At 44.9% G+C, this 144,179-nt stretch overlaps 1 protein-coding gene across 5 annotated transcripts; it reads left to right on the top strand.

Annotated features, from left to right (window-relative positions):
- The first annotated feature begins 12,350 nt into the window (after window positions 1–12,350).
- Window positions 12,351–81,931, top strand: LOC148479237 (uncharacterized). Of its 5 annotated transcripts, none has more exons than XM_088454733.1 (5): window positions 12,351–12,409; window positions 72,680–72,779; window positions 80,545–80,620; window positions 80,970–81,143; window positions 81,319–81,931. In XM_088454733.1, exons 3-5 carry the CDS (start codon window positions 80,552–80,554, stop codon window positions 81,694–81,696), a joined length of 621 nt encoding a protein of 206 aa, XP_088310859.1. In that variant the 5' UTR covers window positions 12,351–12,409; window positions 72,680–72,779; window positions 80,545–80,551; the 3' UTR covers window positions 81,697–81,931. The 5 variants fall into 5 exon arrangements, with proteins under 5 accessions (XP_088310859.1, XP_088310860.1, XP_088310856.1 ...); XM_088454734.1 differs by lacking the exon at window positions 12,351–12,409 and adding an exon at window positions 12,590–12,626; XM_088454730.1 differs by lacking the exon at window positions 12,351–12,409 and adding an exon at window positions 13,036–13,120.
- Window positions 81,932–144,179: the final 62,248 nt, after the last annotated feature.

The following is a 144,179-nucleotide window of genomic DNA, read 5'->3' on the forward strand; positions in this document are numbered from 1 at the left end:
TAGGCTTCAGTTTTCTCGGCCTGCTAGGCCGCAATCCACATCAGAGCATAGCCTGGAGTACTGCTGGAACATGTTCTGATCACCTGACCACAGTCCATCCAATCCTAAGCCAGACTGAGCGTCCCAGAACCGCCTGATTCCTGCTCAGTCTCTCACAGCTAACCCAGGGGTATAAGTTCTATCCGCTGGCTCTAGCAAATCGCCAGTACAATGTCTAAGCTCAGTTCCTGGTGAGTCTATGCTCCAATGAGCCCCTGAACTATTTTCCTTAAAGTAGTAAGTATCCTGAGCAGTGCAGTTCTGCTATCCTGCTGTACTGCTGCTGTTTAACCCAGTCCTTACTGGGTGAAGCTACTCTTGAACTTTGTGACTATTCCTAATTAGTGCCTTTCCTAGCAACTGCAATATTTGTTCCAGAACTCAGATTACCAATATCTTTACTTCACCTCCAGACTGCAGAGCCAACTATCTATTAGTTTGCAAGATTTCAGCATTGTTAGAGACTGTGGGCCTGATTCAGACCCGGTCGCTAGATGCGGCCGCTCGCTCCCAGCGTATGCAAATTCAGCTAAGTGACATCAAGGCAGGCGATCGCACGGCAAGGCATAAGCACGCCCACTGTGTCTTGACGTGCGATCACTTTGTGTATGCAGACGCTGACCAGCCTGTCTTTAGCTGACCACTAGCGAACGTCATCTCCAGGAAGTATATACAACCATCGGTACATTGGGTTCCATCGGAACTGACCACAGCGCTTGCGGTTGACTGTAGCCTACCGCAAGCACTGTGAGCACTTCAGTGTATAATTCAACCAGGTGACATGTACTATGATGCTGCCTGTTAATTATGCATGCCTCTGAAACGGCGTTAAAATGCTCAGGCACGCCTGCGTTCGCTCCTCTACTTCCCTGTTTCCAGTGGCCTGCCCCTGTTACCAACCACAAATGGCTTGACCTGTCACTCATTCAGCTGGGCTGTCTCTGCTGGGCGAGCGACTGCTTCCCGATCGCTCGGACTAGTTTGCGCACTGCGATGCATACGCAATTGCATAACATCGGCCAGGAACGAGCTAGCGGCTGCTTGCGAACGGGTCTGAACCCTGTGACTTTGCCTGTTGTGAGTCTAACTACCGTCTATGTGGTTCACCTGTACCTCCACTCTGTTACAAGGAATCCTGAAACCATTGCAGTGTACTTAACCTTTGGTCTCCCAGCTTTGATTCAGCATTGCCTCACTTCTGCTTTATCTCTGACTCTCCACTAAATCACCTGACTGAAGCTAATCTGTGCTCCCTTTGCATCTATCTAAGACCTGACTGTGTAGTTTTGTTCCTGATATATGTACAGACTCCTGCATCATTTCCGTACCTGTGCCTACCATTCCTCTGGCTGTACAGGTAGTTACAGCCTGTTCCTGTTTTCTGGTTCTGTTCCTGATTATCCCACAACTATCATCCAATATTGTGTTCGGTCTGTGTCCACTCCTGTCATCATTAGAGTGCTCCCAGACTACAGAGAAAACCCAGTTCAAGCCTGGTAAATACTTCTGCCAATATCTGCCACTCAACTGTCCAGGACTAAGAAGAGTGCTTTTATTATTATCAAGTAACAACCCAGTTCAGCCTGGTTACGATCCGGCATCACTCTGCCAAGACCTGGGCTTGATTCCCGGTCAGGGAAGCATCTATTCACATGTTAAGAGGTCTCTTCAGAACTGCCAGCTTTCCTTATACGCCTCCCACTTCTCAAACAGACATCTACCCGACCCCGGTTCCACAAACAAACACAAGCGTGACAAAATAATTGTGAAGACCTGTACGAGGTGTTCCTATGGCTTTGTTTGCTGCACCCCCCCCCCCCACACTTTTTTTTGTTTAGCCAGACAGATTAATTTGAAAAGCTACAATGACTAAGGGATATTTTCCTAGGACCTTGCCCTCCCTAGTTAGTGTACAGGGTCAGAGATTAGTGTGATTGAGATATATAATTAGTTACCCACACTCTGTAACTTATGTCATACCTAGCATAGCTACAGCAGCTTCCACACCCCCATTAAGCACATAGACATTGGGCCTGATTCAGACCCACTCGCGAGCGGCTGTCCACTCGCAAGTGGGTCGATGTTCTGGACTGAGCATGCGCACGACGGAGGGAGCTCCGTCGTGCGCATGCGCCAGACGCGACGAGTGAAGGAAAGTCCTTCGCTCGTTGTGTCCGATCAAAGGGGGCGTGCTGTCAATGTTGATTGACAGCACGCCCCCTTTGGTAGGCGTGCCGGGGGCGTGCCTCTCTGACGGGGGCGTTCCCACGGGAACGCCTCCCGTCAGAAGCCGGCCCACTGACATCACTAGTGATGTCAGTGGGAGTGATTTTGGCTCTGATAGAGCCAAAATCACTCTGGAGCTTGCGGTTGAAAACCTCAACCGCAGGCTCCGGCTCGCAATTTCGATGGTCGCGATGGTCTCGACCATAGCGGCCATCAAAATGCACGCTCGTATAGCCTGTGGGTGGTGACCCACAGCTATACGAGCGTCCAGAAGGACGCTCCATTTTCATGGAGGCCGGCCCTCATTCAGAGCGTGCGCTCTGCTCAGAGCGTACGGCTCTGAATGAGGGCCATTGTCCGAATGTTCCAACACATCCCAGAGCATTTGGGAAGAGTCAATCACTTAGTAGTATCCAGCTGTCGCAAGTTCCCACAATAAGGATCAGGTAATGATGCTGCAAGAATAGCACTCACAAATGTCCAGCTACTGATGCTTGAAGAACTTGGCCACCATCTTACAACAGCTGTGCACAGGATTAATGTGTCTGTGTTTGATGTGGTCATTTGTACATGCTGATCCTTGCTGGGCATGGGCAAATGGAAATGATGAAAACCATTGATGCACTTTCCAAGGAAATAATGTTCAGGTAAAAGTAGGAGAAATTACCAATTGACACCATGTGCTGACCACACACAACCCTAATCCTATGGTATATCCCAGCAAGCTAAACCCTCGGAAATAAATGAAGGCCTTTTCATGTTGATCAGCAGCCACCACATTGTGTACATATGAGAAGTTGGCAATGTCACAGGCAGTGGCCATGGCTGAGGTAACCTGAAGGTACTGCATGGCGCGGAGACTGGAAGCAAATCACAGTAGGCTATAGCTGATGACTTGGCACAAGCCCTGACACACAATGACTAGTTTGTTTTGACAGAGGTCAGTAAAGAACACTGGAAGGCTGCAGAAGCAGCAAACTCTATGTCCATATCAGGAAGAGCTTATTCGTGACCTGGGGAGAAAGAAGATATATGATAAACAACCAATTATTGAAAACAGTTTGAGTATCAGTTGTCATATTTTCATAGGCAAATTAGGTATTGACACATTTTATTACCAGGAGACAAGATCCTTAGTAGAATTATATTTCCATTATAAGTTTATCACAGTCATAATCAGAGTATTTTCTTAGACAGAGTTCCCCTTTTCTTTATAATGCTGAGTTGGACGTACCCCCATTTGTACTAATATGCAAATTTATACTCTTGTCCACAATAAGGTGCACGACTACGGGCCTGATTCAGATCCGCTCGCGAGCGCATAGCGCTCACAAGCGGGTCGATGGTGGGGTACTGTGCAAGCGGCGCGCATGTGCAAGCCCCGGAACGAGAGAGAAATTCTCTTGCTCCGGGACTCACTACAAAAGGGGCGGCTGTGGATGTTGATAGACAGCTCGCTCCGTTTTGTAGGCGGGGAGGGGGGTGGCTACACAAACGACGGAACGCCTGCCATTTGTGGGAGGCACCACTGACATCACCAGTGATGTCAGTGGAGAGCTTCCTGCTCTGTTAGAGCAGGAAGCTCTCTGGGGCTTGCGATGGATGAGACCCTACTTGTCGCAAGCCCCGATGGTCGCGACCATTGCAACCCTCACCTGGCCGCTCGCAAAAGCTGTGGGTGGTCACCTACAGCTTAGCAAGTGGCCAGGAGGCTGCAACAAAAAAAAAAGCCTTGATTCACAGCGAGCGCTCTTAAAGAGCGTCCGGCTCTGAATCAGGCCCTATGTCCGTATGCAGACTTGGTCTCATCTTACACTTGCACTTCCTTATGTTTTGGGGTGGAAGAACAGGAAAAGGCAATAGGAGGTCAAATGTGGTCCAGTGTCGAAACTGAAAAATTGGCTAAGACAAGTTCAGTTTAAAATTTAAATCGCAGCGATGCCATCTTGCGAATGGCCACAAGACTCCATCTTGAAAATGAGATCGCAAGACGCCATTTTGCGAATGGCCGCCTAAGCGCCATTTTAGGTAAACTCACATTTTAGTACATGTAGCGATAATACTAATAGCACCATGCATTTGCACCTTTCACCATCTCTCATACACACATTAATACACACAATAGCGCTGTTAACTAGTCGCATATTAGCGAATGCATAGGACTTTGTATGAAACCGCTGTTTTATTAGCTTTATACGCACGCATCTTCCCCAAGTTAAGTAGCGTCCTTGTATCAAACCCTGGATACTCACACATTACATATTCACACATAAGGTTCAATAAGCGCTAAAGTGTATGATTTAAGTAGGTTCAGTTAGTTTAAATGCTGAGAAATAAAGATATTTGATAACTAAGGTATTATACATGCTAAACCAGTCGTGTTTGGAGTTGTACTGATGCGTACTCTTTTCACAGTATTCCGGTGTTATCGGTGGGGAGATCTCATCATGCATTCCCGAGTTATGGATCGCAGATCCTACAAGCAACAAAATGTATATTTTAGAAACAACTGTTAGGATGCTGCCGAAGGCGTGAAGAGGAAGACCCCCAGCTGTTAGAGGCAGGGAGAGTCTGTTTGAACCAGCCTGTTAAATATGCTGTAACAGATGCTTCACCCCTGAGAACCAATGATATCAGCAACAGACTACCCTTTTGTCCTGTTTATTCTGGGGGGGTATAAATATGAGTGCACGAACGCTGATTCTGGGTCTTCGTGCTGAATGACGAGGGGTCTCTTGCTGATGCCTATCTCTGGGTCCGGAAGCGCCTGCGTATGTATACTGTACTTGGGTCTGTATAATTTCCTTTTGCGCCAAAATTGTGTCTTGATCAATTGCATGTAACTGTCTGAACTTTTACCTGAATATCACTTGTGCTTTGGAACCACAGACTCCACGTCTAAGTCTTTATTTATGGTGTGACTGCGTACGCAAATTAGCATCATCCTTAGAAGGTATAGGCAGGACATTAGAAGGTATAGGAAGGTGTGTATAGAGGTTCTGATCCAGTATCGTTAACAGGTACAGAAAGGGCATTTTCATGTTACTACGGATAAGGCAAACCTCCACAAGGGTGCATGTACGCCAGTCAGTAGTGTTGAAGATTGAGACTACGCAGACTCCAGATTACTCATCCAGGGAGGCTTTGTTCCCTGTACTAAGAAGGCTGCTGAGGCTACTACTGCGCATGCATGGCGCCATCTTGTTCACTGTGTTAGAGCGCCACAGTGGGAGATCCAAGTCTTTCACTTACTGGAGCTCCTTGAGACCTTAGAGATTACCTGCAACTGGTGAGCTGTATGACACCCCACTCTGCTCAAGCTCAGCTCCATCCAACCAATGTGTATAACAGTGAGCACGTTGTATCTCATGCATGCTTGCCAACATTCTGGGTGCCCCCTCTGAGATGTCAGCACAGCAGGGGGGGGGCGTGGTGTGTACATTATGTGGCATTGGGGGCGAAGCTGAAGCATGATTGCATGATTATGTCATCATGGTCCCTCCCTGCTACACAATGCATAGATTATCGGCATTATAAAGCAGGTGGCAAGGTCATGATAACACCAATTCAGCACAAATAGCATCGTTGATCCCCCCACTGCAGGTGTTTGTGTGTAGGGATGAGGGGGTACACCCATATTTCCAACAAATAGTTGTATCACTTGGGGTGCATACACATTGACAATGAGGATAGCAGTTCCCAATACTAACTAGTTGCTTCTGATTGCAGATTAGCCTCTGAAGAGGATACTTTAATCTCTTATTGTGCCTTTATTATATGAATTGTGATTGTAGAATTAATGTTTTGCTGCTTTTATCCGTATAATTGCTGTATTATTATTATTTTTTAAATCTAACTTTACAGCAAATGCTTTTTTTCATTATCAAGTGTTAAAAAAAACTTTTCCTGTGGATATGACTTTGTTGGGTGTAAGTATATCTTGTTGGGTGCAAGTACCCCTGGCATTAATGTGGTACACATGCTACGGATGTTGGTAAATTTAAATTTTTACGGATTATTATTGTTATTATTTTATAAAAGGTTTACATATAAATATATTTTGGAACTGGTTTCGGGACAATTTATTAATGACCCCCTAGCCAGACAGCTTCTCTGATAAGCATCTGTCCCTGAGAAGTTACAAGCCTGTATTTTTCATTGCTAATAGTAGTAATGCAAGTTTACACTGCTGGGATCTGTCCCAGCAGTGTTACTGTGTATGGAATCAGTATGTAATACAGCCAGCCGCAAATCCCAACAGCGGAAGCCCGGCAGGGGGTGAAGATCCCGACAGCTAAAAAGGCAAGTATAACTAACCCTATTCTACCCCCTAACCCTACTTTAGGGATGCCTAACCCTAACCTCCCCCCTAGTGCCTAAACCTAACCACCCCCGTACCTGCAGCCTAAACCTAAGTCTCCCAGGGGGTGCCTAACCCTAACCTCCCCATCCCCTAGCCTAATTCTAACCCTACCATGGGGGTGCCTAACCCTAAGTTCCCCTGGGGGCTGTAAAACCTAACCCCCCCCCCCCCCTGTGGCTGTCCGCGCCCAGCTAACCTTCGTTCGTTCTGGATTTCGACGCCTGCTATTAGTACCTTGCTAGGATTTGACAGTCGGGAAGCCGGCGCTCAGCATTGCGGCCGACGGCTTCCTGACTGCATTCCCTTTGTATGTGCAACCAACTCCATGCTGTCATCCAAAGAGAAGCCAGTGTGAGTATCTTTGTACAGTGCTAGAGTTGTCAGTAACACAGACTTTCCTTGATTTTTTTTTTAATCAGAATTTTAACAATTAGGTTTGCAGCCATATGTAATACATGATTTCCTAGTTTGCAAACTTTTAATTGATCCTATCTATGGTATATTTTACTAAGTAATTTCATAGAAGTCACCCATTAAGTGTATTGCAATTTAACACAATTTATATGCATCCTTGCTCAGTGGCGTAAGTTCATCCCAGACGCCCAGAGGAAAGTTATAATTTGGTGCCCCCCCATCACAGCCGCTGACACTGTATTGTAGCATTTTGAAAGCAGATACACCCGCAGCTGCACACAGAATATAGGCCATACCTGCCGACATTCTGGCTGCTCCTTCCGGGAGGGAGCAGCCAGATCGGCAGGACGGGGTGGGCGTGGCCGAGACAAGGGGGAGTGGCTGGTCGGGTGACGTCACTTGTGGGCGTGGCGGGGGCGGAGTCATGCGATCGCGTCAGTTTGGCCTCGCTCCCGCTACACAATGCCAATAAAATAGGCATTGTGCAGCAGGGGGTGGGGCCAAAATGATGCGGTTCGCGTCACTGGCCCCCACCGCTGCGGGGGTTACAGGGGTTATAGCGGGGGGATAGGAGTGGTGAGCGGTAGCCAGGAGAATTGCCTGCCTTCCCGTGAGGTCGGGAGCGGCACCCGATTTTCGGGAGGCTTCCGACCAAATCGGGAGGGTAGGCAAGTATGATATAGGCAAGCCATGGAGGAGTGAGACAGAGCGTTGTGGGTGAGGGGGCGCGGGACGTGTCACACTGACAAAAGAAGCTGCTGAGGAGCAGCATCACCAATGAGTATAGATATAGGCTATAGATAGACTGAGGCGGCAGCTGATGGTCTGACACAGAGCTCTCTACTAGTGTATGGTGGCTTCTCAGGTGCCGGGAAGAGGTGCCATGAATTGGACGGTCGTGACGGTACACTCCGGGTTATAGCCCTAAGTGTGGTATATATATTGTGGACAATGGAGGTGACCCTTCAGTGCTGGAGCCCGGCGGCAGGCGCCTCCATTGTCTCTCATAGTTCTGCCCCTGTCCTAGCTGACTTTTTATATGCCCGGAGAGAAGATGCAGCTGGCCACTTTAGAGGGCGGGGCTGGGCTCTGACATCATATTGCCTAAAAGTGACTGCTCCACATATCACTTGTTTTGCACCTTTTATGTATAGTGTATTATATCACTACTTTAGCAATTTTACCTCTTTTGTATATAATTATCTATCCACGGCAGAGACAGTTTCCTGCTTTATCAACCTACTACCTCTGCAATTGGACTGGTAATACATGTTAATATTTTATTTTAAATTCAAACGGTCTTATTAATAAATGTATTTTATATGTCTATTTTGACACAGATGTCATTTGTATAATTGATTTCACCATAGCATTTCTATTTATTTTAAGTAGCGCCTACATAGGGTAATACCCATTACCAGACAAATTCTTAAATTCACGGCTATTTAATAGCACAAGGAATTTGTGTAACTGATGGATAATTTCTCTTCTGAAAGATAAACACAATGGTTGTCAAGTAAATGATACAAGTAAATTATAATATGAGTTGCTATAACTTATTTATGTTCTTGGCTTTTTACCTGCATTACACATATACTGCACAGGTATATTCATTCCATAGTGGGCATAAAACAAGACACTGTCAGGACCCGGGCTGTCAGGCTGCAACAGAAGTCCTGGTCAGCTGCGCTCCACCTATCCAGATTCCGACACACTCTCCTGCTTGCCCACTCTCCCCCCAGCTGTGAGCAGTGTCTGTCACATGGAACAGTTTAACACTACCACAGAGCCTAGCGTCCAGTCCCACTACCCAGTGGTTCTCGTTCACCTGCTATAGCGCTGCTCCGCTGTATCCACGAGGGCTTCTCCTGTCCATGGGCGCAGCCATCTTGGTTTGATCATGTGATCTTGCAAGTACCAATCCTATTCACTTCTGGGATCAGCTGTTAGTGTATGGCCTAGCAGCAGCATGCACTGGGTATATAAACCCTTCCTGAACTCTCAGTCAGTGTCTGTGCAACATCTCCTAAAGGTTTCCTTTTGACTCCTGCCGGATCTACATTTGTTCCTGACTCAGTACACTTTAACCAGCTTCCAAGAACTTTTGCCATTTACTGAGCATTGCTCAGCACCGTGCTCCAAGGACTTTTGTTAATTACTGAGCATAGCTCAGCACCTGGCTCCAAGAACTCTTGCTAATTCTGTCTTTTACCTGAGCCCAACCCAGTGCTTCTGCACACAGTCGTCAGTCTCAAAGAATCATTCAAGGACCATTTCAAGCATCTACAGTATATAGTGGAATATTACTCAGTACTGCTACTACGTATTATTGGGACTGGTTCTGTGCCTATACCACTATTTCTGCTAACCATTCTTGTTATCATTAAAGTTCTATTCTTCAGATCAGCTCGTGTCCAGTTCCAGCTTCTATACAGTCTGTATTAATCTATCGTTCCTATAATCAGTTCTACCAGTCTTGTGCCATCATATGAGGAAAACATATCTCAGACCTCCTCAGTTTGTGCTGCCGGAATCTCAGCCAGCAAAGCCTGTTCTATCACAGGAGGCCAATTTCTCTAGAGCACAGGTTCTCAAACTCGGTCCTCAGGACCCCAAACAGTGCATGTTTTGCAGGTCTCTTCACATAATTACTAGTGAAACTGTTAGCTGCACCTGTGGATCTTTTAAAAAATGTCAGTGACTAATGAATACACCTGTGCACCTGCTGGGTGATCTGCAAAAAGTGAACTGTGTGGGGTCCTGAGGACCGAGTTTGAGAACCACTGCTCTAGAGTAGTGACAGACACATCTTACATGATGCTGAAGTACAATGAATGTACACTGCAGGACAGTAACTGAATAGTGTTAGCTCACTGACAAACTGCTGGGAAATATTGCAATGGGACTATCAAAATGTCAACTGACAAATTTTGACATGGTCAAAATGTAATCCGCAAAAAAGTTGACATTGACATAAGATTGACAGGGTCATAAAGTCAACAGTTAAAATGTAGATAGTCAAAATGTCGACAGTGAATACATAAATGTCGACAATCAAAATATCAACAGGGTTTAAATGTACAAAGTGTAATCACAGTTAGTGTGTCGACAGTCAAAACACCGACAACTAAAATATTGACAAGGTCAAAATGACGTCTGTCATAGTAAAATAAAACAGTCACTGCTAAAAGCTGTCCGGCGGCTCAGACCCTACTGAAAGCTGATGGCTGAGATGCCTGTCAGAGCAGCCAGGCTAGGAGCAGTGAAATAGTTAAAAGAAAAAAAAAATGTCTGGGGCCCTCCTAAATCCATAAGACCTGGACCTCTCAGCCTGGGATGGCATTGAAAAATTGGGGGGAATAAAATGCACAGGGTTCCCTCTATTTTCCAAAAACCTACACTGGGCGCATCATCCATCACTGCTGCTCACCACTCAGTGACACCATAGCAGAGCAGCTGTGCTATTTTGGTATCACCCCCTGGGATGGTGTCGTCTGGTGTGGCACGCACCCCCTGCACTCCCCTAGTGACGCCACTTATAAATCATTCAGGTTGTTAGCCACAGATAAAATGTGATGGGATGTACTAAATGAGTGATCACAAGAAATAATTATTGGGATGAGGGACATCACTTTGCTTTCTAGCACAAGTTGCCAATAATTTATTATCATTTTTATATTTTAACGAGCTACAAAAATTTAATTTTTAATTACAGAAAATATCTTACAAAAAACTCAACAGAAATATTTATCACTAAATCTGCCATAAAAACAATATAGATATTGTTATACATTTACATAAACAATTTTCCTAATATTGTACATATTATACCTGGCCGTGTCCTCTGGGGGCCATTCAGACACGCTCGCGAGCGCAGGACGCTCGCAAGCGGGTCGATGTTCCCCCACTGCGCATGCGCACGATGGAGGGAGCTCCGTCGTGCGCATGCGCGAGACCCGGCGAGCGACGGGCTCTCCATCGCTCCGGGTCTCGCGCCAAAGGGGGCATGCTGTCGATGTTGATTGACAGCACGCCCCCTTTGGTGGGCGTGCCGGGGGCGTGCCTGCCAGATGGAGGCGTTCCCTTGGGAACGCCTACCGTCTGAACCCGGCCCCACTGACATCACTAGTGGGAGAGCCAAAATCACTCCAGGGCTTGCGGCAGCAAGACCCTACCGCAGGGTCTCCGTCGCTAGCCCGATGGTCAAGACCATCGCGACCATCATCATGGACACTCGCATATGCTGTGGGTGGTCACCCACAGCTATGCGAGCATCCAGGAGGACGCTCCATTTTCATGGAGGAGGGCACTGATTCAGAGCGAGCGCTCTGGTCAGAGCGTTCGGCTCTGAATCAGGCCCTCTATGCATTTCTAGTGACCCATTTGCTCATATGTTATTATGTGGAATATTATATGTCTTTTCCTCCAAAAACCTGTGTCTGACCTGGGTTTTGGAGATGGTTCCAACCCAGGTCAGACCCCATTTACACTGCACCTTCGATCTGGGTTACTCCCAGGTCAGCCCTGTTCACACTGAACTCAGGTCTGCCCTGCTAAACCTGTGAGGTCACAAAAAGTGGGAGGTGAACAACCACCAATCAGCTCATTTTAGGTATGTCCCAGGTTGGATAACCCGGGTTGCACTGTTTACACTACACCATTACCCGGGTCCAACCCTAGTAGCGACCTGGGTTATTTTTCAGGGACCCTTTTACACTGAGCTGTGACCCGGGTAGACCCAGGATTTTGCTCTGGTGTAAAAGAGGTATAAATCAGACACATGATGGCTGTGTAACTTTATATACACATACCAGACACTTATATGCATGTTAATGGAAAGATGTATCCATTTTTTTTTTTTTTTTAAATCTATTGCCATCTGTGCACTAGGGATGCATAGGGTGTGCAGGACCATCAGGGGCACTCAGAAAAGAAGGCATTTTGGTAGCAATTATTTTACAAATATAAATAAGTGTATTTTATATTTCATTTTAATCTACTACTGTTAAGAAAGAGTTAACCTGGAGTTTAGCTGCAGGCAAAGCAAGAGTTAATTGCAGGAGCAAACAGGTGCAGGTGAGTACTAGAGTCTGCAACTGGGAGACTTGCTAGATGATCAGGGAAACTACAGAGTTGCAATATACAGACACAGTCTGGTGAATTGTGTTGAACCTGTAATGTTGGATATGGATCTGTTTATGGCAGGCCAGCTACTTGGGATGCTGGTGGGAATGCTGTAGAACCTGCAATGCTGGAAATGGATTTGATCATGGCAGGCCAGCTACTCAGGATGCAGGTGGGAATACTGTGAAACCTGCAATGCTGGAAATGGATTTGATTGTGGCAGACCAGCTACTCAGGATGCAGGTGGGAGTTTGCAACAGAACCAGTACTGGATATAGTTGAACCGACAGGTGAATGCAGGTTGGAGCTTGTAACAGAATCAGTACTTGAAATGGTTGAACTGGCAGGCAGATGCAGGTTGGAATTTGTAGCAGAACCAATATTTATATACAATAGTTGAACTGGCAGGCAGATGCAGGTATACGCTGGGACTAGACACAAACTGGAGGAGACACAGAAGGTAAGCTGGAGGGTTTAGGCAAGACACAGAGCTAGGATGGATACGGGAACAGGGCAGAATCCAGCAGGACACAGGAGTTAAGCTGGCCACACACTAGACCAACTTTAATCCAACTAGTTGATTGGTTGGAATGAAAATCTGGTAAGATATGGCAGTAAATGATGATCAGCAATTTGCTCCTAAATGCCAGAAAAAAGATGAAAATGGTCATCAGACAAGTTTGTTAAATGTTTGATCAAAACAATTTGTTCAAACAACAGTTTTTAGTCCATTTTCAGGCGTTTGGGAGCAAATTTCTGATTGTCATTTGCTTTCATCCCTTACCAGGTTTTCATTCCAACTAATCAACTAGTTGGATGGTTAGATGTAAATTGGTCTAGTGTGTGGCCAGCTTAAGACTGGCAGTGACAGGACACTGAGGATACTGGACACAGTAACAAGGTTAGGGAGCGAGGACCTGCACAGCGTGCAGCAACCACGTGAACATCCAATAGGTACAAAAACTTAGTAATATCACCGGCAGGCAGGAACTGACTTGAATCCCTATTGAAAGGAGAGGTCTTCTGTGATTGGCCACTCAGGCTGAGGTCAGGTAACGAGACTACCAACAGGTGCGTAGCAGCCAGAGTCCAGGTAGCTAGCATAGCGACTGAGAGCCAATCAGGCAGAGAGCCGCAGCGGCACATGTAACAACTACTAATTCATTCATATAAAGTTAAGATCTTATATTACAAAATGGCGAAATACTTATTGGCAGATAAAATAAATTTAATGATGTTCAATTATAGAGTTCCTCGGCCTGCTGCTTTTTAATTCTATTAAGCTATTTTATTAAATTGCATTATAATACATATTTTTTTTTCTTTATTTTTGCATTGAAACAGGTACATAGAACAATGATTCTGATTTGGGAATAAAGGGGGAGATGTATGATAGCGACACTTATCGTGCCGCTATAACACTAACGATGAGATGTATTCACATTTCATCGGCCAGAGCGGGAGAGTGAAAACTCCCCCTCCGGCGATCCCCACTAGAGCGCACAGTGCATCAGCCTAGTTCTTATGTGCTGTGTCTCACTCCCAGCCGGCTCCACTGAGCATGTGCGGGATCTCGCAAGCATCGTGAGAACCTGCATTCAGACCTGGAGCCGGCAGCCACCGCAGCAGGGACAGTGCTGTCCCTGCTGTGGTGATAAGGCAATGTCACCTGCAGCTGTTGATATTGATAGCTGCAGCTGGTGGAACGGTCAGATGAACTGACCGCTCATACATTGCCCTGCCCATCGACGCTGCTGTCTTGTAGATAGCAGTGCCAATAATGACAGAGGTGCGTAGTGTCCCAGGCAATTAACACCCAGTCCCCCATTAATACACGGGGAGAAGCGGTATCAGTGCACATAATGTGCGCCTATACCACTTCGGCTTTTAATACATCTCCCCCATTGTGAGAGAGAACAAGTTATTGTGCACTATGGCAAAACCATGCTGCACTTAGGCAATATATTGGACGATATTTTGTTTTGAGGCAAATTGTAACAGCATCTCTTTCACATAGTGTGTACGCTCAGTCACACGTTCATGTGCATCATTCATCGCATCTTCACATCTCATATGCTGCACGTTAGATAGGAGGATGTCATGAACGATGAGGTGCACATCGCGTAGTGTGTACGCCCAACCGGAAGACCACAAGATATATTGGTCCAATCTTTCTTCTGAAGACATCACTTGAACTGCCAGTGACCTACATGGTGACTGCATAGTGTGTACAGGAACAGGAGAAAAGAGTCATTGGATACAATGCTCCGACATGATATATCGTGCTGGCGTTTGTGGATTGTATAGTGTGTGTGCTCTGTATTGGAGATGAGGGGAAATTGGAACGACCATCGCATCTTTTGTACATTGTTCTGATGTGTACCTAGTCTTAGAATTGAGAAGGGTGTCCTGGCTCAAATCTAAATTGCAGTGTAAAAATAAAGCTGTCTACATGCAACAGCAGCCAGTATTTACCATGCATACAAAAAGTATGTATTTGTTCCCCTTGCATTGCACCACGGTTTGTACAGGGACACATATACTTGCTCTATCAGAATCAGGTCCAATATGAGATACAAAAATAAAAGTTATTGTAAAGTAAGCCCTAATAAAATATCTTTCTTAATGTTTACTCAATCCACATAAAGTAATATTCACTTCTAATAGTTGTTATGAACTTCCCTCTATGATCGAGTCCTAGTAAAGGTTAGGAGACGACCGAAGCACATTAGAATGCATGTAATTACAGGATGTTAAGAAACAGTAACATAGATTAAGATAATTACATGTAATCTAATACCATATTATAGAGAATAACAAATGTTTTATTAGCACACATAACAAATTAGTATTTTAATTCATGGGTTTCACAATTAAGGATACCGTATAATTTGCAGATGAAATTTTGAAACAGGCCATCCTCTCTACATACACTTCATTATATACATATAACAACATAAATATTTTTTTAGCTTTTAAAATGACAATGTGGATCTGATTATATAGGTAAAAAAAAATATAAAATCAAAATGAGACTGATTAAATATAAGAGCAAATTAAGAGCTATGATCCTAAAACTGCTAAAACACATTTTAAGATGCATTATTATAAGGGTGAAAAGCCCCTAAAAAGGAAAAACATGAATGATGATTGGCATGTAGAACAGTGACGTAACTTCGCTACCATCGCTCGGACCATTAAAACTTTCACCAGCCCTATGCTAGGTGCATTATTTATCGCCCATCTGAGTAAGGCCTCCAATGTGAGCAATTTAGTGTCTCTATACTGTACACAAGCAACGTCATCAACACACCCATACTACATTACATCTGCGTCTGCTTAGCCAACTGCATGTGCCTGTATCTGTACTGCATCTGTACTGTATCTGTACTGCATCTGTACTGTATCTGTACTGCAGTGCTGCACGAAGCATGCACGGTGCAGCTCAACCACATTCACAGATGAAAAACATTGTACAAGAAAAAAACAAACACATTGGCCCCCGCAGGAAAAAACACTTTGGCCCCCAAAGAAAAAAAAGCACATACATTAGTCCCCACAGAAAAAATAAACTCATTAGCTCACACAGAAATCTATACAACACACTGGCCCCTACAGAAAACAAACATATTGGCCCCCACAGAAGAAAACAAACAAACACCAACAGAAAATAAAAAAAGCACTTTAGACACCGGAGGAAAATATAAAAGACATTGGACCCCACAGGAAAAAAAATAAAACAAGCAAATTGGCCTGGATAGAGTGGATAATGTATATCCCTGGGTTGGGGGGGCTGTGTCTAGAGGGCCGAGGGGAGGTAGGGTGGGGGTGTCGTAGGGTGGATAGTGTATGTGACCGGGGCTGGGGGTGTGGTAGTCAGTGCACATCTCTGGGGCCAGGGAGGGGGTGGGTACTGTATGTCCCTGAGCTGGGGGGGTACTGTATATATAGGGGGCCTGGGGTAGGATGAGTTACAGGTATGTTCTGTGGGTGGGGGTAGTGGTTAGTGTGGGCCAGGGGGCAGGGTTGGTTAGCCTATTACCCCCCAACAGAGCCAGCGCTTGGTGCACAAGCTCCATACACTCGGAGGCTGCTGGGGGCAGAATGGGAGTAGTAGAAGCGGGAAACAGGGGGCAGGATAGGAGGAGTAGTGGGAAGCAAGGGGCAGGATGAGAGGAGTAGTGGGAATCAGGGGGCAGTATAGGAGGAGTAGTGAGAAGCAGGGGGCAGTATAGGAGGAGTAGTGGGAAGCAAGGGGCAGGATGAGAGGAGTAGTGGGAATCAGGGGGCAGTATAGGAGGAGTAGTGGGAATCAGGGGGCAGTATAGGAGGAGTAGTGGAAATCAGGGGGCAGTATAGGAGGAGTAGTGGGAATCAGGGGGCAGTATAGGAGGAGTAGTGGGAAGCAAGGGGCAGGATGAGAGGAGTAGTGAGAATCAGGGGGCAGGATAGGAGGAGTAGTGAGAAGCAGGGAGCAGAATAGGAGTAGTGGGAAGCAGGGGGCAGGATGGGAGGAGTAGTGGAATCAGAGGGCAGGATAGGAGGAGTAGTGGGAATTGGGGCAGGATAGGAGGAGTAGTGGGAATCAGGGGGCAGGATAGGAGGAGTAGTGGGAATCAGGGGGCAGGATAGGAGGAGTAGTGGGAATCAGGGGGCAGGATAGGAGTAGTGGGAATCAGGGGGCAGGATAGGAGGAGTAGTGGGAATCTGGGGGCAGGATAGGAGGAGTAGTGGGAAGCAGGGGGCAGGATAGGAGAAGTAGTGAGAAGCAGGGGACAGGATGGCAAGAGTAGTGGGAAGCAGGGGGCAGAATAGGAGGAGTAGTGGGAAGCAGGGGGCAGGATAGGAGTAGTGGGAAGCAGGGGGAGTAGTGAGAAGGGACTCACTGGGAAGAAGTCCTCTATGCAGCTTCCGGGTCCTGGCCAGTGACCCACTGCTCTGGGGAGAAGTAAGAGGTGTATCCTGACTGCTGAGTGCTAAGTCCAGGGCAGCAGCAGGGAGACTGCGCCGGCCGCCGGGGCCTGGCCGCTGACAGATCGCTGACACCACGAACCACTGCTCTTTAGCAGGCTGGCGTCATGTTCTTATTCCTGCTGCTGGTGCACACTGCACAGGCGGCAGTAGGAGAGGTGCCCTGTTCTCACTGCTCCTGCGGGGGACTCAATGTACATCCACAGAGGCAGGGGGAGGTAATTGACAGGCAGCGGAGACTATGGGAGGGGACACAGGAGCCAGGAGTTTCCAGTTTGCTTTCCACAGCAGAAAGCAAATTCTGGAAGCACAGCTGCTGGCCCTGGTACTGCAGATTCATGAATCTGCCTGGGCTGGCAGATTCATGATCGGCACTCAGCTCAGCGGTACCTGTCATAGCACTGCTAGCAGGAGGACATGGGACTGGGGACAATGGAGGAGCGTAACGTAACGGAGGTGCCCCCTTCAGGGCTGGTGCCCAGTGGGAGCTGACTCCATTGTCTCCCACAGTTCCGCCACTGATGTAGAATAATGAAAAATAAAGTAATCCACCACAACCACCAAAATTGATCCAAGCACCAGCGCTTGCAGCCTGGTAGGCTAACAGCTAGTAACATTTAGATTAATATAGATTTACCAGCTCTCCCCAGAAGCTCCAGCCTGTATTCATGCAGTCCATCACTGAGAATGCTAATATACCTGCAGGAAACAAAAAGGTGCAGAGTAGCTATGAGGTGTCATAATGTATTTTAATGACCTGAGGAACTTAAAATGAATGTTATCACTCATTCTTGATACATAGGGGAAATAGAATCTTTCGTCAAGCCAACATATCAATACAAAATTTTACCTTAAATGCTTCAAACACCCCCTGATTGCGAGTGGCCCCAGGCGGGCATCCCCTCCCTTTTCCGGCGGCATTCAGCATGATGTCATACGTCGTTCGGCGGGTCAGATGACCACAGGCTTAAAACATAAGTGAATGAACTCATCACCATCGCAATACAGATACAATAAACATACTAGGCATCTTAATCACATACCAGGTCAATAGAACAGACTAATTGTATCAAATTAGAGGATTAACCCCCCCAATTACGATGCAACTGATGGTATAAAACCATGAACATATTGTATTCTAAACACACAGAGAGCTAGTCACAATCCCACAGAATAAATGGAATTAATAGAGAAAACTGCCCAGTACAAAAATAAGTTCATCTAATTCTATTCAATAAAGTATAAGAAGATCATGTTACTGATCACTCTAAAGTCCTAAAACTATAGTTTGTAACATTGGAAGTTATTCTTTAATAAAAAGGCATTAGAAGTTATTCATTAATGATGAATTCTATAAAAACCAGGACAAATTTAATTACTCATTTAAACCCCTCGGGGACACAGTATTTAAATGATAAATCCAGTAAGCCTCCAGAAGCAATAGGTTTTTGGCCCTGTCTCCACCTCGAAAAGATGGTGGCACATGATTGGTTAAAATACTGTATATATTTTAGAGTCACCAGGCTATGTCTAGCTGCTACAAAATGCCTGGCAATGGGCTGGTCACTTAATTTCCCCTCCAGCGCTAACCTGATCAAAGATTTGTGTTGTGCAGCTCTCTCTTTGAAGGGGCAAATAGTTTTACCTACATAAGCAAGGGCACTTGATTATGAAGATTACAAATTTGCTGGTACAAGTCAATATATGTTTTAATGGGAGTTTGTTCCGTAATGAGGATAAGTAAAAAATGCACCAGTATCAAGGTGTCGGCATGTCATGCAGCCTGTGCAACGATATGAGCCAGGCACTTTGGAAAGAAAATGTTGAGATTGTCCCAGTTTATCAGTCACGTCATTTTTTACCAATCGATCTCTTAAATTCTTGCCCCTTTTAAAACAGGATAAAATGCGTAAATTTTTTAAAGATGGAATACTTTTGTCTGATTGTATCAACGTAACAGAATTACTTTGAGGTTCTTCTTACCACCGAACTAACATTCCAGTATTCGGTGATTAGAGGAAAGATAGCTTAAAAAAGAAAGAGAAACCAAACGAGGCTGTCACTTCTCATAATCCTTAGAGCCCTATTACTTGCTACCTCCACTTTTTCTAAGGGATAACCCCTAGCTAAGAATTTGTTGAGCATTAGATCCATTTGTAACCTAGCTTCACCATCATTGCTCACAATTCTCCTTATTCTAAGGAATTGTGAAAAGGGAAGCCCTTTTTTCATGGTTGGGGGATGGTAACTGTTGGCATGTAACAGAATATTTCTGTCAGAGGCCTTGGTAAAGAGACTGGTAACCAGCCCTGAGTCACTTCTGCAAATCTTTACATCTAAATCATTTATAGAGAAGCTGTCACAGCTAAATGTAAACTTTATTGTTTCATCCATATGGTTAAATTAATTCATTATTGCATTGAATTCATTACTGTTACCCGCCCATAGGACAAAAATGTTGTCTATGTAGCCGGTATAAAATAACAATTTCTCAGAAAAGGTCGGATTCAACAAAAACAAAACATGTTCCACCTAAAAAATATAGGTATTTGCAAAGGCAGGGGCACATTTGGCCCCATAGCACACCCCTGAAGTTGCTAATAAAAAGCCCCATCGAAATAAAAAAAATTATGTGTTAGTGTTTTCTCTAACAAAGTCAGAAAAATGACAATTCAGGGCCTCTATAGTTTGGATTATTTGACAATAAGGAAAGTACAGCCTCCAGCCCCTGTCTATGAGGTATTTTGGTATAGAGGCTAACTATATCAATGCAACAAAGCCTTAAAAGAATTGGAGGTAGCAAGAAATAGGGCTCTAAGGATTTTGAGAAGTGACATCTTGAAGAGAAAGAGAAACCTAACGAGGCTATCTTTCCTTTAATCACCGAATCATGGAATGTAAGTTCGGTGGTAAGAAGAACCTCAAAGAAATTCTGTCCGTTGATACAATCAGACAAAAGTATTCCGTCTTTAAAATATTTACACATTTTATCCTGTTTTAAAAGGGGCAAGAATTTAAGAGATCGATTGGTAAAAAATGACGTGACTGATAAACTGGGACAATCTCAACATTTTCTTTCCAAAGTGCCTGGCTCATATCGTTGCACAGGCTGCATGACATGCCGACACCTTGATACTGGTAAATTCTTTACTTATCCTCATTTGGGAACAAACTCCCAATAAAACATATTATGACTTGTACCAGCAAATTTGTAATCTACATAATCAAGTGCCCTTGCGTATGTGGGTATTTTCCCCTTCGAAGAGAGAGCTGCACAACACAGATCTTTTATCAGGTTAGGGATAGAGGGGAAAGTAGGTGACCAGCCCATTGCCAGGCATTTTGTAGCAGCTAGACATAGCCTGGCGACTCTAAAATATAAATTAATCAATCATGTGCCACCATCTTTTAGAGGTGGAGACAGGGCCAAAAACCTATTGCATCTGGAGGCTTACTGGATTCAAATTTGTCCTGCTTTTTATAGAATTCGTCATTAATGAGGAACCTCTAATGCCTTTTTTTTTTAAAGAATAACTTCCAATGTAACAAACTATAGTTTTAGGACTTTAGAGTGATCAGTAACATGATCTTCTTATACTTTTTGTAGTGGGCAGTTTTCTCTATTCCATTTATTCTGTGGTATTGTGACTAGCTCTCTGTGTGTTTAGAATACAATATGTTCATGGTTTTATACCATCAGTTGTATCATAATTGCGGGGTTAATCCTCTAATTTGATACAATTGGTCTGTTCTATTGACTGGTTATGTGATTGAGATGCCTAGTATGTTTGTTGTATCGACATGGTGATGGGTTAATTAACTTTTATGTTTCAAGCCTGCAGTCACCTGACCCGCGGAATGAAGTGTGACGTCATGCTGCATGCTGCCGGAAAGGGGGGGGTGTGCCCGCCTGGTGCCAGTCGCACTTGGGGTTGTTTGAAGCATTTAAGGTAAGATTTTGTATTGATATGTTAGCTTGACGAAAGATTGTAATAAATCTGAAACGTTGCATATTACTTGAAACAATGTTGTGAAGTCCGTGGAGTGCTGCTTACCAGATTTATTTATATTATTACGGTATGCCTCTGCCTGCTGTGATTGAGCCAGCACCTCAGCCGCTGTAGTGGAGAAAGATGGAGTGCCAGTTCTCTTGTATCCATACATACATATTTGGCATAGCACATAGGCAAATGCAGGGGGGGTTCCAGTTGCCACAATAGCAGAAGTATATTAAATAATTTTATACAACATGCAGTTTAAAGGACAGACCAAAGCTGCTGTACATGCCCAGTGGTAGTAGCTTCTCCTACCAAGTGTGCTGTGTGTGTGGATCTGAGTACTTCAGACCAGAGAGCAGCTGCCAGCAAGAAGAGACAGATGTCTTACTATGAGGTGGAAGGCTGAGTGCTTAGAAAGCTCAGTTCTGTCTCCTACTGGTTCTGTAAGTATGCATATTTATTATGGGATGTATACCCTTTTCAGTTAAGGCTAGCTAGTCCTTCTGTCATATCTAATGGTCTATGTTGATAGCTCATCCTGTATATGCCTGAAGTATACATACACTTTGTGTGAGCAGACTATAGTGCTAATTATGTGCCCTCTTCATGGACTGGTCACACATACCTTAGTGCTGAATAAAAACTTTTGAATTCCCATAGACATGTTAACCTTAATTCAACATTTATTTTATTACCCCTGTTTAGTGTGCTGGCAAGATTTCATTTGACCACAACAGAACAAGCTATAATAAATTAAATGTAGTTATGAAAACAAAATAAACCTTTTTCAGTTCAAAATAGGTCATCCTCAAACTTTTCCAATGTTCATAAAAATATAGTGAAATATAACTAGTTATAATTACAACTTTTTCTAAAATATCAGTCAGTGTGGTTGTCCGTTTGCTCAAAAAGTAAGGATTGGCACAGAAATCCTAAACCTGATGTAGTATATTATAATTAGGGGTGTGCACCGGCCACTTTTCGTGTTTTGTGTTTTGGTTTTGGATCTGGATCTATCTTCGTGTTTTGGATCTGGATTGGTTTTGCCAAAACCACCCTTCCGTGTTTTGGGTTCTGGGTTTTGTGTTTTGGATCTGTATTTTTTTGAAAAAAAGCATAAAAACAGCTAAAATCACAGAATTTGTAGGTTTTTCTGCTCCTATGCTATTATTAACCTCAATAACCTTAATTTCCACTAATTTCCAGTCTATTCTGAACACCTCACAATAGTGTTTTTATGTCCAAAAGGTTGCACCGAGGTAGCTGGATGACTATGCTAAGCGACACGAGTGGGCGGCACAAACACGTGACCCATCTAGGCGTGATACTGCAGTGGCAGACAGGATGGCAGTTTGAAACACTAGGCCCCAAACTGTACATAATGCAAAGAAAAAAAAGAGGTGCAAGATGGAATTGTCTTTGGGCCCTCCCACCCACCCTTATGTTGTATAAACAGGACATGCACACTTTAACAAACCAATCATTTCAGCGCCAGGGTCTGCCACACAACTGTGGCTGAAATGATTGGTTCGTTTGGGCCCCCACAAAACAAGCTGGCAATTAATGTGTCCCTGCACAAACTGGCTCTACGGAGGCAAGATGTCATCCTCATCCTCCTCATCCACCGATTCCTCACCCTCTTCAGTGTGTACATCCTCATCCTCACAAAGTATTAACTCGTCCCCACTTGAATCCACCACCACAGGTCCCTCTGTACGTTCTGGAGGCTGGTCTCCCTGGAAGAGCTGATAATTCATTTTGATGAACATCATCTTCTCCACATTCTGTGGAAGCAACCTCCTACGCCTTTCGCTGACAAGGTTCCCGGCTGCACTAAACACTCTTTCGGAGTACACACTGGAGGGGGGGCAACTCAGGTAAAATAGAGCCAGTTTGTACAGGGGCCTCCAAATTGCCTCTTTTTCCTGCCAGTACAGGTATGGACTGTCTCACATGCCTACTTGGATGCTGTCACCGATGTAATCCTCCACCATTCTGTCAATGGTGACAGTATCATATGCAGTGACAGTAGACATGTCAGAAATTGTTGCCAGGTCCTTCAGTCCGGACCAGATGTCCAAACTTGGTCCTGCCTGCCCTGCATCACCGCCAGCGGGTTGCTTAGGATACCTAAGTTTTTTCCTGGCAGCCCCAGTTGCAGGAGAAAATGAAGAAGGAGCTGTTGACGTGTCACGTTCCGCTTCAGCTGACAGTGTGTTCACCAGCAGGTCTTTGCACCTCTGCAGGCTTGTGTCGGCCGGAAAGAGAGACACCACATAGGCTTCGAGCACGGTGGCCAAAATGTAGTGGTCTGATTTCAACAGATTGACCACCCTGGAATCCTGGCAAAGCGAATGAAGGGCTTCATCCACAAGTCCCACATGCCGAGCAGAATCGCTCTGTCTTGGCTCCTCCTTCACTTTCTCCAGCTGCTTCTGCAAAAGCCTGATGAGGGGAATGACCTGACTCAAGCTGGCAGTGTCTGAACTGACTTCACGTGTGGCAAGTTCGAAGGGCTGGAGAACCTTGCACAACATGGAAATCATTCTCCACTGCGCTTGAGTCAGGTGCATACCCCCTCCTTTGCCTATGTCATAGGTGGATGTATAGGCTTGAATGGCCTTTTGCTGCTCCTCCATCCTCTGAAGCATATAGAGGGTTGAGTTCCACCGCGTCACAACCTCTTGCTTCAGGTGATGGCGGGGCAGGTTCAAGAGTGTTTGCTGGCGCTCCAGTCTTCGGCATGCAGTCGCTGAATGGCGAAAGTGGCCTGAAATTTTTCGGGCCACCCAAAGCGTCTCCTGCACGCCCCTGTCGCTTTTCAGAAAATTCTGCACCACCAAGTTTATTGTGTGAGCAAAACATGAGACGTGCTGGAATTTGCCCAGATGTAATGCCCGCACAATATTGGTGGCATTGTCAGATATCACAAATCCCCAGGAGAGTCTAAGTGGGGTAAGCCACTGGGCGAGGATTTCCCTCAGTTTCTCTAAGAGGTTGTCGGCGGTGTGCCTCTTACTGAAACCGGTGATACACAGCATAGCCTGCCTTGGAACGAGCTGGCGTTTCTGAGATGCTGCGACTGGTGACGCTGCTGCTGTTGCTGCGTAAGGTGATACATCTACCCAGTGGGCTGTCACAGTCATATAGTCCTTAGTCTGCCCTGTTCCACTTGTCCACATGTCCGTGGTTAAGTGGACATTGGGTACAACGGCATTTTTCAGGACACTGAGGACACTTTTTCTGACGTTTCTGTACAGTCTCGGTATCGCCTGCCTAGTGAAGTGGAATCTAGACGGGATTTGGAACCGGGGACACACTACCTCCAGCAATTGTCTAAATCCCACTGCACTAATGGCGGATACCGGACGCACGTCTAACACCAACATAGCAGTCAAGGCCTCAGTTATATGTTTTGCTTCAGGATGACTGCTGTCGTACTTCATCCTCCTCGCTAAGGACTGTTGGAGGGTCAATTGTTTAGTAAAAGTAGTGGTGTTCCTACTTCCTCTCTGGGATGATGAACGACTCCCAGCAGCAGCAACAGCGGCAGCAGGAGGCGTAGCAATGCAGGATCCTCCGGAGGAATCCCGGATAGGAGAGTCAGTCATGCCAGTGACATGGCCTGCAGGACTACTTCCGATCCTGACTAAGGAGGAAATTGACGAGGAGGGAGTTGACAGTGTGGTTTGCAGGCGCTTGGATACAACAGGACAACGGGATTTAGGTGTCCCTGGACTGCTTACGGTCTTAGCCAAAGTTTCTGAACTTGACAGTAACTTATTATGAACGTGCTGCAGGTGCCGTATAAGGGAGGATGTTCCTAGGTGGTTAACGTCCCTACCCCTACTTATTCCACCTTTACATAAGGTACATATTGCAAGACAGTTGTTGTCCGGATTTGGATAGAAATATTGCCAGACCAAAGAGGTGGAATGTTTGGTCTTCTGCCCAGGCATGACCGTGATGGGCTTTTTCATCCCACGGACAACAACTGTCTCCCCCGGAGCCTGATTTAAACAAACCACATCACCATCAGAATCCTCCTCGCCAACTTCCTCCTCAGCGCCAGCTACACCAGTATCCTCATCCTGTTGTACTTCAACAGTGACATCTTCAATTTGCATATCAGCAAGTGGACTGTGGGTGCTCCTTTCAGCACTTGCAGGGGGCGTGCAAATGGTGGAAAGAGCCACCTCTTCCCGTCCAGTGCTGGGAAGGTCAGGCATTGCAACCACCACCACACTTGGACTCTCCTTGGGGATTTGTGATATCTTCTTAGAAAGCACAGTTCTTCGCTGTGCTTTTGCCAGCTTTACTCTTTTGATTTTTTTAGTGGGAGGAGGGCTTCCATCGTCAAGTGAAGCTGAACCACTAGTCATGAACATACTAGGGATCGACCTTAGCCATTCCTTGCCACTCCGTGTCGTAAATGGCATATTGGCAAGTTTACGTTTCTCTTCAGATGATTTAAATGTTTTTTTCAAGGTCATTTTCCTGAACTTTGTCATTTGGGATTGTATGTGCCTTCTATTATGACATTGGGCATCGGCCTTGGCAGACGACGTTGATGGCATGTTATCGTCTATGTCATGACTAGTGGCAGCAGCTTCAGCACTAGGAGGAAGTGGTTCTTGATCTTTCTCTATTTTATTTTTATCGGAGAAAGTTTGGTCCTCCATTTATGTTATATCGATTTGATATATACATGCGGCTAAACACAGAAAATATTTTTTTATTTTTGCTGGAGAGTAGTGCACTTTGTGGGTTACACCAGCCTTTAAGAAATGAGCCAGCCGGCTCTTTACTTATGGGACACAGGCGCACGCTTGCCGCTGCTCCTTTGTTGATGCACGTGCGGCTACTGCGCACACAATTCACAAACACAGAAAATAATTTTTTTTTGGTTTGGACTGGAGTGTACTTTGGGGGTTACAGCACCCTTTAACGGTCAAGCCAGCCGGCCCTTTACGACACAGGTGCACGCTTGGCACTACTTTGTTGATGCATGTGCGGCTACTGTGCACACAATTCACAAACACAGAAAATATATTTTTTGTTTTGTTTGGACTGGAGTGTACTTTGGGGGTTACAGCACCCTTTAACGGTCAAGGCAGCCGGCCCTTTACTTATGACACAGGCGCACGCTTGGCACTACTTTGTTGATGCACGTGCGGCTACTGCGCACACAATTCACAAACACAGAAAATATATATTTTTTTGGTTTGGACTGGAGTGTACTTTGGGGGTTACAGCACCCTTTAACGGTCAAGCCAGCCGGCCCTTTACTTATGACACAGGCGCACGCTTGGCTCTACTTTGTTGATGCACATGCGGCTACTGCGCACACAATTCACAAACACAGAAAATATATATTTTTTTGGTTTGGACTGGAGTGTACTTTGGGGGTTACAGCACCCTTTAATGGTCAAGCCAGCCGGCCCTTTACTTATGACACAGGCGCACGCTTGGCACTACTTTGTTGATGCACGTGCGGCTACTGCGCACACAATTCACAAACACAGAAAATAATTTTTTTTTTGGTTTGGACTGGAGTGTACTTTGGGGGCTACAGCACCCTTTAACGGTCAAGCCAGCCGGCCCTTTACTTATGACACAGGCGCACGCTTGGCACTACTTTGTTGATGCACGTGCGGCTACTGCGCACACAATTCACAAATACAGAAAATATATTATTTTTTTAGCACTTGGGGGGAGCACCCCTGATGGACAGAGCACCCCCTGGACAACACTACTGCACCCCTTTAGGGCTGGGACACTGCACAGGACTTTGGAGTGGACACAGCCCCTATGGAGAACTGACTGCACAACACAGTCCAGCCAGCCCCTATGGACTTTGAAGTAGTGGACAACAGCAGCACTACACTACACTACACTACACAGCCCAGCCAGCCCTAACTCCCACCCTCCCTCTTCACTGTCCACAGCCGAGTGAGAAAATGGCGCCGACGCGGGTACCTTATATAAGATCCAAAACCCGCGAGACTCGGAAGGCGGGATGATGACGTTTTGCCTCGATTTCAGATCCGAGTCAGGCGGGAAAATTCGAGCCTGACTCGGATCGGACTCGGATCGCGCGGTCACGCCCAATGTTCTGCCCCCAATGCTGCATCATCACCCGTGCCCCGTTTCTGACGCATCACACCCAACCGCCGTAGAAGCCTGACAGCTCCCTCCCGGAAGGAGAGAGCTGAAAGTCGGCAAGTATGTGTATATTAATTATCCACATGAGGGAATTACATACCAGAGTGTGGAAACTGCTAATTACCATGAAAACCAGAGGATTAACATCTGAATTTGGAAATACCATATTATATGTTGTTACCTGAGAAGCGCTGGTGGAGTGGTATTCCTTATTTTTTAGTGTGCAGTTATGTTGGTGGAGGGGTAAGGAATCTCTAAAGGAATCTGCACTGCTAGATGCACTTCACTGTAGAGATTTGCGAGTTTGGTTTATTTGGTTCTTGTGCAAGTTCAGATTTATCTTATTGGTGAAAAGAACCGAGTAAAACCGAACCCGCACATCTCTACTTTAGTGCGCACTGTAATACTTTGTTTTGTTTGTGTAGTAGCACTGACTGATTTGTGGGCAAATGCTTTTACCCTCACAAAATGCCCACCCACACACACACACATGCATTCAGAGATGGCAGAATTTTACCTATGAATGAGAATGAGATGTCTTTTGCACCTTGCAGACAAATTTTATGGGAAAGACTATTTCTACAGATGGAAAAAATAAAACAGGCTAACAATATAGGATATACTAGGGCTAATGACATCGCTTCAGTTCTAATACATAGTAGCCTCTCTCCCTGCATGTGTATTTTGATACATTCCCACAAATATTCATTTCTTGTTGCTGCAAATAGCAGTGATAAAAAAATTACAATTATCGGGGCTAAAACTCAATAATTGATACATATGCCCCAGAGAGAGATCAGTTCATCCAGTGAAGTGGGCAAATCTCTGAAAGCCAGTTCATCTTTACTTTTTTTTGTTAAGGCCTTGCCAGAAGGTGGACACTAAGGGCCTGATTCAGAGCCGCTCGGAAGCGGGCGCTCGTTCGTTCCGAGCGATGTTTGCACAACTGCGCATGCGTACGGATCGTAATACGCATGCGCGAACCAGTCAGTGCGGCCGAAAATCGTTTGTTCGCTTAATAGCGAATGCCTGCTATTTTGAGTGACAGGAGGAGGCGTATGTGGGTGGTGACAGGGGAAGGTGCTTGAAAACGGGGAGTGGAGATCCGAATGCAGGCGTGCTTAAAGGTCAAAATGGGCATTTTAAGGGTGTGCATAGTTAATACAGCAGCGTCATTGACCACGTCACTGGGTTATTTTATAGTCAGAACTGCTTGCAAGATTGCGGTAGGAAAAACCAACCACAAGAATAGCGAGCAGTTCATACTCTGGTCGATGTACTCGATTAATCTAATAAATAGCGGACATGACGTAGGATGCGAGCGGCCAGGGGGCGTAGTTTTCCAAAAAACAACCGCATGTTTTGTTCGCTCGTTCAGACCTAGAGGCGTGAACAGACCGCAAAGAGCGAACGGTTCATTTGAATAGCCACCCCTTTTTTTCTGAACGAGCGAGCGCAAATAGCGTCCGGCTCTGAATGAAGACCTTATTGTTCCAGTTTACTGTAGCTCTGAAGCCATGGTATGGAACTGAGTTGCATATTGGCCCTGAGTAAAATAAACTTGTCGTAAAACAAAGAAGCCCAGACGAAGCTGATGACACTCCTCTGGTGCAGAAACAGACAAATTACAGGGGCACAACTCCAAATTACTAATTATATATAAATACATTATGCAATAAAATGTTGCAATAAATAAATAGAGGATTTTAGCATAATCATGGCCAAGGTTATGAGCCTACCCACAATCTAATACACATAATAACACATTTTTCCTTTTTTGCACATTTTAACACTTTTACTGTTTGTTTTTATTATATTTGTATTTTCACTTCTCTATACTATATATGCAGCTGTTGCTGCTCTTACCTATCTTACTTTACACTTCACCTTTCTCATTAGAGCGATACCCTGGGGTGGCTCGGCTGAGCTGGTTTGGGGCTGTCCGACACTACTCTGGTGTCATCATAGATTTTGTAGAAGGTGTCCAGAAAGGTAGAGCAATTAAGGAGAGGATTATTCTGCTCTCACAGGGGAGTTGCCCAGGCCAGGGCTTAGTCAGAGGGTAGGGAGATTACAGTGTATGAATGTTAATTTAGCCTTCTCCTAGGGGAAGTTCCCAGGAAGAAGTTCAAAGTGGATAGCACTTTGCTTTAGGTACCCTCTGTACATTTTATGATCCTCATTATACTTGGGAGTGTTATATATGCAGAGGTTGGAATTCCTTGATGGCGCTAGAGGTGTCCACAGGTTTTCTATGTGACCACCTATCCAGGCTGCAAGGTGTCCAAACGATAAGCCAGGCCTTCAGTTACTGCATGCCTGTTGCTAAGACTTAGGCCCTCATTCAGAGCCACTCGCTAGCGGCAGTACGCTCGTTCTGAGCGATGTTCGCACATCTGCGCATGCGTACGTTTTTTAGTACACATGCGCGAACCAGTCAGTGCGGCCGAAAATTATTTGTACGCAATATAGCGAGTGCCTGCTATTTTGAGTGACAGAATGAGGCGTATGTGGGTGGTAACAGGGGAAGGTGCTTGAAAACGGGGAGTGGAGATCCGATCGCAGGCGTGCTTAAAGGTCAAAACGGGCGTTTTATGGGTGTGCATAATTAATACAGCAGCATCAATGACCACGTCACTTGTTTTTTTAAACTCAGAACTGCTCGCAAAATAGCGGTTGAAAAAACCAACCACAAGAATAGCGAGCAGTTCATATCCTGTTCGATGTACTCGATTAATCTAATAAATAGCGGACATGACGTATGGTGCGAGCGGCCAGGGGGCGTTTTTATCAAATAAAAGAGCGTATGTTTTGCTCGCTCGTTCAGACTTAGAGGTGTGAACAGATTGCAATGTGCGAACGGATCATTTGCATAGCCGCCCCTTGTTTTTGAACGAACGAACGCAAATAGCGAACGGCTCTGAATGAGGGCCTTAGTTCTGCTTGTTTCTTAAGTGATCAGATGTTGTAGCAAGTCTTTTGGAGAGGGACTCGCAGCGATATCCTTACTTTTATTCTGTCGAACTTTGGGGGTAATTAGGATGTATTCAGACAGGGGTAAGCGCTGGCAGAGTTAAGGTGCGGAGTCTACAGATCCCCTAAGTATTCGCCAAGAAACAATGCAAGGCAGGATTGACTTCGCTGATTGTAGTCTGCAGATCATGGCCCTCTAAGCTGCCTCCCACAGGTTACAGTGTGTGGAGTGCTAACCAGGTACAGAATGAGCAATCAGGAGAATGGTTGGACAAGCAATGGTAAGAGTCACAGGCACTGTAGAGCCAAAGCTCTGGGTCACTAGCAGAGATGCAAAATGGACAGACAAGCTGAGGTCAGTGTAGTGGTTCAATCAGAATGCAATTATAGCAATAACGCTAGAACACAAAAAAGACCTGATATTCTAGCACTAGTATGGTGCACAGAGTGAGTTTAAATAGACAGGGCAATCTGCCAAGCTGCTGACACAGGTTAGCTGATCCAAAAGGATAAACTTTACACACACACACAATCGCGACTACCAAATAGTATGGTGCTGGGGGATTGGCTGCCAAGCTCCAACATGGGGGAGATAGATGACCTGCTGCCACAGTGGGGTTGAGGTAACATGGCACCACATAACTAAGTGGAACCGAAAGCGCAAATTTGGATTGCATCATGGAACCCCAACCCTGCAATGTAATGCCACAGTTTGCAACATTAAGCGGTCTATTTACTAAGCAGTGTTAGGAGACAGAGTGAAAAGTGATAAGGTGCCAGCTAATCAGCTCCCAACTGTCATTTTTCAAACACAGCCTGTGAGATGACAGGTAGGAGCTGATTGGCTGGCACCTTATCACTTTCTTATCACTTTTCACTCTGTCTCCTAACACTGCTTAGTAAATAGACCCCTATGTTTCAATGAGGGGCTATGATTCATAGCAAATTACGCCATTTTCATAGGCAAACGCAGAGAGGGTTTCCAGCTGCCAAGAAAACTCCCTCCAGGCCAGCGGCTCAAATCATGACCACAATAGCAATGTTCAAGGGCATTTCTAGAGAGAAGGGGGCCCGTGTGCAGTCTCCGACACGGGCCCCCTCCTCTCCGCCTGGTGGCCGGCAGCGCACTGAGCTGTGCGCGGCCAGCGTCGGAGTTATAGACTCTGGGCACTAGAGTGTGCCCTGAGTCTATAGTGTATGCACAGATCACTGGAAAAATGGCTGCGACGGCCATTTTCCCTGTACTGCGCATGCGCAAACGATGGGAAAATGGCCACTGCAGCGATTTTTTCCCAGTTGTTTTACAGTACCAGACGCCAGCGCCGATGTGGGACTCCGGAGATTTAAGCAATATTATGGGTGCAGGGTGTGCGTGCGGGGCCCCCCTGGACCCAGGGGCCTGTGTTCCCCGCACACCCTGCACCCATTATAGATACGCCCCTGGCAATATTGTATAATATAATTTTGCTGCAGTCACAACATTCAGGGAGGAGCGAGTACTACTTGCCTGGGCTGGCTGGAGGGGCCCAGGTCATTAACACATCAGGGACAGAGAGAGGAGACAATTGCTGCTTAGTGGCAGCGTCTCTCTCTCCAGCCCAGCACATGGGAGAGGGCGTGGCTATGCCTTTACCGGCAGTGGCGGGCTGGGCCGGGGGGCAGCGTCATGCGGGCCGCGGGCCGTCTGTGTCACTGTGACACAGACTGCACCGCGTGCGTAGCGCTGACCGGACGGAGTTCGGTCAGCGCTACACAAGTGACAAACACACAGCCGCCGGCACCGGCAGCTGTGTGTTTGTTTTGATCAGCAGGCAATGAGAGTCTGTCAGACTCTCATTAGCTGCTGCTGCGCCCACTGCAGGAGCCGCGCCATCTTCCGGCTCCCGCAGTGGGCAATGGGAGAGGTGTCATGACATCTCTCCCATAATGCCCGGGATGGACAGACGGAGGAGCGGATGGCGACTGCGGGAGCGGGGATTCAGGTAAGTGTTTTTTTTTTCTTTACTACGTGTGTCTACTGGGGGGGAGGCTGGCACTACAAGGGGGAGACCACTACTTATGGGGGCAATACAAGGGGGTGAATACTACTACTGGGGGCACTGTAAGGGAGGCTACTGGTGGCACTACAAAGGGGGAACCACTACTGGACTGGGGGCACTACAAGAGGGACTACTACTGGGGGTACTACAAGAGGGAGACCACTACTGGGGGTACTACAAGGGGGAGATCACTCCTGGGGGCACTACAGGGGGGGGACACTACAAGGGGTGACCACTACGGGGGATTATAACTGGGGGCACTTCAAGGGGGGGACTACAACTGGGGGCACTACAAGGGGGGGACTACTACTACTAGGGGCACTACAAGGGGAGGGGACAACTACTAGGGGCACTGCATAGGGGGGAGGGGACTACTACTTGGGGCACTACATAGGGGGGAGGGGATTACCACTGGGGGCACTGCATCGAGGGACCACTGCTGGGGGCTCTATAAAAAGGGCAATACTGGGGGTACTGCATAAGGGGCCACTATTTAAGGGGCACTGCATAAGGGTTACCACTATTGGGGCACTGCATGGGATGTGGACTGCTACTGGGGGCACTATATAAGGAGCACTGCATAGGGGGTACCACTAATAGGGGCACTATATAAGGGGCTTACTACTGGGTGCACAAGGGGCACTGCACAGGGGGGACCACTACTGGGGGCACTGTATAAGGGGCACTGCATAGGGGGATCACTACTGGGGGCACCACTGGAGGCCTGCATAAAGGGGATCCTCTCCTGGGGCACAGGGAGGCACTGCATATGGGCACCACGACGGGGCTGTTCCTAATCTTTATTTTTACTTTACATTAATCCCATATGGACCCGCCTCCTCCCTGGAACACTTGAGGAGGGGGGGCGCCGTAGCACGCATGTTCTTCGGGCACCCTGGCTACACGCTACCCCTCTGCCAGAGCCGCCTGCATGCATTTGCCCCCCAGGCTAAAAGTTGCCAGCCAGCCCCTGTTTACCTAATTCATATGTCTACCAGATTAAATGGCTATTATAGCAAGCCAAAGTATAAGGAACTGTGTAAAACTGAGCACCTCTTTAGTGCCATTGGTCGAAGTGGGAATATTAAAGTCGGGGTTTGGAAAATCCAAGGTTGCACTTATGTGTGCACACATACGGAACACTGGTTAGGACACCAGTCAGAGGCGTATTGATAATGGGTGATGGGCCCCTGGGTCCAGGAAGACCACAGGGTAAATGGCGATGGCCATTTTCCCGCTGCCTCGCGCATGCGCAGAAAAGATGTCCCCGAGAATAAGGTGCGGGCACTGTTTTCCCAGAGACCTGTGCATGCGCTGTATATTCTGGCATTAAGCCAGAATCTACTGCGCTGCCATACATCATGTAGCAAAGCATGTCTCCATAATTTGGATTAGTATGTTGGATGTTTGAAAAGATAAGAAAACATGGGCAAGATGACATACAATCCACATAAACACTTCCTTGCTTCATGGATATTGCTGGACTTTGTCATATAGCCGAAGTACTACAGTGCAAACAGTGGACATACTGTATGGACGTATCTTTATATAATGTTACTGTTAGTACAGAATAACTGGCACAGTTTAGAAAGAACTGTAGTTAGTTCTGTTGAGAAACTGGCAAAGATTCTGCAGATATTATGATTTTCCTTGTTCTTTTCAAGCATTTAATGAACTATATCCTACAATGTTTCTCTCCTGTTATCTTCTGTGTTTCTCACCCCCCCGGGCATCTACTGTACTGTCCTGTAGCCATGGAGACAGAGCAAGGTGGCAGCTTCTGTTTACATAGAACGTCATAATTGTATTTGGAACTTGGCCAATCTCATAAGGAAAGATGGTATTTAGTGTCTTGTGATACTGTCTCAGACATGTGTGGGGTGGGTGCCAGCAGCTGTTGCTGTTTTGTTCTGTTCAATTAGAAAAAGATAACATATCAGACTTAGAGCCTGATTCACTACCGATCGCAACTGCGACTGCGCACGCAATCAGGTGATTGTTGCGTACTGCGCAGGCATTGCTGTGTGAGTGCGCGAACCGGCCACTGCGATCGGGACTGCAATCGCAGTGACTATGCAGACCCATCGCAGTGACCGACAGGAAGTACTGTTTGGGGGGGGTGGTTGGGAAAACGCAGGTGCGCCAGTGGGTTCGAACGCCATAGCAGGGGCATGCATAAATTAGCCACTGCGATGCCTTACGCAGCTTGAAGACTGACAGCGTGCAATGAAGTTAGCAATTTCTGAGTAAGGTGACAGCTTGTGCAAGTGTGCGTGAGGCTGCGATTGTATCGATGGTTTGACAGTTTTGCTAAACATTACAGATGTGTATAAAGTAAAGTAGGCATCCTTATGTTGTACTGCGGTGGCATAGCGAACAGCGTGTGTAGTCGCTATTGCAATCGCGTTCGGTAGTGAATCTGGCCCTTAATCATCAGATACTGTATATAATTAGTTGATGTATTATAAATATACATATATGCAGTGCTTTTTTGTGATGGTACTAAAATTGGGGATATAGTCAATTTACCTCCTCCGATAGCCGGTATCCCGAACATAAGTATAGCAGGCCGGGATCGATATTAGCAGCGCGGTGGGGTTAGGTTTAGGCACCATGGGGGGGTTTAGGATTAGGCTGCAATGGGGGGGAGGTTAGTGTTAGGCTGCGGACAGTGGGGGTTGCATTTAGGCACCACTGGGGGGTTAGGGTAGGCACAGAGGGGGGAGGGATAGGTCTAGGCACTAACCGGGAGGGTTAGGGAGCGGGGTAGGGAGGGTTAGGGGGTCAAGTGGGGAGGGTTAGGATACCTAGCCCCTGTCTGGATTCTGAGCATTGGGATGTCGCTGTCGGTGTTTTGATGGCTGACATCCCAACTCCCAAAACCAACCCATAAAATTGTATTGCCAAAGCAAGATTAAGGACCACATTGGCCTGGGGCTCAAAATGTTCAAGGGCCTATACCAGGGGTGGGCAGACTTTTGGATTTGGTGCTCTAATTATAAAGCTAAAAACCTTTTGTGATCTACCTAGCCTGAAAAAGGCGGTGTGACCCTGCAGCAAGGGGTGTGGGGTCTGTTCTGCCGAAATCACACATAGTATCCCCAATTCAAATTACACCACACAGTAGCACAATCTGATTTACATTACACCATAGTGCCCCTGATTGATATTACATCACATAGTAGTGTCCCTTATTCACATTATGACACACAGTAGTGCCCCTAACACACAATGCCAACAGTAGTGCCCCTTATACACATAATGCCTGAAGGAGTAGTTCCCATTATACAATGTATACTGTAGTAGTGAGCCTTATGCAGTGCCCCTTATGCAATGTAAGTGGTAATGTGGGGAGATATGCTATACTGAGAAGTGGTGGAGTTGTGACCAGTGCTGTGTGGATTGGGCCAGTGCCATGTGGGTATGTACACCCCATACACTATCAGCCCCAATAACTCCTGTAAAAATATAAAAATTGCTTAATTTTCTGGGAAAACTTGAAATTCAATTTTAATATTTATGATTTATGACTATGTGATCAACTGGTGGCTGGTCATTATCCTGTTGTCATGATGGCATGATGATGGGCCTATGTTTTGGAGGAGGCCTGGAGTTATAGCTCCTTCAACCCCATTGTGAATGTGGAGATTACTGCGCCAGCCACAGGGATTCGTAAGTGTCGATGGTCATCGCGATGGTGCGCCACTGGTGGAGTGTTTGAATACACCGACAGGTTTCCACTGGCCACAGACATTGAAAGTGGGCGTCTCAGGGCTTGCACTGTCCGGGACCCATGAGTACACAAGAGGAGGGCTGAGACTAGCATTTGCGCACTGCGCATGAATTAGCATTCACCTCTAAATCAGGCCCTTAGTCACAATAACTACTAAGGGGGCACATAATTTGAAAGAGGGGACTCCCTCAAATATGTGTTCCCTGAATTAATGGATTATTCCCCAGCTCTGGACTCCTTAGATTTCTGTAGCATAGGGATTATTGTCTGGGAATCACTCTGATTACCAGACAATGGGGCTGATTCAGAGATGCCACAGACGTGGCAGCATCTGCATCTTTTGCTGCAAGCGTGTATTCTTTGCATACTGTTTACACTGCAGCCTGTGAAGAAATACCTGCCTGCACAGCCACTGCAGCCAGCAGAGGGATCTATTAAGATCCCTCCCTGCTGTGTCTGCACTGCAGAGCCCCAGAACTGAGAGCTCCAGGGCACCGCAGACATGTGGCCACACTCACATGCTGAAGCCCCCGAAGACCAAAGACAGAGACAGGTGAGTGGGAGCCAAGGGGGGGGGCTGGTATTTGATGATGCGGCGGGGGGGAATCAGACACCCGCGGGCGGGTCAGGGGCCGAATCGGACACCCACGGGGGGAGGGGCATCGGACACCCATGGGGCGGGGCGGGTGGGGGGCATGGATCGGGCACCCGAGGGGACAGGGAGAGTGGAGAAACCGGGAACAGGCTGCAGGCAGAGGAGCTCAAGGAGAGGAAACACCGGGGAGAGAAGGGAGGCAGAGACTGCGGGCTGGAGAAGGGAAATACGGGGCAGAGGCAGCAAGCTGGGAGCAGAGAGGGCATGGATTAAAGGGAAAAGTATCACTTTTTTTCTGAAAAGCTGACTCCGCAAAAAGAGCAGCTTTTCGGAAGTGATACTTTTGTTAGAGAGGCATGATGCATGCCTCCAAAACATTTTTTTAAACTCGCAGTGAGTTCAAAACAGTGATGAATAGGCCCCAGAATCACAAGTGAAATAATTAGCTCGCCTGTGGATCTTTTAAAATGTGTCATTGAGTAATGACTACAAATGTGCAGCTGCTGGGTGACCTGGAAAATATGACCTGTGTGGGGTCCTGTGGACCAAGTTTGAGAACTACTGTTGTAGACTATGACAATTAGTTGCGTACAATTTGGCAAACCATATATATATATATATATATATATATATATATATATATTACCATTTTCTTTACAAAAACAAGTGACGTTTGGAAATAAGTGAATGGATTTAAAAAAAATTGCTTTAATGTCTTAACACTTTTGAGAACATCGCTAAATGCCTAACAAAAACATGATATGTATCTTGCATGTCATACTGTATGGGTGTATGTCAATGTACTATTTAGCCAGAAAAGTTCCAGCTTTAGTTACATATTGGTTCCACTTCCCATACCGAGCAGTGTTTAATGTTTTTTCTGTATATGAATGCAAAGACTCCTACCTCTAACCTAACAGGAAAAAAATATTGTTGTTTTTGAGGTGAGGTGCACCCCACACCTCAAAGTGAAAAACCCAGGAAAGTGCTTGTGCCCTTTAATTTGGGCTAGTTGAACGCACCGATTGTTTGTTTTTGTTGTGAGTTTTAGAGCATGTGGTAAAAAACCCACAAGATGACATATGTAATTGGAGAGAAGACACATAACCTTACAGTGGAAAGAACAATAAATAACTTTGCGTAGACTTAACTTTCCTTAGTGGTTTCTTTATGGTTGGTGTTTTTTTTATATTTGTGTTTCAACATAAAATAGACATAACACTGTACATTCATGAGGCAGATTTTTAAAATAAGGTGAAATGTGTAATGAAATGACTTTGGTAATGTTACTTAAATGAGACTGGTGGGCATGGCTAATGCTCAGGCACAATAATCTACTGCTTGTAATTCTATTTCATTTATTGCAATTCAATTCTATTTAAAATGGTAAATTGCATATCTTTCTACATCAATAGATGGATTTTGAATGAGAAAAACCAAAAGCTTTTCTTAATCACAAATAAAATAAAAAACATACACTATAATTGGTGGCATAGGTATTCTGCTAAAATGCTAAAATGCATAGGTATTCTGCTAAACCCTACTGCAATCCATTGTTATAAAAATCTATGCCTGCATTAGGACCCAATGCAGGCTTACCTACCCTCCCGATTTGGCCGGCAGCCTCCCGATTTTCGGGTGCTGCTCCCGCCACCCCGGAAAGGCAGGCAAGCCTCCGACCCTCCCAACCTCCCCCCTGAAAACACTAGAAACCCCTGCAGCGCGGGGGGCCGATGACGCGATTCACGCTGAATCGCGTCATGTGTTCCCCGCCCCCTGCTTCACAATGCTGAAAACAACGGCCCCAATGTGACACCAAATGGCTGGCCCCCACCCCGGCTCCGCCCCCAATGGCCGGCCCCACCCCCCGCTGTTAGCCGACAATCAGCTCCCTCCCGGAAGGCTGGAGCTGATTGTCGGCAAGTATGACCCAATGCATGGGTTGATGATGAGCTCTCACACCTTGGCCAAGATCTCCTGTGCACAATGAATGCTCTGGGCCTCAAACAAGTCATTCCTTCGGCTACTCATATAAGTGGTCACACTCTTGATCTTATCTTCTAGATTGAATTAGAGGTCTCTGACCTAAATATAAACCCAGTCACGTGGTCAGACCACCACTCAATTACTATAACAGGGATGTGAAAGCTGCAATGGATATTATTGCTCCTGTGCGTATACTACCCCACATACCACACCGTCAAGCCCCTTGGTTTGACAATAGTGTTAGTGAACTAAAGAAAAGGGGGCGTAGGCTTGAAAGACAATGGAGGAAGACAGACCTGGTAGAGGATAAGTTTTCACTAATCAAACATATTGGAGAATATCAATCAACAATCACCCGTAAGAAAACGGAGTTTCTTTCAAATGAGATCAAGGCAGCAAACAATAGGCCAGCTCAGCTGTTCCGTGCAGTGGAGATGCTTTGCAAACCAACTTGCCTGCAGCTTGATGAAACCCTCTCCCAGTCAAGATGCAATGAGTTTCAAAATTCTTTGCAGATAAAGTATCCTCCATCCGGGCTGGAATCCCCCCAGTGCCATCAAAGTAGTGCCAAACTAGCAAGCCTGCCAAGGTAAGCCACCTGTCTCCCTGGAACAGCTTTGACATAATGGATGTAAAAGACATTGCTAAAATTATCAGAATGTTGCGACCCACCACCTATGATCTGGACCCTGCCTCAACCAAGCTTCTCATAGGGTGTATAGACATTATTGGCCCTGTAATTGCAAAAATAGTTCAATGCTCTTTGCACAGCCCTTTTTCCAGAACCACCAAAGGAAGCAATTGTTAGACCACTTCTTAGAAAAACCTCATTTAGACCCCGACTGCATGACCAACTATAGACCAGTATCAAACCTTCCTTTTCTAGGAAAGGTAATTGAGAAAGTGGTGGCAATACAACTGGAAACCCACCTGTCTACCCGTGATATTTATGATCCATTCCAGTCAGGATTCAGGAGAAGACATAGCACTGAAACAGCCCTGGTATGTGTGCTTCATGGTCTTCTGATGGCAAGAGACAGAGGTGATTGTTCAATCTTAATCCTTCTGGATCTCTCAGCAGCATTTGATACTGTCGACCACAGGATTCTAATTGAGCGCCTGAAAAATTTCTTTGAACTGGATGGCACAGTCCTTAGCTGGTTCAAATCATTTGTGACCGGCAGGTCACAGAGAGTTTCTTCCAGAGTAAACTCTTCATCACCAGTGCCACTTCCATGTGGTGTCCCACAGGGTTCTATACTATCTCCCATACTTTTTGCAGTATACATGCTACCATTGGGTGAAATACTGTAATCAGATGTCATGGCCTGGTCTATCACTGCTATGCAGATGATACACAACTGTACCTGTCCTTTGCTCCAGGTACAAAGGACCCCATAACAACCCTAAATGGCTGCCTAGCTGAGCTTCAGGAGTGGATGAGTGCCAGTTGGCTGCTGCTGAACCCTGATAAAACAGAGGTCCTTAGATAGGTCAAAGTGCAGGGCTACAGCATAGCCAACCACCAGGACTTATGCTTGGGAGTTCAGAATTACAAAACACTGAACATGTGCGTAATCTTGGTGTTGTCCTGGATAGTGGCTTGACACTTAAACATCAGGTATCAGCCACAACCAAATCCTCATTCTTTCATCTGAGGAACATAGCCAGAATCAAGCACTTCATTCCCTCAGAAGATCTGCCTAAAGTCATACATGCATTTATATCTTCACGCCTAGACTACTGCAACGCCCTCTACCTCTGTCTCCCAGCAAAAGAATTGCACTGCTTGCAGATGGTACAAAACGCAGCTGCTAGGCTATTAACCAACCAGCCCCGTTCCAGCCACATGACACCCATTCTCTACTCCCTTCACTGGCTGCCTGTCAGATGGCGAATTGTTTTCAAGATTGGCTTACTAACTTACAAAGCAAACAAATGACCATGGCCCAGGGTACCTGAAGCAGCTTCTGATTCCTTACCGTCCCACTCGATTACTGTGATCCATTGACAAAGGACTATTAACATTACCTAGAATCTCCCGGAATCCTTCAAAAATAGACTCAAGACTTACCTCTTCACCCAAAGATTTCACTAATGTCCCATGTTTAACCTTATTTTGTACTGTAAATGTAAAGCACTTTGAGTCCTTTAGGAGAAAAGCGCTACATAAATAAAATTATTATTATTATTATTATTACTACCTCCAGGGACTTCTGCTGTGCTCACTGCTCAGTCTCACTGCCTCCTTGTCTTTCTCACATGTTTTAACTGTCACTTGCTGCCGTGACAGAGGTATGCAGTTGGGATACCGTCAGTCTGAATGGTGACCATCGGCATCCTGACTGTCTAATCCCGGCAAGGGTCTAATGACGGACGTCTAAATCCCGACGCCTGTCATTTTACCTACGCCGGGAGCCCGACGCCCGGCTGACCTTCAATCGGGACAGCCGCAGGGGGGGGTTAGGTTAGGGGCTCCCAGGGGGAACTTGGGGTTAGGCAGCCCTCTGGAAGGGTTTGGGTTAGGCTAGGGGAAGGGAGGGTTAGGCACCACGGGGGAGGTTATGGTTAGGTAACCCCCCCCCCAGGATATTTAGGCTTAGGCACTTAGAGGGGGGTTAGGCACCCCTAAGGGAGGGTTAGGGGGGGGAGAAAGGTTAGCGATACTTGCCTTAATTAACGATCAGGGTTTTCACCCTTGCCGGGCTGCCGCCATCGGTAAATCAGACTGATTCCTTGACGGATTACTTTGCTCTAGCAAAGCCATCAATGGTACCATTGGTGGTTGACCTTGATACCTTGATGGTTGGAAACCATCTATGGTTTAATCTACCAATGGTCATCCCTGCTTTAATACTTGCCAGGCAGCAGGCCAGTCAAAGAGTGGGGGCGGCGCTTTGCGGGTCATGTCGTGGGGTAGAGCAAGGCTCCATGTCCCAGCAGAATGGGAAAAAAAACATTGCATAGCTCTGTGCCATCCATGGCGGAGAACCACTGGAAATCCACCATTGATGGAAAAACCATCAGCCATGGGTTGTTAATCGTTGACGGTTGTTAACCATCGATCGATGGCCATCCCTACTGTGCTTGTGGCAGTTTCCTGTACTAACACACTGGCTTGTCCTTGACTTTGCTTGTGCCTGATCCGTATTGCATTTATCTGCTCATCTGTGTCTCTGGCCATTCTTGATTCTACCATCACCTTTTGTGATTTTACAGGTGGTATTTAAACAATGACAGGTTGGTAATTTGGACCTCATTCAGACGCGGTCGCAAGCGATGCGCGCTCGCAACCGGGTTGATGTTTTGGTCCTGCGCACGTGCAGTGGCTGCACTGCGCGTGCGCAAGCCCCGGAGCGAGAGAGAAACTCTCTCTCGCTCTGGAGCTCACTACAAAAGGGCCGGCTGTCGATGTTGATCAACAGCTCGGCCCGTTTTGTAGGCGGGGGGGTGATTTCACAAACTGAGGCGTTCCTACCGTTTTGTGGGCGGCCGCACTAACATCAGGAGTGATGTCAGTGGGGAGCTTCCTGCTCGATCAGAGCAGGAAGCTCCCCGTGACTTGCAGTTGCCGAGACCCAACCTTAGGGTCTCGTCACAAGCCCCCCGATGGCTGCAATAGTCTTGATCATCCCGACCATCAACCTGGTCGGTCGCTAAGCTGTGGGTGGTGACTCACAGCTTAGCTAGCGATCAGGAGGCCGCACTAGAAAAAGCAAGCGGCCGCCGTCATTCAGAGCGAGCGGTCGCTTCTTGCGACCGCCTCTGAATGAAGGCCTTTATCTTTCTCCACTTTATCTCTCTACAAGCTTTGATAAATCTACCTGTATGTCACCACTTATGGTGCATCCCACACACAATACCACTCACTGCTCACCCCAATTTTGCTAACACTCACTGTGTGACTCTATTATTTTACTACTGCAAACCTCCCATTATGTCACCACTCACTGTTTGTCACCACTGACTCAGTATGCATTCAGTCACTGTGTACTACCCCATTGTACACCACTGAATGTCGACACTGACAAAATGTCAACAGAGAAAATTTTGACATGTTCAGCATATCATAAACCACAATGTCAATCTGCAGAATGTTGACACTGACAAAATTTGAAGCCTAACCCTAATGCTAACCTTACACTAACCCTAACACCAAACCTAACCCTAATACTTACACTAACCCTAATGCTAACCTTACACTAACCCTAACACCAAACCTAACCCTAATACTAACACTAACCCTAATGCTAACCTTACACTAACACTAACCCTAATACTAACCTTACACTAACCCTAGTCCTAAAAAGTCTATTGTTGACATTTTGACTTTTTAGACATTTCAAGTGTCAACATTTTGGCTGTGTAATCATTTTCCAGATAACTATATGTTGGGTATCGACATTTTAACCATGTCGACATTATGATATTCCACATTATGGTGTCAACGTTTTGAGTGTCAACATTGTGATTGTCAAAATACTTACTACATCCTGCCAAGGGGAAGTAATCAGGATCCCAACGGTCAGGTTTCCGATGGTCACAGTACCTACAGTGGCATCCCAACTGTCAGAATCCTGACTAATTGCGGAGGTAATTATTAAGGTTATGGGGAGACTTAGATTTAGGCACTAGAGAGAGGACTAGGGTTAGGCTGCAGGAGGGGTGGGCTAAGGTTAGGCTGCAGGAGGGGTGGGCTAGGGTTAGGTTGCAGGAGGGGTGGGTTAGGGTTAGGCTGCGGGATGGCAGGGTTAGGGGGAAGTTGTCTCTGTCTGAAAAAAATGTTTTTGATCCTTCAGGGGGGTTTCTGGGTTTATACAAGTATTAACATCATAGGTTCTGCCAATAATCACTACCCAACATGGCTCTCAGATTGCTCCTCTATTCTATTCCTTTAGCGTGTATGTGTGGTGCTATCAATGAGACAATTTGAGGATTTAGGCACCCAAAAGCTAGCCAAGCAGTACATGACAGGTAAGTAAAACACTACATTTAATGTTAACACAGTAAACATCACCCAATATTAAATAAAGACACCACAAATATTAAATTACACTATGAGTTGTTAGGAGTCAATGGAGCCAATTTATCATACAGATGCAAAAATCAGCCCCAAAAGTACAATTTGGATGGAAAGAGGAACAGGGGATTTTCCATAAAAAGTAGGAACAGTTCCAACATAGACATTTGGGAAGACCTGTATAATTTCTTCAGTGCTCTGCTTACAGTACATCCCCTTACAGATCAAACAGAAAAGAAACAATCACTATGTTGCCTACCAGTAGTAATGACATAAACCATAAAAATGAAGATAATAGTTCTGAATAACAGATACCGATATAATAAAAATTTTGATTAATAAATTATTTCATAGCGGAGTGCTTGGTATAGAGAAAAGTCAACCCGTACATCCAGAGAATGATAGGTACATACATTGGACCTCACTGAAGAAACATTTTGAATGTTGAGGTTATGATTCTCTCGCACAGGAGAGATCGCAGGACTGCTGACCAGGGCAAGGTATGATGGAGGAGTGGCTGTCCTTACACTACTAGGGCTAGCTGGAGTGAGGTTGCAGTATATTACACTTCAAGAATAGATAGGGTACATTAGCCGCAACAAATAATGGTCTTGGTATGTCTTGGGACTAGGGCAGGAATGACCAGGACTGTAGTATGTATAGCAGGATGACAATACAAGAATGAACTATGACAAGACTGACAGAAAAACAGACAAGGACTGGATGCAACAAAATACACACAAGATACTAGATATGGCCTAGAGGCCGTGGTGCGGCTTAGACAGCCAGGACGCTGCTTGGAGAGCCAGGTGATACTGGGCTGAGTAAGCAGCCTGCGGACTGAGGTACGGCTGAGACAGCCGATATGCGGCTTTGAGAGCCGGGTAGTTCTTGATAAGAAGCGGGCTGAGGTGTGGCTGGAACAAAGTCACTGGTTTTGGGGCGCCGGATAGCGCACTAACGTCACTGGAGTGCAGCCTGTGTCGCCGGGTTGACACGAGCAGCTGACGCTGTAATGCGCCCTGTGCCACCGGGTTGACACGAGCAGCTGATGCTGTAATGAGGATTGTGCCGCCAGGTTGACACAAGCAGCTGAGATGGTCTATGCAGGGTCCTAAACAGCAGACAGGTGGATTATGATGCTGCAGTAACACATACTGGAGGCAGCGAGGTGGAGACACTGCAGGTAACAAGCTGAATGTAGACAGACAGGACTGTGGTATAATACTGCAGGGCTGAATGATGACTGGATCCAGATTCAATAACAGAAGAACTCAGTAGACTGGCAAGCACTTAGGAACTGAACACAGCAAACATACACTTGTAATGACACAGTATAACCGGCATGGAATGAAGGGCTGGCTGTAACTTAAACAAAGCAGTATCCAATCAGAACCAATTCCTGGAGAGAGCACTTCCTAATCAAAGGCATGTGTGCACCTGCTCTGCACATAGACAGCTAGTAAATTAGTGAGCACATGATACAAAACACACACAGACATGAATGACAGGCTATGCTCTAAACCAGTGTTGGCTAACCTTGACACTCCAGCTGTTATGGAACTACATAACCCAGCATGCACTGCTACAGTTTTGCTATTAGGGCATGTTAAAACTGTGGCAGGGCATGCTGGGATATATAGTTCCACAACAGCTGGAGTGTCAAGGTTAGCCAACACTGCTCTAAACACAGACAAGGCAAGATTTCCAGCTGCCTGCAAAAGCTGGAACAAGGACAGGACATGCAGTGTCCCAGTAGCAACTATGACTGGGAACTGCCACCAAGATGATCTGCTAACCGCAGATCCTAACAGTTGATTGTATTTGTGGTAGGGATGGCCATTGATGGGGTGTCCATCGATGGTCACCATCGGTGGGCCCATTGATTACCATTAATGGCACAAAAACCATCTATAGTGAACCATCATTAGTTTACATCTCCTCGATGGCCACCGCTGCTGGGGGTATGGTCGACCGTGGGCCAATTAAAAAAGGAGGGTGGGTCTTAGCGGACATTGGGGGTGGGGCTAAGCTCCGTCTGAAAAAAAACATATGCTCCCACTCATCCATCGATGGCGGAGAACCATTTGTGTTCTGCCATCAATGGAAAAACTATTTAACATTGTGTGGCCACCATCAATGTTTTGAAATGTCCGATGGCCATCCCTAATTTGTGGAATATGTCCTGCAACATCTATTTGTCTATGATGCACAGTTTAAGTAAACAATAAAAATAGAATTATAAAACTTGGGAATTGGCAAACTAGAATTGGGATTTCAATTGAGAGAGAACTTCAGCAGACATTTAATGAACAAAATGACTAATTTTATTGACTGTTGCCTGAGGACCAGCCTGTTTTGCTTTAAAAAAAAATTGCTGCTTTAAATTCTGATCCAAAAGTTACTGAAAATCATTCATTTTGTCAAATCAGTGTTCATGAAATGTCCTAATTTGCCATTTGGTATAACAGAGGCAATAGGACAAGAACAAATGTGGCAGTGGCAGGCTGCTCGCAGGTGAGACGTTATGGTGCAGAACAGAACCAACTAGGGAGAAGTCTTGTTAAAACAATAAATATCCAGCAGAACAGATTTGGAAATTTTGCTGATCGCTGCTCAAGTGCCATTGTGACATTGGGCCTGACTCAGAGGTGGACGGAGGTGCAAATTTATGATGCATATTTATGATGATATTGCAGCTGATGGGTTTTCTACTGAGAGACCCAATGACTGCGGCTCTGGTGCATTAAAAGTCACACCATCGGACATTAAAGCAATCCTCAGAATATCCCACGCTACAAGGCATCCGATGCCAGTGCGACTGTGTTTTTCATCGCAGTCACAGAACAGGCGTGCCCCTGACATGCCAACAGATAAGACACCACCCCCAATCACTTCCTAGGAATGTATCGAATTTGCATCCGGCGACGGCAACCATCGGGATGTATGCGCAGTGTTTATCGAACGCATGCAGGGATCTAAAACATTGGGTGCTTGCTCTCTGTTGTTTTAAATCTGTCCACCTCTGAATTAGGCCTTTTGTTCTTAAAAATGTATGGCTCAGTGCATCTGTATGATGCTCGCACCTGCAAGTTCATTTCAAGGAGAAAATACCATGTATGAAATAGATAACATAGTGTCTGTGTTCATAGCATTATCACATTTATCAGTGCATATGAGCTTAATGCTGGGCATACACTATACAATTATCTGGCTGTTCTGCCCGATATTGGGGTATGGCCCCTATAATTCAATTGTGTGTGCAGCCGACCGATGCTAAAATATCGATCAGTCGGCATGCCGAATCATCCAATATGCCTGTCTGATGCATTTCTCCTGTTCCTTCAAAGGGAAGCAATGGGGAAATGTCTCCTTCCCTGCTCAGATATTAGGGTAAATACACTGTGAGATATCTGATGGTGTATGGCCATGATATCTGCTGGGTGACAGGCATTTTATCTGGCAGTGTATGCCTAGCACTAGAGTTGTTGTTTCATAAATCAGTTAAAAATATCACAGACTATGACAAGTGACTTATATTTACTTGATTGATATGATCCACCAGTAACTGCATAACTAATGTGAGACAAACACATGTTTTGTTATTAATTTAATTAAAACATTTGTTTTTAGTCATCAGAAAGTTTAGACACAGTAATATGACTTCATGATGCAAAATATTAAAGTATTCAGTTTTGTGTTTAAAGTGAGTAAATAAGTGGACAGCACTTTGACACTGCCATAATTTACTAGTGACACACACAACAAAAGTCCCCAGTGTGTGCAGTTTTGAGAAAACATAGAAGCTCTTTATTAATCACATCCTGGCTGATTCAGCTGACATTTCTCTGGACTATTTTTAGAGGAGGCAGCTTGTGGTTTAGCAGCAGCACAGACATGTAAGATATCTATGTTTCCAGAATAGTGAGGTTTATTACATTGCATTTATTTTTAATATTGGGGGAAAAAAAAGAGAGAGAAGTTAATGCGGTTAGAACAATAGATAAATATATTTGTCACCATGATTTTTATTAGTTATATATAAAAATATGCCCTCCTTTTGTGGACTTTAAATAAGTAGACCTAAAGGGTAATTATTGTTAATGGAAGACCCTGATTGGTTGCTATAGAGCATTAGGTATTCTCTAGGGGATCGGTATGATTTGCCTCCGGCCGCATGGTCGGCAGTTCAAATCCCGACAGCGGAAGCCTGGCAGAGGAGAAGATCCCGATTGCTAAGTTAGGTAAGTACCGCTAACCTAATTCCCTACCCTAACCCTCCTTTAGGGGTGCCTAACCCTAACATCCCCCCAAGTGCCTAACCCTAACCCCCCCTTACCCTAGACTAACCCTAAGTCCCCCCGGGAGCCCCAAACCTAACCGTGCGCATATGTCTCACTGCGATCGAGACTGTGATCACAGTGAGTACGCAGACCCATCGCAGAGTTATTTTCAGGAAGTGCCATTTGTGGGTGGTGACGTGGGGGTGGTCAGAGAAACACAGGTGTGACAGTGCGTTTGAACGCCGTTGCTTAAATTAGCCACTGCGATGTGTGCAGAAAAGTTAGCAATTTAGTGGTAGGGTCAGACCTACCTTAAATGTGCAAGTAGCTCTGATGTACCTCGATGTTACCGATGTTTTGGCTAGATTGCAAGGTATTACGGATGTTCGAGAGGAGAAGTGGGCATTGGCATTTTGTCCGTGAGAGTGCTTTGTGATTGCAGTTATTAGCATACTTTTACAGCAGAACTGCGTGCGTGACTGTAGCCACGATCGCGTCAGCGATCCTTGCTGAATCAGGCCCAAACTATATAACGGAAACAGTAAGAACACAAGAAAAAAAGAGACTTACAGCACAGAACATTGCAGATACATGGACTACAAGGTTATTAAACATTGCTGCATCAGCAGTCATTATACCCAAATAAGCAGTGTCGTTTAAAGGTTTGGTGCCATTGTGGTCAGTGGGGAGAAGATGATGGCTTATAATCTAAAGTATTATTTTATGGTGCTGATTGTGAATGCCTCACTGACGCTGATAGGTGCTTCTTTTGCTGCTCTGGCATATATTATGCTCAGGGACATCTTGGAGAATATAGCAGCCTACAGGATCCACGTAGTAACATTTAGGAAAATACAAACCACTCTTGTTTACAATGTGCCCAGCACCCTGGTCTTGCCACTGCCAGAGAGATTATCAAGGTAGATGGCTTTTGAATATTTTGTACAAACTATGCAACCAGTATCTCACTTTTAATTAAAACTTTGCTTATGATACAACCTTCCACTCCCTCTAAACTAAGGATGGGGAACCTCTGGCCCGCAAGATTATTTCATCCGGCCTGCCGTCCGTGGCTGTCTCCCCAGTGGCAGCAGAGTAAGCACAGCGGCGTGCAGGGCTCTCTCCCTCTCAGCAGGGGAGGGGGGGTTGTACAGGTAGGGCTGACATCGAGCTGGTTAGCTGTGTACAGGCAGGGCTGTCATCGGGCTGGTTAGGACTGAGAGGTCCCCAGGGCTGCCTTATCTATCTGTCTGTCACACAACCATAGGGACTGCCCCTCCAGACTCTGGGCCTAATTCAGACCCGCTCGCGAGCGCTCACAAGCGGGTTGATGGTGCCCTAATGCGCATGTGCACGATGGAGGGAGCTCCGTCGTGTGCATGCGCGAGACCCGCATAGTGACAGCCAAGCTGTCACTATGGGTCTCGCACCAAAGGGGGCGTGCTATTGATGGTGACTGACAGCATGTTCCCATGGGAACGCCTTCCGTCTGGAGCCGGCCCCACTGACATCACTAGTGATGTCAGTGGGAGTGCTTTTGGCTCTGATAGAGCCAAAAGCACTCCTGGGCTTGCGGCAGCGAGACCCTACCGCAGGGTCTCGTCGCAAGCCCGATGGTCGCGATGGTCTTGACCATAGTGACCATCTTTTTGGCCGCTCGCATAAGCTGTGGGTGGTCACCCACAGCTATGCGAGCGGCCAGGAGGCCGCTCCATTTTTAGGTAGGAGGGCCCTGATTCAGAGCGAGCGCTCTGGTCAGAGCGTCCGGCTCTGAATCAGGCCATCTGTCTGACAACATACGGACAGCATCCCCCTCCTCTTGGCTGCCGGAGCCCACAAAGAAGTACTGTAAGTGTGATGGTGGCCCATTTGCCAAATAGGCTGGAAGCATATATATTGCAAAAGTGTTATCACACACTGGAATCCAGTCACTGGATTATATAACAGTTATTATGTGGTGTGACATCTTACAAATGGCGACTACAAAAAAAAAGAAAACTTGATGCAGAGTGTCGATCTTTCCAATAAACTTGGACAAATGATTATTTTTTATTGAAGTCAATGGCAAACTTGTGTGACAAGTTTGTGGTGATGTGTGCAGTAATGAAAAAAAGCCAATCTGGAGCGTCATTACAGCTCAAAACATGCTAAACTCAATGATTTGAGAGGCCAAATGAGTCAAAGCTCTTCATCTGAGTTTGGAATCACAACAAGCCGCTTTCACTGGGCCTAGTTGTGACAGAGACAATGGAGTTTGTAGTGAGTGAGCTAATCGCAAAGAAGCTGCCGCCTCATGTAGAGGGAGAGTGCATGGTGGCTGCTGTGGAGTTGTTGGCACCAGACAAAATAAATTGTTTCAGAGTGTTAATTTGTCTCGGAGAACCGTCTCAGATCGGTTTACTGACTTAGCAAGATATTGAAAAAACACTGAACGATTCTGCAGGAGATTTCCAATTTTTTTCTCGGGCAGTATTTGTTACATCCGTTGTCTCGACACAAGCCAAACTGGCTGTTTTCATTCATGGGATAACTACAGAGTTTGACACGCAAGAGGAACTGCTGTCACTGGAAGCCATGCATGGCACTACAAGAGGTGAAGACATGTTTGAGAGACTTGTTTTGGCAATGAAAAAGCTTGAGCTAACATTTGAAAAGTTCAGTGGCCTTACTGCAGATGGAGTTCCAGCCATGGTTGGCTCATAAAAAAGGTTAATTGCATTTGTCAAAGAATTTAATCGTTTCAGTCTTGATCCAAGTGATTTAATTATATGCCACTGCATCATACACCAAGAAAGTCTCTGTTGAGCTCCAACGACTGTACACAATGTGACATCAACAGTAGTGTCATGTATACATTTTGTCAAAAGCAGACGGTTCAAAAGCTGCCAATTTTAAGGAGTTACCAAATGATCTTGACTCTGAGTATGGTGATCTTGTTTATCACTGTGAAGTGCGGTGGCTGAGTCATGGGAACATGCTCATGAGGTTTGACGAACTATGGGATGAAGTCAAGCAATTCATGAAGGGAAAGCCTTTTGGGGGAACTCAATGATAGCAAGTGGCTGTGTGATCTAGTGTTCATGGTGGACATTACCAAGTACCTCTCAGAGCTGAACATCAAGCTGCAGGGCCCCAATCAGCCTCTCAGCTCCCCGTTTTCAAACGTTAAATAATTTGAAACTAAATTAAGGCTGTGGAAAGTGCAACTAGAAAGGAGTAACACGGTGCATTTCCCCACTCTGGAAGGACAAAAGCCTTCTATGACACTTGAATATGCTGGTGAATGTGCAAAACTAATTGAGGCATTTGATGAAAGATTCAAGGACGTGAAAAGTAAACAAATTGGATTGAACATCTTTGCTACACCGTTCAATGGGTATGCAGTCGGGAAGCCGGTGGACGCAATCCCGACGGCCGGCTTCCCGACTGCTTTATCCCGGTGAGGGTTAAATTACAGGCGTCTAAATCGAAGTAATGCCGGGCGCCGCTGCGGACAGCCGTGGGGGGGAGGGTTAGGTTTAGGGCTCCCGGGGGGTACTTAGGGTTAGGCACCCCCCCGGGAGGTTGAGGTTAGGCTAGGGGGAGGGAAAGTTAGGGTTAGGCACCCCCGGGGGGGACTTATGGTTAGGCACCCCCCCATGGGGGAATTAGGTTTAGGCAGCGGGGAAGGGGGGGTTTGGTTTAGGCATTTAGAAGGGGGTTTAGGGTTAGGCACTGGGGGAAAGGTTAGGGTTAAGCACCCCTAAGGAGGGTTAGGGGAGGAGGTTAGGTTAGTAAATACTTACCTGGGGATGATCAGGATTTTCACCCATGTTGGGCAGCCGCTGTCGGGATTTGCTTCTGGCGGTAATTCATACTGATTCCGTTCAATGTGGAACCAGCTGATGTGCCTGATAACCTTCAACCCAAAATCATTCAGCTGCTAAGCGATTATGAGCTGAAAACTTGAGTTCTATAAATGTTACATAAGCAATGCTAAATATCCCACTTTGAGGAGACATACATTGAAATATGCATCTCTGTTCGGAATAACTTACTGCTATGAGCAGTTCTTTTCAGAACTTACCATCACAAAGAGTCGACTGTGCTCCAGACTGACCTGGAAAATTAGTTGCGAGTAGCAACATCAGCAATACCAGCTAACATCACATGCCTCGCCAAAGAGAAGCAGTTCTAGCCATCGCATTAAGGGTGAGTTAATAACATTTGTAACCAAATATAGCAGGCTAATTTTTAAGTTCATAGCTTTGTATGGCCCACGAATGATTTTATAAAAATGCAAATGGCCCAAGGCAGAAAAAAGGTTCCCCACCCCTACTATAAACACATGTTTAAGGAAAAGCTTTTTCAGGTATTCAAGAAGGACTGGGTGGAGACATCCTTACATAAAGAACAACGACTTGAAACATTTTTCTCTATATGGGAATCTTTTTATTGATACTTTAAACATCTCAATCAAACCACAAATTCATAACTGTTTTCGTTCTACATTATAGTACGAAACTACAGTGTTTCTATCTGACCCTCCTATCCAACTGGGTTAAACTAATGGCTCCAGTTGTAGATGGTATTGAAAGGTAAGAAATCTCTCTGGAATGATAATAAAGTTCCAAGATAGGTGGAACTTTAGGTTGAAACAAGCGTTATTATGATGACAAGGAGAGATTCCACAGAGATTATGATAGATGAGCAAAAAAAAATACACCATGCAACAAACTGATATGAATGGTCTCCAATTCAGGATGATTCCATAGGAGCCGTTATATGTTGTATCAAAGTCTTGCGGCTCACCTTATTTTCTGTCAATGTCCAGTGAGGGGACTCCAATAGATGCGGCTGGTCTGTGCGTGCTGAACGCAGCACCTGGGCTTTAGACAGTAGGTGCACCAAGATCTCCACTGTATGTGTTGGGTCCATGTCCGCCAGCCGCAGCCCCACGGCAACGACCTGACTGCACAGCCAAAAGTGGTCCAAAACAGGTGAGGCGTCTGGGGAGGATAGATCCCTGTGTGTGCTCAGCCGGTGGGGAGAGAAGAGTGCTCCCATCAGTGGGATGAAATAGATGCAGCTGCTGCCGAAATTACATTGGATCTCACATGAGAATGCCTCACCGTCTGAATGGGTGAAGATACAATCAGATTCAGTGGAATCTCTCCTTGTCATCATAATAACACTTGTTTCAATTGCTAGCTATCTTGGAACTTTATTATCATTCCAGAGAGATTTCTTACCTTTCATCTCTGATGAGCTACAGTGTATTGTCTATTGTGCATATATTACATTGCTTTTATTAATTGTCATATTATTGAATTTTGTGTTAATTGTTTCTACTAGCGCTACATTCGTTCTTCTCTTGTCCAATATATTTGGTGGGTTGCAGTTCCCATCTTAGTTAGCAGCTCTGTAGATCCAATTTTTCTCATTTGTTCTCTATTGACTTTAATTGCGCACCAGATTCCATTTGTTTCCTTCTGTAGATGGTATTGGGCTACAGGCAATTTTTCTTTTTTCTTCCCCCTTCCCACCCCCCCTCTTTTTTCTTCCCTTTTTTTCCCATTTCCCTCCCCTCTCCTTTCTTTCTTTTCTTCTTTCCCTCTTTGTTATTAATACATTTAGTGTAATTAATGTGTTACATGATTTGTGATTTTTTTTTTTATGTGGGGTTATATCCCAAATTATTGAATTGTAAAATGATGTCTGCAATGTCATTATTGCTACCTTCCATCTTGGTATCATTTTTCTGTATATCTATATAATTTATTGTATGCATTATATTGAAAACTCAAATAGACATTTTGAAAAAAAAAGAAAAAACTTTGCTTATTCTGTAAATGTGACCCTGACATTGGAAGTTAATGAGTTCACTAATATTAATTAGTTGTACACTAAGCTATATGCAGAACTGATTGGGACAATTTGGTATTTCAGCTGCTGTAGTCTGTATATACCTATTTACAAATAAAATGTCATACACAGTGGGTAAATAATTGTATTATATAATATATGGAATAATTATAACCTTGGAAATCTCCTTTAATGTCTTCAATGATTTGAGTTGGTGCATAAAACTTTTCATCCACTTGGTGATACAGTACTGTAGATCCCACACATCAGTTATTGTACTTCCCTTCCACAAAGGATATATATGAGAATGTAGCGTCTCTCTGTTGTTAGAGGTATTAAACATGGCACTAGAAGCTCTTCGAGTAAATGTAACAGCTGTGGCCACTTTAGACCAGGGGTCGGTGAACTTTTCTATCAGTGTGCCAGCTACATCTTTGTTAAGCTCAGTGTGACAGTTTTACATTGTTAAACAATATAATACAGTATTTACCAGAATTTTGCTGCCCCTCAGAACCTGATGCCCCAGACAGTTGCATCTTCTTGTCTCTTGGCAAGCACATTCCTGTACTCACTAGCAATCCCAACAAAAATTATATTAAAGTTGTCTGCTATATCCAAAGAACCTGACCTTTATAATGAGATGATTAACAGTCCACACATAAATTGGTCCACACACAAACTACTGTTAGTATCCAAAGAGTATATTGTATATAATGAATATTTTAAGGACAATGCTATTTCAAAAGCAAATCTGATTAATCCTAAAATCAATTATTGTATGTGTTGTATCATTGTATTTTTGTTTTTAACTGAAGTATTGGGTAGCAAGAAACATACAGCAAATCACACTTGTCTACTTTTGAAAAAGCATTTCAGGGAGATTGTGAAAGCAACACCTATGAGCGCACGTTACAGTGTATTGCTACATCTGATAGGTGTGTCATAAAATTGATTTATATCCAAATGTAAATGAGCCCCAGAGCAGTTAGTAAGATCTACTTGTTGATGAAAACACACTGATACTTTTCAGAAATTGCATGTAGCCATAGGGATCATTGTGCCCTATACCCAATGCAGGGAAATTACACTAATGATCCCATTTGAATGTATATATCTCTGTTCTTTCTTTTATATAACGGCCTCATAATGGGGTAAGGTGCAGTCAGGGAGAATGCTAAGGGTAAATATACTAACGTCAGAGTTTTTAGAAGTGGAGATGTTGCCCATAGCAACCAATCAGATTCTAGCTATTATCTTCTAGAAGGTGCTAGTTAATTGTTAAGTAGAATTTAATTGGTTGCCATGGGCAACATCTCCACTTCTAAACACTCTCACTTTAGTAAATCTACCCCCTAGACTCTTCAGGGAGTCACAGAGATTGCTACTATTTCAGGGACAGTTGGCAAGTATGTAGGAAATCACAGCTGCAATAAGTACAGAAAGCAAAACAGTACAAGCAAGAACTTTTGAAGACCTGCAAAAGATTTGTGACAAGGTCATAAAAATAATCTTAGGACAAAGACACAGATAAACTAAGATTGATGAGAGCTCGAGTGTATTCACACAAAAATATTACATAAAGATGACAGCCGCGAGTGACTGGCAGTGGGTAGCCATCTCCATCTTGCTTGCCATCTCCATTAATCACCTATTTTGGTAATGGTTGAACATTTGCTGTCTGGATCAAACTTTGAGGGCAGAAATATATTACCTCCACTGTTTCTTCTTAGGTACCTCTGTTTGGCAACTCAGCTTTACTTCCAGGATTTTCCTTGAAGCATACTGTCTTTGGTCACAGGAGGCAAAAATAGCTTTGAGGGAGTCATGGATCAGCTATAAACAAAACAATGTCATCAGCAAAAGCTGACATATTCAATTACACACTACAGAACCTATGTACTTAAATGCAGACCAAGACCGCAGGATGTGATTCAGAGCATCAAGCACAATGTTAACAAGGAGAGAAGACAGCAGACAAACCTGTCTCAAACCTTTATTCATATCTAATCCATAAAGACATGACAGTGCTTTACAGAAATATTGTATTAACTGAATGAATATAGTGTCAAATTGTCTGTGTTTATAGACTGCTAATAAATGAGTCCTCAATCGTATCAAGTGCTTTATGCTCGCCCAGGCTTAACATATCCTCCAACTGTGCATGGTGAGAAGAGGCAATGTCCATCACAATTAGAACTGCAAAGCCCCCCAATGAATGACAACCCCTCCCAAATCCCAATTGTTGCTTGGTAAAAAACTGGAGAAGAATAATTTGAGGTCTCAGTGACATTGAGACTTATATATTTTGATGTTTTGAAATCTCCATTGAGTAAGGTTATGGCAGGAGATGAATCCACCAATTGAGAATGTCTATTGGACATGAGGATTAGCGTAGAGGGGATGCATTAAAGGAAAGATAAGGATTTTTTTTATAATTATCTATTTGTTGGAAAATTGCCAACAGTGTGGTTGTTAAATTGTGTTGTGAGAGTTTGTAATATTCACCAGTGAGGCTGTCTGGACAAGGGTCTTTACAGGGTTTTAGGCTTCAGATTGTGGAGTTAATGTGCGTTAAAGTGATCTTCTAATTAGGTATATGCCCCTGAGCTTGCATAAGCTTAGAAAGGCAGGCTTCATACAACAGTTGTTCCTGCAGTGATAAACATAATGGTAGCATGCAGGCTTGATACAAAGCAGAAAACAGTAACATGCACATTTACAATGAGGAAGTCTTGTAGAGAAGAAATACTTTGAGACATTTTTGCCACTTTGCCGACACCATTCTAGGACATGATCCATGCATTCTACAGTGGAACACAAGGCTTTTTTTGGTCTACCAAATGCCGCAGAGCAGAATATATGTGAGTTATATGCTCAGTGAGTTGCAACTTGATCATTTTGTAATCCTTTCATTTTATTTAGATTAAATAAATATCTAAAATTGATTATAGCCATCAGTGTACAGTATTTATTAGATTATCAGCAAGAAACGTAAATAGAAAATAATAAGTTCTCTCTTGTGGTGTAGTTAGGATCCAATAATAATTATAATAACTAATATTATTTATTTTATTTTGAAATAATTTTATTTTTATTATTCATCATACTATCACTATCTTTTATTTTTAAGGCACCACAAAGCTTCTGTAGCATCATACAAACTACATATATATATATATATATATATACACACACACTGTATATATACAGTAGTAACAATGGAATTTGATATTTCATTCAAACAATACCAGGGGCAAACGCAAGATTCTTACAGGGGGGTTTACACACACACACATACACACACACACACACACACATATATACTTACAGTGTATTATACATACACACACACATACATACATACATACATATATATATAATACATATACACACACACACACACATATATATATATATATATATCTAAATAAATCCGGCACTCCACAGGTTAAATAACATACAAATGCCTGGGTGCCCTCTGATGGTCCAAACAGGCCAAAATGTAGACATGCAAAAAACAGCGGCACTCACAGGACTTGTAAAGAAGACTCCAGACTCCCAAGGTCAAGTTCAACGTTTCAGTCAAACGACTTTTATCAAGAGTCTTCATAAAAGTCATTTGACTGAAACGTTGAACTTGACCTTGGGAGTCTGGAGTCTTCTTTACAAGTCCTGTGAGTGCCGCTGTTTTTTGCATGTGTGTGTGTGTGTATGTGTGTGTGTATGTATATATATATATATATATATATATATATATATACAAACACACACACACACACACACACGTTACACATACACACCTACTGTATGTCACACATACATTATACACTTGCAGCAGCTGAAGACCTGTTAAGGACGGAACCTGGCAGGCTGGCACCATGTCATTAGGCCTCTCCCCCTAGCAACAAAATATCACGTTTCGCGGGTCAATCAGGAGGGGGCGGAGCCAAATAATGAAATTCTAATGGAATCGCATCATATTGACCCCGTCTCCTCCCGATTGACCCGCGAATCGTGGCATTTTGTCACGAGGGGGCAGGGCTTAAGAAGATGATGCCTGCTCTCCAGTCTGTCAGGGAAGGGGGTTCTGGGTACTCAGAAATCCCCCCTGTGTGCCCTAGTGAATACAATGTTTACTGACATAGTTAATAACAATTTACAGCAATAAACTTAAGACTACTGTAGGTAGGATGACAACACAGGGTGAGAGTAGGGCAACTCACTATCTTGTAGGGCAAGTGATTGCAAATTTCCAGGGAAGGCAGTTTCACATTTGATGAGCCCTACACAATGTAAGGGTTAGCAGCATACAGTATCTGTGTCACTGAAGAGACTAGGAGACAAAAGATTAGAAGCCAGTGGCATGGATAGTGCTATGGAGAGAACAAGAGGAAAGAAGGTCCTGCCCATGAGAGCCCGGGCCGTAACTAGGGTAGTGCGGCTGGTCCCACGGCTAAGGGCACTGCAGGTCAGGGGGCGCTGTTTGGGCCTGTCAATTTACTGTTTATTATCATTCTCACTTGTAGCTTCCGCTTCTTTTATCTCCAGCATCTCCTGGCCTCCCCTATCTCTTCCCTGGCCTACCCCATGAGGCCATTCTCCTTTTTTGGGTGCGTTGTGTCCCTTTGAAAAATGGGGGGGGGGGGGCGCCAATGCTCTTTCTGGCACAGGGCACCAACAAGTCTAGTTACGGCTCTGATGAGAGCTAACATATTAAGCGGAGGATTGAACAATTGGAAAGAGAACTGGGAAGACTGGTAATTCAAGGGCAGAGTAGTAAGTGGGGATTTAGGAGGAAGGGATGTAAGGCTTGGTGTGTTTAAGTGCATTTTTGAAGCAAGTGGGGTATAATAGCCTGCAAGATCCCGGCAAGTCTGGCCGATGTTTAAAAGTAGTAATTATTTAAAAGACGAAACCAACCAATTTGTCTTTCAAAAGACTGCTACTTTAAAACATCAGCCAGAGTTGCCGGGATCTCGCTGATGCCCCTAAGTCGCAGGCTATTACATTTAACTCTGGTGAGTCTGGTAGAAATGTCTGGCTTGAGGAGTAAGTGAAGAAAGAACAGAACAGAATTGGAGAGTCTTGGAAGTGGGAGCGAGAGGAGGTAGCCAGAGTGGAGGGGAGGCTATGAACAGAGGGGGAAGGATGGGATGTGGACAGAAATAAAGCTGGAAATTTAGGAGGGGTAAGAGTGAGGCATTTGGGAGGACTGAGCACAAGTGAAGCAGTTTGCTTACACCTTGCCCATATGTTTATCAAGTCCCTCCCTCAGAACTGTTCCCTCCTATTTGTTGAGGAGGATAGAGCATCAGAGAAGCAGTTTGCAGAGGGATTAGGCTGATGACACCCATCAACAGAAGAAAAATGAGATGAGTAAGTGTTCAGGTTCGATTGAAGAAGGGAAGGAGAGAATACGGAGGCCAGTGAGGAGGAAAGTGATAAGTTCATGGATGAGAGTCTTGATGGCATCAGGGGGGAGAATAGGCCTGATATGGAGGTGGAAATGAGCAAGATCTATTAACAATGTGAGGGCAGAAAGAGGGAGGAGTCAAGGATGACACCCAGACAGCATGTTTGAGGGAGAAAGTGAGAGAGTGGGAAAAATAAACTCAGTTTTGGTCATATTTAGCTTGGGAAAGTGTTGGGACATATAGGACAGGATGTGAGAGAGGCAAAAAGAAACATGATAGAGGATGGAGGGTGAGAGGTCAGGGGAGGCAAGGTATATTTGAGTGTCATCATCATAGAGGTGGCGACCAAAATGAGCTGATGAGGTTTCTAACAGGATCAGACAAGAGGATGGGGCCAAGAATAAATCCTTGGGGGACGCTGACAGTTAAAGGTGGGGAGGTAGAATCAGAGGAAGATAGCAAAAGGATGGTTAGAAGTGAACCATGAGAAGACAAACCCACAAGAGACTGATGGAATGGAGAGTTTGAAGGAGAAGCACGTGATCAACAATGTCAATGGTGGCAGACAGATCTAAGAGACTGGTAAGTAAGAAGTGACCAATGACTTTGAGAAGTCATTGGGTACCAAGTAAGGGCAGTTTCTTTGGAGAGGAGGGGATATTGAGGAAGGACAAGAAGGTTGTGGAAGGATTGGAGTGTGGCGATAGACAATCATCTCTGGGAGCCAGGAGGCATGATGAAGAAGTAATAGGGTGGTAACTAGAGAGAGAGCCGGAGCCAAGTGAAGGTTCTTGAGTATACTGTAGGTGAGACAAGGGCATTCTTACATTTTTAGGGAACAGTGCTGAAAGGGAGGGACCTGATAAACACAAAGGCAAGGTGGAAGCAAACTTCAAGAGAGAGGGAGTAAAGAAGATTGGAGAGAACAGGGTCCAGATAGTGAGCGGAGCGATGAAAGTAGGACATGGATTTCATCCTCAATGGGAGAAAGAGGACAATGTTAGACGAGAAGGAGGATAAGGGATAGGAGAAGTGAGATGTTTTTGTAGATGTCAATACTGGATGTAAAGTGGATGGCAAAATGAAAGGTGAAGAGGAAAGAGTGTCAGTGAGGGCAAAGGAGTGGCTTAAGGCTGTCAAAATGGTGGCAAGGATTGAATGATTGAAAGAAGTAAGATTGCTTACCTTGATTTACAGTGATTTAGGGTAGATCTGTAGAAGAAGGGTAGGAAAAGGATATGAATTGTAATGGATATTGGTGTGAGAGTTCAATGTATTGTTCACTAGTGCAAAAGTATTTTTGAAAGAAGAGTGTGAACTTACAGTAGACTGCCAGGATAGAGGTGCAGACCAGAGGAGGCCGGGAGTAAAGGGCAGAGGTGAGGGTAGTACCCTGCTAGGCAGAAGCTGGGACTGCCCCTAGGACCCTCGGCTATGGCAACACTGGCACATCCCTTGCTACAGCCCTGTATGATGATAGTTATATTAATTATAGATAGAGATGAAGTCAAAGGAACAAAGTTGAACGTCGTGGAAAATGGGGGGGGGGGGATAACCACCTGTCCCTAAATAATAAGAAAACTAAGGAATTTATTCTTAATTTTAGGAGGTGAAGAAGAACAGACCTGCACCAACTTTGCAGTGGAGGTGTGGAGTGGATTTAAGATTTTGGGTGTTAATATCTAGAATATTCTTACATGCACATCTCACATTTCTTCTGCAGTGGGAATGGCGCATCATCGCCTTTTTTCCTAAGAAGCAGTGGTCAAAGTGGGAATTTTGAAGTGGGGGTATGGGCATACAGTGTATATGTACGCGGAAGATGCAAGTAAAAAAATGGGTGTGGCCAATGAATCGCAGGGGTGTGGCTGTGTCAATAGGGGTGTGGCCTCTCAAATCAAGGTCATGTGAAAAGTCCAAGTTTGGATGCCAAAACGGCAGTTTGGATGCTGATACTCTGGATTTAGACAGGTTTAGCCGATATAAATATAATTATCCGTTGGGCGCCCATTACTTTAAACATCTCTCAGTGGAATTTAATTTTCCTCATATGTTTTGCAAGAAGATTTATAAATCAAAAAAAGTTTTGCATGAAAAAAAAAATGCACTCACAGTGGCACTCATAAGGAAAAGCCAAACACATAGGCCCTTGCCGCAGAAAATAAATAAATCACATAAGCTTTGCATGAAAAAAAAAAACACATTGGCACCCATAGGACAAGAAAAACCAGACACATAGGCTCCCACAGGAAATAAATCACATAAAGCTTTGCATTAAAAAAAGAAAAAAAACACATAGGAAAAAACCAAACACATACTGTAGGCCCCTGCTGTAGGAAAAATGTAATCACATAAGCTTAGAATGAAAAAAAAAACACATTGGCACCTTTAGGGAAAAAAATTAAACACAGGTTCCTACAAAAAATGAATCACATAAAGCTTTGCATGAAACACATTGGTACACATAGGAAAAAACACACATAGGAAAAAAAACCAAACACATAGATAGGTATTCAATTAGACGCAGGGTTTCCCCCGCGACTAATTGCCGGCCAAAATCCCTGCAGTGCGAGGAAAAGCTATTCAACTAAATAGCCTTTTTTCAGCACCATAAAATCAGGACTCACGCACGGAAACACACTTATTCCGCATAAACTGCGGAATCAATGAGACCGACTTGGTGGTTTTTAACGTGCATTTTACCTCGCACCTCCATGAGCTGCAAGGTAAAGTCCGACTGTGGGGACTCACACACGAGGAATCCCCGCTAATTTAATAGGTTCGGTGCGGCAATTAACTGAATATGCCCCATAGGCTCCCACAAGGAAATAAATAAATCACAGGAGCTTTGCATGAAAAAAAATAAATAAATCACATACACATTGGCACAGTTCAGAAAAACAAACAAACACATAGGGCCTAATTCAGTAGCAATCACAGCTGCGAATTCACACAGGATGCAGCTGCGATAATATGCTAATGCTTGCCAAGGCTCAGCCAGCATAAATACACCCACTACTGCTTTCTCAAATCCGTTTACTGTCGTTCTTCTGCATAAACATCTGTACCATCAACGAACATCAACCACTCACACAGCAATTACAGCAGGTCTGACCTGCCGCTGACACTGCAGTGGTTTCTGAAGCTACGTATGTAATCGCAGTGGCTAATTTATACACACCCAAGCAACAGCGTTCGAACAGACAGGCACGCCTGAGGTTTTTCTGACCACTCCCCCGCCACCACCCTCAAACGTTAACAGCCTGTCACACACTCTGCGATCACAGCGCAGGCACAGTGCAGCTTATACGCATGCGCAAAGGCAATCGCTCGATCTGCGTATGCAGTTGCACTTGCGATTTCTGTTGAATCAGACCCACAGGCCACACAGGAAATAAATAAAACACATACAGGGAAATTCAATTATTCTGGGTAGTGCCTATGGTAATAGGCGTCCAATGGATCAAATTAAATGCTGCTCACTCGGCCACACATTATTGTGGGTGACACATTGCTTCTCGCAGCCTCTTAAAAGGGCAAGAAAAAATGTGTGAAAAGTCCAAGTTTGGATGCCGAAACGGCAGTTTGGATGCTGTTACCATGAATTTAGACAGGTTTAGCCGTTATGCACGGCTAAACCCAGTGCTTCTGGGTGCTTCAAAAGTAATGGACCAGACGCCCGAATAAAAACAATGAATCCGTTGGGAGTCCATTACTTTAAACATCTCCCAGTGAAATTGAATTTCCCCCATAGGTTTTGCAAGAAGAAATTTGAAAACAAAAAACAAAAACACATAACGTCCACATTGGGGGCAATTCAATTAAACATGATGTGAATAGCCTTGTGAAATAGTTCCTCAAGCTATTCAATTGTTTCCCCCCGCATCTGGCACTTAGGCCCGTATTCAATTAGCCACTCTGTTAGTGCCTTAAGCAGGGTGTTTAGGCTCGCTAACTGGCAGGCATTTTCAAACTACAGTGTCTGTTGCAATGCTGTCAGTGCCTCACTGAGCTGAAAAACAGCATTGTGGACGGCACTTTAGTTGGATTTCTGCTCACACCCTCAGGAGAGTGCAAAACATAAATCCTTTAGTTATGTTTAAATTAAAAGCGTGTTCAATAGAATAGCTCTGGGACCAAATTCCCTGCACTATTCAAGATCGCACTTAATTGAATTGCCACCAATAGAAAAAAAAAATAAAATACATAGGATAGAGCAAAACAAAACACACACATTGGAAAAGGTTGTGGGGCACACAGGGGCAGTGAGGCACAGGATACGATTAATATCCTAGCAAAGGGGTTGCCGGCGCTTAGAATACCGGCGCCGGAATCTCGACACCTGTCAGGATCCCGGCGCCGGCATTCCGACTGCCGGCAGCCCGAAGGTAAGTAGTGGGGTTAAGGGGAGGGTTAGGCACTAGGGAGTGGGTTAGATTTAGGCCTCGGGGAGGGAGGGTTAGGAAGAGGGGAAGGGATTTTGGCATCCCGTACCCAACCCTGAGGAAAATGGGTAGCGAGGCACACAACAGGGCTTGCGAGGTAGCCAGACACCCAGCCACACTATTGAAATCCTGTATCACTCACCGGTTGCTGTTGTCACAGAGCTGAGGAGGCTGCCTGAGGAATCCATCCAGAAGAGTGTGATGCAGGGAGAAGTGCAGTGGCACCAACAGCTGTACTCTGGGGGCGCTCTTCAGCAACCTTACAATCCCCCTCACCGCGGAAGCCAATATTAGGGGCTGGCAGGCTGTGACTCCTGTGAGTCATGTCTGACCAAACTATCACAGAAACTGGCAGGGGATTGGCACACACACATAACCGTGCTGGAGGCATGGCCTAATCACGGGAGGCGTGGCCACCCCCTTTAGGCTTAAAACAATAATTAAATTATTTTTCAGCATCGCGCTAGGGAGGGGGGTGCTGTGAGCCCCTCAGCAAGCCATGAGGGGGTGCGATCAATGTGATAGCTCCCCCCCACAGGCATAGGAGACTGCCGCGGGGGAGGAGAGGAGGAGAGGAGTGGCAGTCTCCTATGCAGCCCGGCACACAGCAGCGTGTGCTGGGCTGCAGTGAGTTAAGAGGGATATTGGGTCAATGCCGGTCTCTGCACATGCAGCGTGTAATGCTGCTGCAGAGACCTTCCAATGGGGGCAGGCATCTGGCAACGTGGGAGGGCAGCCGGGCGGCAGTAGTACACCCGGGCAAGTGGGCGGGGTTTTGGCGCTAGGAGGACAGCTCCCAGCATGCAGGCTACGGGCGGGCACCCAAACATGCTGGACTCCAGATCAAATTCTTCCGGTGGGGGACGGACGGCTCACGGTACAGATGGGCGGAGATAGGCGTGCGGATGGGTGGGCAGCAGCTTGGTGACTGAGAGCCCAGGGTTTTCACTGAGCCAGCCACAAACTGCGGCTGGCTTATGGGGCTGTCCTAGAGGGCGGAGACCCGCGCAGCCCTCTGCCTGTAAATTTGAGGGAAGAAAAACTTAATAGCTCAAAGTGCTGGTATGCCATACCGTTGCATACCGGCACACTTCGAGCACTGCGAAGGAGATTGCCGGGTGCAGGTTTATCTACAGACAGGAACAATTTAGCAGAATTTTATAGATGTGGTAATGGGAATATCCTTACATAATCTTTCTTGGTGTGGTATGGTAATAGCACACAGGTAGAACGTAGGTCAATCAATAGAGATGACCAAGGTGAATAAAATCGATGCAGATTACAGTCATCCTTACATAATCTTTTTAAAGTGTTACCATCAAAAAGGTGATTTAGGGCTCTATTTATTAACATTATTTTTACTAAAATAAAATGAAAAAGGGTGTTTTCATTCATAAAATTCTACTCCAAGCCCTAATTATCACTTATTTTTAGTAATCAGATCGCATTTCCCATAACTGTAATGGGAAATGCGATCTGTGTGCAAGTTACTAAAAATAAATTGTGAAAAAATACTGGGGAAGCCCTGTGATAATAACGCCACCTAGAGGTGGCGTTAGCCAGGGTCTCCCCCCAGTTACCGGACTCCTGCTCTGCTCTAACAGGCAGAGCAGAGCCCGTAGCCAGCCCCAGTGATCAGCTGTGTGGTCTAAACAGACCACACGCTGATCACTGCTTAAAAGAAAGCAAAAAATATATTAAACAAAAACTTACCAGAGTCCAGGGACCGGAGATGAGGGGCTCCGGTGTCTGGTGATATCCTCCCTCCGGTTAGCTGGTCTCCCATCCTGCACTGGGACCCGGTCAGCTGACTGGGTCCCAGTGCAGGATGGGAGATCAGCTGACTGGAGTCACGGAGGACATCACGGGAGTCCTGATCACTGGAGGTAAGTGTAATTAACGGAGCGGGGGTCGCGATTGCGGGGGATGGGGCTTAACTATGGGGCGGGGCTTAATGGCGGCCGGTTGGTGCATGCGCGGGTACTTGTCACTGTATTTTTTGCGAAAATACCATGATCAGTGTGCAGAGGGGATTCGCAGGGAAGCTCTGTCCCTGCAAGGGATTTTTAGTAAATCCCTGTGATATTGGCTGAATTCGCAATGCGAATTCACTCGGTAATATCACACTACAATCTGCATTCAATATGCGGATTGTAGTAAATAGAGACCTATTGAACTTTAAAATGTGTATAAGCAGGTTGAACAAGTTTTTTCTGTCTGTTAATTTAAAATTATAATGTAATTATTTTTATTTTTTTGAAATTGTGTTTAACCATGGATTATTTGTACATCTATATGTGATTTCACTTTGTTGCATTTCTATGTTTTTGTAGTGACAATAAGTAATTGGTAAAAAGAAACTGACTAGAAAAGCACAACTTAGTGCTGTTACTAATGCTGTAAATGTATCATACACCCAGTGTGTAGAACACAGTATAATGTGGGGATATCAAACACTAAGGGTGCATACACACACACAATGATTTTTTGAAGGATTATCGTTAACGATATCGTTTATCGTTCAATCGTTGAAAAAAATCGTTCACTTTCTAAGTTAAAACAATGAACGGTTATCGTTCATGCGCTTTCACATTTGTAGTTTGTAGTTCAGTCAGAGTGACCAACTCAATGATTTTCATTAAGGGAATATGCAAAAATCGTTTGTAGTTCAAAAAAATCGTTCATTACTCTTTAAAAAATCTGACAGATAATCATTCATAAAATCGTTCATAAAATCATTCATAAAATCGTTGGTAACAAAATCGTTGTGTGTGTATGCAGCTTTATGGATAGATATAGAGTTGCATGCAGAGCACTCTTGTGGGAATTCGCAATTTGCATGCCCCGTGCTGCATACCAGGATTCTGATGTAATTCAAAGTGAATAAAATTAACACCAAGTTTTCTCTGCAATAATAACAGAGACAAATATATTACGAATTTCTATTATAAGCACAAGATTATTCCCTGACTTAAATATCTCTAAATGAAACAATTAATTTTTGTTTCTTCATTCACTAAAATAAAACTACTATTACCACTAGAGGGAGTATTTTCCCAAGAATAAATAAAATATTTTGAAAACAAATATATTAAGGGGCCTATTCATTAAACCTAAAAATTCTCTGGAGATAATTAGCTTTAGAACTCGCATGGAGTTCTACCTAATTATAGGTGGAATTCATCATTCCACCTCTCCATAAGTATCTATTCCGAAAAGCTGTCATTTTTGCGATGACAGCTTTTTTCGGGAAATAGATACTTTTCCCTGCCTACACTACCTTATCGCATCTGGAAACAGTGCTGCGCATGCGCTGTTACATCTGTAAAACCAGCGCATTCGCAGCACTGCCTACAGATGCGTTAAGTTTGTGCACCCCCCGACCCCCCCGACCCCCTCCGCTCACCTCCCCCCCCCCCCGACTTACCTGTTTGCGCAGCAGCCTCCGGCTCCGTCCTGCTGGTCTGTCATGTGGTTTCCCAGCAGACCACATGACAGATTAGAAAAAAAAAAAACTTTTTTTTTTTTGTCTAAACTTTCTTGTGCTCTGCTGGGGAGCACACATGTCCGACCAGCCTCCGGAGCCTGAGGACGGAGCAGAGCGCCGGAGGGACTCGTCGGGGGACCTGCACACGCGGACACAGGTAAGTCGATTCTGCTATTCGCCACTCACAGTGGCGAATAGTAACTGCATCAAATTCCGAAAATTGATAATTTTCGGAATTTGATGAATACCATAATTTCCACATCCCCATACTAATGTATGGGGAGTGTGGAAATTAACGCAGGGGAACTTAGCAAGGAGATATCTGTGATATCTCCTGTGCTAAGTGGCTACATGAATTCCAAAATAACGTTATTTAAGGAAAATGTCCTTAAAAACGTTATTTTAGTGTTGATGAATAGGCCCCTAAGAGTTGTAAACCATTTTTTATTCAATAACAGCTGTAAAGGTATAATACTATTTGATGAAACACAATACCATAACAGCTATGAAGTATAAAATTTGGTGAAACACAATACCATAACAGCTATGAAGTATAATATTTGGTGAAACACAATACCATAACAGCTATGAAGTATGATAATATTTGGTGAAACACAATACAATAACATTTATGAAGTTTGATAATATTTGGTGAAACACAATACAATCACAGCTATGAAGGATGATAATATTTGGTGAAACACAATACCATAACAGCTATGAAGTTTGATAATATTTGGTGAAACACAATACAATCACAGCTATGAAGGATGATAATATTTGGTGAAACACAATACCATAATAGCTATGAAGTATGATAATATTTGGTGAAACACAATACAATAACAGCTATGAAGTTTGATAATATTTGGTGAAACACAATACAATCACAGCTATGAAGGATGATAATATTTGGTGAAACACAATACCATAACAGCCATGAAGTATAATATTTGGCGAAACACAATACCATAACAGCTATGAAGTATAATATTTGGTGAAACACAATACAATCACAGCTATGAAGGATGATAATATTTGGTGAAACACAATACAATAACAGCTATGAAGTATAATATTTGGTGAAACACAATACAATCACAGCTATGAAGTATGATAATATTTGATTAAACACAATACCGTAACAGCTATGAAGTATAATATTTGGTGAAACACAATACAATCACAGCTATGAAGTATGATAATATTTGATTAAACAAAATACCGTAACAGCTATGAAGTATAATATTTGGTGAAACACAATACCATAACAGCTATGAAGTATGATAATATTTGATTAAACACAATACCATAACAGCTATGAAGTATAATATTTGGTGAAACACAATACAATCACAGCTATGAAGTATGATAATATTTGATTAAACACAATACCATAACAGCTATGAAGTATAATATTTGGTGAAACACAATACAATCACAGTTATGAAGTTTGATAATATTTGATTAAACACAATACCATAACAGCTATGAAGTATAATATTTGGTGAAACACAATACAATAACAGCTATGAAGTATAATATTTGGTGAAACACAATACAATCACAGCTATGAAGTATGATAATATTTGATTAAACACAATACCATAACAGCTATGAAGTATAATATTTGGTGAAACACAATACAATAACAGCTATGAAGTATGATAATATTTGATTAAACACAATACCATAACAGCTATGAAGTATAATATTTGGTGAAACACAATACCATAACAGCTATGAAGTATGATAATATTTGATTAAACCCAATACCATAACAGCCATGAAGTATAATATTTGGTGAAACACAATACAATCACAGCTATGAAGTATGATAATACCATAACAGCTATGAAGTATGATAATATTTGGTGAAACACAATACCATAACAGCTATGAAGTTTGATAATATTTGGTGAAACACAATACAATCACAGCTATGAAGGATGATAATATTTGGTGAAACACAATACCATAATAGCTATGAAGTATGATAATATTTGGAGAAACACAATACAATAACAGCTATGAAGTTTGATAATATTTGGTGAAACACAATACAATCACAGCTATGAAGGATGATAATATTTGGTGAAACACAATACAATCACAGCTATGAAGGATGATAATATTTGGTGAAACACAATACCATAACAGCCATGAAGTATAATATTTGGTGAAACACAATACCATAACAGCTATGAAGTATGATAATATTTGGTGAAACACAATACAATAACATTTATAAAGTTTGATAATATTTGGTGAAACACAATACAATCACAGCTATGAAGGATGATAATATTTGGTGAAACACAATACCATAACAGCTATGAAGTTTGATAATATTTGGTGAAACACAATACAATCACAGCTATGAAGGATGATAATATTTGGTGAAACACAATACCATAATAGCTATGAAGTATGATAATATTTGGTGAAACACAATACAATAACAGCTATGAAGTTTGATAATATTTGGTGAAACACAATACAATCACAGCTATGAAGGATGATAATATTTGGTGAAACACAATACCATAACAGCCATGAAGTATAATATTTGGCGAAACACAATACCATAACAGCTATGAAGTATAATATTTGGTGAAACACAATACAATCACAGCTATGAAGTATGATAATATTTGATTAAACACAATACCATAACAGCTATGAAGTATAATATTTGGTGAAACACAATACCATAACAGCTATGAAGTATGATAATATTTGATTAAACACAATACCATAACAGCTATGAAGTATAATATTTGGTGAAACACAATACCATAACAGCTATGAAGTATGATAATATTTGATTAAACCCAATACCATAACAGCCATGAAGTATAATATTTGGTGAAACACAATACAATCACAGCTATGAAGTATGATAATACCATAACAGCTATGAAGTATAATATTTGGTGAAACACAATACCATAACGGCTATGAAATATGATAATATTTGATTAAACACAATACCATAACAGCTATGAAGTATAATATTTGGTGAAACACAATACCATAACAGCTATGAAGTATGATAATATTTGATTAAACACAATACCATAACAGCTATGAAGTATAATAGTTGGTGAAACACAATACAATAACAGCTACGAAGTATGATATCAAATCAAAAGAGGAGAAACAGTGTGAGTCTGTTAAGGTGCACACTAAGACACTAGGAAGTCGTATATTAACAAAAAAATATATAATAATAAAACTTAACTTTTATTCTATGTATAAAAAACACATATATTTATATTGACATGGGTTTTTTTCTTTAGGATAAAAAATATGAAAAAGAAGTGCTGATAGTATGAAAAAGTGTTTTAAAAATTAGTCAGATCGTTCCATGGAGTCACAGTGGGATAATATTTTTAGCTCTTATATTTCACTAATGTAATAATTGTTTCATATATGCCCTCATATATAAATGATTCTGTGTGGTCACCAGATAGAATGAGCATATATTAGCTATTGTTAATTGGGCAATGATGTGCAATGACAACACTGTAGATGTTATAGGGGCACAATGTAATCTTATTTGCAATTTAGAAAGAGCAAAAGCAACAGTGTAAGCTAATTATTGCTTCACTGTTGCTCTGATCCACAGTTTGTGTGTAGTATAGTCCTTTCTATGATTTTAGTTTTTTTCCTTTATTCCATAATATTTATTTATGTGCCCCACACATTTGATCTCACATAATTTGTTCAAATATTCGCACACAGAGATATTTATTCTGTCGTGCGCTACTACTGTGGGAGAAAGGGTATACAGAAATTCTTATATAAATATTTATTCTTGTTATAAAACACACTGACTCCGTGCATATATTAGTAATGAGACACACATATAGTTAAGTATATATTATAGCATGATATTTCATAATTGTTAGGCATGGGCGTTTATCATTCTATCTAACATGATTTATTCATATATTGGCACAACGATATAATGAATCTATCGTGCACTGCAACTGTGAGAAAAAATATATATATAGGAGTTCTTGTATTGGTATTTGTTCTTAAACATAAGCACACTGACTCCATACATATATTAATAACGAGACACGCATATGCTTAGATATATGTCATATGATGATATTTCAATGTTGTTTGGGTATGGGCACTTGTACTTATGTTGCATACACATGCCATGAAATACTATAATATTATATGTGTGAATTTATTTGCCGTCTGAGATATCCCCAGCCTCGCGCCGGTCTCGGCGCCGTGGTGGTCAGACGCGCTGATACTCTGTACTGGAGACTGGGAGTAGGGTAAGCCACAGCCTCGTTATTTCATATTAGTCGTGTGAAGTATTTTAATCATACGCTAGCAAAGACGCCAGGGTATATAGGCGCGCTAGCACTGTGGTCCACCCAGACTGCGACTCCGTGGTCTGAGCTGACAAAGGCCAATACGTATTTCGCCGGATGTCCGGCTTCTTCAGGGCAAGCCGAGCAAGTCCCTTGATGTGGTTTAAATACTTTATACCTGGATACTGTTGTTAGGTGGCGTGTCCATGGATTTATTTCCTATTTTCATCCTTGATGCAGGTTTAATAGTTCTCCCTTCTCGTATTTATTTTATTATTATTTAATAGTTATAGATTCCCAGGGATTGATGAGTATTCTTTTAATTATGAATAGATAAACTAAAAACGAGGATTTATGATTTCCACAAGAGGATAGAGGTGGTATCAGTATAGGTTATATAATCATCCATTATTTTAAATATGGTAGGTATTTCATAATGCCATATGTGGAGACATAATTGATAATAAATTATTTAGTTTGCTATGCATATATATTCTTATATTTTAATTAATGGGATATGTAAGTACAATGTAATAATATTTTATGTAAGGAAATATAAATATATTTAAATATATTGAATATAAATATTTAATATCAAGTGAAAAAAAGAAAAACCTTTGATGTGAAAAAAATATAAATATAGAAATAGATAAATTTAAAATAGTGATAATCAGAGTGTCAGTTATCTGGCACATTTACTAGTGTAGTGATCGAAAAAAATATTTATTTAAATTAAATATATAAATAAGAGTATCATTGAATAAATAAAATTGATGCATGAATTATGCTAAATAAAGTGAAAATATGCTATCGTGTGGTGTGATTGATATCCTGTGTCAGTGATAATACTGACTTGTAGTGATATAAAATAAAAAATATTTAAATAAGTGAGTGCAATCTGCAAATATCTAGGAGTGATACTACGTGTTGATTCAAGGAGTAATAATTGTAATTGATCATAATTTATTATGAAAATTATGTGAAAAAACTGTTTATTTGTAATGGTATTATGATGTATAATTCATGGACATCAAAAATCTATATGTTTTCATTCTCTTATTATCCCAGATCTTAAAATATGTCAAAACATAGGGACCATGATTTCTTAATTTGACTACTCAAAGAAAAACTGTGTAATTGTTGTTTTCATTTAGACCCTTGGGGATAATCGTGTCCATCATATATATCAATCTTGTTTCCCTTTGTTTCAATTTTTTCTTTAGGTCTCCTCCTCTGATCCCCAAGCGAATCCTTTCCATTCCAAAGGCCTTTAGATGTTTTGGATTTCCTCCATGATCTTTGAGGAAGTGTCGAGCAATGCTGGTAAGTTGTTTCATCTTTGTTTTGTCTTTTTCTGCGTTTCTGATGTTTCCTGCATGTTCTAAGATTCTTTGTTTTAATTTTCTACTGGTCATCCCTATATATTCTTTGTGACATTCACATTCTAGACAGTATATGACTCCTTGTGTGTCACAGTTGATGTATTCTCTTATCTTGTTGATGTTTTCATATCTGTCTGTGAAGCTTTTGGTACTTTTCATATAGGTACAGGCTTTACAATGACCACATGGAAAACTTCCTTCAAAATTCTCTTTTTTTCTTCCTTTGGAGAAATGGCTGTGTACTAATATATCACCAATATTCTGTGATTTTCTCCAGCTAATATTCACCTTATCTCCTATTTGTTTGGCTAGTTCTTCATCAGTTAGTAAAACATGCCAATGTCGCTGGAGTGTATCACGAATCTCTTTCCATTGGTTGCAGTACGTTCCTATAAATCTGTTTTTTTCTTCTCCAGATTTCTCATCTCTATTCTTCGGAGTCAGTAGATCTTCTCTGTTTTTATGTTTTGCCTCCTTTAATGCCTTTTTAATGCTCCGTTTACTGTAGCCCCTATCCAATAGACACTCATCAAGTTCTTTTGCTCTCATCTCGAAGGTTTTAATTTCTGAGCAGTTTCTACGTATTCTAAGCATCTCTCCCTTGGGGATGCTATTTCTAGTAGTTAGGTGATGGGAGCTTCCAAAGTACAAGATGTTATTGGTGACCGTTGGTTTCCGAAACATATCAGTTTCTATATTTTTTGATCCTGTGATCCTTATAGTAAGATCCAAAATGGTTATTTGTTCCTGACTCATCTCCATTGTCAATCTGAGATTGAAGGGATTGTTATTAAGTTCTTCTATGAAGTCCTTGAATAATTCTTGTGGTCCTTCCCAAATTATTAATAGATCATCAATATAGCGATGCCATGACTTGATATGTTTGGTATAATTTTCCAGTTGGTCGTTGAAGACATGCTCCTTCTCCCAAAACCCGAGGTACAGGTTCGCATACGTGGGTGCACACGTAGTCCCCATAGCTGTACCTCGGGTCTGCAGGTAGAATTTATCGTTAAAGACAAAGTAATTTTTAGTCAAGATGAATTCCAGTAGCTCACATAGAAATTGTCTATGGTCATTCTCTCTCTCCATCCTCAGGAAGTACTCAACTGCTTGTATTCCGATGGTATGGTTTATGCTGGTATAGAGAGACTCTATATCACATGTGCAGATCCAGGTATTTTGGGTAATATGTAGACCTTCCAGTTTGTTCAAGATATCCATGGTGTCTCTTGTATATGAAGGTAGCTCTATAACAAATTTCTGTAGATATGTGTCTACATATATACTTGCTTTTTCTGTAAGGCTCCCTATACCAGACACTATCGGTCTTCCTGGTGGTTTTTTGGCGTTTTTGTATACCTTCGGAAGGACATATAATGTGGGGATTTTGGGGTTTGCTACCCATAAAAAATTGAATTCTTCTTTATTTATGATATTCCCATCTAAGGCTTCTTTAAGGATTTTATGAAAAGATTCCTGATAGTCAAGGGTGGGATTTGAGAAAAGACATTTGTAGCATTTCTTGTCATTTAGTTGTCTATTGACTTCCTGTAAATATTCTTTTCTGGGCCATAAGACGACATTTCCTCCCTTATCAGATGGTTTCACAATGATTTCCTCCCAGCTTTCTATTTCCTTGAGTGCCTTTTGTTCTTCTTTATTAATGTTTCTACTTCTACTATACTGATTCCTATTTGTAAAAATTTGGTCTATGTCTTTTGAGACCAAATTTTGAAATACTGATATCTGTGGGCAGATGTTAAGGGGTGGGGTGAATTTGGATTTGTTCCTCAGTTTTCTATGCATATTGGTATTCAATCTCTCTGAATTGTTAGATTCTCCTTCTAATTCAATTAAGGCTTGTAGAGCCTCCTGTTCTTGTTCATTCAGAGTTGAAGAGGTGGAATCTTCAGTGATTTCTTCATCATTATCTTTTTTACTGAAGAATTTTTTCAATAGGAGTTTCCTTATATATAATTGCAAATCCTTTTCAACTTTGAATCTACTTAAATCTCTCGATGGAGAGAAGGTGAGTCCTTTGGACAACACTTTTACTTGTATATCAGTTAGATTTCTGTCTGATAAATTTATTATTTGTAAGTTGTTTTCTCCCTTTATTTTCTGTATGTTTTGTATTTTCTTTTCACTTGATCCTCCCAATCTCTTCTGTCTCTTTTTCTTAGATTTCTTGAGGCTCCTTCTTGTTTTCCACCCGGTCCATCTATTATACCATGGCCTAGCCCTAAAAAATGCTTGTTTCTTTGTTTGGTACTTGTTGGTTCATTAATTTAGCTATGAAGTATGATAATATTTGGTGAAACACAATACAATAACAGCTATGATGTATGATAATATTTGATGAAACAAAATACAATAACAGCTATGAAGTATGATAATATTTGGTGAAACACAATACCATAACAGCTATGAAGTATGATAATATTTGGTGAAACACAATACCATAACAGCTATGAAGTATGATAATATTTGCTGAAACAAAATACAATAACAGCTATGAAGTATAATAATATTTGGTGAAACACAATACCATAACAGCTATGAAGTATGATAATATTAAGTTTAACATAATACCATAACAGCTATGAAGTACAGTGGCGTAACTAGGGTCTTCGGAGCCCAGGGCAAATTTAAGATTGACACCCCCCCTCACACAGGAAAATACGTGTTGCGCGCGGCAAAAAAATTGGCCTGGTCAAACAACGAAAGGGGCATGGCTACTGAAAATGGGGAGGGCCAACATGACACGCCACCAATTTCTTGTCAGTCTTTCCTTTCTACTCCATATGCACCTTACCTATATGGTGGTCTTTCACAATGTGGAACCTCTGAAGAAATACATCCTACCTGGGACGACGGCGTCTTCAGTTGGTATTCATTATTCATGTAGATCACATCGTCCAAAAGATGCCTGTTTGTGTAGGAATATTAACAAGGCCATCATCATACAACAGTGGTTCAACCAGACTCGCTCCCTCTGTGTAACTTCCTTCCCCTTGCATCTCTCAGCCACACCATTGTCTCACTGCATCATCTCTTAGCCACACCATTATCTCCCTTCCTGTGTCGCCTCTACTTAGCCACACCATCGCCTCCCCTCGCATTGTCTCTCAGCACACCATCACTGCCCCCCCTGCATCAACTCTCAACACACCATCACCCCCCCTGCATCAACTCTCAGCACACCATCACCCCCCCTGCGTCAACTCTCAGCACACCATCACCTCCCCCCTGCGTTGTCTCTCAAAACACCATCACCTTCCCTACTGCATTGTCTCTCAACACACCATCACGTCACCCCCTGCGTTATCTCTCAACACACCATCACCTCCCCCCCTGCGTTCTCTCAACACACAGACACACACTGACGCATAAACATACACACACTGACACATACACACTGACACATATACACACACACTAATTTATACATACACACACTGACACAGATACACACACAAACACTGACACAGATACACACAGTCACACAGATACAGACACACACTGACAGACACACACATTGACACAGATACACACACACCTTTCACACAAATGCAGCCACCCAACTAAAAACATCACTGACATCAATTGAAAGTCACCCTCCCAATGCTCCCCCCCCCCCCGTGGAAGTCTGACCCCCCCCTTGCGGCAGTCTGAAACCCCCCCCACACCACCTCCCATCCCTGCAAAAGAATGTCATACTAACCTGGCTGGTCGGGAGCAGAGAGAGCGCCGGGGAAGGAGAATCACCTCCGGCGGCAGCTCTCAGTATAGAGAGAATGGGAATACTGCCTGGGAGGGGCTGTATGCTTCTGCTGCAGCTCCCCCTACAGTCGCCAAGCAGCACCAACACGCACACAAGCCTGTTTGTTCAATATTCAGTCTGGGAGCAATGGAGGTGCTGGGAGATATGGTGTCCTGGACGGTGACGCCCCCCTCTGCTGGGCCTGCCATGGCACCCAGGGCACGTGCGCCGCTCGCCCTGCCCTGGTTACACCACTGGTTGGGGTCCTTAAACAACTGCCTCAGCTGCCCTGTTGTTACTCTGTCTCTGTGTTACTTATCTGTATGGCAGCTATCACTGCCTGTATAGTGCGCCTCTCTTATAGCTATTTATTTTTCTGTGTGGGGGAGGGCTAAGTCTTTCCAGAGGTGACAGAAAGCCTAGATGTGCCCCTGCCAGTTCAGTGCTGCACATAATCAGAAGAGGCACCCGATTTGGCCCTTTGAGGCGCAGTGTGTGTCCTAAGAGGCTGGAGCAACATCGCCAGGCCCCTGCCATAACTTTACTATGGTGCTTGGCAAAGCCTGATCCACTGCACAACATTCAGACATGTGACATTAGAAGAAAATAAGCCCTCCCTAATCTGCAAAACTGACCAATTTGGTTGAAATATTGCCCCTTTCGGGCTTTGTAACTTAGGGCAGATAGGCAGTGTGCTATCCTGCCCTTGCTCACCTCTAATCACAGTCAGATACTTTATTTCATACAAATATTTGCCTGTATGGCTGCTGCTAATGTCTGTTGACATCACAATGGCCCTTTGTTACACAGTAAGTAGTAACCCAGGGCAGAACACTAGAGGTTATTCTGTTGCATTGTCTGGTGCTGGTGGTTTAATTATAGTATTGTCAGTGATAGTTAAGTTTGGTTTTATTTTATTATTATTTTCTTAGTGTTAGTTTTAGTGTTATATTTAGTTAGTATATAAGTTTTATACTGTATGTATATATATAGTAGTCTATTTAGTGTTAGTTTTATTCAGTTTTCTTTATAATTTTTTTATTATTTTTACTTTAGTATGTAAGTTTTTTAGTATATATAGTAGTTTATTTAGTGTTAGTTTTATTCAGTTTTCTTTTTATTATATTTTTTATCTTTAGTTTAGTATATTAGTATTTTAGTGTATATAGTAGTAGGGGAGGAGGGAGTAGGCAGTAGACAGAGTAGTTAGGGTCCAGCCATGGACCAGCCATCCATCAGAAGAAAGGTAAATGCACTGTTATTGTTATTTGCACATTTAGGTTTTTCATGGATCTCAGAAGGGGCAGAACTCAGCTGAAAGTGGGCATTTCTGGGCATAGAGAATGGTGTTTTGTCTTAATTTAGTAGGTGTAAATGTTGGGAGGTGTTTGTGCCCAAATCTGACTAAGCTAAGGGGTTATGTATTACTTGTAACTATTATTATTGGTTCCCAGTGGTGGCAAATCGTAGGTGTTATATATGAGCTGGTGACCCTCAGTCACATGACGGTGATGTGAATTTCTGACCTCCACTGTCCTGCATTAGGTATATATTGCTAGCAACTGCTCATGTAGTAGGATCATAATCCTTAGTTCATAAATTGTTGAAGTGAAACACTGACATAAGTATGAAAACCAATTGCTAGCATTTACAAGGTATGTGATTTATATATATGTATGTATATATATATATATAAAATATTTCTTATATTATTTAAAATAAGGAGAATATGTTAGTTGAGTTAATAGATTTGAGTGAAGGGCAGCATTGGTTGTATTACCCTCTCCTAGCACAGGGGGCACTATAACATAGCTGGTTTACTCAGAGCATCTCCTGCCATGGTTGTGTGATGGGCAGCAATGTGCATTGGCTGTATTACCTTCTCCTAGCACCTGGGTCACTAATACACAGCTGGGTTACTCAGAGCATCCCCTGCCATGCCCAGCCCATTATATGCCCCCAGTAGTAGCCCCCCCTATTCAGTTACCCAGTAGTGGTCCCCCCTATGCAGTGCCCCCACTAGTGTCCCCCCATGCAGTGCCCTTTATATAGTGCTCCCAGTAGTAGTTCCCCCTATGCAATGCCCCCAGTAGTGGTCCCCCGATGAAGTGCCCCCAGTAGTGGTCCCCTCCCCGATGCAGTGCCCTCAGTAGTAGTCCCCATCAGTAGTGCACCCAGCAGAGGTCACTCCCAGTAGTGCCCCAGTAGAGTTCACCCCTAGTAGTGCCCCCAGTAGTAGCCCCCCCCCTTCCCAGACAAATACACACAAGTAAAGAAAATAAAAACACTTAACTGAATCCCCGCTCCGGCTACTGCTCCCACCGCCATCCACACATCAGTCCTCTCGTCTGGCACGCTCTGCATTATGAGAGAGACGTCATGACGGAGCTCATGAGTGAACTCCAGCTCGGCTTTTGCAGTAGGCGCAGCAGCCAGTGAGAGTTTGTCTGACTCTCATTGGCTGCTGATTAACACACACATTGCCGCCGCCTGGCGGCGATGTGTGTGCAGCAGCCGATGAGAGTCTGACTCTCATTGGCTGCTGATTAACATACACATCACTGCTGCCTAACACCAATCACTGGCCTGTGATAAGGGGCCTCCAAGCTGCCTGTTCCAGCAATCTTATCCTTCCAGCATATAATAGATTCTCCTGCTGGGTATTACAGTACAGGAATTATGTTACACATAGAGTATAAATGCAAAATAATAGAGCAGTAAAACCATACAGATATACCCAGTGATAGTTTATATAGTGAGAAACACAATATATAGCTAGAAAGGCATTGACCAATAATGTAGAAGATTGGGAGGAAGGTAGATTTACTAGGCCATGGTTTATCAAAACAGCCAATGATCCGCAGGTTTTACTTATAGTTTTTAAACGGCATCGGTAATAAATGCTAAACCAGCTGTGTTTACCATTTATTTCTGGTGCCATTTTCAATCCATCAGTCAATGGAAGCTGCAGTTAATTGGTGGCTTTGATAAACCATGCCTAGTGATTCTAACCAGAGACATTTTCCCATACATCAGGGGTAGGCAATGCTGGGCACTCCAGCTCTTGTAGAACTACACATGACAGCATGCCTTGCCATAGCTTTAGCAGAGGGTATTTATATTCTGTCATGTAACACTGTATATACTCTGGTAGTAAGTCATTTATATAGGTGTAACTAAATTATGGAACACTGTATATACTATGGTAGTAATCTATTGTCTAGGTCAATGGTTCCCAAACTTTTTCGAACCACGGCATCCTAGATTATCAGCATTTTTTTCACAGGACCCCTGGGCCAAAAGTTTCTTGAGAAATTCAGAAAAAATGAAATAAAGTAAATTGTGCTTCTATGTCACCCTTAGGTTCAGTTATGTGGTGGTTGACAGGGCTGTGATTCCTTTTGTCCAAATATTCTCTGATTGGCAGCCATTAGCACTGATTTTATCTATCACACTGACTAAAATTATTTTATTTGTTACCGGACCACCACTCCGAGATACCCCTGCATGTGCACCGAGGGACCCCAGGATGCCACGGCACACAGTTTGGGAACCACTGGTCTAGGTGTAATTATGTAACACTGTATATACTCTGGTAGTAAGTCATTTGTCTAGGTGTAACTATGTAACACTGTATATACTCTGGTAGTAAGTCATTTATCTAGGTGTAACTATGTAACACTGTATATACTCTGGTAGTAAGTCATTTATCTAGGTGTAAAGAGGGTCAGAGGATAATGTACTGCTGATGTCCACGTATGCTCATGCACAAAACATTGTTACTAGCCGTACAGCACATGCATTACACAGAGTGTATGCACAAAGGTGCTTCTACCAACGGGACAGCCGGTATCAGAAATGGGGCGGGAAAGTGATGGGCGTTCTTGTGTGCTGACTGGGAGGTGAACTTAAAAAAATAAAACTGCACATTATCTCTTAGTGTGACCATGAGGAACGCCATCCTGCAACAGCTGGAGAAGGATCAAACAGCGACAATGGATCAGGATGAACATCAGGTCAGTGATAATGAGCCCATCACCTGCACACAGTATAGGCAGCCAGTCTATTTATCTCCAGGAGACCTATTTACCAATATTCCCAATAATGCACATGAGCTAGTGGTCACTATCGGAGAGGGATCCTTTGGAAGATGTTACACTGATATCACCACAGCTACATGTAACACACCTGCTCCAGGGGTAGTGCAGTGACCTGGTCAGTGTGAGATATAGATATACAGGAGGTGGAAGTGGCCCGGTGTACAGCAACAGGCTATACCGCCACTTCTCCCACAGCTCTCATTGTATGGCCATAATAACTAATCTATCCTCTCTCCCTCCCCTTCTCTCTGTGCCTGTATTGCAGACTCGTCCATCACCCTCTACCCAAACACCCAGCACCAGGGATGGCTGGAGGCAGCTCTGGACCTCTATCCGTGCCATCTTTCAGAGACTGCGACACTTTTTCAGAAGAGAGAGGCCCAGCCCACCCAAGAGCCCCAGCATTGACGCAGCACCCCTTAGTGCAATGCAGATGCAGGTAATTGTATGAGGAGTCATTTGGACACAAGTAATGTTGCATTATTTATAGTATTAATAACTTCTAAAGAACGGATGGAGGTAACTGTGCTTAAAAATAGGAGGTAAAAGAACCATATTCTATAGAAATAAGCATCACTTTTTGGTTATAACCACAACTTTTTTATGACTTGTAGATCATTCAGAGAGAGATAACTGACCTGAGCCAGATACTGCAAAGCAGGAGAGAATACCTCCAGCAGGCCACCCTCATGAGAGAGGCAGAGAAAACATCCAGGAGAGAAGCAGAGGAGCTGAGAGAACAACTACAGGAGGAGAAAGCAGAGAGGGGAAGGCTGGCAGCATTACTATCAGATAACAGCGAGAAGGTGCAGGTTATGGAGGATGAGCTAACCATCGCTAAGGCAGCAACAAAAGGTCACAATAAGCTGCAAAAACAGTTTAACAAATTGGTGGCCAAGCTAAAGAAAAAAAGACCAGGACATAGAGGGGCTACAGCAGGAGATCACTGTGCTGAAGACACGGATGGATGGCGTCGGTGCAGCGAAAGCTGAAGAAAACAACTGAATGATCAGGAGAGCCCGGAGCAATGTAGCTTAGGGAATAAACTCTTTAATCTTTTAAAAACAAAAATAAAACTTTTTTTTTGCAATCTAAACTAAGTCTTCTAGTAAGAAAAAAGAAAGCAGAGGGTAGATTCCTACCCAACTCTCGGCGCTAATAGTATTGATACAAAACATTTGGGATTAGCTGCAACTGCTTGGAGTTTAGTGTGAACTCCCACTACAAATACTAATAGAACAACAGGGGCAATGCGCTATGATCTCGTCTGACTGGAATGAAATGTGTTGCTACACAATGTGACACACAATGAATGAATAAAAAAGAAAATAGTTTACTTCTAATAATAAAATACATACATCATCACATACAATACATTACACATAATACATATAACAATAGTATAAATAGATTGGACTGTTACAATGCAGATCTATAAAGGTTGTATCAAAATCAGTGCTTGTATCAGAAAATAGATCTCCTGTAGAGCAAACAAGGTGATACAGTTGAATGTAACAGATCAAATCAGTGGTGTCATTTCCATGGAATAAATTGATACTGTCTCAGTTCTTTTGCACACTGTTTTAAAATTACTGCATTCTCACACCTGAAAAGAGTATAAATTGTCCATATTGATAGACTTGAATTAGAAAGTATCGTGCTGGCGTCCCAGCATGTAATAGTAGTATTAATAATATCAATTGGAGTTGAATGACTCCTATTGAAAATTGCGTGTTCCTATGTGAGGATATATCCGTCTACACAATGGAGATGAAGCGGCAGACAAAGGGTTAACTTTCTCTCCATGTGTTGGGAGGGAGAAAGTGTGTCTTACCGCTCACAGGATGGATGCAGCAGCGCTCACCCAAATCGATGCAATCACTGTGGGGAGATGAAAATCGGCATGCCGTGGGATCGATAGCACCAATATAGATCCAATGGATATTCAACATATATACATGCCATTTTAGTATATCTATCTTATATTGGTTTTGTTACATAACCACACATGTTTGTATAGATTTCCAATTGTTGTATAGATGGTTGAGAGTCACTTTTTTTATTCATATATCAGTTATAAATTGAAAAGATCGTGAAACACAGCTATTCAGTTCATTTTGATGTAATTCAGCTGTCCATGATTAAAATAATTACAAAGGCGGATCTTTCAGAAGGATAAATACGGCATTTACCATTGCAATGTCAGTCTTGAAAAAGTCTCTAGTTCAAAGAGACGAAACGCGTTGACATCATTGCCATTCAGTCCTTCCACTGCGTATCACACACCTGCACCTATACCTCTGGAGAATTTCCGAGCTGACCGCACAGGCAGCGGAGACATCAGTCTCACGGAGCACTACTATCTAGCTCCCCACAGCGATCACATCCATCTGGGAGAGCACTGCCACACATAATCTGCCAGCTGGACTTTGGAGCTGATTGAACAGCCGCCAACAACGGAGCTATCGATCCCACGGCATGCCGACTTTCATCTCCCCACAGTGATTGCATCGATTTGGGTGAGCGCTGCTGCATCCATCCTGTGAGCGGTAAGACACACTTTCTCCCTCCCAACACATGGAGAGAAAGTTAACCCTTTGTCTGCCGCTTCATCTCCATTGTGTAGACGGATATATCCTCACATAGGAACATGCAATTTTCAATAGGAGTCATTCAACTCCAATTGATATTATTAATACTACTATTACATGCTGGGACGCCAGCACGATACTTTCTAATTCAAGTCTATCAATATGGACAATTTATACTCTTTTCAGGTGTGAGAATGCAGTAATTTTAAAACAGTGTGCAAAAGAACTGAGACAGTATCAATTTATTCCATGGAAATGACACCACTGATTTGATCTGTTACATTCAACTGTATCACCTTGTTTGCTCTACAGGAGATCTATTTTCTGATACAAGCACTGATTTTGATACAACCTTTATAGATCTGCATTGTAACAGTCCAATCTATTTATACTATTGTTATATGTATTATGTGTAATGTATTGTATGTGATGATGTATGTATTTTATTATTAGAAGTAAACTATTTTCTTTTTTATTCATTAATTGTGTGTCACATTGTGTAGCAACACATTTCATTCCAGTCAGACGAGATCATAGCGCATTGCCCCTGTTGTTCTATAAGTCTTCTAGTAACAACATTTTTGAAAAAGACCATTGGAACATGTTTGAATCACAATCGTTAGCAAAAATTAAACTTATGAACGATCAGAAATAATTATAAAAACTTAGCTCAGTCTTAATAAGATCACTCTTGGCTGACTCCAAGGCAGCTGCCGAAGCAGGTGGGGTATGAGATGCCCACATGTACTTTACACATATGTACTCTCTACGCTATCGCTTGCCACACTATACCACCAACACTATGCAAACTGGATACATCACAACTATAGCTACATGAAACCACATCTTGCGCACAGTATTTTTAATAAGTTATAGGAGTTTAAACCTAGCTGGGGTATGTTACACCCCACCTAGTTCATAGAAGATTAAAAGAAGGTTCCGTGTCAGTCACATGTGTCACTATTATGGGACAGATCACTGTATACTTATGTGTTTATTCGAAATAAAACTACTTATTTTAAAAAATATATGATCAATCTACATTCGGGATTTAGAGCCGTTTGGACACCTATGAGTCTTGTTTCTTTAGCATCCTTAGGTGAGAGGACATCAGGAAGCATGTTTCAATGTTTGTTCCTTGTGTGTCACTCAAAACTCTGCTGAATTGTGCACAGTTATTGTGTATTGTGCTTTGGTTCATATAAAAAAAAAAAATTACACACAATTGGCACTTTAAATATGAGGTGAACAGGGGACACTACAGTGTGGTATAATGTGAACTAGGGGCACTACAGTGTTATAATCTGAACTGGATACACTACAGAGTGGTATACTATGAACTGGATTTACTACAGAGTGGCATAATGTGAACTGGTGCACTAACTTGTGCTACAATATGAATTGGATTCACTACAGAGTTGCATAATGTAAACTGGGGAGCTATAATGTAGTACAATATGAACTGGGGCACTACAGTGTGGCATAATGTGAACTGGGCACTATCTTGTGGTTTAATGTGAATTGAGGGCACTACAGTGTGGCATGATGTGAACTGGGGCACTACAGACTTGTATAATGTGAACTGGGTATAACAGTTTTATAAAACACTGCAATACATAAAGGAAAACATAACGCTGCTTTATTACAAATGAAACATATCAGGCTTATATAAAATAGCAAACTATAATACATGTTGCAAAATACACCATTAATTGCCAACATCTAGGTACACATAGCTATGGCTGAGCAGTGCGTAATAGGAAATGAGGACTCCCAGCAGCAGTTGCCTAATGAATACAGAAACTTTCCTATTACAACGCAGTGTTCTCCCCTGAAAATTTTTCCAGCTGGTTGGCATCAAGAAGTAGCTGGGTGGGGGCCTTCGCAATAATAAAATGTTTTAAATCCTTACCTTATAATAATTTAAACTTGAAATAACTATTTATATATTAATTCTCTTCTTCTTCTTAGAGGCCCAGATACAGGCCCCACTTGCTGGCACCAAAGAATTTATTTTTGATACAGGCTTCAGATACAGGCCCCACTTGCAGGCTACACAGAATATATTTTATTATACAGCCTTCAGATACTGTCCCCACTTGCTGGCTACACAGAATATATTTTTTATACAGCCTTCAGACACAGGCCCCACTTGCTGGCTACAAAGAATATATTTTTTATACAGACCTCAGATACAGTCCCCACTTGCTGGCTACACAGAATATATTTTTTATACAGCCCTCAGATACAGGCCCCACTTGCTGGCTACACAGAATATATTAATTATACAGCCCTCAGATACAGGCCCTACTTACAGGCTACACAGAATATATTTTTATACAGCCCTCACATACTGTCCCCACTTGCTGGCTACACAGAATATATTTTTTATACAGCCATCAGATACAGGCCCTCATTCAGAGCCGTACGCTCTGAGCAGAGCGCACGCTCTGAATGAGGGCCGCCCTCCATAATTATAGAGCGTCCTCCTGGACGCTCGTATAGCTGTGGGTCACCACCCACAGCCTATACGAGCGTGCAGTTTGATGGCCGCGATGGTCACGGTTGAGGTTTTCAACCGCAAGGCCCGGAGTGATTTTGGCTCTATCAGAGCCAAAATCACTCCCACTGACATCACTAGTGATGTCAGTGGGCCGGCTTCTGACGGTAGGCGTTCCCTTGGGAACGCCCCCGTCAGAGAGGCACGCCCCCGGCACGCCCACCAAAGGGGGCGTGCTGTCAATCAACATCGACAGCACGCCCCCTTTGATCAGACACAACGAGCGAAGGAAAGTCCTTCTCTCGTCGCGTCTGGCGCATACGCACGACGGAGCTCCCGCCGTCGTGCGCATGCGCACAACATCGACCCACTTGCGAGCGGACAGCCACTCGCGAGTGGGTCTGAATCAGGCCCACTGTCCCCACTTGCTAGCTACACAGAATATATTAATTATACAGCCCTCAGATACAGGCCCCACTTGCAGGCTACACAGAATATATTATACAGCCCTCAGATACTGTCCCCACTTGTTGGCTACACAGAATATAATTTTTATAGAGCTCCACAGACACTGGCCCCACTTGCAGGCTCTTTAATCAGTTCAGGTGACAGTTCTCGCTTGAGCAGTGTGCCCGTGCTTTTATACAGGAGGAGGGATTTTTGCCCTCCAGCCTGCACAGTGATGGAATATCATTTGTATATATCTGCCTGAATCATGCAGATCTCTGCACCTGCACCGCCTCCAGCCCTCCGTCCGCTAGAGCAGCCGTCAGTATTATTATTATTGGCATTTACCCCTACCCAAGCACTTGCGCATGCAGGGGGTTTCTCAGTACACAGAAACCCCCCTGATGGAAAATTCTCTCCCCCTACACTGGACGCAGTAGGGGATGGGGCCTATGTGGTAAGCTCCAGTCCATATACCAGCGAATCACAGCATTACATCGCAAAGGGGTCAGGTGTAATGATGAGAGGTGCACATCCTTATTAGCAACCTGAAACTGCTGCTGCATCGAAATTTCAAGTATGTATGCTTTTTAGCATGTACGTGCTAGTGTGTATATACTGTATGTGTAAGTGTTATTGTGTGTGTTATACGCAGTGGCATAACTAGGGTCTTCGGAGCCCACGCCAAATTAAGATTGGTGCCCCCCCCACCACCACATAGAAAGACATATTTATGCGCGCCTCCGGTGTGGGTGGGTGTGGGCAAATACCATAAGGGACGTGACTACTGAAAATAGGGCGTGCCAACATGACACGCCACTCATTTCTTGTCAGACTGGGAACATTCCTTTCCATTCCATATGCACCTAACCTATACAGTGCTTTCTCACAATGTGGAACCTCTGAAGAAATATATCCTCACTGGCATGACGGCGTCTTCAGTCGGTATTCAATATTCATGTAGGTCACATCGTCCAGAAGATGCCTGTTTGTGTAGGAATATCAACAAGGTTATCATCATACGACAGCGGTTCAACCAGACTCGTTCCACCTGTGTAACTTCCTTTCCCCTGCATCTCTCAGCCACACCATCATCTTACTGCATCATCTCTTAGCCACACCATCATCTCCCTCCCTGTGTCATCTCTTCTTAGCCACACCATCGCCTCCTCTCTTCTTAGCCACACCATCGCCTCCCCCTGCGTAATCTCTTAGCACACCATCACCGCTCCCCCTGCGTCAACTCTCAGCCACACCATCACCCCCCGCGTCAACTCTCAGCGCACCATCATCTCCCTACTGCGTCATCTCTCAGCACACCATCACCTCCCCCCAACGTCATCTCTCAGCCACACCATCACCCCCTCTTCATCGTCTCTCAGCACACCATCACCTCCCCCCCTGCGTCAACTCTCAGTACACCATCACCTCCTCCCCGCGTTGTCTCTCAACACACAGACACACACTGACACAGATACACAGACATATTTACACAAATGGCATATACACACACACACTGACACATATACACACACACTGAAAGCTTATACATACACACACACACTGACACATATACACACACACTGACACATATGTAAACACACTGAAAGCCTATACATACACACACACACACTGACACATACACACACACTGAAAGCCTATACATACACACACACACTGACACATACAGTATACACACACTGACACATATACACACACTGAAAGCCTATACAGACACACACTTATTTCACACAAAATGCAGCCAGCAGCTGCCACCCTCCCCCCTCCACCAACACCACACATAAAAAATTACCCCCCCCCCTCCCCCCTCCAGCGGCAGCTTAGTCATCCACCCCTGACCCCCCCTGCCTCCCCCCACCAATAATTTACCTGCCGTGAGCAGAGACGAACAGCGCCGGGGGAGGGAAGAATCACTCCTCACCCGGCGCGGACAGCAGCTGTTGTCCAGGACAGGAGCAGAATAGAGCTGTTAGGAAGGCTGCCTAGGAGGGGCTGCGCGCTTCCACTGCAGCTCCCCCTACAGGCAGCCTAGCCAACACCAGGCTAGCATGCAGAGGCACACTTGCCTGCTCGATAAAGTGCAGACAGAACACAATGGTGGTGGGGGTCAGGTGTGCGGGTACGATGCCATGGCCGGCAGTGCCCCCCTCTTCAGGGCTTACCATGGTGCCCAGGACACGTTCCCTGCTCCACCCCCCTTAGTTACGCCACTGATTAAGTATGACAATTTCTACTTCAGGGTCCATAGGGGGTCCACAGGGTTGACTTTGGGGTATAGCTGGATCTGGATCCACGGGCATCATGCAGTTAAAGCTTTTGCTGCTCCCAGGATGCACTTGTGTCCATCCTCCTCTACACCCTGCCCCCAAGCCACAGGCACCTCAGTTTTAGTTGGTGCCCGGCCAGATTTGGGTCACCTTGTGCAGGGGGGCTGCAGGAGCAGCCCCTAAGCTTATAATTTTAAAAAGAAAAGAAGAGTTTAATTTTTTTTTCTTTCATTCTTCAGAGCGGCAGCAACACACTGTCAATTAGGATGTCCACGCTGCCGCTCCTTCACCCCGCTTTTGCTGCGATGCCAGTACAGCTCTGGGGATCGCAGCAGGACCCCGGAGTCTGTACTAGCAGGGCTCCGGGACCTCCCACGACTGCAGCCGGATCAGTGGGGACAGGTAAGCCACGAGCACCGCTAACTTGCATTGCTCGCGGGTAAATGCAGTCTTTAGCCGCCGGTCTCTGGGGACAGACCGGTGGCGCTAGTAGCGGCGGCGGGCTCCCCCTCTCATCCGCTAGACCACCAGGGAGTAATGGTTGGAGGGGAACCAGCATCCCTGGGGTTAGTCACTAGCCTGGTGAGTGAGCCTTCCCTGGTTTAGCGGCTCTTCCCCTCTGCTCAGTGCGCCTTTTCCCATGTGTACTGGCAACGCTGAGCTGCTCTACTCATGCGGCCACTCCTCCTCTGAGGTCTCCAGCGGCCATCTTCTACTGGCAGCATCGCAGATCTCCCAGGTGGTGCGTGGACCGGTCCCCCTGTGTACCTCTCCCCTGCAAAAGCACAGCGTACACAGCACTATAGCCCTCCCAGACACTGAATCTGGGCAGGTTGATTGTAGTGAAAGGTGCAGTGGGTATTGACTTTTCTGCATGGTATGTGACTTTTGCTAGTGCAGCCTGTCTGTGCTAATTTCTACTTACTGTCAGCTTATACCTATCCCTTTCCTTTGTCACGACCCTGTCTAGTTGTCACCTTTTTGCCTTGAGACTTACCCTTGTCAGCTGTCCCATGGATCTGTGTTTGTAGTTCTCCTGGGGGATCTGCTCTGACTTCTCTATGCATTCCTGTCACAGTGATTATTGCACCTGGCCTGTCTGTGACCACTGCTAGCCCTGATTGGAATCGCAGGTGTAGTTCTGATTCTCAGAGCTGCAGAGATGAATACTCCCTCTGCATGTTGTGCCTTCTACCACTCAGAATGCTACTACCAGACAACCTGTCCGTATCCACCAATTGCTGCCAGACCCATGGTATATATATCCTCTCCTGATAGCATTCTGGGCCTGAACATTTCGTCTTCCCTTGGTGTATGGTTCATGCTGTTTCTGCATTCAAGCATATCCCTGAAACCTGCTACAGCAACCCCTGGTGCAATCCAGAAAACCTGTTACAGCTGTACCTGGCAATCCAGTAAATCTGCTGGCAGCAACCCCTGGTGCTTCCAGAAAACCTGCTACAGCTAAACCTGGCAATCCAGTAAATCTGCTGACAGCAACCCCTGGTGCATCCCGAAAACCTGCTACAATAATACCTGGCATCCAGTCGTCCTGTTACAGCAATACCTGGCCTGTGCTCTGCTGCTAGTCCTACTCCTGGTTGGTCCCTGGCACTCTGTAAACCTGCATCGTGTCACCCTGCCTTGCTTCCTGCTGTGGATCAACTCCTGCCCCTGTTACCTACCTACTCCCTCCCTGAACCTAAAATTCCAAAACCTACCCATTCCTTCCTGAAACCTGTTATTCCCTATTATCCAATCCAGCCTGCACCTGAGTTCCAGCCTTTGTCATAGAAATTCCAGATAACCCTGTTTAGCCCTCGTCTCAGCATTACCTGACTTCCCTTCAGCGATTGTCACATTCCAGTCCAGAGTCAAGTTCCAAGCTCATCAGTTCAGTCCACGTTGCTCCAGTCCAGAGTCAAGTTCTTAGTTCATCAGTTCAATTCAACAAGTCTTCCTGCCGGTCCCAGTCCGGTTCCTCCAGTTCCTGTCATTTATCATCAAAGGCAGTTTTCACTGCTACACAAGTCTTGTAAACAGAGCTACCTACATCACCCATGGTTCCGGTCCAGCCGGCCTCCAGTTCATCACCTGAGAAAGGTAACTCACAAGCACCAATCATGACATCCTTCTCCTACGGCCTGGCAGGTGTGTGGGGGAAGGGCGTTTTTCTGTGGACCTCACGTGTGTGTGTGTGTATATATATGTATATATATATATATATATATATACATACATACATCTCAAGTATTTGTGAGGTCAGTCACATACAGTTTGGTGCTACACAGTACCATATTGTGGGCTGTTGTGTTGCATTCTGGTGAGTGTGCAGGTGTTAAACACCATAATTTTTTCCATTGTGCTGTGTATATGTCTATATATATATATATATATATATATATTCTGTCATGTCTGATGAGGAGATTGAGCGCTCTGTGGCCCGACTGCTGTCCCTACTAGGGCGTTGACCCAGCCAACCATCCCCCATTCCCCGGGTATTCCGCAGTTATTGCAGTCTCCCCCCGGGTCTCAGACTGTTGGGCAGTATTCGGGGTTGCCTATGAATGTTCAGTCTACCCCAGTATCGCAACAGTCTGTGGTGCGCTTTCAGGGTTTTCCTCAGACGGCTCCTCCACCCTGGGTGGATGTACTCTCCAGCTCTGTCCAGAGTTTGGGGGCCTCGTCTTTGGCTTTTCAGTCAATGTTACAGGGTGACATGCCTCCAAAGGCGTCTAAGCGCCCAGTGCTGGCTGCCCAGGCTGCACATTTAACGGACACGGATGTGTCTTCAGATGATGGGCAGATACATGAGGACACTGATTTCGACGCAACGGCTCAAAAGTTAGAGACTGTCCTCCATTAATGGTTAAGGAGGTGCTACATTGCCTTTACCGTCTATCTCCTCCCTCAAGGATCCCACGAACAGTAAGCTGGAGACTTGTTTAAAGTCTATCTACTCTCTCAGGGGCATTGGCCCGTCCGTCTATGGCCATCTCCTGGGTGGCTAAAGCCATTGAGAGCTGGGCCAACGCATTAGAGGATACCTTTCCAGATGATGCTCCGGATGTCCAGAGAGCGTTAATTGGAAAGATGAGAGATGTGGCATCCTATATTGGGGAAGCGTCATTGGATGCAAGCCTGCTGACCTCTAGGGTTTCGGCAGCAGCAGTGTCTGCTCGTTGATCCTTGTGGCTGAGGTCCTGGAGAGCTGACACAGATTCTAAGAAGGGCCTGGAGGCCTTACCCTGTAATGGGGAGTTGTTATTTGGTCCAGACTTGGAGAAAATAGTGGATACGCTGGCTAAATCCAAGTCAGCTTTCCTCCCTTCGATTACATCACATCCTAAGGTTAGGAGCCCTGCCTTTCGGTCCTTTCGGGTTCAGGATAAGGCCAAAGGTCAGTCCTTACCGAGACAGTCGGCGACCAAGGCCACCTCTAAGCCCAAGAAGCAGGCATGGAGTGCTAGGTGCCCTTGTTCCAAGCAGGCAGATAAACCTTCTGCCTGATGGGACGGGCCTCCCTCTGGGGGACCCCAGACTGGGAGGCTGACTTCTTCAATTTGCCCAGTGCTGGCACAATACTACCATGGATGCCTGAGTTCAAGAAGTGGTCTCCCAGGGGTACGCCCTGTCCTTTCGGCACAGACCGCCCCACCTGTTTTTCTGCACGAGTCCTTCTCAGGACAAAACCAAAGCTTTGCAGATACTGGAAACGATGGAGTCCTTGCTGAAAGCAGGGGTCATTGTTCCCATTCCTCAGTCACAACGGGGAACGGGGTACTACTCTGTTTCTGGTGCAGAAACCAAATGGTTCTCATCGCCCTATCCTCAATTTGAAATCTCTGAACAGAGTTCCTAAATTCAGGATGGAAACGTTACATTCCATCATTCTGACGATGGAACCGGTTGATTACATGGTCTACCTGGATATCCAAGACGCCTACCTCCATGTTCCTACAGCTCCTTCCCACCAGCGGTATCTGAGGTTTACTATACTGCAACATCACTACCAATTTTGGGCGCTACCCTTTGGCCTCTCTACGGCACCAAGGTTTTCACCAAAGTGATGGCGGTCATGGCCGCCCACCTTCGGAGCCAGAATGTACGGCTGCTACTATATATAGATGACCTCCTTTTGCTGGCGAGCTCTCCGGAGGTACTGCTTCAACATCTCCACCTGACGATCACTTGTCTGCAAGCGCACGGGTGGTTGATAAATTGGAAAAAGTCCTCCCTGATCCCATCACAGCGGATGGTTCATTTGGGAGCCTTGCTAGATTCTCGTCAGCAAAGGATCATCCTGACTCCGGAAAAGGTCTCCTCCTTGCAGCTGCGGATACACAGTTGCCAGAGCAATTACCGAGTGTCGGTTCACGCGGCAATGAGAGTTCTGGGGTCCATGGTGTCAGCTTTCGACATGGTGGAATTTGCCCAGTTCCAATCCAGGCCCCTGCAGGGGCTGATTCTATCTGAATGGAACGGGTTACCCCACCAGATCCGGTCTCAGATGCTGGTGTTATCCCTGGAGGTTCGGCTGTCTCTAGCTTGGTGGCTTCAGACAGCTCATCTCGTCGAGGGGCGCCACTTGTGGATCCCGGACTGGGTTCTGCTCACAATAGTTGCCAGTCTCCGGGGTTGGGGGACAGTGTAAGGCTCGTTGTCACTTCAGGGCCATTGGACTGCGGAAGAAGCGGTTCTCACCATCAACATTCTGGAGCTGCGGGCCGTGTACAGGGCCCTGCAGTTGTCCGGCACCACTCTTCAAGGAAAGGCAGTACAGGTTCAATCCGACAATGCCACCACGGTGGCATACATCAACCACCAGGGAGGAACTCGCAGTCGTGCTGCGATGTCGGAGGTATCTCGCATCCTGGCTTGGGCGGAGTGCCACATTCCAGCAATCTCGGCAGTCTTCATTCCCGGAGTCCTCAATTGGGAGGCGGAATTCCTCAGCAGTCATGACGTGCATCCCGGGGAATGGTCGCTTCACCCAGAGGTATTTCAGCTACTCGTGGACAGATGGGGACTGCCGGAGCTGGACCTGATGGCATCCCATCAGAATCACAAGTTGCCCATGTATGGGTCAAGGACAAGAGACGCAGGCGCAAGTCTGCACTGTCGGTGAAATGGACGTTTCAACTGGCATATCTATTTCCTCCGATATCCCTGCTGCCTCGGGTACTGCGGAAATTGAAGCAGGACGGTGGCACGCTTCTGCTGGCGGCTCCTGCTTGGCCCAGACATCCTTGGTACTCCGATCTGTGGAGCCTCTCCATCGACGCTCCGTATCTTCTTCCTCAGCGTCGGGACCTGTTGTCTCAAGGGCCCTGCCTTTACCTGGATCTGGGTCGGCTGTCCTTGATGGCATGGCTCTTGAGACAGCCGTCCTAAGGTCTCGGGGCTTCTCAAGCTCTATTATCAGTACCATGCTTAGGGCACGCAAGCCGGCTTCCGCACGGATTTTCAGTGGTGTGAGTCCAGAAACTATGATCCTCAAGTGTTCCGGGTTTCTAGGATTTTGGCTTTTCGTCAGTTGGGTTTGGACTTAGGCTTATGTCTTGCATCTCTGAAGGTTCATGTGTCTGCACTGTCTGTGTGGTTCCAACGTCGGATTGCTACACTGCCAGATGTTCACACCTTTTTCCAAGGTGTTCTTCGAATCCAGCCTCCCTTTCTGCCTCCTTGGTGTCAGTGGAACTCAAGTGGTTAACGTTTAAGACTGTTTTTCTCCTGGCAATTGCTTCTGCCAGGAGGGTATCAGAATTGGGGGCGCTTTCCTGTCGTCCCCCTTTTCTGATTTTTCGCCAGGACAGAGCGGTGCTTCGCACTCATCCTGAGTTTTTGCCTAAAGTGGTTTATAAGTTGCACATTAATCATGAACTTGTTGTGCCAGCTTTTCAGTCACCTGATCTTTCAGCTGGTGAGGCTTCCTTGGATGTAGTCCGTGCTCTCAGAATTTATGTGGACTGGACTGAGGGCCTGATTCAGACCCGCTCGCGAGCGCTGAGCGCTCGCGGTCAATGGTGCCCTAGTATGCATGCGTACGATGGAGGGAGCTCCGTCATGCGCATGCGCGAGACCCAGATAGCGACAGCCAAGCTGTCGCTCCGGGTCTCGCACCAAAGGGGGCGTGCTGTCGATGTTGAGTGACACCACGCCCTCTTTGGTGGGCGTGCCGGGGGCATGGCTGCCAGATGGAAGTGTTCCCATGGGAACGCCTACCGTCTGGGTCCGGCCCCACTGACATCACTAGTGATGTCAGTGGGAGTGATTTTGGCTCTGATAGAGCCAAAATCACTCCAGGGCTTGTGGTCACCGAGACCCTACCGCAGGGTCTCATCACAAGCCCGATGGTCTTGACCATCGTGACCATCATCATGGACGCTCGCATAAGCTGTGGGTGGTAACCCACTGCTATGCGACCGTCTATGAGGACGCTCCTAAATAACCCAAAAAAAACCGCCCTGATTCAGAGCGGGGTTGGCCTGCCAACAAGCAAACTTTAGCCCGTTCGCTTTGTTCTGTTATTTGTGAGGCTTATACACAGGAGGGTTTACCTGTTCCAGCCTCCGTTAATGCTTATTCCACTTGGTCTGTGGGTCCTTCTTGGGCTGCTAGATGTGGCGCCTCTGCTGTTCAGCTATGTAAGGCGGCCACCTGGTCTTCCATTCAGACATTTTTGAGGTTCTATGCGTTTGACAACTTTGCCTCTCAGGATGCATCCTTCGGGTGCCGGATTCTCCTTTCTGCACAGGAGCGTCCCTGCCCTTAGTTGAACTGCTTTGGGACATCCCAAAGGTCAACTCTGTGGACCCCCTATGGACCCTGAAGTAGAAAACAAGAGATATGGTAAGAACTTACCTTTGTTATCTCTGTTTCTATGAAGTCCATAGGGTCCACAGGGCCCCCGCCCTGACGCACCTGGTTTCATATGGGCTGTGTGGCTGGTCACCGGGTTTTCCGTCTCCCATATCTGTGAGTATGGTTTCTTGTGTGTTCCAGTCTTCCTTCTCTCTGTTTCGTCTCCTCCTCCGGCCTTGACTGCTTACCAACTGAGGTGCCTGTGGCTCGGGGGCGGGGTATAGAGGAGGATGGACCCAAGTGCATCCTGGGAGCAGCAAAAGCTTTAACTGCGTGGTGCTCATGGATCCAGATCCAGCTATACCCCAAGGTCAACCCTGTGGACCCTATGGACTTCGTAGAAACAGAGATAACAAAGGTAAGTTCTTACCAAATCTCTTGTTATTTGGTGAAACACAATCATACTTGCCTACTTTTGTAAAAGCATTTCAGGGAGAATGTGAAAGCAAAACCTATGAGTGCAGTGGTAAAGTGAATGTGTATTGCTACATCTGAGAGGCGTGCCATAAAACTGACTTATGTAGATGAGCCCCAAAGCAGTTAGTAAGATCTACTTGTTGATGAAAACATACTGATACTTTTCAGAAAATGCATGTAGCCATAGGGATAATTGGGCCTGATTCACAACAATACGCAACTACGAATATGCACGCAATCAGCCACTTGTTTCGCACTGTGCATACGTACGCATCGCATGCAGTGTGCGTGCAAACCGACCGCTGCGATGGGGACTGCAACCGCAGTGACTATGCAGACCCATCGCAGAGTGATTGACAGGAAGTGCCGTTTGTGGGTGGTCGGCGAAATGCAGGCATCCCAGTATGTTTACAAGCTGTTGCAGGAGCGTGCATAAATTATCCACTGCGATGCTATATGCAGTCTGAGGTCTCATAGCGTGCGTGGTTGTTAGCAATTTCTGAGTAAGGTCAGAGCTTGTGCAAGTGTGCGTGAGGCTGCGATGGTACTCTATTGTACCGATAGTTTCGCTATTCTGTGGGCGTCCTTATGTGGTGCTGTTTTCATTGTGACCGCAATGGATTAGCATACTATCGCAGTTGAACTGCGTGCATACCCAATATTATGTACCATAGTGAATCAGGAACATTGTGCCTTATAACCAATGCAGGGAAATTATACTAATGATCCCATTTGATCCTATTTTTTACTATAACAGCTTCATAATGAGGATAAGGTGCAATCAGGGAGATTGCTAGACTATTCAGGGAGACAGGGAGATTGCTATTTCAGTGAGTCTCCCTGACAATCAGGGAGAGTTGGCAAGTATGAACACAATACAATAACAACTATGAAGTATGATAATTGGCAGGGCCAGATTAAGGGGGGGGCGACAGTGGCGGTCGTCCCTGTCCCCCCACACACAGAGGGCCCCCACACAGGGTCGGTGTGACCCTGCCGAGAATAGGTGCCGGCGGCACCTGTTCCCAGGAGGAGGGAGCTCTGCAGCTGCGGCCATTCTACTGCATGCAGCAGCACAGTCAGGTCTGCTGCATCAGCATGGGCAGGGTGGTAGTGTGGACGGCACATAAGTGCCGTCCGCACTACACAGCACAAACACACAGCCGCCGGTGCCGGCAGCTGTGTATTTGTTTTAGCAGCCGCTGAGAGTCAGTCAGACTCTCATCGGCTGCTGCTCCCACTGCCGGAGCCTCCGTCTTCCGGCTCCCGCAGTGGCTGATGGGAGAGACGCCATGTCGTGTCTCCCATCATGCAGAGCGGGCCGGCCTGGGAGGATGCCGGACGGAGGAGCAGACGACAGAGCGGGGATTAAGGTAAGTGGAAGTTGTTTTTTTTGTGTGTGTCTGAGGGGGGGGGAGTACTACAACTAGGGCACTGCAGGGGGTACTACTACAACTAGGGTCACTGCTGGGGGGGTACTACAAGGGGCACTGCTGGGGGGTACTACTAGGGGCACTGCAGGGGGTACTACAAGGGGCACTGCTGGGGAGGATTACTGGGGTACTACTAGGGGCAATGCTGGGGGTACTACTAGGGGCACTGCTGGGGGTACTACTAGGGGCACTGCTGGGGGTACTACTAGGGGCACTGCTGGGGGGGTACTACTACTAGGGGCACGGCAGGGGTTACTACATGGGGCACTGCTGGGGGGGTACTACTAGGGGCACTGCAGGGGGTACTACAAGGGGCACTGCTGGGGGGTACTACTAGGGGCACTGCAGGGGGTACTACTACTACTAGGGTCACTGCTGGGGGGGTACTACTACTAGGGGCACTGCAGGGGGTACTACAAGGGGCACTGCTGGGGGGGTACTACTAGGGGCACTGCATGTGGGGTGCTACTAGGGGCACTGCAGGGGGTACTACAAGGGGCACTTCTGGGGGGACTACTAGGGGCACTGCTGGGGGTACTACTAGGGGCACTGCTGGGGGTACTACAAGGGGCACTGCTGGGGGGTACTACTACTAGGGGCATTGCAGGGGTTACTACAAGGGGCACTGCTGGGGGGTACTACTAGGGGCACTGCAGGGGGTACTACTAGGGGCACTGCAGGGGGTACTACTAGGGGTACTACTAGGGGCACTGCTGGGGGTACTACTAGAGGCACTGCTGGGGGTACTACTAGAGGCACTGCTGGGGGTAGTACTGGGGGGACTACTACTGGGGGCACTGCACACTGGTAGGACCACTACTAGGGGACACAGCATAGAGGGGGATTGCAACTAGGGGTACTCCTGGGGGGACTACTGTTGAGGGGGGACTGCTACTGGGGGCACTGCTGGGGCAGACTGCTACTGGGGGCATGGCTGGGCTGTGGCTTGAAGGGCCCCCCGCAACTTAGTTGCCCTGGGGCCCCCACAAGCCTTAATCCGGCCCTGATAATTGGTGAAACACAATACAATAACAGCTATGAAGTATAATAATATCTTGTGAAACGCAGTGCTGCTAACCATTACTTCTTGAGATATTACACAGCATAAGTTTGGGACACCATACGGCGATCAGACTTTGACCATCGTTATTTTTTTAATGAACACTTCTTTCACCTTTGTCTTTATATATTTTACTTTATCACTTTATAGGTTATCCTAAAATGATTTTTAGTAAAACTAATAGAGATTTGTGTTTTACACTTTATTCTAATTGAGTCTTTAATGTACCACTTATTCCTGATATACATACAGTATATATATATATATATATATATATGCAGTGCAAAATATATATATATGCAGTGCAAAATATGTATATATGCTGTGCAAAAGTTTTAGGCAGGTGTGTAAAAAATGCTGCAAAGTAAGAATGCTTTTAAAAATAGATGTGTTCATAGTTTATTTTTATAATTAACAAAATGCAACGTGAATGGCATGAAGAGAAATCTAAATCAATCAATATTTGGTGTGATTACCCTTTGCCTTCAAACAGCATCATTCTAGGTACACTTGCACACGGTTTTTGAAGAAACTCGGCAGGGAGGTTGTTCCAAAAATCTTGGAGAACCAACCACAGATCTTCTGTGGATGTAGGCTTGCTCAAATCCTTCTATCTCTTCATTTAATCGCAGACAGACTTGATGATGTTGAGATCAGGGCTCTGTGGTGGCCATATCATCATTTGCAGGACTCCTTGTTCTTCTTTACACTGAAGATAGTTCTTAATGAAATTGGCTGTATGTTTGGGGTTGTTGTCCTGCTGCAGAATAAATTTGGAGCCAATCAGGCGCCTCCCTGATGGTATTGCATGATGGATAAGTACCTGCCTGTATTTCTCAGCATTGAGGACACCATTAAAACCAAGGTCCTCATTCACCAGTGCACTGCTGAACGCAGATTCCCGGTGATGACCCTGACCCGTTCTGCACATGTCTGCAAACCCGTGTGGAGACTGGCAGTAGACTGGCATTGATTGGAGATGTAGTCTGGAATCCGACGGTCTAAATGCAGACCACCGGCTTCCAGACTGCTTTATCCCGACTAGGGACGAATGTAGACGCCTGTAATTTGCCCGACGTTGGGAGACCGGCACCCGGCATCCCGATCGAGAGGATGCCGGGTGCCGCAGAGGACAGCCGCGTAGGGGGGAGGGTTAGGTTTAGGGCTCCTGGGGGGGACTTAGGGTTAGGCACCCCCCCTGGGAGGTTAGGGTTACGCTAGGGGAAGGGAGGGTTAGGCACCCCCGGGGGGAGGTTACGGTTAGGCACCCCCCGGGGGACTTAGGTTTAGGCAGCGGGGAAGGGGGGATTAGGTTTAGGCACTTAGAGGGGTTAGGGTTAGGCATAGGGTGGGAGGTTAGGGTTAGGCACCCCTAAGGAGGGTTAGGGGGGTTAGGTTAGTTGATACGTACCTTTAGGACGATCAGGATTTCCTCCTTTGTCGTGCAGCAGCTGTCGGGAATTGAACCGCCGGCCATGCCCCCGGCGGTAATACGTATCACACCCATTGATTGACAGTCTGCTGCCGTTTGTGGGCGGGGAGGGGGTGGTGATGGCCTCCATTTCCCGAAATGGAGGCTTGTCGCTGCTATTGGGGGGAAGGAAGAACTCAGGATCTCCGTCGTCTGACGGAGATTTCCTGGCTTCTTCCTCTCATCTGTGGCAGCCGGCTGTGTGACCCCATGGGTCACCTTAGTCGGCCGATGTTCCGCAGATAATCCGATGCTGCGTTGAACAATGCAGCTTGGATAAGAAATGCAGCAGGAGGCGTGATGCCTCCTTTGCATTAACATATCTGCACAGATAATCTTGGAAGCAGCTTTGCAATTCCGTCCGAAGCTGAATCAGGCCCCAAATCCCCAACTCCATTCGCTAAAATGCAGCCCCAAACTTGCAAGGATCCTCCACCATGCTTCACTGTTGCCTGCAGACATCATTGTACCTCTCTCCAGACCCACAATTTAAATATAAATTGCAGCATAAAAATAAAGCTGTCCAGCAATTGTGGGTTATATGAAAAAGCAGCCAGTATTTACCCTGCATTCAAAAAAATATTATTTAGACCCTTTGCATTGCAATTCACAAAGTTTGATTCTTTTTTTTGTATTGCTCCCAACGCAGCTTCAGAAAAGGTGCAAAGTTAGGGAAAAAAAATATTATTTTAAAGTAAAAATGTTGGGACTTGGGTCAGAACCTCCCCCCCCCCCCCACCCCCCCCGATGATCAATTAGTCTATGAGAAGTTTTCAATTAGCTTAATTGGGACAATAATTACATGTCATTATTGGAGTGTAGTTCTGCAAAGTGCAGAATAATGGTTTAAAACCAAAAGATGTGGGCCAGGTATATGGGGGGTACTGTAATGATGGGACAGGTGTTTTAAACATTGCAGGTAGGAGTTACAGAATATTTTCAAGCAGCATCAAATAAAAAAATCAACTTACAGGCATTTTATTCACCCCTATTTCAACTACAACATTTATTTTAACAAAAAAGAGCTATCTATAATATTTTCACAGCTATTAAAAATATCTGCCTTATAAACTATTTTAAAAGTGCTAAATATATTTCTTGGGGATAGTAATAGACATCAATAATGTCATCCAATATTTATTTGATGCTTTTTTAGGGTACAGGATGTTCTCTCCATTTTTTTCTATGTTTTACGTAGGGTTTTGGAGAAAAATTATTGCGCCCAATTTTTTTCAATTACATAGCATGAGAATCAGGAGTGTCCATAGCAATGGTAATCAGAAATTGATTGCAGTAGCCGTGTTTTTGCGGAAAAAGTCTTACGACCATTTGAATATGCCTCATACAGTAATATAGATAGTAATAGAGATAGACATAGTGCTAGAGCTATAGAGTAAGGGGTACATTTACTAAAGTTACAGTTTTTAGAAGTGGAGATGTTGCCCATAGCAACAAATAAGATTCTACTTAACATTTAACTAGCACCTTTAAGATCTAGAAGATATTAGCTAGAATCTGATTGGTTGAGATGGGCAACATCTACACTTCTAAAAACTCTCACTTTAGTAAATTTACTTCTACTAGTGATAGATATAAAGATAGTGATGTATTTAATGATTGAGGTAGACAGTGATATAGAGATACTTTAGATAGTGACAGATACATATAGTGATATTGATAGATGATACGTACAGAGATACACTATCCAGATGTTTTAGAACACCCCAATTTGTCCACTGTTTTATTGAAATTTATGCAGTTTACAGTATGTTTCAATGTACTCTGAAATGAAAAGCATAGAACAAGTAAATCATTGGAGAGTAAAAGAAAATTGTAGAATCACTTTGTTGAAAAAATTGAATCTTTTTTATCTCATCAAAGTAGCCACCTTTTCCAGGTATAGGCCTGATTCAGAGGTGTACGTAGTTGCATTCAAAACTACGATTGACAGTGGCTGAGTCATTAGCATATTAGCGCAAGTCCACTGCATGCAAAATTGTAGACATAAGGCTACCAGCCACATCCCTTCTTATTTTATGTATAAAGACATTAATATGCCCTTGTTTGCCGCCTTCTCCTCCATAGGCCTGTATTCAATTGCAGGCGAAAAGTCCCGGACTTTTCGCTTGTCGGACTTTCTGCCTGTTTTTGGCGAAAACACTTTCCATGCGGGCGGATGCTTTTCTCCAAAGGACGCGAAAATGGGACCCGGCGAAACTCAAACAGGCGAAAAGTGCTGTCAGATTTGGGGAAATCAGCCTGACACCCCCCGAAAGATGCACTGACATGGGGGAACACTATGGATCCCCCCGAATAGCCCTGCTGAAGGTGATGTCAATAGCTATTTAGCGTCTTTGCACAAGTGGTGAAGAACACATTTAGCATTATTTTTTTTAAATAATAAGTAGTCCCAGGAAAATTGGGGTACATGAAAATGGGGGCTAGCATATTTTTAAGTTGATAAAGTGAAGTTTAATAAAACATAAAAAATCCACCTTCTGCAATCACCTGCATTCAAAAAAACACCTGGGGCATATTTGGGGACCCCCCTGGAGTCTATTTCGCTACTTTTTAACTTTGTCCCCCAACTTTGTTTTTTTTCGCCCCCAAAATTAAAGTACTTTTTTGGGGTGTTCTAAAATGATTTTTTATTTTTTTTAACGCAGTTTACCTTTGGGGGACTGTACTAAGGGTGCTGGAGGGTTTCCAGACGTGTGCACCCCAAAACTGCAGTTCTGTATTTTTGCCACCCCCTATTCATAGGCAAATCCTTTTCGCCTATTCCAATGCATTGACTTTCCACGCACGTGAAAAGTCTTTGGAATTGAATACGGAGATAAGTTGTCGCCTGGCGAAATTACGTCACCCGTGATACTTTTCAGCGGTTTCTGACTTATCGCAGCTAATTGAATACGGGCCTTAGTTTGCTCACCGACAGCCACAAACCTTTTATTGTCTGTTACTGTCTCCAGCCACTGCCACTTTTCATCTAGTGATTGTGATGCCATTCTTGCAGCTTCCTGCATGGGCGTATCTACCACAGGTGCAAGGGGTGCAGCTGCTATGGGGGGGGGGGGCATCTTCCTTGTCAAAGTTACATGTTATATTTTACACCATTGGGTAGCTCATAGGGGCCCTTACAAACTTTTGCTATGGGGCCTTCAAATACCTAGTTAGTAGTTACGCCCCTGGCTTCCTGTGTATTTGGATCACATGAATCCCAGTGACGTGTGGTGAGGTCAATGGCTGGGGAGTCAAGCATGTATAAAAACAGAGTTTTTATATCAAAACTCTGGAGCATGAAAGGGAGTATGATAGGGGAGGGAGTATGATAGGGGAGGGAGTATGATAGGGGAGGGAGTATGACATGGGAGGCTCTGCCTAAACATGTGCCACACAAAACTAACTGCACAACTGCACCTTAAACTGTTCTATTTAACTGAGACAAAGCTGAAACGTTACAACATCATGAGCATGTGTTATTTATGTAAATTATTACGCATACAGCAGTATATGTTCCAAATATAGGAATGTTACATGTAAAAAATGGAAAAAGATTGTAATATTGTTTGCATACAATGTAATAGAAGCAGGCACTTGTTACCACATGGAAAATTGGTCCCGATTCAGACCCGCTCGCAATCGCTATACGCTCGCAAGCGGGTCGATGGCGGGGCATTGCACGCGCGCAGCGTGCGCAAGCCCAGGAGCGAGAGAAATTCTCTCGCTCCGGGGCTCGCTACAAACGGGGCGGCTGTCGATGTTGATTGACAGCTCGCCCCGTTTTGTAGGCAGGGTGGGGGGTGGCTGGGCAAACGGAGGCGTTCCTGAAGGAACGCCTGCCGTTTGTGGGCGGTCCTACTGACATCACAAGTGATGTCAGTAGTGACCTTCCGGCTCTATTAGAGCCGGAAGCTCACTGGAGCTTGCAGCAGACGAGACCCTACCACAAGGGTCTCATCACAAGCCTGATGGTCGCGACCATCACCTGGCCGCTCGCTAAAGCTGTGGGTAGTCACCCACAGCTTAGCGAGCGGCCAGGAGGCCGGGTTATTCAAAACAAAGCGGCTGCCCTGATTCAGAGCGAGCGCTCGCTTTTTGCAAGTGGCTCTGAATCAGGCCCATTGTGTGGTCATGTACATCAGGCACCAAAACACTATCCGTAGTATATTATTGTCCCCTTTGATGATCATATATGGTTAATTGCACATGTCCATCTAATAGTAAGAGACATATCTACAGTTACAACCTTAAAATTTCAATCAGTAACTGTAAATGCAGGTCTGTTTCAACGCAACTAATCAATGATATATTCAATCTTATTGCACATATCCCATACAGTCACGACATGAGAGCAATACAAAAATGCACAAAATATATGACATCTGTTGTTGCACAATTCCCTATAGGTCACTAAATAGTGAGATCATTATTACATTGCACATGATCCATGAGGTAGTAACATTTAGTCAGCAAATTGCACATATCCTCAATATTGCATACACCCCAGACGCTAACAGTTTATTATCTGTAATATTTCATAGATCCCTGTGAAATATTGTTGAATCCAGTCATATCGCACATGAACCTTTTGAAAAAAGGTTTATGAGGTAAATGAGGAATGTGGAGCATGAGTCCTTGGTATCTCATTTATAAAAGTTTGTGACAGCAATAGGCAAAAATTATGTCAATCTATATAGTAACATCAATATGCGTTTTAACAGAATCTAAGACCCCGATTAGCCAATACGATGACAAATACAAAATACACAAAACCATGTGACATTAGTTATTGCACAATTTCCTGTAGGCTATTTAGATAATATAATCATTATAATATTGCACATAATCCATGAGTTATGGGCCCCTTCCATCTGCGATGGATTGCCGCGATCCCGCTATGCTATGCATCGCGGGATTGCAGAAATCCAACATGTTGGATTTTGCCGATTTGCCGATCGTGATCAAAAAATGATTGCGATCGTCAAATCGCCGACATTTAACATGGAGTATGTCTGCGATCCGGCGACGGATCGCAGAACATCGGTGGTGGGAGGTCAGCGGATTGCGACTAACAGTCACTGATGTTTGGCCACCTTCAGTAACATGTACTCAACAAATTGCACATGTCCTCAATATTGCCAATGCCCTAAGTATAAACAGTTGCTATCTTCAACATTGCACAGATCCCTGTGGAACATTGTTGCATCCAGTTATATTGCACATACTTCTTTAAATAATGTTGTAAAATAAATGAGAAATGTAGAACATGAGTTTTCAATTTAATATTTGTTACAATTAGCAGCAATAGACATTCATGATGTCAATCTATGTAGTGACATCAATCGTGGTGTCTTAGCAGGATCTAATATCTTAATTAGAACACGTTAATTAATTTAAATATATATCACAGTAAATGTTTACAGCAGCAGTCTAATAGTCAATATAGGAGACCATTAGAGTTAAAGATACGACGGTCCGCATAGACATATCTATCCTATTAATATTATCATGTTGTACTAACAACTCATTGTCTCCATTTATAAAGAAATTGAAGACAGGTCACATTGTATATAGATTTATGCAAGAGTTAAATAATAATAAGACACTTTAAGTGTTCCTCACTTCTGCTTTCACCTGTTATTCGATTCCTATGTATTGAACTGGTGATGAGAGAGTAAGGAAACTACAGTCTATAGAAAATATAGTACAGTGGTATTTTGTTAAAGGTCTTTGTAGTGGGAGTCAGATAATCCCTGGTGCCAATTGGTATTGCAGTAGTTAAATTCACTCAGACCAGTCAAAAAAAAAACAACCAGAAGCAACAAGATAGTAGTCATTGTAACCTGTAAACAATATTATTCCAATATAAATTATTGAGATCTCACATAAATTGCGCTAAACATTCACAACCCCATATGCAATGAAAAGTTGGAGTGCTGAACCTGTTTACCACGTCTGTATGAGGCTAGATAGCCGCGTGTCGCTGAACATCAGCACGGGTACAGGAGTCGGCGTGCAGGAGGGAATCCATCATCCTGTCTGCTGGTTAGCCCATCTGTGTGAGGCTGGATAGCCGTGTGTGGCTGAACATCAGTTCGGGGATAGCAGTCAGCGTGCAGGAGGGAGTCCGTCAGCTGATCACTTACTATTGGCTGCCAGATCACAAGCTGTGATTGGTGCTAAATTCAAACTGCTGTCGCTGCTTAATGGCCACTGATATGTGAGCTGCATTTATCTTGTGCCCGGCACCACTAACACACACACTATATGGACAAAAGTATTCAGACGCCTAACCATTACACCAACAGGGACTGAAATGACATTGTATTCATATACATTAATATGGAGTTGGTCCCCCTTTTGCAGCTATAACAGCTTCCACTCTTTTTGGAAGGCTTTCCACAAGAGTTTGGAGTGTTTCTGTGGGAATTTGTGCCCATTCATTCTGTAGAGCATTTATGAGCTCAACCACTGATGTTGGATGAGAAGGCCTGGCTCACAATCTCCGTTCCAGTTCATCCCACAGGTGCTCGATGGGGTTGAGATCAGGACTCTGTGCATGCTATTCAAGTTCCTCCACACCAAACTCATCTAACCATGTCTTTATAGCCCTTGCTTTGTGCACTGGGGCACAGTCATGTTGGAATAGAAAAGGGCCTTCCATAAACTGTTGGCACAAAGTTGGAAGCATAGCATTGTCTTGGTATGCTGAAGCATTAAGATTGCCCTTCACTGGAAATAAGGGGCCTAGCCCAAACCCTGAAAAACAGCCCCATATCATTATCACTCCTCCACCAAACTTCACAGTTGGCACATTTGGCACAATGCAGTCAGGCAGGTCACACTCTACTGGCATCCGCCAAACCCAGACTCGCCCATCTCACTGCCAAATAGCTCCCTAAGCGTGGTTTGTCACTCCACAGATTAACAGAGATGTGCGCCGATCCTTGTGTTTTGGTTTTTGATCTGGATCTCCCCTGGTTTTGGAACTGGATTGGTTTTGCAAAAGCCTCACCTCCGTGTTTTGTGTTTTGGTTTTGGATCTGGATCTTTTCTTAAAAAATCATAAAAACAGCTAAAATCACATAAAATGGGCCTGTTTTTGTTCCTACAGTATTGTTAACCTCAATAACATTTATTTCCACTTGTTTCCAGTCAATTTTGACCACCTCACAATATTGATTTTTCCATCTAGTTAAGGGTCAAAAGGTTGCATCCAGCTAGTGATAGAGTTGAGGACTGTGCAAAGATGATGGTTGGGGTACCCCTTGAGGATTGAAGAATTGATAGTTGGCGCAGAAGAGTTGATACTTGATAACTGGTGCAGCCACTGGCTGAAGAATTGATAGTTGGCACAGACACTGGCTGAAGTAACAAGAGTAGATACTTGATAATTGGTGCAGACACTGGCTGAAGTAAGAAGAGTTGATACTTGATAATTGGTGCAGCCCCTGGCTGAAGAATTGATAATTGGTGCAGCCACTGGCTGAAGTGAGAAGAGTTGATACTTGATTGAAAAGTGGTGCAGCCACTGGCTGAAGAATTGATGATTGGTGCAGTCATTGGCTGAAGAATTGATATTTGGTGCAGACACTGGCTGAAGTAAGAAGAGTTGATACTTGATAATTGGTGCAGCCCCTGGCTGAAGAATTTATAATTGGTGCAGCCACTGGCTGAAGTAAGAAGAGTTAATACTTGATAATTGGTGGAGCCACTGGCTGAAGAATTGATAGTTGGCACAGACACTGGCTGAAGTCAGAAGAGTTGATATTGATAATTGGTGGAGCCACTGGCTGAAGAATTGATAATTGGTGCAGCCAATGGCTGAAGTAAGAAGAGTTGATATATTGATAATTGGTGCAGCCACTGGCTGATGTAAGAAGAGTTGATATTTGATAATTGGTGCAGCCACTGGCTGAAGAATTGATAATTGGTGCAGCCACTGGCTGAAGTAAGAAGAGTTAATACTTGATTGATAATTGGAGGAGCCAATGGCTGAAGAATTGATAGTTGGCACAGACACTGGCTGAAGTGAGAAGAGTTGATACTTGATAATTGGTGGAGCCACTGGCTGAAGAATTGATAATTGGTGCAGCCAATGGCTGAAGTAAGAAGAGTTGATACTTGATTGATAATTGGTGCAGCCACTGTCTGAAGAATTGATAATTGGTGCAGCCACTGGCTGAAGAATTGATATTTGGTGCAGACACTGGCTGAAGTACTGTAAGAAGAGTTGATACTTGATAATTGGTGCAGCCCCTGGCTGAAGAACTTATAATTGGTGCAGCCACTGGCTGAAGTAAGAAGAGTTAATACTTGATTGATAATTGGAGGAGCCAATGGCTGAAGAATTGATAGTTGGCACAGACACTGGCTGAAGTAAGAAGAGTTGATATTGATAATTGGTGGAGCCACTGGCTGAAGAATTGATAATTGGTGCAGCCAATGGCTGAAGTAAGAAGAGTTGATATATTGATAATTGGTACAGCCACTAACTGAAGTAAGAGTTGATACTTGGTGCAGCCACTGGCTGAAGAAAGAAGAGTTGATACTTGATAATTGGTGCAGCCCCTGGCTGAAGAATTGATAATTGGTGCAGCCACTGGCTGAAGAATTGATAGTTGATAGTTAATTGTTGATGCAGCCTCCGGGCTGAGTAGTAGTGGAATACAAAGCTATGATTAGGAAGGAACCAGTCCTGCAACAGCCTTGAGGACTGGAACTCCTGGCAAGTTGCAGCCGTGACAGCCTTGAGGGCTGGTGAGGAGTGACGACAGGTGGCCTTTGGGCCGTGAAGCAGGATGCGGCCTTTGGGCCATGTAGCAGCCTTGAGGGCTGAGAACCCTTGGCTAAATGTCACTGTTAATGTGACTTGTGCCACCGGGTTGACACAACAAGCAGCAGTTGGTTCAGACTTTTCTTTAAAAAAAAATGAAAGGGGCATGCAGGAGATGCTGTCTGTAGCCATTACAATTTCTGGACATTCATAAACCATAACATTAAAGATGTGAGGCAGTAATGCCCCAAACAGCACATAATGGAAAGGAAAAAGGTGCAAGATGGAATTGTCCTTGGGCCCTCCAACCCACCTTTATGTTGTATATATGAAACAGGACATTCACAGTTTAACAAACCAATCACTTCAGTGACAGGGACTGTCACTTGTGGCTGAAATGATTGGTTTGTTTGGACCCCCCACAAAGCAAGCAGCCAATGCGCAGTGGACATTGGTGGCAATGATCCCATACACAAACTGGCTTTACAATACATTAGATTAGATGTCGTCATCGTCATCCCCATCAGTTTGTGCATCTTTCTCTTCTTCACACAATATTAATTCTTCCTCGCTGGAATCCACCATTACAGACGCTTCTGTATTTTTTGGACGTAAGTGCTGGTAAAAGTCTTCCTCGTGGAACTTGTAATTCATTTTGATGAACATCATCTTTTCCACATTTTGGGGAAGTAACCTCCTACGACGATCACTGACAAGGTTCCCGGCTGCGCTGAAAACTCTTTTTCAGAGTACACATTGGAGGGTGGGCAACTTAAGTACAGCAAAGCCAGTTTGTGTAAGGGACTCCAAATTGCCTCTTTTTCCTGCCAGTAGTGAAATGGACTGTCTGACATGCCTATTTGGATGCTATCCCTAAAATAGTAATCCACCATTCTCTGAATGGTGACCGCATCAGACAAAGTCACGGTAGATATGTCACTCATTGTAGCCAGTTATCATGAGGTTTTGCTGACTGATCTGCATCACCACCAGCAGTGGGTCCCTTAGGAAAATGTAGTTTTTTCCTGGCAGCTGTAGAAAATGAAGGAGGAGATGCTGCTGTGTCACGTTACGCTTGAGCTGACAATATTTTCACCACCAGCTCTTTGCATCTTTTCAGATTTATGTCCGTCGGAAAGAAAGACACAAGGTATGACTTAAACCTGGGATCAAGTATGGTCGCCATAATATAGTGATTTTAAGAGATTGACAACCCTTGGATACTGTCGAAGCAAATGAAGGGCTTGACCTACAAGTCCGACATACTTAGCGGAAACACTCAGTTTCAGCTCCTCCTTCACTTTCTCCAGCTGCTTTTGCAAAAGTCTGATTAGCGGAATGACCTGACTCAAGAGGGCTGTGTCTGAACTAACTTCACATGTGGCAAGTTCAAAGAGTTCGAGAACCTTGCACAACACGGAAATTATTCTCCACTGCGCCTGTGACTGTACCTCCATACTCACTGCAGTTATACAGCAGTGTCACCAAGCAATTATAGCGTGGCTAACGCACACAACCAACCACACACACAAAAAATTGTTTTTATTTTCTCACTGGTGGTGTGGCTAATACGCAGTTACGCACACACAAAAAATTGTTTTTGTTTTCTCACTGGTGTTGTGGCTAACACGCACACACAAAAAAGATTTTATTTGCACACTGGTGGTGTGGCTAACACGCACACACAAGAAATAGTTTTTATTTTTTCACAGGTGGTGTGGCTAACGCACACACAAATTTTATTTTTATTTTCACACTGGTGGTGTGGCTTATACACAATTACGGACACACAAAAATAGTTTTTATTCTCTCACTGGTGTGGCTAACATGCGCACACACACAAAATTTTTTTATTTATTTTCTCACTGGTGGTTTGGCTAACACGCACACACAAAAAAGTTTTTATTTTGTCACTGGTGGCGTGGCAGGGTAAAACCCACACACCAAAATATTGTTTTTATATTCACACTGGTGGTGTGGCAGGCTAACACGCACACACTACAAAATAGTTTTTATTTTCACACTAGTGGTGTACACACAATTTTTCTTTGTTTTTTTTTCACTGGTGGTATGGCAGGCTTAAGCTGCATACACACACACGATTTAGTAAATGAATGATTTTAGTAAACAATTTTTGTTCATTTCTTCAAGGGAAAAAATGAACGAAAATCGTTTGCTAAAATTGTTCATTTACTAAATGTAATGAACGATTTTTTTGAACAACAAACGATTTTTGCATATTTCCTTTCTGAAAATCGTTGAGTTGGTCAGTCTGACTGAACTACAAACTACAAAAGTGAACGCGCATGAATGATAATCATTCATCGATTTAACTCAGAAAGTGAACGATTTTTTAAATGATTGAACGATAAACGATATTGTTATCGTTAATCGTTCAAAAAATCGTTGTGTGTGTATGCACCTTAACATGCACACACCAAAAAATAGTTTTTATTTTTTATTTCTCACTGGTGGTGTGGCAGGCTAACACGCACACACCAAAAAATGGTTTTTATTTTCACACTGGTGGTGTGGATAATATGCAATTACGCACACAAAAAAATAGTTTTTATTTTTTCACTGATGGTGTGTCTAACACGCAAACACAATTTTTTTATATTTTTATTACACTGGGGGTGAAGAAGAGCAGCCCTGATGGACAGAGCACCCCCTGGACAACACAGCAGAACAGCCAGCCAGCCCCTATGGACAGGACAACAGCCAGTCAGACCCTATGGACAACAGCCAGCCCCTATGGACAGGACAACAGCCAGCCAGCCAGCCCCTATGGATAACAACCAGCCAGCCCCTATGGACAGGACAACCTCAAAACAGCCAGCCCCTATGGACTACAGCCAGCAGCCCCTATGGACAGCAATAGCCAGACAGCATTCAATTATGCAGCACAGCCAGAGGCGTAGGGAGGGCTGTTCCTGTGGAGCGCAAGCTCCAGGCGCCGAAGGTGTTCGGAGGCGCTGCCCACTGTGTACCTGGCTGCTGTCTAAGCTGACAGCCTGCCGGGCAGAGGCGGGCTGGGGGGCAGGGTGCCATGTGCCCCCCGGGCTGCAGCGACATGCGGGCAGTCTGTGTCTCTGTGACACAGCTGCACTGCGCATGTAGCGCTGACCGGACAGAGTTCAGTCAGCACTACACAGTGACTTACAAACACACAGCTGCTGGCATCGGCAGCAGTGTATTTGTTTTAATTAGCAGCCAATGAGATTCTGTCAGACTCTCATTGACTGCTGCTGCGCCCACTGCCGAAGCCGCTCCATCTTCCGGCTCCTGCAGTGGGTAATGGGAGAGAAGTCATGACGTCTCTCCCATAATGCAAAGCGGGCCGACCCGAGAGGACGGACGGAGGAGTTATTTTTTTTTAATGTTTATTATGTGTGTCTACTGGGGAAGGCGGCACTACTGGTGGCCCTACAAGGGAGGAGACCACTACTGGGGGCCCTACAAGGTGGGGGACTACTACTGGGGGCTCTACAAGGACGGGGGACTACTACTGGGGGCACTACAAGGGTGGGGACCACTACTGGGGGAACTTCAAGGGGGGACTACAACTGGGGGGACTATTACTGGGGGCACTACAAGGGGGTGACTACTACTGGAGGAACTACTATTGGGGGCACTACAAGGGGAGACTACTACTAGGGGCACTACAAGGGAGGGACTACTACTAGGGGCACTACAAGGGGAGGGGACTACTACTAGGGGCACTACAAGGGGAGAAGGCTACTACTAAGGGCACTGCATAGGGGGGAGGGGACTACCATTGGGGGCACTGCATCTGGGGACCACTACTGGGGGCTCTATATAAAGGGCAATACTGGGGGTACTGCATAGGGGGGGACTACAACTGGGGCCACTATTTAATGGGCACTGCTTAAGGGTTACCACTATTTGGGGCACTGCATGGGGGAGGACTGCTACTGTGGGCACTATATAAGGACCACTGCATAGGGGGTACCACTACTGGGGGCACTGCACAGGGGGGACCACTACTGGGGGCACTGCACAGGGGGGCTCACTACTGGGGGCACTACAGGAGGCCTGCATAAGGGGGTCCTCTCCTGGGGCACAGGGGCACTGCATATGGGCACCACTACAGGGGGCTGCCCCATATCTCTATTTTTAATTTACATTAATCTCATATGGACCCGCCTCCTCCCTAGAACACTTGAGGAGGGGGGGGGCATCGTAGCACGCACGTGCTCCGGGCACCCTGCCTACACGCTACTCCTCTGAACACAGCTCCCATCACAACCTAGTAGTAGTCACACGTCACAATGCACAACAGCAGCCACACAGCAGTGCAGCACAGCTCCCAGCTCCCTCCCTCTTCACTCTCCACAGCCGGAATGAAAAATGGAAGTGATCGCGGGACCTTTACAGAATCCAAAACCCACGAGAATCCAACAGTGGGATGATGATGTTTTGCCTCATTTTCAGATCTAAGTCAGGCTGGAAAACCCGAGCCGACTCGGATCTAACTCGGATCCCCTGAGTTCGGATGGGTTCGGATCTCTGAGATCCGAACCCGCTCATCTCTACACAGAACATGTTTCCACAGCTCCACAGTCCAGTATCGGTGTGCTTTACACCACTCCATCTGACGCTTGGCATTGGACTTGGTGATTAGAGGCTTGCATGCAGCTGCTTTGCCATGGAAACCAATTCCATTAACCTCCCGCTGCACAGTTTTGTGCTTACATTAATGCCAGTGGAAGTTTGGAACTCTTCAGCTATGGAACCAGCAGATCATTGATAACTTGTACGCACCATGTGCCTTAGCAGTCGTTGACCCCGCTCTATGATTTTACGTTGTCTTCCGCTTAATGGCTGAGTTGCTTTTGTTCCTAAATGCTTCCACTTCCTAATAATATCACTTACAGTTGACCGTGGAATATCCAGCAGGGATGAAATTTCACGAACCGTCTTATTACAAAGGTGGCATCCTATCACAGTACCATGCTTGAAGTCATTGAGCTCTTCAGAACAACCCATTTTGTATCACAAATGTTTGCAAATGGAGACTACATGGCTAGGTGCTTGATGTTATTTAGATTGCCAAGTTCCAACCCGGTAGTGTTACTATGCAAATGTGATCTCAGGTCAGGCATCTGTAATGCGAGTATCGGAGGAGGAAGTGTACTCAGCAGCCTAATGCCAGTGACGTGCGGTTATGTCAATGGCTGGCGAGACACACATGGAGATGGGTCTGAGCACTGGGAGCCTGTCTCACCCCCTACTCACTGTAACGCCATTGACAGATAGTGTTAGTTCCCACTATCAAGCTCTGAAAATGTATTTATACTATTCATCCTGCTAGAAAATATAATTATACTATTCATTTTAAAAAGTTTTCCAAGCTGGATCAATAGTATAATTACTATGTCTCCATACTAGTGTATGGGGAAGTTATGGCCTATTGCTTCTGTCTGTGTGCACAAGGTATACATGACATCTTCCTGCATAACTAGATTAATGTATGGCTCTGAAACTCACATATTTGGAGTAATGCAAATGGCCCCTAACTGATCACAGAAATACTCAGTGCTCGAAGTGTGCCGGTATACAACGGTATAGTATATGCTTTGACGTCCGCTGCCCTAACAGGAGAGAAGGGAACTACCACACACACACACACGTGGCAATCAGGGAGACGCTGGGCCCAATCCGGCGGTGGCAGCAGCGGGGGAAGGAGAAACCAGTGGGAGAGGTGTGGGGGGAAGGTAACTTTTGGTGCAGAGAATCCCCATAACTAGAAATCTAGGGGACTGAGTACCTACTGTGGGAAATGGACACTGAGCCCCTCTCCCCCGAGGTAAGGTACTGCATTTCTCCTCCCGCGCTCTGGACAGGTCCTGCTGCTCTGCACTTCTCTTCCTGCGTTCTACCAGGGCTCTCAGCCAGGCTGACAGGTCCGTATGTCACTTGAAGTTTGCGGACCTGGGAGCCCTGGCAGACTGCAGGAGGTGAAAAAGTGCTCACTCTGCACCAAAAGTTACCTCCCCCACTGCTGTCACCCTGATCGGGACAAGTGCCTCTCTCCCTGCTGCTGCCGTGCCCTTGTCTGGTGCTGCAATGTTTGCACATCCCACACGCTGCCGGGGATCTCATGGCCTGGATGAAGCTGTTCCGACGATAGGCAGGGGCGGGACCTGGGGAAGATCCTCTCTCTGCCCCGGCCAAAGGCTTCTTCAATGAGCCCGGCAGGAGCAGTTGCTTTCTGTATAGCACCATGCAGGTGAGCCGCCTCTCTCTACATGCTGTTTGTGCTTGCCACCCCTGGCCTCTGTGTCTGTGTGTTACTCCTTCCCTGGTGCCATGTGTGTACTGTGCTGTATGTAGTGTGTGTGCCCCCTGCTGCCATGTGTGTACTGTGCTGTATGTAGTGTGTGCTCCCTGCTGCCGTGTGTGTATGTGCTGTATGTAGTGTGTGTGCATGCTCCCTGCTGCCATGTGTGTATGTGCTGTATGTAGTGTGTGCTCCCTGCTGCCATGTGTGTACTGTGTTGTATGTAGTGTGTGTGCTCCCTGCTGCCACGTGTACTGTGCTGTATGTAGTGTGCGTGCTCCCTGCTGCCATGTGTGTATGTAGTGTGTGCTCTCTGCTGCCATGTGTGTATGTAGTGTGTGCTCTCTGCTGCCATGTGTGTATGTGCTGTATGTAGAGTGTGTGCGTGCTCCCTGCTGCCATGTGTGTATGTGCTGTATGTAGTGTGTGTGCTCCCTGCTTCCATGTGTGTATGTAGTGTACGTGCTCCCTGCTGCCATTTGTGTACTGTGCTGTGAGAGTCTGGCTAGAGAGACAGGGGGCCTGATTCAGAGCACTGAGCGTATTCAGATTCAGAGTGACGCCATGGGAAGCGCTCGCTCGCTGGGGCATACACACGCCCACCATGTCCTAGCGAGTGGGCAATTTCTCTGACCATACGCCAAATCGCACAGGCAGAGCCGCCCATCAGCAACACGTCATCTCCAGGAATGTCTTAAAACATTGGTACATCGAGCACCATCGGCTGCGAACGCATTGCTAGCGGGAGCCTTGACCCTATCGCAAGCTCTGCGAGGAAATCAGAGATAAAAAAGGCAAGTGACGTGTACGATGAACTGCCTCTTAATTATGCACGCCTCTAAAACGGCGTTGAAACACTCAGGCACGCCTACGTTCGCACCTCCACTCCCCGTTATTACTGGACTGCCCCTGTTACCACCCACAAACGGCCTGTCCTGTCACTCACTCTGCTGGGCTGGCTTTGCTGGGCGAGCAAGCGCTCTGCGATCAGACTGTGTAGTTTGCGCACTGCGATGCATGCGCAGATTAGCAACCATCGGCAATAGCGAGAGGACGGCTGATAGTGACCGGGTCTGAATCAGGCCCAGAGACAGCCAGTTACAGTAGCCTCTACAAGTGTGCCTCTTTCCTTCCCTCCTAAAAAGTTACATGTTTCATCCTACTGTATGTACATATTACTCATTATCCCACATGTGGCATAATGTGAATTTAGGCCCTACTGTTTTGTATTATATGAATTTGGGCTCATACTGTATGGTCTCTACAAGTTTTCATATATTTTGGTCTCTGGCAGGGTCTGGCTCCTAAACATTTTAGCTGGCTCCTAGATTTTACAAAAATTTGTAAAGCCCTGACCTAACAGATGTAAATAAGTAAAATATTATATTGCTCTCTCCACAATAAAACATTTTCATATTTTATTGAGTGATAGTAAAAAAAACCCCATTGCAAATAGCATTATTTATATTCCCCTTAACTAAATGGAAAGAAAAGCCACACCCACAAGTTTGGCCTAATTATTTCTCCTACTGTCAGTCTCGTTACATCTAGTTATACATAAAGTGTCAGAATGCAGCCATTGTGCTAGATGGTAAACTTCAGCCAGGGTGGCTAGTTACAGCTGTTACTATTTACATTATATAATGTCACACAGAGGAGTATTCCGATGTGACGTAAAAAAAGTAGCCTTGTAGATCTAACTTGTTTTAGCCTTCAAAACATCACCTTACAGTGGCGTCACATGCTGTTCAACGTGTAAACCGAAAATATTTTTCCGAAATGCAAAGTCTGAGTCCTACAATTAACTATATAGAACAGGTTGGGCGTGCAATCCCAGCGCTGATCAGGGGCAGAACTATGGGAGACAATGGGGGGGGGGGGGGGCAACAAATTATAACTTGCGTCTGGGATAAACTTACGCCACTGCACCTACCTGCTATAAACCTACCTATTGTCTTCATACCTACTGCCCACTTTCCTATTACATACCTTATTACTTACCTGTCTACTCTCTACTTACCAATCCCTGCCGACATACTACCAACCTGCTATTAACCAAACTACCAATTGTCTACTTTCCTATTGCCCACCTTCCGACTACCTACCATAAGAGAGACGGCATTGCTGTACATGTAATGTACATGTGGCTCCAGATTGGCTGTCAGTCCGTGAGCTCCAATTGGTTAACAGACAGTGGCCGGTATGCATGACAATCCCTGTAAAGCACCGTTCTGATGGTAAAAGTGGCCCTTTGCAGTGGAGGGACTTCCGGGTCTATGACCCAGAAGCAGGGCCGGATTAACAATGGGGCGGGTGGAGCTTCAGCTCCAAGCCTCCCATGAAAATAGGCCCACACAGGATCCCCTGCAGTGCACAGTAACAGTGGTGACAGAAACAGTTTCTCCTGTCACCACCAGCAGCCCAGCACATTATCCTCCAGACCGGCAAAGGCATCGTCCACTCCATACCCCCCCCCTGCATTGACCACCGAAGCCCCGCCCCCTACTCGCGCTAAGCCCCGCCCCCAAACTTGTGTCATTAGTGTAGGAGCCACCTGGTCGCGGTAAACGCTGCTTCATGGTTGCCCTAAGATCCGTCCTTGGCCTTTCCGAAGACCTTTCCCACAGCGCGGGAGCCACCTTGTCACTCTAAGCTCCGCCCACTTATCGAGGTAAGCTCCGCCCCTGGCATACGACGCTGTGTCGTCAGTGTGCTGCTATGCCTTGGTCTCGCTAAGTTCCTCCCCTGGTCTCCTGGAAAATGTGCCACTAGTGTGGGAGCCCCCTGGTCCCCTGGTTTTTATCTGGCAAAACCCTCCTAACCCCGCAATCTGGGAGCAGCAGTTCCTGGAGCCTGGACCAAGTACAGCATTGTACAGTAACTCTGCAACCCAGGAGGGGTGAGTCAGTGATACAACCGATTTTTACTTACTGTACTTCCTTGTATTCCTTCTAGTTGTCTGTAATGCAGGCAGCATATTGTGTTTTAAGAACATTCAGAGATATACAGAGTCCCATTGGTTTATGTACATCTAGGATGTTTGTGGGTGTGTGCATGTGCAGAACAAGTCCTGCGTGGTCACTCACAGTCCCATACTGTGGCGTTTGGGAGACCGAGTGTTTCTAGAGAGGAGGGGGCCCGTATGCAGTCTCCGACATGGGCCCCCTCCTCTCTGTCCGACAGTTGGCAGTGCACTGATCTGTGCGCGGCCCGGAGTTATAGACTCTGGGCACTAGAGTGCGCCCAGAGTCTATAGAGGATGCGCTGGTCACTGGGAAAATGGCTGCAGCAGGTCGATGGTGGCCCACAGCGCATGCGCACGACGGAGCCGGCTCCGTCGTGCGCATACGCGAGACCTGGCTAGCGATGGGTAATCCGTCACTCCAGGTCTCGCACCAAAGGGGGCGAGCTGTCGATGTTGAGTGACAGCTCCCCTGTTTGGTGGGCGGGTCGTGGGGGGTGGCTGCCCAAACGGAGGCGTTCCCGAGGGAATGCTTGCCGTTTGGGGGCTGCCATCATGAGTGATGTCAGTGGAGATCTTCCGGCTCTGTTAGAGCCGAAAGCTCTCTGGGGCTTGCGATGAACGAGACCCTACCACAAGGGTCTCGTCGCAAGCCCGATGGTCACAATGTTCTTGACCATCGCGACCATCTTCCTGGCCGCTCGCTATAGCTGTGGGAGGCCGCTCTAAAAAAACAAGAAGGCCGGCCCTGATTCAGAGCGAGCGTTCTGTCAGAGCGTCTGGCTCTGAATCAGGGCCAGAGTTACAGAGCACTTTACATTAGGGATGAGCGGGTTCGATTCCCTGAGAACCGAACCCACCCGAACTTCGGGGATCCGGGGCGATCCGAGCCCAAGCTCGGATCTCCCTGTCTGCCCCGGATCCCTCTCCCGAGGCAAAACCTCGAGATCTGCTGTCGGATCTCGAGGTTTTGCCTCGAGCGGCCGTTTAAAAAAAATTCCTTTGCCTTTAATGGGCAAAGTGCTGATTGGCCGACAGAGCCGTCTGTCACGGCTCTCAGCCAATCAGCATTATGGTGCTCATTTGCATGTAGCATGGACTCGTGAGATCCGTGCTACATGCATCTGTGTGATTGACAGTGACACAGAGCACCGATGGGGCAGTGAGACCCGTCTGTGCTGCTGTGTATTTCAATGACACAGATGCACGCACGGACCAGGAGATCCGTGCTACTTGCATCTACTAGTGGGCCCTTAATGCCCAGCATGCTGGTACTTGTGGTTCTCCAAGTACCAGCATGCGGGGCAGGCTTGCTGGGACTTGCAGTTCTACTTGTAAAGACAATGTTTGATATTCTTTATTTACACCACACCACACTATCAACCTGGGCCTGGGGTGCCCTGGAGAGGGTGATCCCTTTATTGGGGGGATCCCCAGCTCTCCAGGGATTCCCGGCCTGGGCTGACTAGCGGTCAGAGCTGATGCTGCGGCTGGAGGGCCCGGTGAAAGGGCTCCCCTGGCTGTGGCATCAGCCCCCCCGCTAGAAAAAGTCCAGTGCTGGTTCTGGAACATACAGGGGAACCCTACTAATTTTTTTCCCCTGTATTTCCAGAACCAGGACCGGATCAGAGCCCAGAGCTGGTTGCGCAGAATACTGGGGACCCCTACGTCGTTTGTCCCCTGTATTTTGGCAACCAGTGCTGGTTCTGACTAGCCCGTTGCTGGTTGTGCTTAAGTACAGGGGACCCCTACATCGTTTGTCCCCTGTATTTAAGCACACCCAGCACTGGGTCACTAATGCCCGGGGCTGGTTGCTCTTTTTTTTGGGGGGGGGCACGCCATTTGTTTCTTTTTTTACACAGGTTTTTTTTTTTTTACCACAGCAGCACAGACAGGTCTCACGGACCAGTCATTGCTCTGTGCCAATCACACAGATGCATGTAGCACAGATCTCCCGGGTCCGTGCTACATGCAAATGGACACCATAACGCTGATTGACTTCCTGTCTGCCACTGCAGTGCCACTCCTAGATGGGCCACGAGTTTGTGCCGCCCACTTGTGTCGCTTAGCAGTCATCCAGCTACCTTGGTGCAACCTTTTGGCCTAAAAACAATATTGTGAGGTGTGAGGTGTTCAGAATAGAGTGGAAATGAGTGGAAATTAATGTTATTGGGGTTATTAATAGCGTAGGAACAAAAAAAGGCCCATTTTATGTGATTTTAGCGGGTTTTTTTATTTTTTAAGAAAAAATCCAGATCCAAAACACAAAACCCAGAACCCAAAACACGGAAGGGTGGTTTTGGCAAAACCAATCCAGATCCAAAACACGAAGAAAGATCCAGATCCAAAACCAAAACACGAAAAGTGGCTGGTGCACACCCCTACTTTACATATACATTAGGGACCTGTGAGAAGGGTATAATTCACTAACAGGATTCTACAGGAGCTTCTAAGCACTGTCTACACTGCCTAACCCTATTGAGTGGCTGAGTGTGTGGACTTTCCTTCTTTTAACTATATTTAAATTTTTTTTATTTGACTATTTTGTATGAATCTTATATGTTGTGTCGTAAGTGTGTAATTTGTGTACCAGTATCAGGCCATCACAACATACATTTATAATTTTTATTTAACTATAAGATCTACAATTATTTCTATGGGGCATATCAGGTTTCAGACCCAATAATTAGAATTTCTTATCGCCACTATTTGCGGCAATAAGAAATGAACTTGCCCCCAAATGTACAAAAAAATCACATGCAGGGACAGGGACTCCAAGAGGAGCTCATCCCTGAGATGTGTAAAGAAGGGAAATGATCGCAAAATGAATAATTTCCCTTCTATATCCGGGGCCGTCCTGCGCATGCACTGTCAGCAGACCACGCATGTGTGGAGGCCATTTCTGAAGGGGCCTCTCCCTGTAATTTTTGGCCATAGCCCTGCTATAGGATAACGCCATCTGGAGATGCCGTTATCCTATCAGGGCAAGCTCCGAAATGTGAAAGGTTCATCTGACAGCTTCACAGCCCCATAGAAACATATGGGGGCTGCAGCTGCTGTCGGAAATGGAAGAACCTTCATACATTCAAGGGATCCTTAATATTTTGGGGTAGTTCCTAAAAACTAGTGTATTCGGAGAATATCCTCCAAATATTATTTGAAAAGTAAGCCCCTACATCATTTGATAAACTACTCATAATTTACCTATTTAGGGGTCTATTTACTAAGCTGTGTTAAGAGATAAAGTGAACGGTGATAAGGTACCAGACAACCAGCTCCTACCTGCCGTTTTTCAAACACAATCTGTGACATGGCAGTTAGGAGCTGATTGGCTGGTACCTTATTACACTTCACTTTATCTCCTAACACAGCTTAGTAAATAGACCCCTTAGTGTTATATTAGTTTATTTTTAAAGCATATCCCTCTAAATTTATACTCTATTAGCAGAAGTAGTTCTGGTTATGCACTAGGAACTTATACCCCTTTTCCAACAAAAATCCTGGGTCTGACACGGGATTTGGAACACTGTTCCAAGCCGGGTCAGATGCGGGATTTACCCCTTCTCCATTATGGCGTTGACCCGGTCGATTCCGTTCACACTGCACCCGGCTGCTGTGCTGGCGCTTGGCGATGACGGCATAACTAAGTCCCAGAAACTCCACCCTGAATGCCGGACCGGAGCGAACCGGGGACCAGGGGAGGGGGTCCTTCCTGGTGGGGGCTGTCATTTGGGAGGCTGTCTGTGACAGCTGTCACCGGGCAGAGAGAGATTACAGCCTCCTAGGACCCTTTTCCTCTGAGCCGCTGCCCGGGTTGACACGGTAATAACCCAGGTATTTTGGGCAGTGGAAAAGAGGTATTAGATTACAATTACAATGCTGACGTCTGTATTCAAGCAGTGAAGTGACTACTATCCAATGGGTGGGGATGCCAAGCTGAGTCTTTGCCTCAGGTGACAGAAAGCCTAGCTTCCACCATGTGTGCGTATATACTGTGTGTGTGTGTGTGTGTGTGTGTATATATACATATATATACATACATACATGAGGCAAACGAAGGTGGCACTCAGGAGCACAGGCCACACCACCTGTGTAGACCACACCCACACAACACTGGTCACACCACCCTGGCGACACACATTAGGCCCTTCATAAATTTCAGCTCCAGACCCATGTGGACATTAATCTGGCACTGCCCAGAAGCCCCTCCGGCGTCCTTCTGCACATGCGCAGAAGGATGAGCGCGCCGCAGGGTGTGCTGGGAGGGATCCCTCTCAAAACACTCTGTGGAGAGAAGCCCATAGGCTTCTATAGGGTAATGCCATCAGGAAGATGGCGTTAACCACCGCAACTAAGTCCGAGAGTGCATTACACTCCGGGGCTTATTGCATTTGAAAAATGCGGTCAAACCTGTATTTTCAGGGTCTGACCGCATTTTTACCCTTGATGCATCTCTCCCAGTGCCAGATTCAAAATGACTGCGGCACTGTGCCGCTGTCTCCATGGATGCCTGCCGGACCCATCACCAAAACCACACCTGTGCTGGCACGTGAGGGGGAGGTCTGAGGCTGCTGCTGGTTTCCGTATGATGTGTAGGTCAGATGATGCTGGAGGGACACAGGGGGAGGTAAGAGGCTGCGGGGAAGGGGGTGGGGCAATTCTGAATAATTTGTAGAGGGCATTACTGTGTGGCATCAATTGTAAAAGTCATTACTGTGTGGCATAATGTCTAAGGGGCACTTCTACAGCATGGCATAATGTGTTATAAGGGTATACAATCGGGAAGCCGGCTGCCCTAATACCTGTCGCCGGCTTCCCGACTGTCATATCCCGGCGAGGGATGAAATGCCGGGTATCTAGATGTAGACGCCCGGCATTTCCCCGACACCGGGAGACCGGCGCCCGGCATCCCGATCGAAGGGATGCCTGGCGCCGCGAGCGGACAGCCGCGGGGGGGAGAGTTAGGTTTAGGCCACCCGGGGGGGACTTAGGGTTAGGCACCCCCGGGAGGGTTAGGCTAGGGAGGGGGACTTATGGTTTAGGCACCCCCCCGGGGGACTTAGGTTTAGGCAGCGGGAAAGGGGGGGTTAGGGTTAGGCACTTGGGGGGGAGGTTAGGGTTAGGCACTCCTAAGGAGGGTTAGGGGGCTAGGTTAGAGAATACTTACCTATCCACGATCGGGATTTCCAGCGCTGTCGGGCTTCCGCTGTCGGGAACTCAGCTGATGTCAGCCAGGCGCTGCCGGGAATCGAACCGGTGGTATATAATACCGATTCCGTTATAAGGGGCACTACTATTGTGTGGCATAATGTGCATAAGGGGTAGTACAATGTGGTACACTACACTGATGAAAAGGGGCGCGTCTTAAGAACACACCCTTGTTAGTGACCACGCCCCCTTTTCTGACGCATAAGTACGACCATAAATATTCCATACCCCCACTTCAAAATTCCCACTTCGACCACTGGAAATACTGCATTTGAGGTAAATTTGAGGTTTATACAAAAATAATTACAAAACCAAACTACAACCACCAGAGGACAGTAGATCCACATATTTCTCTATTCAGGTTACAGATACTGTAATATTACCCTAATACTGGGTGATCCACACAGCTGTCGAAGGTTCTCAGATGAAATTGGAACGTTTTGCATCCCTGCTAAATTAGAAGAGAAATAGACATGTTGACGTTCATTATTTGCAGCAGTGAACTATGATAAATTGATCTAAAATATTGTTTTGTTGAAGTTTAGCAAACTAGGGGTGTTTAAGCTGGGAATTTAAAAAGGAAATGCTTTTAATAGCAAAAAAACTTAGGTGATTGTATTTATTCTATAGGGCAGTGCTTCTCAAATTCGGTCCACAGGTGGAGATAACTTGTGATTCTGTGAGGAGACCTGGAAAACATGGACTGTTTGGGGTCCTGAGAACTGAGTTTGAGAACCTGTGCTATAGGGCATTAACTATTTGTACTAGAAATAAATGCTAAACCATGTTTTGTTTTAGTGAAGAAGCCCAGGCAGTGTAAAAACATATCATAGTTCTGAATGTTGGCATACGGACAAGGTTATATATATATATATGAGGAGTGAGTATTAGTAGGTAACATATCTTATTTACTTGCACTATGACCGAGGATTACCCTTCAATGTTTGTGTAGGTGAGAATATATTTAGATTGCCCTTCCTGTCTGTTATCCAGAGCCAGTGACGAGAATGTAGAATAACATGTACTTGTTAGACGTTGTGTTACTTAGAGAAGTATTTGTCAGACTTGTGAAAGCATGAGACAACATTTGCATATTCTTAGATTTGACAACCAGTTTTATGTTGATATTTGAATATTTGGATAAAACTATGCAAATGGCAAACATATATGTCATATACATTCCAATTAATATGACTTGGTGGGTACACACTGAATGATTTTCAGCCTGAACGATATCGCTGAACGATTTTGATGATCTTTCAAGATCAATCCTTGATCATTCAACGACTTTATGCAAACAATTGTCAAACGATTTTCAAACGATTTTACAAACGATCAACGATCAGCGATATCGTTCAGATTAATAATATTATGGTGTCTTTAATAGCAGAGTGGTTGTATTTATGAGGCTTTATTATTTTTAATGTAAAAAAATGTGGGCAGGGCTAACATGAGGTGATAAAATTGTGTCGGCCATTTTAAATCGCTGCATTTATGCTCTGTGGCTAGTTTGGTTTGGTGTATTCCTTGCTGAACGCTGTTGCTTAGCTAATTGCTGTGGTTTGTTATTGCTTTGGCTTTAAGCAAACTGTCTGTACTATCTGTCGTGATGGATACGTACCGTTATCGATTGATGGTTGCTTATGCTGGAGTGGTGGTGATAAGTGACCGGGAGAGGATTGAGAAGAGGAGAAGGCGTCGTTCATGCTGGACGAAGGAGTGGTTGCAGTAGAGGGATTCGTTCCTTTCCTTTCATTCCTGCAGAGGAGAGGCTCATTGCGACACTGCGTTTCCTGGCTACAGGGAGATCTTTGGCCGACCTGAAATTTGGGACACATCTCACCGCAGGCTTTGGGTCTTATTATTCCGGAGACCTGCAAAGCCATCTTTTGCGTCCTCAAGCCGGAGTACTTTAAGGTATTACAATTTTAATAACCCTGTCACAAATCTCCTAAATCTGTTACTTCTTTCTATATGTCTTCTAAAATGTGTTTAAATAGGTGCATGCCAGTCGTATATCCCTGCTACTGCTCCATACTACATCTACTCCCAAATCTATATAAATAGCTGTTTATCCATCCTCTGCCTTTGCTGCTGCTGCTCCCGATTATATACCCCCAAAAAAGGGTCCCCCCTCTCCCGAGCACCACAGGCTTATGCTGAAGCCTGGGGCTCATCCCCATACCCTTGGAGTGGTGGGTATGGCGGTAATAGGGGGGCCAAAATAATGTCACACTATTGTACTTTACAGTGGAGCTACAAGTGCCAGCATGCCTGCCATTTTGCACTTGTGGAACTACAAGTGCAAGCTGACATGCGGCACCTGTAACTTCACTGTAAAATAAATAGTTAAAAAAAGACAAAACACACACACCGTGTCAAGTTAAATTTTATTACACATACCTACCCATTCACACATACTTACCTATACCAGATGTTTGGTCCCCTTGTCCACGTAGGATTTCCCAAAACCATGGCCCTGCAAGAAAGATTTCATACTCACCTACATCCAGCGCTGGTCTCCGCAGTAATCCTTGGTTTTTTTAAAACAAAAAAAAATCCTTACACGATCCACAGAACACAGCTATCTGTATGTGTGTTGCCACACATACAGAAACCTCCCAAATGGCAGCTACCGTCACTTAACGGGGCATTGCAGTCCCGTGAGCCAATCAGCGGCAGCGCTGACTGTAGAGCGCCCGCTGATTGTCTCCGGCAACTGACAGTTCCCACGTGGTGTGACTCGCCCAGGACCCTGAGAGGGGGGACCCTTTTTTGGGGGGTCCCCGACTCCCCCGAGCTCACCGGCTTGCGCTGACCAACTTGGGGTGTAATGCTTTGGACCTGGAGCCCTGGTGATTGGTTCTCCGGCCTGTGGCATTACACCCCAGTCGGTTGGGTCTGGTGCTGGTCTTAAATATAGGGGTTACCCCACATCTTTTTTGCCCCCTATATTTAAAATCAGTACTAGTCCCTGCAGCCAGGTGTTGGTTTCTAAAATACGTTGGAACCCTACACATTTTGTTCCCCGTATTTTTAGAAACCACCACTGGCTGGCAAGCCTGGGGCTGGTTTGGCTTTTGGGGGGGACCTTATGTCATTTTTTTAGTAACATATTTCAAGTTTTAATTTAACAGGTTTAAAAAAAGTGAATTTGAGGTAAATATTCTATGGGACCCCCGTCAAGACGTGTAGACAAAGGGGATCACTATGGGGACCCCCAATTTAAACTACTGAAGGAAGTTGTGGTTTCTAATAGCCACGGCAGGTGCATAAATTCAGCTTTTACTAAGGTCATGCACAAGAGCATTTAGAATTCTTTTTAGAGCAAAACTACTATGCTCATCAAATTAGGGGTACTTATAAATGGAGTTGAGTATATTATAAAAAATATTAAACTACTTTTAAAAAATTAGTAAAAAAAAAAACCTGACACAAGCAACTGCAATGAAAAAAAACAGCTGAGACAAACTTAGGAACCCCCCACAGTAAATTTAGCAATTTTTGAAACGTTGTCCCCAAAAAGTTTTACTTATGTCCCCTCAAATTTAAACTGATTTGTTTGTGGTATCCCTAATTTTTTTTAATTGTTTTTGACACAGATGGTTTCAAGGGGTCATTCAAAAGGGTGCAGGCTAATTTTTTTAAACCTGCACCCCTTAACCCAAATTGTGAAATAATTTTCATCACATATTCAATGGTGAAAATTTATCCCCGTTTTTTTTCAAATACTTTTCGAACCTGAGAAAAATCTATTGAATTGAATACGGTGTTAAAGCAAAACTAGCAAAAAAGATGTCTTCGATTCAAAATTTTAACATAAGAGAACTTTTCGCACCAAAATGAATACCCCTGTAAATGTTTTAGTGCAATGTTTAAATTATGTTAAGATTATTTTTTTCTGTTTCTAGTTCCCTTCGACTGTCGAGGAATGGCAAGCTATTGCCAACGATTTTGAGACCCGGTGGAACTTCCCAAATTGTTAGACGGGAAACACATCCGGATAACACAACCAGCAAACACTGGATCTTTGTACTTCAATTACAAAGGATTGTTCAGTATGGTTATGATGGCGGTCGTGGATGCCAATTATCAATTTTTATTTGTTGACGTTGGAAAAAATGGAAGGTCTTCCGATGGTGGCTCTTTCCGAGAGACCGTCTTTTTTGAGAGACTAATGAACAATCAGTTAAACATACCTTCGGGGTCGCAAACCAAATATGGTTTGAATTTTGTATTCGTTGCCGATGAGGCATTTGGCCTTAATAAAAATTTAATGAGGCCATTTCCACAAAGGGCATTAACACCTGAAAAGAGAATTTTCAACTAAAGACTATCGCGTGCAAGGCGCACTGTTGAGAATGCCTTTGGCATAATGGCGAATAGGTTTCGCATTTTCCATACTAGTATAAATTTCAGGCTAGACAAAATCGAGTGGCTTGTCTTGGCTTGTTGTGCCCTACATAATTTGCTACGAGCCAAAAAAATGGGACAACCACCTGCCACAAACTCATTGCCTGAAAATATTGACCATACTGAGGAAAATATTGTCCTAACATCTCTAAATCCCCCAAGATTTCCAGCTACGGCCTCTGCCCGGGCAAAAGAGGTCAGAGAGAAATACTTGAATTATTTTAATGCAGAAGGTGCCGTTTCATGGCAAGTTTAAATATAATCTTGTATTTTGTTTCTTGATATTTTTAAAAACTGAAAACTAATAAAAATATTTTCACCTTGTGTTTTTTTTGCATGTTAATATTTAGCATAACTTTTTGCAAAATTAGAATAAGAAATACTATAGTGGCCATTAACCCGAATTTCAATCATGAAAGTTAAGTATTCAGTTATAGGGCCTAATTCAGAGGCGGTCGTAGGAAGCAAGCTTTCATTCTGAAACAGGGCGGCCACTTGCATCCTGAACGGCCGCCTCCATGTCGCCGGTTAGGCTGTGGGTCAACACCCACCGCTGTAACGGCCGCTATTGTTGATGGTTGCAATGGTCAAGACCATCGTGACCATTGGGGCTAATGACAACACCCTAAGTAGGGTCTCATCAACCTTAAGCCCCAGAGCAGGAAGCTCCCCAGTGACATTACTGATGATGTCAGTGGGGCCGCCCCCAAACGGCAAGCGTTCTGGCAGGAATGCCGCCGTTTGGCCACGCACGCCCCCGCACCACCCACCAAACGGAGCGAGCTGTCACTCAACATCGACAGCTTGCCCTGTCAGCTATGAGACCCCTAACGATGGATCACCCGTCGTTAGCCTGCTCACGCGCATGTGCATGATGGAGCCGGCTCCTTTTGTACGCATGCTTATTGGAGCAACATCCACCCGATTGCAAGCTCATAGAGCTAATGACCGGGTGTGAACAAGCTCCATTATGAGGCATAAAGTATAAAGTGAAGGGTGTGAGTTACACAGTAGATGGGAGATTTGGGACTGTAATGTGTTAACAAATCTACATTATATTATATACAGTCAGGTCCATAAATATTGGGACATTGACTGAATTTTCATATTTTGGCCTCTATTCACCACCACAATGGCTTTGAAATGAAACAAACAAGATGTGCTTTAACTGCAGACTTTCAGATTTAATTTGAGGGTAATTACATCCAAATCAGGTGAACAGTGTAGGAATTACAACGGTTTCAATATTTATTTATTATTTATTTATTACCAGTTATTTATATAGCACACACATATTCCGCAGCACTTTACAGAGAATATTTGGCCATTCACATCAGTCCCTGCCCCAGTGGAGCTTACACTCTATATTCCCTACTACATGTGCACACACATACACACTATGGGTAATTTTGTTAAGAGCCAATTAACCTACCATTATATTTTTGGAGTGTGGGAGGAAACCGGAGTACCCGGGGGAAACCCACGCAAGCACAGGGAGAATATACAAACTCCACACAGTTAGGGCTGTAGTGGGTATTGAACCAACAACCTCAGTGCTGTGAGGCAGGAATGCTACCATTACACCGTCTGTGCTGCCAATATGTGCCTCCCACTTTTTAAGGGGCCAAAAGTAATGGGACTATCAACTCAGAAGCTATTTCATGGACAGGTGTCACACCAGGCTTATATTCTGTACTGTATTGGTGTAGTTTCTCAAATGCCTCATTTTTCATCACTCTATTCATGTAATCTTTACTCTTCAATCTCCAGAGGCATTCAATCTCATTTGCTTGATAGAACTCAATGAATCCTGGCCAAAAAACTGTGTCTTTTGATGAAGGCATATCTGAAAATTGTATAATAATAATAATAATAATAAAAAAAAGATATATTATTTTTTTTTAACACAAAATAAACATATGCCCCCAGTAGTAATGCTGCCCCTCCCCCCCATGCTGTGCAATGCCCCCAGTATTACTGCAGCCCCCCTACATGCTGTGCAATGCCCCCAGTAGTAATGCTGCCCCCCCTCCCATGCTGTGCAATGACCCCAGTATTACTGCAGCCCCCCCACATGCTGTACAATGGCCCCAGTAGTAATGCTGCCCCCCCCCACATGCTGTGCAATGGCCCTGTAGTAATGCTGCCCCCCCCACATGCTGTGCAATGCCCCCAGTAGTAATGCTGCCCCCCCTCCCATGCTGTGCAATGCCCCCAGTATTACTGCAGCCCCCCACATGCTGTGCAATGCCCCCAGTAGTAATGCTGCCCCCCCACATGCTGTGCAAAGGCCCTGTAGTAATGCTGCCCCCCCATGCTGTGCAATGCCCCAGTAGTAATGCTGCCCCCCATGCTGTCCAATGCCCCCAGTAGTAATGCTGCCCCCCCTCCCATGCTGTGCAATGTCCCCAGTAGTAATGCTGCCCCCCCCCACATGCTGTGCAATGCCCCCAGTAGTAATGCTGCCCCCCCTCCCATGCTGTGCAATGTCCCCAGTAGTAATGCTGCCCCCCATGCTGTGCAATGGCCCTGTAGTAATGCTGCCCCCCCACATGCTGTGCAATGCCCCCAGTAGTAATGCTGCCCCCCCTCCCATTCTGTGCAATGCCCCCAGTATTACTGCAGCCCCCCCCACATGCTGTGCAATGCCCCCAGTAGTAATGCTGCCCCCCCATGCTGTGCAATGGCCCTGTAGTAATGCTGCCCCACCCACATGCTGTGCAATGCCCCCAGTATTACAGCAGCCCCCCCACATGCTGTGCAATGCCCCCAGTATTACTGCAGCCCCCCCACATGCTGTGCAATGCCCCCAGTAGTAATGCTGCCCCCCATGCTGTTCAATGGCCCTGTAGTAATGCTGCCCCCCCACATGCTGTGCAATGCCCCCAGTAGTAATGCTGCCCCCCCTCCCATGCTGTGCAATGCCCCCAGTATTACTGCAGCCCCCCCCACATGCTGTGCAATGCCCCCAGTAGTAATGCTGCCCCCCCTCCCATGCTGTGCAATGCCCCCAGTAGTAATGCTGCCCCCCCTCCCATGCTGTGCAATGCCCCCAGTATTACTGCAGCCCCCCCACATGCTGTGCAATGCCCCCAGTAGTAATGCTGCCCCACCCACATGCTGTGCAATGCCCCCAGTAGTAATGCTGCCCCCCCACATGCTGTGCAATGCCCCCAGTATTACTGCAGCCCCCCCACATGCTGTGCAATGCCCCCAGTAGTAATGCTGCCCCCCCATGCTGTGCAATGGCCCTGTAGTAATGCTGCCCCCCCACATGCTGTGCAATGCCCCCAGTAGTAATGCTGCCCCCCCTCCCATGCTGTGCAATGCCCCCAGTATTACTGCAGCCCCCCCCACATGCTGTGCAATGCCCCCAGTAGTAATGCTGCCCCCCCATGCTGTGCAATGGCCCTGTAGTAATGCTGCCCCCCCACATGCTGTGCAATGCCCCCAAAAGTTTTGAAGCCCCTTATGCAGAGTCCCCTTTGCTGCTGCAATGCCCCCAGTACTTATGCTGCCCCTTATGCCTCTCTAATAATGACCCCAAAAACATTGGTGGACAGTGGGGGACTTTACTTACCATTTTTTTGGGCAGGACCACGCGCAGCAAACTTCCTTCTTCTTTAATAGCAGAAAGGCTGTGTCTGGCTCTCCGCACAGCGCCAAATCGTTATCTTTATCATTTGGCAAAAAACATGTACTACATGCCGAGCGATTAAACGATAACGATATCGTCCTAATCGTGCTGCATGTAGCTGCGATAAACAATGTCGAAAACGACCAGCGGGAGCGCGCATCACTGGTCGTTTTTGACATTGTGTTGAACAATGTTTGAACGATTTATGAACGATCAAACGATTACGATATCGTAATCGCTTGATCTTTCATTAAAATCGCCCAGTGTGTACCCACCATTAGTCTTTTTTTGTGACCAGCCAAATAATATATGTAAAAAAGGTAATATTTAGTAATGTTTTTTTCTCGTAGTAAGCAAAGGAAACCTGAATACTACACAGGAGGTCAGGCAGCTCTGATCACATGCATAACGGCGTTTAACCATAAATGGCGTTGCCTATAGGGGACAAGCTCTGAAAAGTTTTACTTTCCGAGGCTTGACGCATATGGGAAAACTGTATTTTTGGAGGTTTGACTGTATTTTATAGGATAGTGCATTCCAACCCTGGTGTCAATCATGAAATGATTGGGCGACTGTGTGTGCCCTGTAAGTGAAGGTATTTCCATCCTGAAAAACATGCCCCCCATCATGAAAGAAATGCTGTAACATGAAGTGAAGATGCCATTAATTAGCATTGACCTTTCCTTTTAGGGGAATCTCTCTGCACATGCCATGCTAGGCAAATGTACCACACAAAATTATAGAACCACTAAAACCATTTATTGTTGAAAATAAGTACTCAGGTCTGTAGAGCTGGTGTCACAAGTGCGTCCCCCACTTGAAAATAGTGATGTGCGGTGAGGCGAGGCAGGTGAAATAGAGCCTTTTCTGTCATACTTAGGTATACTCCAAAGTGTTTACTACAAGTATTGTAAGAAAAATGTAAATAAAACATTATAAATATCTTCTTTGTATTATTCTAATCACTTTTATAGTCAAAACTCTAGAGTAAAAAGTATATGGCAGGTGAGGCACTGCCTCCCCTGTCTACCTTTTCCGCACATTCCTGATCAAACACACTAAATTTCCAGCGGTACAGTATGTACTGCTGCACCTTTGTAAAATGCTCACATGAACCCTCAGGTTCATATATGTGTCAGTAAATCTGGCTCTGATACTAGCCAGTGCCTCCCCAGCCATTTACCTCACGACACGTCACTGGTTGAGAACATGGTAGAGGATGACTCCTCCATTGCTGCACTCTTTGAGCCGCTAAACTCACACACATGCATTTCCTGCTCTGTGGAGCTCCTGTCATACAATTTGGGTGACTCTTGTTGCTTGTGCACAGGTTGAGATTTACAATCGGTTTATCTGTAGTTGCTCACTCATCTTGCCTTGCATATCAAATGAATGCACAGATATCATATTCCCGTAGCACCCACTTTTTACTTTTTCATTCAGAGCTTGTTAGACATGTGTCATTTTGATTTTGAAACCACTGTTCTCAACTGCATTTTGTATACCTGCAGATGTTATCAGTGTTCAGCTGTTGATAAAGATAGATAAGAAAAAAAAAGTAGCGTTTTTGAACAGGGGCTGCTTTAAAATGAAAAACACATTAAATTGGTGGTTTGTCACCAAGATGAAAGAGTGCACACCTTGTTTCACTTTGTTTCTTCACTCACCTTCCTTTGCCCTGCGCATATGGCTAGTAAAATTGACATACACTAGTCAAAATTCTGACATGCATCATGTAACAGTGACCAGCAGTTCAGCAGCGTTCCGGTGAGTATTTTCTCCCTGCTGTGGAAGGAAAAGGGGGTTCTAAGTTGGGATTGGATAAAGGAATATATACAGGAACATTAATATGTATTGTTACTAGCTGGTTAAAATGATTAAAGCTAGTCGTTACATTTGCAGCATCAATTAAAGAAATTGCTGAGAATGTAAATGACTACATATTGCCTCACAATGTATGTACCCTTAACATCAGCTTCTAACCACAGACTGTACCACAGTAACTCCCAATCCGCCATTTTGTACCACAGTAACTCCCAATTCGCCATTTTGTTTACTTAGAAAATTAATGAAAAACTGTCAAGCAATCATCTAGCATAAAGCCATGAAGAATTGAATTGATGTATCTGTTTTACTTATATGGTATTGAAATGACAAAAGTATATAATCATATGATTTGCCTACGTAAGTGGGACTATATAAAGAATGGAGATAATTTTCTCTGTTGAAGTGCCCCCTATAAATATGTAATCCAGAAATAATTTAATAAATAACTTGCTTTGAAATATTGGACTGGATATTTTCATATCTGGATGAGGTGGATTTCTATATCACCCTTATCCCTAATATAAGTGAGCTCCAGCCCGGCTCTGCCCCTGGGTGCAGCAGCCAATGAGAGTCTGTCTTGAACTCTCATTGGCTGCTAAAACAAACACACCGCCGCCGGGTAGTACACACAATGTATTTGGTTTACTGTGTAGTGCGGTCCACACTACATTGACTGAAACCACTGATCTGAACCATCTCCACCCCCCGTGCCGCCGGCGTCCCCAGGGCATGAGTCCCGCCGGACCCCCCTAGTTACGCCACTGTCCCTAACCCACCCCCTAGTGCAGGGGTGGCCAGACTTTTGGACTCGGTGATCTACTTTTACAGCTAAAAATCTTACGTGATCTACAAAGTTCCTGAAAAAGGGGGCGTGGCATGCCAAAAAGGAGACGTGACCTCATAGCAAAGGGTGTGGGGACTGTCCTGCTGAAATCACACATTGGCCCTCACAGGAAAAAAAATACACACCCATTGGCCCTCACAGCAAGATAAACAAAACATTGTCCCTCACATAAAAAATAACATACTTTAAATTGACCCAGCCCCCCACAGAATACTGATCTATTCCTAGTAACAGAATTTAGATTTGAATTGCCTCATTATTGATGCAAAAGCAGTAGAGCACATAATTATAAATTGCCCTGAACGTGAGATCAGGCTCCAGCATAGAGTAGTGGGCACAGAGTACCTTAAGTGTGTTTAATCGCTCCAGTAGTCAGAGCGGCCGCTGCTGATGCACATGACCACTGACGCGACCACCGAAGTTTCATCCAGCAGTGACCGCTGACCAGTACAGGGGAAGCTGCAGCTGACATGTAGTGCCTGCAGTCAGGTGTATTACCAGCAGCCAATAAAAATCACGGTGATTCTTATTGGCTGCTGGTGATACATCTGACCACAGACACTACAAGTGAGCTGCAGCTTCAGTGCAGTAGCCAATATGCATCTGCCTCACTCTTATTGGCTGCTGTTGACTACTCCAAGATATCCACTGCGATCGGCCAATCAGATTCTACTTAACATTTAACTAGCACCTTCTAGAAGATAATAGCTAGAATCTGATTGATTGCTATGGGAAACATCTCCAATTCTAAAAACTCTCACTTTAGTAAATATACCCCTGAGAGTGTCGACATGGTAACTGTCGACCAAGTGACCGGATACAAACTAGATAACCAGAGCAGGTGATCCAAACCTTGGAACATCTATGTGTGTATATCAATTTATAACTGTCTCAATTACAACCAATAGCCAACTTTGTGTATAATAATAATTTTAATTATTCCACCAATTAAACATATTTTTCAATAATACAGTATGCTTTTCATTCTTGCCTAGGTGCTATATCAGAAATCCACCAAACCATTATTGAAATGCATGACTCTTTACCTTCATGCCATAAAGAAATCACACTATTTCCATACAACCAGGGGCGTAGGGAGGGCGGCTTACTTACCAGAGGGCGCCCTGAAGTCGGACTCCGGAGCAGCTGTCAAGTAGCTGACAGCCTGTGCCGGGTCCGCAGCAGCAACAGCAGCTCCTGTCCTGTCTTCCTGCTCGTGAGACACTCCTGGTCACTAGAGGAGCTTGTGCTGAGCCCTGATTGGTGGAGCTCAGCACATGTTCATCTAACCCCAGCAGGGGGCGGGGCTACAGCAGCATGTCGAGGAAGAAGCTGCAGGGTTCACATTAAGGTAAGAGAGGTTATACCCCAGTAGTTACGTCTATCACCCTCCCTGCCTGTATGTACTGTATGTGTGACCCTTCCTGCCTGTATGTACTGTATGTGTGACCCTTCCTGCCTGTATGTACTGTATGTGTGTATGTATGTGTGACCCTCCCTGCCTGTATGTACTGTATGTCTGTATGTGTGACCCTTCCTGCCTGTATGTACTGTATGTGTGACCCTTCCTGCCTGTATGTACTGTATGTGTGTATGTATGTGTGACCCTTCCTGCCTGTACTGTATGTGTGTATATATGTGTGACCCTTCCTGCATACCTTGCATACCTTGTGGTCCCCATACTGTATCCCATGCTTGGTGCAAACGTTGTGACTGGAAATGGTGTGCACAATCCGTACGTACAACTCAGAATAACCCGCATCTCTGGCTACACACCCATGACACATCCATAGGACAATTTTCCTACATGCAAACACCCTGTTGCTGCCCAGTTACCACCTAGTAACTCTATTCAGCCATTGGTGAGAAGTGTCAGACTTAGAATCCTGAATTATTAATAATAATAATAATCGCAGCCTCACACACACTTGCACAAGCCCTGACCTTACTCTGAAATTGCTAACGTCAGTGCACGCATGTGTCCACTAAGTAGGGCATCGCAGTGGATAATATATGCACGCCCATCGTCATATCAGACAGGAAACTACCCAGGAACATAATACAGGATACCAGAAATAGTAGTAGAAAACACATGGTTAATACCCCTGTAATATGCAGGTATGCTGAATGCTGTGGATCAAAGCTGAGCATGAGCTCTGGATAGAACTGGTTAAAGTATACAGGTATGCTGAATGCTGTGGAACAATGCGGAGCAAGAGTTCAGGATAGCACTGGAAACAAACATGAAGGCCCAAATGCAGAGGCGCTTTAAGAGAGAAGGGGGCTCGTGTGCAGGATCTGATCAGGCCCCCTCCTCTCCAGTGGTGCAGTAGACTCTGGCAGGCGCTTTAAGTGAAAAGGGGGCCCGTGTGCAGGATCTGATCGGGCCCCCTCCTCTCCAGTGGTGCAGTAGACTCTGGCAGGCGCTTTAAGTGAAAAGGGGGCCCGTGTGAAGGTCTCCGGGAACATGGCGCACATACTGCGTTCCCAGGACACATCTACTGTGCATGCGCTAATCACTGGGGTAATGGCTGCAGTGGCCATTTTCCCAGTGATTTCTGCAGCGCTGCAGCCAGCGCTGGCCGACAGGGAGGTGAGTCAATTTAATTGGGTGCAGGGTGTGCGGTATGTGGGCCCACCTGTACACAGGGGCCCGTGCATGGGCACCACACACCTTGCACCCATTCTAAATATGTCCCTGGCCAAATGTAACAGGGTGAGAGTTTAGAAAAAACACAGTTTGTGCACTGAATCAGCGCTCCCTATATAAGCATGTGTATTGTGTACCAAAACCCAAGTTAATTATTCAATACACTTAGCAAAGGAACCAGTGGAGAAAAAAAACAGAATAAATATTTCCACATTACATGGAGTCCTGTTTTATGTCTTTCTTCTTTGAAAGTCAGGAAGTCCTATAAAAATATTTGTCCCAATGATGTCAGGTATCCTTATTCTAAAACAACAAGTGTGTCTCCCATATATGCAGCCAGCAAAAATATGGGGGAACACAAAAACAGAAACAGGCAATAGTCCAGGTTTTAATTAACATTGCACTTACAAGATATAGATGTATATAACAGCATAAAAGTACTCCTGGCAAAGCAGCAACACATCAGTTGTCCTCTTATAGTCCGCATGGTGATAATAGAGGATGATGGTGATAGCACAGATCCGGACTCTGTCTCCCCAGACCACGACAACAAGAGGTTACGATAGCCACAGGAGCCACAGGCTTAACCCGTTTCAGACCGCACTTGCTCCTTCATCAGAAGCGTGGCTTTAGCACAAGTAAGTCCCTTTATATATCCATATAATTAGGTTTAAGATTACTCACTGGCATCTTGTTATCCCGCCTGACACTGTCGCGGAGGACGTGAGACAAGAGCCGGAACTAATATGGCCCCCAAATTTGTGTTCCAAAATATGCTTTCCATAACTGCAATGAAGTCAGCCAAAACCTAAAGCTAATATGGCCGCCAGTTATGCGTTCCACACATATGTAAATATACGTTCCACAATATGTAAAACATCCATTTCCATAAATTTTTCGGCACATTAAACAGCATAATATTAATATTTCCATATAAACGGGCACATAGACAAAAAAAGAGGAAAAAAAAGGATATTGGCAAAATATTAAAATCAGATAATGAGAGTTTAGAAAATGTGAGAGTTTAGCAGTAAACTTGCACATTGGTCGAGTTTTATTTTCAAAAAATGGAAAAACATCTGGATGAGAGTTTAAATCATGAGAGCTTTTTGAGTCTAAAAACATATGAATTTGAATGTTCCCTGACTATTACATTGGCCAAGTTTAAAAAGTGTGAGGGCCAAATGTAATAGGGTGAGAGTTTAGAAAATGTAAAAGTTTTCTAACACTTTTTAAACTCAGCCAGTGTAATAGAGTCCGAGAACAAAGCAACAGAGCAAATTTGCATGTTTTTCAGACTCAAAAAACTCTCACAATTTAAAATCATATTTAGATGTTTTCCCATTTTGAAGATAAAACTTGACCAATGTGAGGGATGACTGCTAAACTCTCACATTTTCTAAACTCTCACCCTATTACATTTGGCCTAAAGTATCCAACACAGAGATGCAGTCAAAAGGAGTCCAAACAAAGAGAGTCCAACACAGGCAGAAGCAGACACAGAAATGTCAATGACAAGCAACTCACTGTGTCAGAGAGAAGAGTTAAATACCTGATGCACAGATACATCTAGTCAGGCAGAGTTAACTCCTTACAGGAAATCCCCATCTGTCCAGATAGCTGAGTCCAGACAGCAGCCATCGCTGGTGAACTACAGAACTGCACCAACCCATAAATACTAGACAGTGACTAGCCCCCCTTTGGAGGGCAGATTCCAGACGACTTAGGGATCATCTCTTATTTTTCTTTTTGTCTTTTATTTTGGAATTTTTAGACCAGTCATGACGTACCCAGACTTCCTCCTGGGAGAAAACATGTCTAGACTATATGGGACCATCTATATGATATCTTGCATCCTCCACATGTTTGGCTTCAGAATAAAAGCCTAAATCCCATGTTTGAATTGGATACTTTATTTTGTAGACAGCATCAAAAGGAGAATCGACAATATACAAAGAGGCATAAACAACTCTGAGGGGGACTGTAATTGCTACTTCAGCACCGCAGCCTTCGAACAGGAAACCTGAGGCGATACAACACAAGCAGATGATGAAGACCAGATATTCTCAAACAATTGGTGCACCAACTTCTCCAGGATCCCTAGGAAGGTGGCAGGTACTGAAGATTCTGCAGTTATGGTTACATGGCAGAGGGCCTTGGCAGGCTCAGCAGGACTGGCAACTTGAACTAGCGGGACCTCATGCCAGGAGGCAAGGGTAGACAGATCCTCACACTTGGAGGCATGGGCGGACAGAACCTTGTGCCCTGCCTCATCCTCAAGGGCAGACAGAATCTCATGACTGGAGGCGCAGGCAGACATAACCTCATGCATGGAGGCATAAGCAGATAGAAACTCGTGCTCGTAGGCGTGAGCATGCAGAGCCTCATGCGCAGAGATGTGGGCAGACAGAACCTCATGCCTGGAAGTGAGGACAGTCAGAATCTCATGCCCAGGGGCATGGTCAGACAGAACCCTACACCTGTTAAGACTCTGGGCCTCATTCAGACCCAGTCGCAAGCGCTGAGCGCACTGGGCATGTGCACGTCGGAGCCGGGTCTCGCACCAAAGGGGGCGAGCTGTCGATGTTGATTGACAGCTCGCCCCGTTTGGAAGGCGGGCCGGGGGGGTGGCCGACCAAATGTATGCGTTCCCGACGAAACGCTTGCCGTTTGGGGGCGGCCCCACTGACATCAGCAATGATGTCAGTGGGGAGCTTCCTGCTGGATCAGAGCAGGAAGCTCCCTGGGGCTTGCGAGTGCCGACCATCGCAACCATCACCCTGGTTGGTCGCTAAGCTGTGGGTGGTAACCCACAGCTTAGCTAGCGACCAGGAGGCCGCACTTCAAGATGCTAGCGGCCGCCCTCAATCAGAGCAACCGCTTGCATCTAACGACCGGGTCTGAATGAGACCCTCTGTCCTTATTTTGCGTCTGGCCTGCAGTACAATAACTCCACACTCACAGTCTGCGACATTACCTACAGTCTGTGACACTAGTATCTTATGGAGCATACACACGGTCAGATTTGTCAGATCTGTCAGATGAACGATTTGAACGATTTTTACCAAAGATTTGAACGATTTGAACAATTTTTGACTGCATTAAAATGAATGGAAATCGTCCAAGTCTGACTGTAAACACATCAGATGTCAGATATCGTTATCTGACCATCGGGAACGCGCATTGTTCAAATCATTCATCTGACAGATCTGACAGATTTTCCTTCAGATATGAACGATTGAACGATTTTTAAAATCGTTATCGTTCAGATCTGAAGGAAAAATCTGACCGTGTGTATGCTCCATTAGTAAAAGTACAGATAGCCATCTCACATTCTGCCTATATTTCACATGAGAGCAGCAAACTTATAAATTAGTAAGCAACATAGGGTAACTTATTATTATTATTAATATTAATAATGATAATAATAATAATAATAATATATCATTCAACTGTTGCTGATAAACTCCCTGCCAATACAGGAGTCACCAAGATGATAATCTTCAACTATAAGAGGATTTACTGAAGCATCTAAACTGTGAAGTTACTTCAGGCTGTGTAGACAGATTGGAGATCTCTATAATTCCATCAGAAATATAACATGATACTTGAGAAGCTTTAATCATTTATTTATTCTACTTTTTTTAAAATTAATCACAACCAAACACATCTGCGAGATATGATTATTTACGGGAATAAGAAATATACAAGAGAAACTCTACAGATGATTTAAAATAAATACACTATGGGCAGGGGCGTTTCTAGAGAGGTAGGGGCCCGTGTGCAGTGTCCGACACGGGCCCCCTCCTCTCCGCCCGGCAGCGCACTGAGTTATAGACTCTGGGCACTAGAGTGTGCCCAGAGTCTTTAGTGAATGCACAGGTCACCGGGAAAATGACCGCAGCGGCTATTTTCCCTGTACTGCGCATGTGAAAACGATGGTAAACTGGCCGCCGCGGCCATTTTCCCATCGTTTTACAGCGCCGGACCCCCGCGCTGACTCGGGACTCCGGAGAGGTAAGTAATATTATGGGTGCAGGGTGTGCGGTGCGGGGCCCCCCTGGACCCAGGGGCCCATGTTCCCCGCACACCCTGCACCCATTATAGATACGCCCCTGACTATGGGCCTGAACCACAGATGTACGCTATTCAGATGTTCATGCAGTTCAGCGATTATTAGCCATCTGCGCATGCGTCTAATTTACACCGCGCATGCGTCAAGGTATATTACCATAGTCGCTCATAGCGATTTTTTATTCGCAAAGTGATTGACAGATAGAGGCTGTTTGCGGGAGGTGACAGGGAGTGGAAGTATGACCTTCACTATTCCTGGGAGTCTTACTGGCTCTCTGACCTTTGCTTTGACTATGGACCCCTTTACCTCTTCAATTACCATCGCAGGGATGTAGCTCAGGTCTAAAGGTGCCTACACACTAGACGATGTGCTCACGTTGCGATATCATGAGCTATTTCCCTTGAACTCTCCCCGGCACTCCAGGACACGACATGGTGCTAAAAAGTGTCCAATCTGACTTGAAAACTATCGTCCACAAAATCTATCTATTGCAGAAAATTGTGTTTGAGATTGGCAAATTTTGCCTGCAGTAGGCAAGATCTGAAGCTCCATCCCTGCAATGCTTATTAAATCTCCCCCATTGACACCAGCTTTTCCACTGCAGATAGCTACAGATTCTCTCCTCATATATTCACCCACCTCCGGATCAATGCGCTGGTTAGCAGTAATGGCAGAGACCTATAACAACTCAGAGTAGGAGAGAGTATAAGGGTATTTGGTCAGAAGGTTGACAGTAATCATGTCGACACCACAATGTCAACATGGTTCGAACTGTTGACAGGCACCATGTCGGCATCCTCAAAATGTCAACATGTTCACAATGTCGACATCTGAACTGTCGCCATGTGAAATGTTGACATGCTGAGGATGCCGCCGGTTAGGCACCACTGGGAAGGTTGGGGGGTTAGGCTGCTTGGGGAGGAGGGTTAGGGTTAGCACTAGGTGGATAGTTAGGGATAGCAATTAGGGTTAGGGATAAGAGGTTTATTACTCACCTGAACGTGCTGCAGAGACATCACCACCAGAACTCATCTCTACGTGACCACCGGGGACCCAGAAGAAGATGCTGGAGCCGCTGCAGCTGACGGGAGAAGGTTAGGCACTGCTAGACCACAAGGGATGGTTTGTCGACAGTTCATCATGTTGACATATCATCTATGTAGACATGATGAATGTCAAAATGGTCACTGTCATATCAAACTAAGTATAAGTGCATTAATCTGCAACTGGACACATAATGATAAAGCAATGTACATCCCAATGAGGAGGCACTTGTGTGGAGGAGTGTTGAATTAGGCATTCTTGAAAGTATATATTTTTTTGTTTTATGACCATATTAGCCTATGTAGCAGTTATGTAGAAAAACAAGACATGGCTATCATCCATGGAATTAAATTACATAACTACAGGATACAGGGGCCAAACCATTAGAACCCATTTTGCTTGTAAGAAATAAAACTACAGTATTTACAGAGCCAGTTTTGTGTATAGAAGTTTTGATCAGCGATTGTAGTAAAGACTTCTGGCATACATAGTAACGGAACAGGTGGCACATGACATACACCTTGTTTGGTAGTTGTAGAACAAGTTTGAAGACTTCTGAAGAGATTTCCAACAAGATAGTTGGGAGTAACGGAGATGCCAGATGTTTGCAATGGAAACATATTAATTTAATGTGTAACCACCTGTGAATATGTCTTGTTTATGCAATAATATTGATGCCATGCATTGTGGTTTGGGATTACAGTCCTTACTGTAGATTCTTGGGAATGTGTGTTCCCAGATCGACTGTAATTTCAGTGACAGTTGTGTTGTGTGTATGGTTACATAGTAACCAGCATACATGGCTGTGTTAGCCAGCATCAGATATCACACTTTATTATTCATTTACCATCTCTCAAACAAATGAGATGGTGACAGAGGAAGCATGATGATATCACTCATTGATACCTGAGACCATATTTACTATAGTAAAGGAGAAATAAATATCATCAGTTGTCAGAAAAGAAGACTGAAATCTGCAAAATGTTGTCTTTTTGTAGTTCTAGAATCCTCATAGACGTCATTGATATAGAAGGCATAACACAAGTGGCATATTCTACTGCTCTAAGGGTTGGCACTGAGTAAAACAAACTATTATTTACTAACATTTATTTATATAGCGCCAGCATATTTCACAGTTCTTTGCAATTGGGAACATTGGGACTGATTCAGCAGCGATCGCAGCTGTGAATTCGCACGGAACGCAGCTGCAAAAATATGCTAATGCTTGCAAAGCACCGCTGACATAAGGACGCCACTGCTACTTTCTCACATCCGTCCACTGTCGCTCTTCTGTGTGAACATCGGTACCATCGTCGCACATCGACCACTCACGCAGCATTTACACCAGGTCTGACCTGCCGCTGACACTGGAAGTCTCTTCGCACGCAGTGGGCTCTCAAGCTGCGTATGCAATCGCACTGGCTAATTTATGCACGCCCAAGCAACGACATTCAAACTCTAGCACGCATGCGTTTTTATGACCAATCCTCTGTCACCACCTCCAAACGCTCACAGCCTGTTGCTCACTTTGTGATGGATTCCTCTGTGTGTCCGGAATCGCATTGTGATCACAGCGGGAACACAGAGCAGTTTATACGCATGCAAAAACAGTTCAAAGGAAACTAAAACAGTGTTTATTCCCTTGCCATAAATTCAGAAGCATTGAATGTGTAATGGACTTTAGTCACAGTTTAAATATCTTAATTGGCTTATCAATGTTATATTTTCATAGCATTTTTAGTTTACCAGTATATTAAAAAAAATCCTTGAGATTTTGGCCCTTAGCTACTTGTGACTTAAATGATCACTTGAGTATGGATATCGATTGCCCTCATAGAAATTAGCCCCTATCATTGATATTTCCCATGCCATCCCATATCCATGACTAACACTGATGTGATGCTGTTGAATAAGGTTTTGGCTAACAGACTTAGGGGTCTATTTACTAAGCCTTGGATGAAGCTAAAGTGAACAGAGTTAAAGTACCAACCTATCAGTTCCTAACTGCCATGTCGCAGGCTGTGTTTGAAAAATTTCAGTTAGGAGCTGGTTTGCTGGTACTTTATCTCCGTTCACTTTATCTCTCTCCAAGACTTAGGGCCTGATTCAGAGCTGAACGCTCTGACCAGAGCGCTCACTCTGAATCAGGGCCCTCCTCCATGAAAATGGAGCGGCCTCCTGGCCGCTCGCATAGCTGTGGGTGACCACCCACAGCATATGCGAGCGGCCAAAAAGATGGTCGCGATGGTCTTGACCATCGCGACCATCGGACTTGCGACGGAGACCCTGCGGTAGGGTCTCCCTGCCACAAGCCCTGGAGTGATTTTGGCTCTATCAGAGCCAAAATCACTCCCACTGACATCACTAGTGATATCAATGGGGCTGGCTTCAGACGGTAGGCGTTCCCATGGGAACGCCTCCGTCTGGCAGGCACGCCCACCAAAGGGGGCGTGCTGTCAATCAACATCGACAGCACGCCCCCTTTGGTGCGAGACCCGGAGCGATGGAAAGCCCGTCGCTCCCCGGGTCTCGTGCATGCGCACGACGGAGCTCCCTCCATCGTGCGCATGCGCAGTGGGGAACATCGACCCGTTTGCGAGCGTCCTGCTTCTCGTGAGCGGGTCTGAATGACCCCCTTAGTACATAGAACCCTTATTTTGT

This window comes from Taudactylus pleione, unplaced genomic scaffold (assembly GCF_031769625.1).
Source record: "Taudactylus pleione unplaced genomic scaffold, aTauple2 ptg000628l, whole genome shotgun sequence".
Classification (NCBI taxonomy): Eukaryota; Metazoa; Chordata; class Amphibia; order Anura; family Myobatrachidae; genus Taudactylus; species Taudactylus pleione.

What these genes read in the sequence shown, in the direction of transcription:
- LOC148479237 (XM_088454733.1), top strand. Translation starts at nt 80,552, where the DNA reads ATGAGGAACGCCATCCTGCAACAGCTGGAGAAGGATCAAACAGCGACA. An exon ending in TGGATCAGGATGAACATCAG is followed by an intron (nt 80,621 to 80,969) that starts GTCAGTGATAAT and finishes CCTGTATTGCAG; the next exon opens with ACTCGTCCATCACCCTCTAC. An exon ending in TTAGTGCAATGCAGATGCAG is followed by an intron (nt 81,144 to 81,318) that starts GTAATTGTATGA and finishes TATGACTTGTAG; the next exon opens with ATCATTCAGAGAGAGATAAC.